Raw genomic sequence first — 144,179 nt, forward strand, 5'->3', positions numbered from 1 at the left:
GTATGTATCCCACTTGGTGTTAACAGTCATGAGGTTGACTGCAGAGGTGTTAGTGTGTTTGCTAGACCCTGCCAGGGGGTCACTGATAGGCGTTCTGTGTCCCCGTCATCTTTCTGTACCCGAAACTCCCATGGCCCCCAAGGCTTTGGGACAAAGCATTGTGCACATATGATACTAACACCAGTAAGAGCCAACATTTTTGGGGGACTGATGGGGCCCAAGTTTCCTGTATGTGTGACTTTCCTCCAGCCTTTGGCCAGCAGGGATTGCCTTCCTGGGACAGGCAGAACTGAGGCCCAGCCCCAGGTCAACCCGGATGACTAGACACCCCACCATCTGCCAAACTGCACCAGGATGTGGAATCTCACTTGGTACCAACCACAGTCTTGTGTGCTAGAAATGGGATGAACCTATATCTTTGAAATTCTGTCCACCATCTTGTTTCAAGAAATCCCGAGCCCTTTGCGGTCTCCCAGTGCAGGCCCACAAAGCCTGGGTCCCCCATACAATTCTGGGGTGTTGCATGATTTAGGAGTCTCTGATTTTGAGATGTCGGCGATGACACAGGAAGCTCGGCAGTGTCAGGCTCACCTGGTTGGCTTGATCTCATAGCACACTTCACAAGCGCCACGGGGGAAATGCAGCTGGAGGAGATGAGCCAAAAGGACACCACCAGTGCTGGTTGCTCTGCTGGGCAGCCCCCTCTGTCCCTGAGAAGCCCGTCTGTTAACTTTGGACAGGATGGAAAGATGCCTTCAGAGAGTGGCACCCAGGTCTCACTTGTTCCATGCTTAGTAGCTAATAATATTATCATTAGATTGCAAAGTCCATGTTTTCCCTGAGCAAAATTGAGGTTTTCTGGCAGCCCATGATCTGGGAGCTCTCTCTTGCTTGCCCACCCCTGCTTCTGTGCCTCAGTGACCCTCCGTGTACCCTGATTGCCTGTGAGGATGCACAGTGATCAGCCTCACAGTACAGGGCTGAGCAGCCCAGACCAGTGCCCTGGCCTGGGTTTGTCCTTGGCATTGTGGCATCCTGGCTCAGAGGCCAGGGTTTAAGTTCCAGCTCTGCTGGCGGTGAGATCTTGAGCCAGTGACGACCCTTCTCCAGCCTCAGGTCACACACCTGTATGCTGGACATAGTAACAGTGCACAGTCCCTGGGGCAGCAGGGAGGATTGCATGAGTTGAAAGGCTGGGATGAATTTGGTGCGCAAAGATGTTATGGGTAAGAGAAGCAGGAAAACTATGTTGGGGTCTTTTGTCCGCCTTTAGGCCCCACCACCGGCTGACAATGGCAGAAAAAGTGCTCAATGCCACCTTGCCGCCAGCCTGCTGTCATGTCCCTCTGGAGTCCTGGGGTCTGGTTCTTTAAGCACCTTGTTGTTGATGTAGAAGACAAGTTACACTGGAAATGGGAAGTCAGACTTGCTCTGCCCATAGTGCCATGAACGAGGCACCAGGAAGATGCCCCTCTTGCTCCCTGGAGCCTGTCGGGCAACTGGGTAGGCATCACCTGAGTGAAGGCTAAAGCCCCCCATGCCACAGGCTCCAGAACTGGAAACATTTCATTGGCCCAGCTGGCATTTCTCTCAAGTTCACAAGCCATGGCGTGGGACTCAGGAGAGATGGTGATCGCTGTGGCTGTGCCCCAGTGAGGCTGGAGCTGGGGCAGGCCGGGTGGGCTGGGATTTGGAACTCCATAGGCAGAACCTGCTACCCACAGCCCCTGGTTATTGAGTACCTGCTGGACACTGGGAACAGACCCTTAGGCGGTCTCTTTGTGGGAATTCACATTTCCTTATGCAGCCGAGGGAAGTTTAGCAGCAGACCAGGACCACCCTGTGGAGCTAGGATGGAAATCACATCTGTCTGAAGGCAGAGCCCATGCCCATTTAATTGCCCCATCACATGGTCACTCCACGTGCCATCACTCAGCAAGGTGGGGGCTACAGGGCCAGCTGGAGGCAAACAAGCAGCACTCGGAGTTTGAAATCTTTGCTCCTACCCAGGATTCAAAGACACACTTGGGCTCCAAAACTCAGTGGAAAGAAATCCCAGCTTTTATTTATTTATTTATATTTATTTATTTTTGGCTGTGTTGGGTCTTTGTTGCTGCGTGCAGGCTTTCTCTAGTTGTGGTGAGCAGGGGCTTCTCTTGTTGCAGAGCACAGGCTCTAGGTGCTTGGGCTTCAGTAGTTATGGCATGCGGGGTCCCTAGTTGTGGCACATGGACTCAATAGTTGTGGCTCACAGGCTCTAGAGCACAGGCTCAGTAGTTGTGGTGCATGGGCTTAGTTGCTCCTTGGCATGTGGGATCTTCCCAGACCAGGGATCGAACCTGTCTCCCCTGCTTTGGCAGGTGGATTCTTAACCACTGTGCCAGCAGGGAAGTCCCGAGAAATCCCAGCTTTAAGGACTTTTGCAAGCTGCGTTTTGCCTGTGAACACACATGTCCTTTAGCAAGAATCCCCTGTGGTATGCCTTCCACCCAACTGTTTTTATTGAAGACTCTTAGAGAAGTTTCCCATATTGATAGACTTTGAAATGATGTTACAGAAATATCATGTCCCAGTTACACAAGGGGTGACGTCTGCTGCTTCTCAAATGCCACATTCCCGAATGCCACATTTCTTCAAGTAAAACACAGATGACAGCCTGCAGTATATAAGGAAATCACATCCTAGTAAAGACAGAACTGAAATTCTTGGCAAAGCATGTCATCCCTTTTACTTATCTTAAAATTACTAGTACCATATAAAATGGGGGCTTTTTTCCCCTCACCGAGCCAGTTGCTCCCCTTGCTACCTTTCTGGCGTAAACTATTAACTTCCTGAGGACACCTGTCTGACGAGGCTCGTGGTAATTCGCTGTACCACTGAAGATTCCTTCCACTTCTGTTCCCCCTCACCCCAAAGTGCCCCGTTTCTGGCCATCTTTAGCTGTTCCTTCTGTGGATGGACCCGTTTGCGCCTGAGGTGTGTTTCGTGGCACACCTATGAGAGGGGCCCCAGAGGGACATCACCCACGCCTCACGCTTGTTTTCCCAGCTCCACTTGTCCCCTGGCTTTTACTGCAGAAGTCCGGAGGAGGTGGGGGTTGCCCTGGCCATCCAGCTGTGGGCTCCTCTTCGCAAGAAACACTGGATTGTCAGAGCCTGGGAGCACAGATGTGCCGTGCAGCCTCTCCCTTCACACAGCAAGCCCCCCCCGCCCCCACTGTGAGAGTCCTTGAGGCCTCATTTTTCCCTTCCCTGAGGCTCTTTGTAAAGCAGGATCTGGGGGAATAAGTAGAAATCCTCCCTAGAAGGAAGAGGAACAGGAAAAACCAGGAGGAAGGGGGTGACCAGATGTAACCTCCTCATTCCGATGCATGCAGCACAAATGGGGGGGGGGGGAAGTCATACCTCACTCGGTGCAATACTTACAAAGATCTGATTAGGCATTTGTGGTTTGTTTTGTTTTAAGCTTATGGCTTCATCTTTATGTTTTAAGTAAATCAATCACCAATGAAGTAGCATCAGCAAACTCCAGTGCTTGGGAGGCCCCTGGTGGAGGCTTTTTAGAAATTCTCCACTTCCTAGCTCTGACAGCACTAGGGATGCCAGCTCCAAGCTAAAGGTCTGTCTGCCCACCCAGAGCCAAACTCACTGAATCAGTGGATGGCAGAATGGGAACATCTGGGCTTGAAGAGAAAATGAAGGAAAAAGAGAGTAGAGGGAAGGGAAGGAAAAGGAAGGATTGTTCACAAGATGATGCCAGATGTCCAGAGACAAATGGGACTGGGACCAACCTCTTCCACGATGAGAGAATCATCTCACCTTATAAAGTCCTTGGCACAGTATGTAACTTACGGCAGGAGCTCAGCAAATGTCAAGGCTGCAGTGATGCCCCGTCCCTCTTCTGCCCCCTCATGTTCCATAAGGCTTTCCTGCAACAGAATCAGATTCTGACTGTGATGCAATTCACTTTCACTTCCCAGGAGTCCCCAGCTAGAAACCAGGCTATTGCTGCTGTATCATCAAGACTGGGCAGCCCAAGATCCTCCTTCATCCACCTGGCACTCCCCACACAGAGAACCATCCAGCACATCTTGAGACAGCACTTCCAGGAACAGGGCCCTCAGTGCCCAGCGCATGTGGTGGCAATCACAGCCCACATCAGGCTTTTTCTCAGATTCAGTTCACACACCCACAGAGACCGGGGCCCTGCCTGCCTCTTTGTGCGGGGTGGAAGCTCACTGGCAGCAGGCTGAGAACAGCCTGGGCTGCTCTGCCTTCTCATCCAAGTAATTTTTTTTTAATAATTTTTTAAAAATTTATTTCTTTTGGCTGCTCCAGATCTTAGTTGCAGCACACAAGATTTCTGTTGCAGCATGTTTAGTTGTGGCATGTTTAGTTGCGATATGTGGACTTCTTAGTTGCAGCATGTGGACTTCTTAGTTGCGGCCTACAAACTCAGTTGTGGCATGCAAACTCAGTTGCGGCATACATGTGGGATCTAATTCCCCAACCAGGGATTGAACCCGGGCCCCCTGCATTGGGAGCACAGTCTTACCCACTGGACCACCAGGGAGGTCGCTCTCATCCAAGTAATCCTGATTATGCTTCTCATTCCAATGATCCCTCGAAATCCAACAAATAGTGCCAGCCCTGTGGATACAGCAGTGAATGGAAGGGGCAGAGCCTGCCCTCGAGGAGTGCCCATCTGAGGATCCCGGATCTGGAATGACACAAACCTTGAATTCTCCCCTGAATCCTCATCCTTCTGCTGTGGCAGGGTATTGTGGAATATTGACCAATAGACCGATGTGCTCTGCCCTCACTCCCTGGAGTTAGGGTCAAAGGTGGGAGTACAATAGAAGTCCAAGGGCAAGGGGACTTGTGCTCCCTTGCTGGACAGTACCCTGAAAAGTGCCCAGTCCTAGAACTCCCCTCACACCAGCCTGGCTCAGTTGCAGAATTGCCTGGGGCAGCCCCCTGTGCTTCCTGTGGCACGAAAGTGGCATAGGAAAGCAGCTGAATTTACCTGTGCCACCAAGAAGAAATTGTGTGTGTGTGTCAAAGAGAGAGAGAAAAAGACAGAAAAAGTCACCCTCTAAAGGATTTCACAGTGGGATGTGGTATGGACTGTGCAGCTAGGAACCAGGTTAGGATGACGCTACCTCATTGGAAGCCAGCATGAAGGGGTGCTCTCTTTGAGGGCCAGATGGGATGTACATTGCAGTGGATGCTGGCATGTAAAGTTGCCAATGACAAGGGGGGGATGCTCTGTTTCTCCAGATGCCATAAAACCAAGTAAGCCTCACAGAATTTAAGTGATAGCCTGATACCAAGGAGGAGAAAATACTGAATTGCTGGGTAACAGTAATTGGTAATTAGTAAGAAAATCCTGAAGTAACTGGGAAAATGTAGAATTAAGTTTTCTGTTATCTGGTGGAATTGAGGTTCAAGACAGGGCTTATTTGTGGTATAGAATTCTTTCTATATGGCCCCCAAGTTTCCTACCCCCCATAGTGTATATGTCCTTGTATAATCCCCTCCCCTTGACCTTGTATGGGTGGAATGGACTACTTGCTTGTAAACAATAGTATGTGGCAAAGGCAAAAGGGATTTTTGCAGATGTAATTAAGGTCCCTGATCAGTTGACTTTGAGTTAAGCAAAAGGGAGATTATCCTGGGTGGTTCTGACCTCATCAGGTGAACCTTTCAAAAGAGGGCCAGGCCTTCTCTGCGGTTAGAGAGATTTCCCTGCTGGCCTTGATGAAGTAGATTACCACGTGAGAACACCTGTGAGAGGGCCATCTGGCAAGAAACTATAAGTGGTCTCTAGATGCTGAGAGTGGCCCTTGGCTGATGGCCAGCAAGAAAATGGAGACCTCAGTCCTACACCCACGAGAAACTGAATTCTGCCAACAACCTGAATACATTAGAAGAGAACCCAGAGCCTCAGAGAACACAGCCTTGGCTAGTGCATACATTGTTACTTTGTGAAACCCTGAGCAGAAGACCCAGTTAAGGTGCACCCAGACTTTTGACCCAAGGAAACTATGAGGTAATAAATGGGTGTTGTTTACAGTCACTAAGATTGCGGTTACACAGCGCTTATTGGTCCCTCTCCCTCATCCATTGATGACTTGGGCACCTGGCTCACTGGTTTCCTTGGCATCCTGAGTCCTGCCATCATCCTGGGTGAGTTCAGTGTCTACCTGGGCAGCCTGCGCTACTCACAGCACCTTGACTTTTCCTTGCCTCTGACAATCTCTCTTTCTCTCCACCTCAGCCCCCCATCTTCGAGGCAATGTCCTAGACCTTTTCATCGTCAGGGTCTTCTCCACTTCAAATATCTTAAACGTCAGGATCCCACTCTCTGACTAAAACCAGTTCTCTCACACCCTCACTCTTAACCACTGTCACCCAAACTGATCTTACTCTTGTCCTTCTGCTGCTACTGCCCAGCAAAATAACAATAATAACAAAAAACAGAATTATGCCAACTGGCACATGTAATTTTCTATCTCAGCTTACCTTCTGCACTGCCCATCAATCTCATTACCTTTTTAAATGTTTTAAAGTTGTATTTCTTTGCTAGGGTTGCTGTGACTAAGTACCACAAACTAAGTGGCTTAGAACAACAAAAATATATTCTCTTATAATTCTGGAAGCAGCAAGTCTGACATCAAGGTATTAGCAGAGCTATGCTCCCTCTGAAACCAATAAGAGAAGGATCCTTCCTTGCCTTTTCCAGCTTCTGGTGGTTTACTGGCAATTTTTGCCATTCGTTGGCTTGTAGGTGCATCACTGCAATCCTCCATCTTCACATGGGCATCTTCCTTCTGTGTGTGCCTGCCTTCTGTGTCCAAATTTCCCCCTTTTATAAGGACATCAGTCACATTGGATTAAGTCCCACCTTAATGACCTGATTTTAACTTGATTATCTCTGTAAAGACTCTATTATATTAAGGTCACATTCTGAGGTACTGGGGGTTAGGATTCCAACAAATCTTTTTGGGGGGTGGGGGGTGGGGGGTAGGTGGGCAGAAACAATTCAACCCATAACGAAAGTCAAATAGAACAAAAGGCATATAATACAAAGCAAAGGTCCTGTGTCCTGCCTCTCAGCACCCCACTCTCATTTTAAATGTTTCTAGCTTCAGTTCATCTGATAGTTTGTCTCTACCTTTGTAAACACTATGCTTATATCTATATCAACTTTATTAATGTTGTTGTCAACTTAAGACATTATCTGCTGACTTCCTGCTATGCTAGATGAGATTATAGTTGTCATCCTTTCGTCTTTTTAAGTCTATATTTTTAACTTTTGATTAATGTAATTGATCAAACATATACAAAAGTACAGAAAATAGTATAATAAAACTCACGTGCTCATCACAGAGGTTCATCAGTTATCAACTCATGACCAATTTCCTTTCATTTCTCCTTACCATTTTCCCTTTTCATCTTAATATATAAATATATCACTATTTTCAGGTCTTCTATTGGCTACTTTTATATCTGTAAGTAATATCCCTATACCTCTATTCCTCTTTCCTTCAACTAGGGACAATAGCTATTGATTTTCTACTTTGTAACCATGATATTAATGTGCCTACACTTCCCTCCACTTCTCTTCCTCCCTTCGTCTTCCCAACTTTCTGTCAATTGTTGTTGCAGGTTGGGTTCCCGCAGAATCAGACTCCACAGGTGCAGGAGTTTCTTTGGGAGCTCTGTCAGGATCGACACCAGCTGAAGGAAAGGAAGGGAAGAGAAAGCAAGGGAAAGAATCAGGATTGGGCAGATGGAGAGGGTGGGCTGTGATGCGGTCTCAAAAAAGGCGTCAGCCAACCCTACAGCAATTTCTGAAGCTGGGATGGTCTTTCAGAGATAATTTGATTTTATATTCTATTAATTATATTAATAGATATAATATCCTAATGATATATGAATGTATTATGTAAGTTATGGTGGAGATAGTGACGGCGGTGTTCTTCCATACTTCCTTTGGTTGCCGGAGTACATCCTTAAGTACCCTCCTAAGAAAGGGTCGAACAGGAAGGAATGAAGTTTTTGAATTCTTGCATGCCTGAAAAAGTCTTCATTCTATTCTCATACTTATTTGACAGTTTGGCTATGTATAAAACCTCACACTGAAATTTTGTATAATTTTTAAATCTCTGCAAGCTTTTAGAAACTTTCCCTATCCTTGGTGTTCTGAACTTTCACAAAACTATGCATAAGCTTGGGCATGTGTTCATTCATTGTGCTAGGTACTCAATAAACCTTTTCAGTATGAACTATTTTTTCTTTAGCGCTAAAGTTATTTTTCTAATATATCTTTAATTTCCTCTCCTCCATGTTTTCTTTTCCATTTCTATAACTTAGTAAGATATTGGTCTTCCTAATTGTCATATTTTGTTTCATACTTTCTAGATTTTGTTTGCTTATGTTATTGAGGCATAACTTACATACACTAAAGTGCACAAATCTGAAGCGTAGAGCTTAATTTTTTTCATATGTACTCACTCATGTAATCACTAATCAGATAAAATACTAGAACATTTCCAGAACCCCTGAAGACTTCCTCATGCCCCACTCCTATTCCATACCTTGCCCTAAAGATAACCACTATCCTAACCTTATCACCACAGATCTGTTTTGCTGTTCTAGAACTTTCTATAAATGTCATTGCACACTATTTACTCTTTGATGTCTGGCTTCTTGCAATCAACATTATGTTTTTGGAATTTAACTATGTTGTTGTTGCATGTATCAGTAGTTAGTTCTTTTTATTGCTGCATAGTATTCCATTTTGTGATTATATCACAGTTTGTTTATCCAAATTATTGGATACAATTGAAGGACCTCTGGGTTGCTCCCACTTGGGGACTATTACGAATAATACTATGAACATTTTTGTCCATGTCTTTCGGTGGCCAGAAATCTCACATCTGTTGGGCATATGCCTTGGAGTAAATTTGCCAGTTCTTGGGGTAGGCACATGTTTAACTTTAGCTTTGGCAAATTCTGCCACAGACTTTTCCAAAATGGCTGTATCAGTGAACACTCCTACAAGCAGTGTGAGAGAGTTTGAATCGCTCCACATTCTTGCCAGCCCTTGGTGGTGTCCTTTGCCACGTTTCTGTTCAACATTTTAAAAGTTTCTCCCAACTTGACTTTTCAATTCTTTTACTGAATATTGAATTTTGCAACCATAGTTTTAATTTCCAAGTGGTCTTTCATATTCTGTTGGAATTTTTCCATAGCAATCTATTCTTGTTTCATATATTCAATCACTTCTGAAATCTTTCTGATGCTATTTTTTTTAAATTTTATTTATTTATTATTTTTGGGGGGTACACCAAGTTCAATCATCTGTTTTTATACACATATCCCCGTATTCCCTCCCTCCCTTGACTCCCCCCCCACCCTCCCTCGAGTCCCCCCCACCCTCCCTGTCCCAGTCTTCTAAGGCATCTTCCATCCTCGAGTTGAACTCCCTTTGTTATACAACAACTTCCCACTGGCTATCTACTTTACAGTTGGTAGTATATATATGTCTGTGCTACTCTCTCACTTCGTCTCAGCTCTGATGCTATTAATAAAAGGTATTTTTGTTTGTCGTTTTAAAAGTATTCTTTTCTGTGCCTTAGTTGTCTCTTTCCTCTAGGGCCAGCTTCACTATTTGTTTTTCTTGATATTTCTCTGTCATCGTGTATGCCATCCTCAAGTGTTTGCTCTTTCTTTGTTGTCCTATTACACTTAAGAACGAGGCTCATTGGCAGGTCTGTGTACATTGGTAGGAGTTATTGATTTGCAGGTTTTGTTTTAAGATGAAGCGGTGGTGTGCTGATAGTTTTGTCGGGGGTCCTCCAAAATGTCATAATGTGGAGAGATTTTTTTTGTGTGGTGGTGGTTTCAGTACCCACTCCAGCTTCCCTAGACCTCCTGCAGACAATTTATTCAATTGCTTTAGAGAAGAACCCTTCTTTTTTTTTCATTCTTGGGTTAAAGACTGGCTTTGGGGCCTTCTGGGGGAAAAGGTTAACATCCATATAGTAACCTTTAATTAATATCTCTAGCTTAAGTCCCATTTCTTACCCTGCCCACTGTCATACCTGCTATCTTGGAGGTGGGAGACTGTCTAGGCTAAGTTTGTTCCTCCCTAGCTGAAGTCCCTTTGTAGGTATTCTAGACTGTGGCTTCGTCAGTCTCCACTGTGGCAGCTTCTAGAAATTTGGAACTTTTAAGCCATTGCAGGTCCCATCCCACTTTTTTTTTTACTTTTAAAAAATTGAGATAAAATTCACATAATGTAAAATTAACCATTTTAAAGTAAACAATTCAGTGGCATTTAGTGTATTTACAGTGTTGTACAACCACCAACTCTATCTAGTTCCAAGACATTTTTATCATCCACATTAAACAGTTGCTCCCCATTCCCTCTCCCCCAACCCCTGGCAACCATCAATGTGTGTTCTGTCTCTACAGATTTATCTATTGTGACTATTTTAGATAAATGGAATCATACATTATGTGACCCTTTGTGTCTGGATTCTTTCAATTAGCAGGATGCTTTCAAAAGTCATCCCTGGTGTAGCACCATCCCCGGTGTAGCATGCTTCAGTACTTCATTCCTTTTATATGGCTGCGTGATATTCCATTGTATGTATCAACCACAATTCACTTATCCATTCATCTGTTGATGGACATTTTGGCTTGTTCCACTTTTGGCTATTGTGACGTGCTGCTATGAATATGCATGTACATATATTGTTTGGGTACCAGTTTTCAAATTTCCAAATCTTCTACCTAAGAGTAGAACCACTGAGTCATATTGTCATTCTGTGTTTAATTTTTGAGGAACTGAAAACTGTTTTCCACAGTAACTGATTCATCTTACATTCCTAAGAGCAATGTATAAGCATTCCAATTTCTCCACATCCTCACCAACGCTTGTTATTTTTAGTTTTTTGGTATTGATCAGTCTGGTGGGTGTAAAGTGCTACTTCACTGTGGTTTTGATGTACACTTTCCTAATAACAAATGATTTTGAGCATCTTCTCCCATCCTATCTTGCTGTCAGCTTATATTATTTTTGTTCCTTCATGATGATTTCAAAGGGCAGAAGAGATGTGAACGCAGAGGTGTGGCACCTAAGCCCCCTCTCGGTGGAGGCCTTCTTGCCCCAGTCGCAGAGAGGGCAGCCCTTCAGGGTCATCTGCCCCTTCAGGGCTTGCCTCAGCTGCAGAGAGCCACTTTGCCCAAGATCATACCCCTGCGAGGGTAGCTTCATTCAATGACTTATCAAGGTGATGTACAATTACCTGACCATCTCGGCCTAAGTCGAGACAACTCTGAAGGCCTATTCTAGCTCTAGATTGCCCCGTGGGGTTAGCCAAGGCCTGTTGCACTGCTCCACTGCTCTTTCTGTCCACTCTTGCTCCCTTCCCACCCTTTCCACAGGTATTTCTCCTAAAGGCACTCCCTAATAAACATCCTGCACACTTAACTCTGTTTTGGAGTCAGCTTTCTGATGAACCCAATCCATAAGAGACAATAAATGCATGTGTCTGGTTAGTTAACTTGAGCTGGAAGTGGTACCAATCGTTATTTCTTTAATATTCCAGAAATGTCTCTAGGATTGGCTTGTATAAACTATTTTATGTAGAAATATTAGGATTGTGTGCTTTGGATGCCCCTATTAAATCTCATGTAGGCACTGAGCTACAAAGTGATGCCAGTCTTGAGACATCCAAGGCCTGATTTTATGATGTTTCCAGCTAAACATTTTAGTTTTTAGTGAAACTAGGTTACTCCTTTAAAAACTGCTCAATGAACTGCAGCCACTGTATGAATGCAGCTGATATTGAGGAGGGCATTCACATTCTGGTCTTTTGGAATGTTTAAGTACTTTAAAAAATCAGCTTTGAAATTTCAATCATGGGAGTCATTGAAATCTAGGGTATCTACAGCAATCAGGGCTGCTTTGTGTTCCTGAAATTGGACTATGTGACCAACAAAGTCAGTCTTCAGCGTTTGTTTTCACTTCTTCTCCACCATCATCTCCCTCTTCTTCTGCATTTCATCTGTCAAGCTTCTCCGGTTGCCCGCCAAGTTCAATCTCAGCTGTGCCTGTGGCCTCTTGGCCTTTGCTGGAACATTGAAAGCCTCCCCTCTTCCCTCAATCTTTTCTTTGATGAGAGCCATAGCTAGATTGAGGACAGAGAGGCCATCTTTTCTGTCCAGAATTGTGTAGCCTTCACACACTGTGGCAGAGCTGGTGTGTTGGTCTTAATGGGCTTGGTTTCTGTGAAACCATTCAAACCTGCTCTCATGGACTCTTAGAGCATCAATGCTTTCATAACCATAGGAAGTCTCTTTCACATCTACTTAAGTTTTGTTAGGGTCTGTCACCCTAGGAAGGGACGTGACCTTGCAGTCAAAGTTCTATTCATTTTGTGAATGAGCAGTATTGTATTCATCTTGTATTGCTGCGTAATAACTTACCACAAATTTAGTGGCTTAAAACAACACACATTTATTAGTTTACAATTTCTATGGGTCAGGAGTCCAGGTACAGCTTAGCTGGATCCTCTGCTTAGGGTCTCACAAGGCTGCATTCCCTTGTGGAGTTCAGAGTCCTCTGTCAGGCTCACGTGGTCATTAGCCAAATCCATTTCCTTGTGGTTCTAGGACTGAGTTCTCTTGGCTTCTTAATGACTGTTGGCTGGAGGCCGCCCTCAGGTCCTAAAAACCATCCGCAGTTCCCTGCCACATGGCTCTCTCTAGGGGCAGTTACAATATGGCTTTTCCAAAACCAACAGGAAATCTCTAGTATGTGCTAGGCAGATGCACTCTTATACACATCATAATGTAGTCACAGGTGTGACATCCTGTCTCATCTGCCAGATTCTATTGGCTGGGTATAGGAAACCCTCAATAACAATACTAATATTTATGCATTCCTGTATGCAAAAAAGATCTCCAATCTGCCTGGCATTGTGTTAGGTTCTTTCACTGGGAGGGGGGTGAGCCAGAGACAGAGAGAGAGGATTGTGATGTCCTTCCTAACCCTCAGCCCCAGGCAGACCGTGAATAATTCTTGCCACCAAAGAGTTGTGACCCTCACTCCTCCCATCTGCTGCCTGCTCCCCATCTCCTGTTTCCCCACCAGCCACACCAGCCTCTGTGCCATGGGCTAACACTGTCAATCATGCTCTCCACAATGGCTGCTCCCTCACCTTCTTCAAGTTTTTGTTCAATTGACACTTTACTAGTGAGGCTTTGCCTGGCCATCCTGTAGAAAATAACATGAAACTCCCCATATGCCACCGCCCCCCACTTTATTTTTCTCTAGACCACGAATGCCCACTGCCATTCAAAGTTTATTTGGTCATTTATAGTCCGCAAGTTCCACCAGGGCAGGGACTTAGAACTCCCAAGCTGCTAACAGTGCTCGGTATACACATCTGCTGTACCTAATAAGTATTTGTTGAATAAATGCATAGGAGAGGGGTCCTTTTAGATGGAGGAAGTCAGGTTCTCAAAGGGCCTCAAGGAAGGAGAATGGCATTTGATCTGGTTTGTAAGGAAAAGTATGACTTTTATAGAGAGAAGAGGGAAGGGAAGGGCTTCCAGGTGAAAGGCACAGCACGAGCAAAGACAAAGAGGTGGGAAACTGCTGGCTGAGGGCAGTGCTTGCAACGGAAATCTTTGGAGACACCCAGAAAGACTCTCTAAGCACCTGCCCTGCGCTGGAGGTGCGCCTCGGGCGGTGGGTTGGCCAGGTGGGCGGGGCCGCTGGGCGGGGCCGGCGCGGCGCTGGAGCCGTGGCTCCGCCCCACTATGGCCCGGATCTCGCGCAGGCGCGCTCGCCCTCGTGCCTGGATCCTGGCCTGCGCGGCCGAATGCGGTCGCCTCGCGCAGTGTGGTGGGGTTTAGCACGCAGGACAGGCGGCGGGGGCTGTTTGGCGGTCCTGCTGAAACCTGTCGCCGTCGCCCCGGAGTGGCCGCGCCAGGGCAAAAATGCTGCCACCCGGCCGGGGCCTGCTCTGGCTTGGCCTGGTCCTGGGCTCTGTCTGCGCCTCCCTCCGATCCGCGGAGCCTGGCAACTCGGCCACAGGTGCCTCCCGTGCACTCGCCCACATTGCGGGGCTCTCTCCTTCCTTCCCTACCTAACGTCCATCCTTAACTCCCTCGCTCCCTCCCTCCTACCATTCCTTCTTCCATTGATCCTTGCTCCCCTCCCTCCCACCCACCATCAGGTCTTCCCTCCCTCCATCCTGCCCTCCCTCCCTCTTGTTTCTGTCCCTCACTCATCCAGGCTTGAGGCTATGGCCAAAGCCTAATCCTGCCACCCAGGACTGGGATTCCCTTTGTGCACCCACTCCCACCCTCCCTGGCTTGGCTGGCTGAGCTGTCAAGGTGCCGGGACCAGCCTGGGTCTCTTGCTACCCTAGCACCTACCACGGGTGGGGGTTGGGTGTCAATGCCGGTGATCTCACTCAAGCCCCTCCCTCCTGTGCAGATGCTCTGAATGTCCTTCTAATCATCGTGGATGACCTGCGCCCTTCCCTGGGCTGTTACGGGGACAAGCTCATAAGGTCCCCAAACATCGACCAGCTGGCCTCCCACAGCCTCCTCTTCCAGAATGCCTTTGCCCAGGTATATCTGGGCACCTCTGGGTGTGGGCATGCACCTCTGGATGTGGGTGTGCGCCTCACGCACTGAGGGTTGGGGGATGGCACTCATTGCACCAAGCGTCTCTTTATTAGAGGGGAGCACAGTCTGGAAAATGGCAGCTGAGAAAACCTGGTTGTCCACTGGCAAGGCAGCTTGTGCCTTCAGGGATGCTTCTCCTTGGGTGGAGGGTATTTCCTGGCCGGTCCTGCCCACTTTTCTTCCCCAAATTGGGGATTGCCTTGTGCTGAGAAGGAAGGGGTGTGCTGTGGTGGCCCTCCTCCCTGTGCCCCTTCATGGGGCTGCCCCCAACACCCCTGCCTGCTCTGGGCACCTGTGAGATGCCATCACGCAGAAGGACACAGTCATCTGCTGGATGGAGGGGCTGAGGCCTCCCTTCCTCCCTCTCTCGGGGAAGACTTCTTTCTGGTAGCTGGGTGAGGCCCAGATCCTGCTGGTTGGCTTTGAGATCTGCATGACTCAGCCACCAAGCTATTAGCTGAGGCCCCGGGAGGTTGCCTGGTTACCTTTTAGCTCCCAGACTTTGTTTTCCTCTGAGGACGTGTCTGTCTGCTTCTGCTCCCTACCAGCAAGCTGTGTGCGCCCCAAGCCGCGTGTCCTTCCTCACCGGGAGGAGACCAGACACTACCCGCCTGTATGACTTCAACTCCTACTGGAGGGTGCACGCCGGAAACTTCTCCACCATCCCCCAGTACTTCAAGGACAATGGCTACGTGACCATGTCGGTTGGAAAAGTCTTTCACCCTGGTACTGCTCACTGCACAGAGTCTGGGTTGTCTCCTATTTCATGCCCAAGGACAGAGCCCCATCCTGGGGCTGAGGCTGTCTTTGCAGGGGCTTTTTCGGGCTCAATGGACACCTCGTTAGCCACTGCCACCTTTGTCCAAGATATTACTTCTCAGTTTGGCTCTGTTTGCTCACCAAAAGTGAAAAAGGGTAGAAGGGCTTTTTCTTCCTTTTGTAAACTAGTCATGGTGCTGTCTGGTTCCTTTAGCTGCGCGGGGTGGGGGGGTGGGAAGGGCACTGGCTGGGGGTGGGGTGGGAGAGCATTGGCTGCGAGTCCAGCTCTGTGCTTGACCCCCTGTACCCCAGGGTCCCTGGCAGTAAAGTGAGACCAGGGCAGCTCTGCTGACTTGCCCAGTGAAGAGGCTGCAATTTAGCAAGGGCTGCCTGCCCACTGCGTGTGAATTAGCTCAGAAGGAGGAGGGTAAGCTGGTACCCAGGGTCTCTAGGGTGCCAGGGGCCACCAGTCCTGACCTTCAACACTGCCTGGTATGGCTCTTTAATGCCAAAATGAGAATGCTGAAGCACAGACTTTAAAGGTTTTTTTGTAACTTAAAGTAAGGCATGATTATTTGACAGAAAGTTGGCAGAGAAAAAGGGACGTATAAACTAAAGAATATAAGTTGGGAATTCCCTGGCGGTCCAGTGGTTAGGACTCAGTGCTCTCACTGCTGAGGGCCTGAGTTCAGTCCCTGGTTGGGGGAGCTAAAATCCCACAAGCTGTGCAGCACAGCCAAAAAAAGAAAAAGAATATAGATTACTTGTACTTGCACCACTGAGGAGAGCTGTATTTTGATGTCTCCTTGTTCCAGGCATATTGTTTTTCTGATTTGAGATTTTCCTGTATATACAGTTTTGTATTGTGGAAGGCTGTCACTATACCACCACCGCTGCACAGCTATGTTGTGAGTGTTTCAAGCATAAACCTTTTCCCATACGGTGACTGTTCATGCCGTCATTTTTAACGGCAGCACAGTAGTCTAACAGAGGCATGAACTGTAGGTTAGTCCCACTTGTTTTCAGGTCTCCTCTGTGCCACTTTCCACTGGGATGAGCATCTCTGAAGGCAGAGTGAACCACTGATAGGCAGTGGCACTGGGAATGCAGGCCCCTGGGTTCCAGTCCCAGCTCTGCCACTTCTTAGTTGTGCAGTTGACCTCGGGCAAATCATTCATCCTCTTCGAGCCTCTGATTCCTCCCCAGGGAAGCTGGAGTGGCAGCTGCCTGGGTGCCCTTCCCAGGGGAGCGTCCCGGGGAAGTGTGGGAGTGCGTTGCGAGCCCAAGCTGTGTCCAGAGAAATGCTTATCATGAGGGCCTGCAAAGCTGGGCCCAGTTTTAAAGGTGAATCTGTCTGGAATCACTTTGTGTAGCGGAAGAGCCAGCAGCAGTAGAACTTTCGGCAGTCAGTGCTCACATCTTGACACCCTTGCCTGGAGGGGGAAAAGAGGAAACACAGCAGAGGGGAGATCTGGCTTCTGGAAGGGAAGCCAGACAAGGCCCGAGGGGTGGCACCTGGCCTCCTTCCTGATAATTAGATTGTGGGATTGTCTTAGCTGGAGAACAAATGCTTTGCCTGTAGCCCTCCTGGAGACGCATTTTCAGGCGGGTCTTTGTTCTCTAGGCCTGGTTCTGTAAGGGAGGGGCCCGCTTGAGGCTGACAGCAGCCAGCACTGATTGGGCGCCAGGCTCCCCTACTCCTCTCCTGGCAGCAGACAAGGTGGGTTTTTCTCATTGGCATCTTTTCCCCAGGAGGAAGCTAAGGCTCGTAGTGGCCAAGTAGCTTGCCCAAGGTTGCTGCCCCTTTTGCTCCAGTCCCACCTTGCCTGGCACTCGCCATTGGAGTCCCTGCGTGGCCCCGTGCCAGGGACACCCTTCTCCCGTGCTGCTGCCAGCACTACCCTCTTGGCTCCTCCCCGCCTAGTCCGCACAGGTGGTCCCTCCCTCCAGAGCCCTTGCTGCCAGTGCTGCCTGGACCCACGTTCCCTCTGTGCCCAGGGCTCCCCCACTTACACAGCATTTCTCCAGATGGCTGGCAGTCGTTCTTTGGTGTCACACGTTATCTTGTCTTCCCAGGTAGACCATAAACTACCAAGCTTGGGGATGGGTTTCTGCGTCAGGAATGAACACTGAACCTGGCATCCTGAGGCAGGGGTTCGAGTCCCGGCCCCCTTGTCTCATGTCTGATTGGCATTTGGCAAGGCACCCCCCTTCGTGGAGCCTCCCTTGCCCAGCCAGCCCTGGTTGTACCCACGCCTCTGCTGCCGCCTTCATTGGGCGGGGAGAGGTGCCAGCAAGGGCTCTGAAGGGCCGGTCAGGTGCCCAGTACTCAGCACAAGCCTGGACGGTCGGCTTTCATGGGGACTTCTCATTATCTGGCCTAGGCTCCTGATTTAGTAGATTTTTCTCTTGGCCTCAAAAGAGAGGGAGAGCCCTTCCCCAGTTGTGTACAAAGTGTACATTTTGGGTGGGGAGGACATTGAAGGACTCCATGCTTTATTTAACGACTTTCCTTTTTTCTCCCTCAAGGAATATCTTCCAATCATAGTGATGATTCTCCATATAGCTGGTCTATTCCACCTTATCATCCCTCCTCTGAAAAGTATGAAAACACCAAGGTAAGGCTATGAAGCAGTACTGTTCTGAAGGGGAACCTCTTCTTCCCTGTCTAGCAAATTAAGGTGAACTGTTGTGTGTACTGCATGTCCTTTCAAACTGGTTATATGGTGAGCTGTGTGGGTTTGTTTATGATCACGACATGACAGAGATGAGTGTTGGGATCTCTAGGGTTAGGTCCAATGGAGAGGTGGCTGCGTTTTAGAAGCTGGCGGGGATGCCTTGCTCTAGAAGCTTTTGCCCTAGTGTGTAAGATTCATTTCATGGCTGCTCCGTGCTCACTCTGCATGCGGCTCTGTGCAGAGGGTTATAGGAGATGCTGAGACACGGAAGGAAGAAGAGAGACCTGTGCTCTAAGCACCTCAGCCCAGATTGGAAGAAAGGCTTTCCATCTGTCTGTCTGTCTGGGGCCTAATGGATATGTTCAGGTGCTGAGATCTTTGATAGGGGCTTTAAAATTTTAGAGAATTATGAAAAAAGGGATCTATAAGGAAACTTAATATTGGTTCAGAGGAACCCCCAATGTAGAGATGGAACTAAAACTCACGTTTAAGAAATTCAGGAAAGGGACTTTCCTGCTCGCGCAGCAGTTAGGAATCTGCCTGCCAATGCAGGGGACATGGGTTCGACCCCTGGTCTGGGAAGTCCCACGTGTTGTGGAGCAACCAAGATCATATGCTACAACTACTGGGCCTGTGCTCTAGAGCCCGCGAGCCGCAACTACTGAGCATGCGTGCCACAATTACTGAAGCCCATGCTCCACAACAAGAGAAGCCACTGCAGTGAGAAACCCACGCACCACAACTAGAGAAAGCCCGCGTGCAGCACTGAGGATCCACCGTAGCCAAATAAATAAATAAAAATTAAAAAAAAAAAGAAATTCAGGAAACCAACTGGAGCACTGAGAAATGACATGTTTCTTGGAGGTTTTTAGAGCCATCGTGTGGAGAAGGGTGTGGATTTGGGAAGGTTGGTGGGGTGCAGAAGAGTGTTCTACACTGATGACAACTTTCATTTCAGAACACAGTGAAATCCGGAGGGCCCTGGCCTTTGGCTTGTGGCTTTTTAAGAGAATGAGATCAGAAGACTGCATCTCAATCCTTCTATTCCCTGAAATCATCTTGCTGCTTTTAGTGGCCTCACAAATGCCAGGTCCCTGTCCCCATCTCCCACCTTGTTCTCAAGGCGATGGGTCTGACTACAGCAAATCCCTGGGGGGCGGGGGGGTTGCAGGCTATGTGAACGTGGAGGGTGGGCGGGTCCTGGGAGGCAGGTGTCGCTGCCCTGCCCGGGGCGGCGTGGCCCAGGCAGGCCTGTGAAAGGATGCTCCTCGGTGACGTGGAGCAGCAGCCGCCACTGCGTCTGGGTCCTTGTGGGGGAGAAATCATGCTCAAAGCTGAAATTGGCCTTGTGGCCAACGTGGCCGCTTTAGGAAATGAAGGGTTAGGTTTCATCGTGTGCATGGTGTAGTTGAAGATCTGGAAATTCCATTGGACTGTCACTTTATCCAGTTAACTGCAACCCTGTCACTTATAAGCTTTAGTCTGACTTTGAAATTGAAAACAGATTTTTTTTCCCTTTCCCTTTTTAAAAAAATATTTATTTGGCTGCGTTGGGTCTTAGTTGCAGCGTGGGTGTGGAATCTAGTTCCCCGAACAGGGGTGGAACCCAGGCCCCCTGCATTGGGAGTCCAGAGTCTTAGCCACTGCACCACCAGGGAAGTCCCGAGGCACATTTTTTTTGATCATTAGTTTACTCGGGTTTCCTTTAATTAATTAAGACCTAGAGACAGAGGACGGACAACAAGAAGCTAAGTTCTGGTGGATTTCTGGCCTCTGCCTGGAAAAGAAGAAATAGTTCTCTGTTTCAGTTCTACTTCCTGTGTGGCTGTCTGGTCTGGATGACTAATATTTAATGTGCTGGAGATATAAACGTTAAATCTGTCGTGTGGAACTTTCATGACTTCTATTTCTTGCATTTAAAAAGCTGACTTTATATGTTTTGTTCTGAAAGACCTGTAGGGGACCAGACGGAGAACTCCATGCCAACTTGCTGTGCCCTGTGGATGTGGCGGATGTGCCCGAGGGCACCCTGCCTGACAAGCAGAGCACCGAGCAAGCCGTACGGTTGTTGGAGAAGATGAAAACATCAGCCAGTCCTTTCTTCCTGGCTGTGGGGTATCATAAGCCACACATCCCCTTCAGATACCCCAAGGTGAAGAGCTGGCTGAGAGCTGATCCGACACAGCGGTGACAGCTGTGTCGTAGTGAAGGTGGCCACATCCTGCCATCCCAGGTTACCAGGGATGCCTGATGGCACTCGTATACTCAGTGGTGTGAAGATGGGTTTCAGATGTCAAGGCTAAGAAGTAGACTTAGGACACCTAAGAATCTTGTTGGAAACACTTGACTTTCTCCTTCCTCTGCTGGAGGGCTTTTTCCTAGGAGTCAGTGAGTGATGGCTTGGCAGGTGAGTCATCACGGGGAAGGGGTGCAGAGCCGGCCGCCAAAGCCTGCGGTGAGCGATGGTCCTTGGGACACAACTCCAGGGGATGCAAGACCCCCTTCAGTAACTGCCTTTTCCCCGAGCCCTGAAACACAGGGCACCACGTTGCTTGTTGGAACATCAGATCCTGTGCTTGCATGTGTATCATTTAGAGCATGTAGTCGCTATCCCAGAATATTTCCCAGTTTTTCCTAGCATGTTTACCCCAGACCGGAGCAGCCCATCGTTTTGACTTTGCAAAGCATGCCCCTCACTTGCAATGGGAGGGGAGACCAGAGGCGTGCTCTTTGATGCTGTGGGTGTCTCTCTTTGATTGGCCCAGGGGATCTTGCCTTCCTAGCAGGAGCTGTCAGCCCCCTTGACGGAGTGAGACTCCCTTCTGCCTCTTGTGCAGAGGAGTTAACCTCGCAGGCCTGACTGTGATCCTTTGAAAGGCCTCCTGCTCGGGAGGTTGGCCCTTGGCCTGGCCTCGGGGAACCTGGATCTAGGGAGTGTTCCCACTGTTCCCAGAACTGCCGAGTGGCTCTCTAGGCCTCAGCTGTTCATGGAAACCCCTGCTTTCCTGCTTCAAGTCTGGGATTTTGATCTGTGCAGGGAGAGGGTGCCTGGGTGACCAGCCCCAGTAAAAACCTGGGTGCTGAGGCTTTCACCAGCCCCCGCTTCCCTGGCGCCAGCACTGCACACAGCTCATTGCTGGGGGGGGGGGGGGGGCGGGGGTTATGCACGTCCTGTGTGACTTCACCAGGGGAGGACCCTGGCAGCTTGTGCGTGGTTTCCCCCTAATGTCCCCCGTGACTGTCCCCTTTGCTGACCGTGTCTGGTATCCTTTCACTGTAATAATCGCAGCTGTGAGTATGGCCGTGTGCTGAGTCCCAGTGAGTTGCTGAATGTGGGGGTGGTTTGGGGAAACTGGCAACACTTCTTCGCACCTTTTCTAGTCGGAGGGGAGGTGAGAACAGGAATAGGAGTGCATCGGTCTCTATGAGGGAAGAGAGCTGTCGCTGCTCAGTTTGTAGGAAACCAGTCAAATGATTTCCTTACCACTGACATCTCGTGAGTGACTTTCAGGAGGGTGAGGTACCTGTGTAAATGTATCATAGGCTTAGGGGAGAGGCAGCATAAACACCAGTAGAGGCCCAGCCTTTGCCTTTGCCAGAAGAATGACAGCCTGGTGGCTTTGTGTGCTTTTCCCCCAAGGAATTTCAGAAGCTGTATCCCTTGGAGAATATCACCCTGGCTCCTGATCCCCAGGTCCCTGCCGGCCTCCCTCCTGTGGCGTACAACCCCTGGATGGACATCAGGCAGAGGGAGGATGTCCAAGCCTTAAACCTCAGCGTGCCCTACGGCTTGATTCCCGCCGACTTTCAGGTACCAAGGACAGACCTGGGGGAAGTGTTGAGCACTTACGGCATTCGTGATGGTGCTTTACTCAGTGGACACACCCTGTCTCTTGCATCTTGCTGAGGATTTTCTCTGTGCAAGGCACTGGGGTTGGAGGCGGATGTGCTGAGTGGACAGAGAGTCTCCCCTTTAGCATCTCCACTTCCAAAGAAGGGGATATCTGGAGATTTGGGGACTCACTGGCTGTGGGCCTGGCGTGGGGAGGAGGCCTGGGGGTCCCTCACTAACTGATGGGGGCTGTTGCTGAATCCAGGTGACTGTCTGTCAGGTGTAGGGTGGTTGGCGGCTCCCATGCCACCCAGAACTCTTGGTTTCCTGGTCCTGGCGGGTCCCCTCTGGGAAAGCCGACATGGGCACCCATTACTCTCAGGAGGTGGCTTGGTGAGCGAGGCCTTGGCACAGTGCCATCCAGCTGCAATGTCCGGGGTCCCTTTGCCACGATGTGGGGCTGGAGTAGCCTCGGAGTTGGAATCCTCATGCTGACTCATCAGCTCCCCTCTCCCTGGTGTGCAGAGTGCTTGCTGAGCAACACTTTTTCCAGAATATTCCACACACAGCCCTGCCTTTCTGTTACCACCTGAACACTCCAACTGCCAGTTCTATAGGGGAAGGAAGAGGACAGTGTTTTCACAGTGTGCTTCCTGGGCCCCTGCATCAGAGTCCCCACGAGGGCTTGTTAGAAGCACGGTGTCCTGGCCCCACTCAGACTCAGGGAGTTGGAAGCTGGGAGTGGGGCCCAAGGACCAGCATTTCCAGAAAAGCACACCTGGTGATTCTGATGCAGGCAGAAGTTTGAGAGCCACTGCCGTAGGGTATGGCTCACAACAAAACAAGACAAGCTGCACAGGTGTTGTGCGGTCTGGCCCCTGTGTTTAGACGGCAAGAGTTTGGGCGGGGAGGGCTGTGCATCCGTGCGTTGCGGGTGGCGGTGGTCAGAGTTGGGGAAGCAGTAGACCCGTTGGTCTGTTGTTTTCCTATTTCCTCTTTGCAGGGATTCCGAGAGCAAGGTTGCTGGGGTTTCAGCTCCAAGGCTGTGCCTGGACATCTCATTAGTGACAGTCACTTACCAGGACCCTTTAAATTTCGGACCGTGCACCAGGAAGGGTGCTCAGTGTTGCGTGTGTGCTCTTTGGTCCCCATGGGACCCTAGTGGAGTGCCTGCTCTCTGTGTCGTCCAGGTGAGGAAGCCAGAGACTTGCCCAAATCATGTGATTGGTGCAGAGGCGTGCCCCTGAGGTGTGATGCCAGAGCCCCAGGGTTACTTTTGTTGGTTCTGAGCAGTCTAGGTTTGAATTCCAGTTCTGCTTCACACCAGCTGTGTGGCCGCTGAGACGTCATCCTACGTCTCTGGGCCTTGGTGTCCTTATCTGTAAGATTCACACTAGATGGGGGAAGGTTTTCTGTGATGACACCTGCCCTGGAGATTTTCAGTGGGGACCACAGCAAACGTGTGGGGCGTCTAGGACAGTGTCAGCTGCACGGCGAGGGCTCCTTCCTGATTGTCTCAGCCCTGCCTCGCACTGTGTCCACTGGCGGTGTAGCCGTCCAGTTGGACACACAGGTTCACAGTGTGACCCGGAGGATCTCCCTGGTGGGCTCATGTGCTGATCCCCACCCCACATTCACCTTGCACTTGCCCTGCTCTCGTCTGCCTGTAGCCCTAGCCCCATCTCACTCTGCTCTTGAGCCTCCGGGTTCTATGACCCCCTCAGCCCCCAACCCTGTAACTCAGCGCCATGTGAAGCAGCCACCTCAGGGGCCACATGGGGGAGTTGATCACCACCCTGACCACAGTCTCTTCTTTTTGCAGCTCACTTCCCCCATGCCCTTGTTCCCCACACACCCTCGGGATTGCTAACGTGTGGATTCCTCCTCTCTGCGTGTGTCCAGCTCCCCTCTGGGCTTTGCTCCTTCCCTGGATAGCTGAGGCCTCGTGGCCAGTCGCATACTCTTCCTGCCAGCCCCTCAGCACACATGTCCCTTTATCCTCGTTCTGAGTGAACACCCCATTCACACAACAGTCGGGCCACCCTGTCTGCTCTCAAGCCTGCATCCTGAGGCAGGGCCGTGCTCGCGTGCCCAGGTGTTTCCTCAGCTCCCCTTCACTGTCTGCAGCTGCTCTGAGCCCTCGCTCACCACTTCCCTCCAGCCCCTCACGCCCCTCTGCCTCCACCCTGGTGGGTGCTGTGAATGATCTCCCTCACTTGGGGCCTGAATTGTGCCTGCATGCCTGGCTTCTGGCCTTCTCCCTGGTCTCGGAAGAAGAGCAGCGGGGACTTGCCCCCTCCCCACCCCGTTCCCCCTCCTCCCCTCCAGCCTCTACATCTGCTCGTATCTCTTCCTCAGAAGTACCGCCTCCCTGGTCCCTGCCTGTTTCTCCCCCTTCCCACTCCTTTGCGGGCCTCTACAGGAAAATGAGTGAGTGAGACGTGGTCTGTTGCGGCTGCATCTGTGGCCTCACTGTCCTTCATTCTTTGTCCACCTCTGTGCGGCCTTCTGCCTCCCCATCCCCCTAAGGGTTCTCCTGTGTCGATGCTGATCTTGTTGGTGAATAGAATCCATCCTCGTGGGGCCTGACCTTCCCTGAGACCTTGCCGCTCTGTCACTGTTGACCAGTACTTCCTGGACTTCCTTGCCAAGCCTCCTGGGCCCCCTCCACTCCAGTCCCCAGGGCAGCCCCTCTTTCTGTGTCTGCCACTGAGGAGGTGCTGCTCCCCAGGGTCGGCCCCAGCACTCCCCACCCCCCTGTCCTTTCTGCCCTTCGTCCCCAGCTGGCCCACCGAGCCTGCTGCAGACGAGCCCTGGGACCACCTCTCCAGCCCCGGCCTCGCTCCTGCTTGCACACGTCTGTCTGTCCACTGCTTGTGAGAGGCCCTGCGTGGCCACACCACTACTCCTGCTCTTCCTCTTCTCCTGCCTCCTCCTCCTCCTCTTGTGCCCCCACCCCCACCCCCTCTGTGCCATTGAATTGTGCTGCCAGCTGAATGAGAAACCTAGAGTCCCCCTTGGAGTCCTCAGCTCCTTTCCTCGCCTGCCGCGCTCCTACCCCTCTCCCTAAATCCCTCTCGCACCCTCACGGTGCTCTTGCTCCTTTGGCACAGCTTTGTGGGCACTGCGGTGGGTGTGGAGTTGGTTTGTCCCTTCAGTGAGTGACCGTGGAGCCCGCCCTGTGTGCCCAGCGCTGAGCTAGTGCCGGTTCCCCTCGAGCCCCTGGCATCTGCTCTGGGATTTTGCTGGGGGCCCCGACTCACCTGCAGCCCAGAGTGCATCACTCCCTCTCCTTGGGTGACCTCGGTGCCTTCCTTGGCCTCCAGCCCAAGACCTCCGCTCCTTGGATGGACCCTCCAAGTCCATGTCATCTGGCCGTGACCTGTCTTTTCAGCATCATCTCCCTCCCCGGCCCTCCCACGTGACTCTCCAGCCATGCCAGCTGGCTTGCTGGCCCAAAACGCGCCCAGCCCTGTGGTGACTCTACACTGTTCCAGGCACTGTAGCCCCTACTTAGAGCATCTGACCCCTGCTCCTCTCCTCAAATGCTAACTCCTCTGTGAAGCCTTCCCCAATTTCCCCAGGCTGACTCGAGGGCTCATTCTCTGGTGTCATCCCTGGGCCCCCCAGGAACACGCCGTTTCTTGTCTCCATGACTGTCCTCACTGGACGGGTGGCTTAGTGAGGGTGACGACCACGTCTGCTTCTTGTCCTGTCTCCAGGAGCCCACATAGGAAGGAGGGCATACCCTTGACTAGGACACGGCCATCCTGACAGGTGTCTTTAGTCCCCAGGAGGACCAAAGTTCCCCAGGTTACAGACTGGAGACTATCTACCAGAAAGTAGCAGTAGCCAGGGTTCAGCATAATCCTTCTAGAAGGTTAGATGGATATGCGTGGTCTTCACCACCTGGGGAGAGGGGGAGAGTCTCCTTACGGTTCTCGCCCTGGGTCTGGCTGAGCGCTCAGCAGCTCCCTTGCTTCTCCCCCATGGCGGGGGTAGGGGGTTTCTCTTTGGCTTTAATATTTGTGAGCAAGGCTGGGGGAGAGTCAGCCCAGCAGAGGCTGTGGCTCTTTCATGGAGCCCATCTGCTCCAGAAGCCACTGTGGGGTTGAGGGTCCGTGGAGGGTGTGCTGCCCTCCTCCCTCCGCTGCTCTTCTGCCTGCCTGCAGGCAACTTGTTGGGAAGGAGGCATGCGCCAGCCCCAGGCTATGAGGGAAGCGGCTGCGACCTCCTGCTGGGTTGCAGAGGGCTCAGGAGGAGACCACACACAGCCATTGTTAGGGCTGAATTGTGTCCCTCAGAAAGCTCCGTGGAAGTGCTGACCCCTAGGGCTTCAGAACATGGCCTTGTTTGGATATAGGGTCATTGCAGATGTGACTGGCTAAGATGAGGTCACACTGCTGTAGGGCAGGCCCTCACCCAGTATGACTGGGGTCCTTGTGGGAGGAGGAGAGAGAGACACCGGAAGCACTCCACGGGAGGATGGGGGCAGAGGCTGGAGCGCCTAGGATTTCAGCCACCACCAGAGCTAGACCGTTGCTCCCCTGGAGCCCTCAGAGAGAGCACAGCCCTGCCGACACCTTGAGTTCAGACTTCTGGCCTCCAGAACTGGGAGACAATCGGTTTCTGTTGTTTTAAGCCACCAAGTCTGTCATACTTTGTTAGAACAGCCCAGGCAATGAATACAGCTATATGGTATCTTTGCTGTGACCCTCAGCAGAGTTTGGAAGGCTGAGGGGTCAATCTCTGTGTGCACGGTCATCTCCTGGGACCCGTACGAATATGTGAAGGAGGCAGAAAGGAATAATACGTGGCACATCCATCCGCTGTGATCTGTGCCCTAAAGTGAAAACTGATTCGCTTAGAAAAGAATCTTCCTTTTGGACGTGCGCGTGTCGCTGTGGCTGTGCGGGCAGGGGGATGCAGCTGAGAAGGAAACGAGTGTTCCGCATTGGCTGAGCAGGTCATCAAGGGCACCAGAGGGCTGGGGCTCAGGAGGGGTGCCCAGGCGAGCACTGTGTCTGGGTGTGTCACGTACTTTTAAATCGCAGTCACTGTCATCATTATTATTTTTTAATTTGCAGCGGAAAATCCGCCAGAGCTACTTTGCCTGTGTTTCGTATTTGGATACACAGGTTGGCCACCTTTTGAGCGCTCTGGACGACCTTCAGCTGGCAGGCAGCACGATCGTGGCGTTCACCTCCGATCACGGTAAGCATTTTCAGATGCCCTGGTGGGTCACCCAAAGCAGCTGACCTTTTCTGTGAAAACTTTCCCAGATTGCCTGAAATAGGTGTGTATTCTCCTTTGCGAATCAAGAGTGCCCTGAGTCTGGAATCTTGGGTGCTTTTATGGCCACCTTGTTAGTCCTGGGACTTCTCTCCATGGAGGCAGGGCCTCTTTTGTGTTAAACAAGCGTCTTGGGTGCTTGGGGGTTGGAGGTGGGTGAGTGGGTGGGGTGGACCTTGCAGCAACTTTTGTCTCTTGGTGAACTCAGCAGCAGCTGTCCGTTTGTGTGGGGAGGCCTTTTAACCCATTTCTAACCTAGAGGGTTGGAGGACTTTTAGTTTGTCTTCTGAAGACCCAGAACAATCCTGGCAGAGCCCAGCAAGGCTGTCAGACCTGACCTAGCCCTTCCACCCCCAGCCCCGCTGTCCTCTCTGCCAGGAGCCTGGGCCTCACAACTCTGTGTCTCTTCTAAGGCAGTTTCTCACTTTTTCCAAAAATGGAAACATCTTTTAAAAAAAATTCTTTTTAATTTTTGCCAGGGTGTGTTTGGGGCCAGTGAGTCCTGGTCCCCAACTTCCTGCACCCCAGTTACCCTCCTCCAGCCCCAAATTGTTTTGAAGCCAATCTCAGGTGGTTCAGTTTTCTGAACAGTATCTCTAATAAATTTGGCTCTTTTGAAGTTTAACCACACTACCATCATCCTACCTAGAAACAGGAAAAGAATTCTTTAATATTGTCAGATATGAAGTGGGGCCTTCCCTGGTGGTCCAGTGGAAGACTCCGTGCTTCCAACACAAGGGGCGCGGATTGGATCCCCGGTTGGGGAACTGAGATCCCACATGCTATGGGGCGTGGCCAAAAAATAAAATTAAGAAAATATGAAGTGGGACAGTGTTAGATCATAGCATGTGCTCCCTGTAACAAGAAAGAAGCATACAGAGCACATCATGTAGGGCCAGAGCACCCTGCCCTTTAACCCACCCACTCACAGCTAACTGGTGCTGACAGGTCAGGGGTCCATCCGCCAGCCTTCAGTCATGCTTATACATGAGGTCTGTATCATGAGTGTGTATGTGTGTAATGTGTAGTCATGGAACATGGCAGGATTGGTTTTGCTTGTGTCCTATTTTGCTCCCTGGTTTGTTTTTTCTACATAATGTCATAGACAGTTCTCTGTGTCGTTTCTCACAGGCCTATCTTACGCCTTATAAAGACCTGTATTATTTTCTTAAGTTATGGAGGTATCGTAACTTTTCAACATTTCCCTAATGATTTGCCATCCCTTTCCAAACCCTCTTCTCAGCACCCAGTTTTCTCGGGCAGTGCTGCCACAGTCCGCTGCACCCCCGTGAAGGCAGGGCCTACTCGAAGCTTGCTTTGGCTGTGAGGCAGGTGCAGTTGATTACAAATGACCCTGCTCAAAGGGCCCTCCTGGGACTGTGTACATCCGAACCACAGAAGCCTTGAACCCATGCACAGCAGCCTTTTTGTAGTTTTGCTTATTTTTTAATATGAAATACTCAATATACAATCTCTTTTATATTTTTTATATCAAAAAGGACACTCAAACATGAAGTGATTGGAAATTTCCAGCTTGGGGTATACAAGCTATCTTTTGCTTTCAGTGAGGGTTAGGGGTTGTTTTTAATCAAGGTTAAGGATCTAGAATCAGAGATTGTATTTTCTTGGTCTGTGGTATGTCTTAAAAATTGAAAAAGATATTCTTTTTAAAAGTTGAGTGATTGTGCCCCAGTTCACAGCTCATGTTTTGGTGGTCCACACCCACAAATGCAAAGCTGAGCCCACCTTCGCGGGGGAGGTACGTCTGTGGGGGCGGGGACTGACCCCTCTGAGCCCAGCCTGGGTGCAGATTGCTAGTTGCTTGCTGAAAGATTTCTCAGTTTGGGAGTGTCTTATTTTTTTCCTTTTAAAGTTTTCCTCATTCAGGACAAAAGGACAAATGTCTAACTTCAAATGAAGCAATATTCAAGAGAAATCTCCTTTCTTGTGGTAATTCTAGTGGTATTTTTTTTAATTTTTATTGAAGTATAGTTGCTTTACACTGCTGTGTCAGTTTCTACTGTACGGCAAAGTGCATCAGCTATACGTGTATATATATATCCCCTCCTTTTTTTTTAAAGTGTACAGCATGATTTTTTTCTTGTTAGTAATGTATATATGGCAATCCCAGTCTCCCAATTCATCACACCCCAACACCACCCACCACCCCCCTGCTTTCCCCACTTGGTGTCCATATGCTTGTTCTCTACATCTGTGTCTCTGTTTCTCCCTTGCAAACCAGTTGATCTGTACCATTGTTCTAGATTCCGCATATATGCGTTAATATACAGTATTTGTTTGTCTTTCTGACTTACTTCACTCTGTATGACAGTTTCTAGGTCCCTCCATCTCACCACAAATAACTCAATTTTGTTCCTTTTTATGGCTGAGTAGTATTCCTTTGTATATATGTGCCACGTCTTCTTTACCCATTCATCTGCTGATGGACATTTAGGTTGCTTCCATGTCCTGGCTGTTGTAAATAGTGCTGCAGTGAACATTGTGCTGCATGTGTCTTTTTGGATTATGGTTTTCTCCGGCTATAGGCCCAGGAGTGGGATTACTGGGTCATATGGTAGTTCTATTGTTAGTTTTTTAAGGAACCTCCGTACTGTTCTCCATAGTGGCTGTATCAATTTACATTCCCACCAGCAGTGCAAGAGAGTTCCCTTTTCTCCACACCCTCTCCAGGATTTGTTATTGTGGACTTTTGGATGATGGCCATTCATTTCTTTCTTGTAGATGATGAGTTTCTGCTTCCTCTGGTTTTAACAACAGGGAATGAAATGGTGTCTAACTGAAATGAGCAAGCCGCGAGGTGATTATTCTTATTCTGTCATTCTGTGCTTTTTATGAACCAGGCTGGGCTCTAGGTGAACATGGAGAATGGGCCAAATACAGCAATTTTGACGTCACTACTCGTGTGCCCCTGATGTTCTATGTTCCGGGAAGGACGGCTCCGCTTCCGGCAGCAGGCGAGAAGCTCTTCCCTTACCTCGACCCTTTTGATTCCGTCTCAGAATCGATGGAGCCAGGTATGAAAATGCAGAAGTGATGCTCCTTGACAGCAGGGGCGCCTTTAGTTGATACTTAAACCACTTTGCTGCCCAGCGCTGGCCTTCCCGCATGCGGAAGGGGAGCACAGGGCCAGAGCCAACGAGTATGGCCCGTGTCCACAGGGGCTTGGAGAGGGAGAGGGACAAAGGAGCAGGTGGCAGCCCCAGGACGGGGACGGCTGTCAGAGAGGTGACAGCAGTGTGCTCTGAGCTCAGAGGAGGGGGCAGTGGGCTCCGCCAGGGCAGAGGCTGCCCCCTTACAGGTGAGCAGAACTCTGTTACCTGCACACTTCTGGCTGGGACTCGGTCCTCTGTGGCGGAGACATTTGCCACCTCCGCGGCTCCTCTGACTGGCGAAGCACCGGCTCTGTCACATCTTCCCGGCGCTTCTGCTTATGCCTTCCCCAGCAGTGATGGGCAAGTTTACTTTGACCTCTACGTACTGGTCCTCCCAAGCTGTTCCTCTCCAAGTAGTGTCAGGCCCCTGGTTATCCTAGTCTTTGCTTTCCAAAAAGCTCCAGTTTGAGAAAGCACTTCCCGAAATATCGCTTGGACAACATAGCACTCCCTGGCGCAGCGGGCAGCCTGTGTGGGTTCTCTGAGTTGTCTCCTGACTCGATCTGCTCAGTGCAGAGATGAGTCATGCACTTCACATGACATTTGAGTGCTTTTTCCATGAACTCTGCTAAACCAGGCGGCCCCCTTTCAGGACTTTTGCGTTTAATCCATCTTTAACATCTAAATCCTGCACTTTCTATTGATTCTTGTTTAAATTTTCCTTGGTTCTGGCGCATCATTGTTGTGGCCTTTCTGGATCTTTCTGAGTTTGTTTTCTGCACATTTGATTTCTGTGTGCTGCACGCACTTTCTTTCATGTCATTGATAAAAACATTAAACAGTTTCAGGGCATGATCATAGCCCTTTATTTGCTGGGAGAAATCTTCTGACAGGTTGAGAATCTCTTTTGAAACTGTAGTTGGGAGGTGTTCAGCAGCTTATAAATCGATGTAACTGCACTATCATCCTGTTTATTTCCCAATTTTATCTCTAGCCTGTATGTCTTCCCTGATCTTTGGACTTGGATTTCCAACAGCCTTTCCCACTTGGCCAGTCTGACATGCCCAAAGCTGAACATTTGACCTTTGACTTTAAGCGTTTCCTTTGACACTCTTCCCCTTCTCATGAAATGGCAGTAGTCGCCCAGGCCAAAAGCTGTGGTGTCATCGGCCCCTGTGTTTCTCTCATCGTCTCTATGCGCTGTGCAGTCTGTCCACCGCCGTGGACCACACCCACCCTCTCTTGCTACAGTCTGCTTGCTCGTGCCCTTGCTCCCTGGAATGTTTCCTCAGTGATCCTGATTTTAACAGCTGCAGTGAGCCTGTTAAAACAGAAGTCAGGTGGTGTCACAGCCCTGCTGTGGGGCCTCCTACACTCCTGTCTCAACTCTGAGTAAAAAGTCCTTACAACGGCCGACAAGGCCTGCCGTCGTCTGGGCCCCTATATCTCCCTGAGCTCAGCTTTTTCAAGCATCCAGGGCAGCTGTCTTGCACAACGACCCACAGTCTGGATTTTGTCTGATTGCTTCCTTGGGACTAGATTCGAGGTAAACACTTTGGACACGTGCACCTGTGCGAGGTTATGGCTCCATCTGTATCCCACTGGGGGCACTTGGTGGCAGCCTGTGCCGTCATTGGTGATGCCAAGCTTGACTGCCTGGTTAAGGTAGTGGTGTCAGCCAAATCTTGCCATTGTAAGGTATCTTTTTAAAATAAAACTTTACCTTTTTTCTTCTTATTTTACTTACAAACCAAATGTGTTGGAAATAAAATTGAGCAGGATAAAGCAAGCTCTTAAAGATCCAGAAAGGCTAGAATGATGGCCCAAAGCCACGATACATTTTAACAGGAGTTAACATGAAGTGCAGGATTTAGACTTTAAAGATAAATCAACCACAGTGAGATATTTCACACTCATTAGAACAGCTGTTATCAAAACAAACAGAAAACAGCAGCACTGCCAAGGGTGTGGAGAAATAGGAGCCCTCAGACATTGCCGGTGGGAATGTAAAGTGGTACAGTCGCTGTGGAAAACAGTTCAAGGCTTCCTCTCAAAGTTAAACAGAGGATGATCGTGTGACTCAGCAGTTCCCCTCCTAGGTATATATCCCCCAGAATTGAAAACCGGCATTCAAAGAAAAACGTGTAGAAGCATGTTCATGGCATTGTTAATAGCCAGCAGGTGGGAGCAGCCCATGTGGCCATTGGTGGATGAATGGACAAGCAAAACGTGGCACAGCCACGCAGTGGGCTATCATTCAGCCTTAAAGGGACGGAAATTCGGACACCCGCTCCAATATGGGTGGGCTCTGAAGACGTTGTCCTAAGTGAAAGAAGCTGGGAACAAAGGGACAAACACTGGGTGATTCCACTTCTGTGAGGTGCCTAGAGTAGTAAACACATAGAGACAGAAACTACTTTCTGTGGGGCCAGGAGCTGGAGAGGGGGGATGGGGAGTTGTTGTTTAAGGGGACAGTTTCAGCTGTGCAAGGCAAAGAGCTTTCTGTGATGGATGGTGGGGACGGTTGCGTGACACTGGGGGTGGACTTAATGCCACTGAACTGGACAACTGTATGTTGTTTGTATTTTACAGCGGTAAGAGGGAGGTGGATCAAATGCACACTTCCAGCAGGGGGGGTCCTCGGGGTGGTGCCCTTGGCCTGGGCCTCCACTCATGACCCTTGCATGAATCACTTACACACTGGTGGCTCCTAAATTCAAATTGTTTTTAAAAGTGCCAACAGGCTGCAGGCACCTTCCTTCTGCCCCGCTATTGGGTGAGGCGGCTTTGTTCCTAAAAGTCTTGGGCTAAAAGTAAATGCTGTAAGAGAACAGAAGTCAGCGTGTTAAGCCTGGCTGTGCGTTCTGCCCGTGTGCCTGGCTGCAGCAGGCTTCTGCTGTAACCCTCTCTGCTGGGCTGCTTCCTCCTGCAGGCCGGCAAGCTGGGGACATCGTGGAACTGCTCTCCCTCTCCCCCACGCTCGCTGGACTTGCGGGGCTGCCCGTCCCTCCTCGCTGCCCCATCCCCTCGTTTCACGTGGAGCTGTGCCGAGAAGGCCGGAACCTTCTGAAGCATTTTCAGGTCCATGACTCGGAAGAGGATCCATCCGTCCGTAGTAATCCCCGAGAGTTGGTGGCCTATAGCCAGTACCCCCGGCCTGCAGACTCTCCTCAGTGGAATTCTGACAAGCCGAGTTTAAAAGATATAAAGGTCATGGGCTACTCCATACGCACAATAGACTATAGGTATACTGTGTGGGTCGGCTTCAGTCCCCGGGAGTTTGTGGCTAACTTCTCAGATGTGCACGCAGGGGAGCTGTATTTTGTAGCTTCTGACCCTTTGCAGGATCACAATATGTATAATGACTCCCACGGTGGCGCCCTTCCCCTATCATTGATGCCTTGAGTTTTGCCAACAACAGAGGGCATATATAACGCATTGCCTTCCAGCTGGTGAGAGAGGGAATTAGAGCTGGTTATTTCATGATTACCCATAATATTGAAAGCAACCCCAGGGGTAGGCAGTCAAAACATGCATCGACAATTTGGCCTAAGAATACGTTAACAGCCGAAATTTTCCATTTTGTCTTTATAATTGGTAATTGGTCTGGGGCTGGGCTGAACCTTTTCTTTCTTTCTTTTTTTTTTTTTTTTTTTTTTGGAACAGTCATAGCTTATTCATTGAATGAATAAGTACAGAGTGAGCAAATTAAAACTGTCATAGCTTTAGAGCTCAAGGCCATAGTAACTGAACATAACACTGTATTAAAGAAATACTTTTAATTATTTGTGAAATTTAATGTATTTCAAAAAGTAACCACATGTCAAATTAGGTTTGACACTAAGTTCCTGGTTCTTTTGTTTATAACTTAATAATATATCTTATCTAGCCGAATATATTCAAAATATTGTATCAACATGTACTCTAGGATTCTTTTTAAATGTAAAGTTAAATAATAATGCTAGATGCCAATGCCTTAAAGTCTAGCTTCAATTTTTCTAAGATTGCAAATATTCAAATCCAAGAATAAAATATGCATGAAGTGATTAATGTGGAATTTCTACATCAGATAATAAATAATGCTCAGTAAACTAGACGCATGGGATGTATGAGAAATTCAGTTAAAATTTTTCAGAGACTCTCTGGCCCAAACAATAATTTGTTAGCCAGTAATATGACCCTTGAACCCAAAGGCCATCTATTAAAAGACATCTTTATTCACAGTGGCAAATAGTGAAAGGCATCACTGTATCCATGAATTGAGTCATTCAGAACCATTAGTGTTCTCTTCTCTAGAGGTGGTTGGTTGCAGACATCTATTTATCCAGGAGGCAGGAAATTGTCAACTTTTTAATTGCTGATTAAAGATAACATTAATTTTATTAACGTCTAAATTATTTTGAGAACTGTGAAAACTTTTCATTAATGTAATATTAGGTGATTTATAATCCCCCAGAATGTGGTTCTGTATTCCCTAAATATGAATATAACCAGAAAGGCAGGTGGTAGTAATAAGCTTAGCCTTACATCATCTTGAAAAGAATGGAATATTCACAGGTCATATTCACAACATGTTGAAGTTGATCAATTATGAAGAGTCTTCAGAAGAGTCAAGCATTCTCTTAATAAACATCTAATGTAGTCCTATATCAAAGTAACTTCTAGTAATTCTTTCTTTACAAATGCTGCTTCGGTGTTTAAAGGTAAATGTTTGTGAAACGAAATACAGCAAATTAAGTTACTTCCCTGTGTTAAATTGCAACCAAAAAGGCAAGATATTATAAGATTATTTCGAATCAGTAAAATTTCAAATACAGATTTTGTTTTCATTACTAATTAGCCTACAATGGAGGCGTATATGGTAACACAACAATTTCTACTTGAGGAGTGGAAGGGCCCTATTCCTCTCTCCTGATCCTGAAGCTTGTCTCTCTTCTAGAAGCCTCAGCGTTTGAGGATGGTTTCCCTCAGCCTTTTCTTTCTCCTTCTTCATCCTCTTTATTGCTCACATCACTTCCACTAAGAATTTTACAGTCCAGTCAAATTCCTCATGACGTATTTTCAGTGTGTTTAGCTTCATCTTGTGCTACACGGTTACAACGCGAAGTTTTCACTCAGGCTTTTATTTTGCATTCCTGGTTGGCTGTCATATGTACAGTTCATCATTTTTTCTCTCTTTATTTCTTGAAGCACAGTTTTAGTATCAAAAATCTTCAATTTCTTCTCTTGCTGAAGTCGTAAGCTGAACTGTGCCAAAGTGAGCAAAGTGACATGCATTCTGGCCACCACTCACCCATGTGGCCGAAGCCACAGCCGGGGCTGAGTCTGCTTTGGGGCGTTTTGCATGTAGCTGTGGCTCTGCTGGAAGTGCTTATGTGTCCTCTTTTCTCCGCAAGGGCGTAGCCTCAGAATGCTTCCACTCTCCTTAGGTTTTAGCATTTCTTGGCCTTGCTTTACAAATCTCTCCTTTTAGAAGCGTGGCTGCATTTTACGTTCAGGGATGTGCTCTTCTAAATCATCTGACAGATGATGGTTGTTTTTTGTGGTTTTGACACTGAACCCAGCTTAGAGCCACTTTGGCGCGTCTCCAGCGTGCATCGGGATGAGCGGCTGCTCTCCGGTTTTCACACATCAAAGCCGACCACGTTCCTTATCTTGACTCAAGTTAGAGAAACCACATCTTCGTTGCATCACATAACCTTTCTCTGATCCCGCTGAGCCAGACACAGTTTGTTAATGGTTCTCTAGTCACTCTTTGTAGAAATCCCTATTTCACTTGAGCCATGGGTTCTTTTATGCAGTTTAGTTGAGACCTGGACTAGTGATCTCAGAAATTTTGAGTGGCCCTAATTCAGTGGCTTAGAAACACGAGGGTGCAGCAGAAGCATCCTAAGGGCTGGTGCTGGGTTCTGCCTACAGAGCTTCTGCTTCAGAGTGTCTGGGCTGGGGCCCGGAAGTCGGCACTTCTGACAAATCACCCTGCTCCTCCAAAGAGCGCACTTGAGAACCACTGCCCCAGGTGTGTGCTGACCAGTAGCCACTAGGCACATGTGACTATTTAAATTTCAATTAATTAAAATGAAATAAACATGTCAAAAGCAGAATCTCTGTTGCACATGCCATATTTCAAGTGCTCAAGAGCCATTGTGGGTCGTGGCTACTGTATCAGACAGCACCGATCTACAGTCTTTCCGTTGTGGCAGAAAGTGGACTGAGCGGAGCTGCCCTAGATTAACTCAATTTGAGCTCATCCACCTGGCTGTTGGTATGTTCAACCTGTGGGCTGATTGTCTACTCTGCGTTTGCCCACAAAGACTTGTCCAGCGCTGAGCCATGTCTGTTTGGTTTAAGCCTAGCATAGGCAGTTCTCTCTGGCGGTCAGCCTCTTCCTCTCCACTCTCACCGCCATCAACCCAGCCCTTCGCACCTCCTTCCCAAGTAGTTTACCTCCCTCCCTCTTTCCTCCCCTGCTCCCAAAGAATCCACGTGTCTTCCTGAAATCCCTCTTTGATCATGCCCTTTGAGAACACCGTTAGTGCCTCCTACTGGGTCTACACAGACCTCCGCTGAGCAGTCAGAGTCTTCCCTGACTCCACAAAACCCCTTTCCTCTGCTGACCAGTTTGAGCACTGGCACCTGACTCTCCCTTGCCGATCCCTGCCTCCCTGCCCACCCCTAGATTGTCCCCTCCTCCCTTCACCATCCATCCATTCGTGACCACTCTCCACAGCCCGCTCCAAGACCCCCACTTTCAAGAGGCTGAGGGGTTTGAACTCTCTAGACTGCATCATGGGATGAAATGAGTGTCGCTGAAGAGTCTTTTGGGCATCTTATTTTTAAAAGATTTTTTTTTTCTGATTCTAAAATTACTGTGTTAATTTTAGAAAAATTGGAAAACAGAAATGTAGTGAGAGGTAAGAAAACGCATCAGTATTTTACACCAAGATAGTCACTTAATATCTTGTCTTTTCTGGGGTGTAAATTTTTTACATTGTTATGATCATACAATGTGCTTTATTATGCAATTTTATATTCCTGTTTTTTCACTAAATATTATATGTGGTTATTACAGGTTTTTGCAAAGATACTTTATACTGGTGGTAGTATATTTTTTTGTGTAGTTTTATCATAATTTCCTTACCCTTCTTTCAATTATTGGAAATTTCATCAATTTCCAAATTTTCGGTATTGTAAATAATGTGGTGGTGAGCAACTTCGTGAATAAACTGTTTCTGTGTATTTCACATTGCTCCCTTAGGACAGGCGCTTGGTGCCAATTTGCCAAAAGCATCTCCATTTCAGTCCTCGCCCTACCCTCCTGCTCCCTTAGGGAAGTAAAACGGAAAATAAAGCAGACAAGCCTACAGATTATACAAATCATAAAAACAAAATAATAGGTGTAAGTGGCATCCTGTATGAGCTTAGAACCCTTTGCTTACTAATGACCTTGATCATTGTTTTCACTGTACAGTGGTTGGGCATTTATATTTCTAGTTATGTGAATTTGCCTTTAAATTTTAGGTTTCGCTTTTTTAAGTAATCAAATTGCTCTCTTCCTACGTGATATTTTTTCCCCGTCTTTTCCTATTAAATGTGGAGACCTTTCCCAATCTGGAGATTTAATAAATATTCACATTCCTTAGCTTTTCTCGTGGTTGGTTTTTATACTTAACTTACCCTGTCTCTCCACCTCATTATCAGAGTAGTATATGTGCTCATCTTGTAAAATTTGGAAGATGCAGGAAATGGTGAGGATGGACAGAAGCCCGCTTCCAGAACGTGGCCGCTGCTGCCGTGGGGACATCACTTTCTGCTCTTTCTTCTGCCCACATCGTCGTGCATGGATACAGACACGTTCACCTTGACATAGCTCACATCTACCACGTAGACTCCCGTGTCTAGCTGTTTTGGTCTCAAGTAATGTCCGCCTGCTTTGTCGTGTTGTTGTGTTGTTGACAGTTCTTGGTTCGCAGTTGTCAGGACTGCATCTCCGTTCCTACACTGATCTTTTTTTTTTGACTGAAATTGTTAAATTTTTGTATGCATAAAAAAAATGGCGGTAAAACACACAACATCAAGTTTACCATCTCACACATTATTAAGCCTGCAGTTCTGTGGCATTAAGTACAGTCACAGTGTTATGCCACCGTCTCCAGCAGAACTCTTCCTCTCAGAAGACTGAAACTCAGTACCCATCCAACAGTCACTCCCCAATTTCCCCCTCCCCCAGCCCCTGGTAGCCACCTTTCTACTTCCATCTCTCTGAATCTGACCACTTTACAAACCTCATATAAGTGAAATCACGCACTTATTTGCATTTTGAGTCTGGCTTCTTTCACTAGAATAATATCCACAAGGTTCACGCATGTTGCAGCAGGTGTCTGGCTGTCCTTCCTTTTTAAGGCTGAATAATGTTCTGTGGTGTGGATAGCCTGCATTCTGTTTATGTGTTCATCCCTGATGGGCACTTGGGATGTTTCTACATTTAGGCTATTGCAAATAATGCTGCTGTGAACATGGGTGTACAAACATGTGTTCGAATGTCTGCTTTTAATTCTTCTGGGCAGATACCCAGCACATGCTCATCTCTAATCCCTTAAAAACGGTGGGGTGTGTGCTGAGAGCAAGGTGACTCACCCTGGCTGCAGAGGGCAGGGTTTCTCTGAGTGCTGGCAAGGGGCTGGCCCTTCCCCCTCAGGCCAACCTCAGTGATGCCTGCCAGGCACCCCAGCTGTCATACCTCACTGTGTGAGAATTTGGGGGTACACATTCCCAAATGAGGCTCAGCCCCTTTTCTTTGCCCAAGTCCAACCTGCAGGTTATAGCTCCTCTGAGGAGTCTCTCAAATTCTGGCCTAGGCTTGGGTGTTGAATTAGAACCCAGCTGCCCACTTCGGCCTCCGCCCATTGTCTCTTTGGGCCTTAGGTACGTTTGTGGTTGAACCTGCTCTCAGCCTCGCCCCCTCCCACCCTCCTGGTACACTCAGTGTCCCCTTGGCTGTCCCGGGCAGTCTCTCTTTTGTGAATGAGACCTTGAGCTGAGAGGGCAGTCACTAATCGGGGCCCTTGGGTCAGCCATAGTGTTGCCACGATGCTCAGAGACCTCTCCGCTGTCGGGACTTGCCCTGCACGTGCTGCTGAAGCTCCTCCTGGTGTCCCTTCCATTTACCCACCTGCTGGGGCCGAGGCTGCCTTCCTGTTGAGTGTCTGATGTGGGGAGCCCACCTTCAAGGGCTTTTCTTTGGAACAGAGTTTCCAGCCCAAGATCGCTGGCAGCCAATGGAGCTGGTCACTGGAGGATGTCCTTGTTTGGCTCTGGATTCCGGATGATGGTTCTAGGCCTCTGGTGGGGACGAGTCCAGGCCGGAGAAAACAAACATGGCTTGGGGTGTCTCTGAGTGAGGCGTCTGGGAGACCACCTTCGGGTGTCCATGCAGAATCACATGGCACAGCCAGGCAGGAGGAGCAGAGCCCCGCTGCCTGGGCGGGAGGAAGGGAACAAAGACACTAGGCCTAGTGTACTTGGCACCTGCCAGGAAGCAAGAGTTAGGATGCGGACAAAGAGGGGCAAAGGCCAAGGGTTAATAACCGCTTTTGCTTTTTCCTGCCTGTGACAGTCAGGGACTGTGATTTATGCGGGTAAGACAGTTTGCAGCGGGACCGAGGCTGACGTTTTACAAAACCCTTGTCCTAATTTATCGTCGTTTCGAGTGTGTTTTGGAAAGAACCTTTTGTAGGTGATTTATATTCAAAACTCATTATTTACTTAACAGGTTTTTTCAATTAATCTCTTCCACACTATTGAAAAGGTGGCCTTGTATGTGTGTCAAGTGCAGCATGAGTTATTGTATGAATAAATCATATACATTTGCCATTATCAGTGTGTGCAATTCTTGCTGCTGCTTCAGGACTGCTCGCTGCTGCCTTAAAATAAATGGAGGCCTTTAGCAGATCTCAGTGTCGCTGTCCAGGTGCGCAGCCAGGTGAGGGCAGCACAGGTGCGCCGTGGAATGCATGCAGGAGCTGAGTTCGTGGTGGAAGGGGTGAGTTGCACGGGAGTGTAAAAGTGCCTTTCTGGGTGGTGATACTTCTCCTGGCTTGCCCTGCAGTTAGAGGCTCCCCGGAAAGGAGGAGGAAGCGGGGTGGCCAGTCAGGTGGGCCTCTGTTTAGGGAAACCAGATTTGCAGTAGCAACCAATTAGAGGAGGGCTGACCTGTCTTCTTAAAGGAAATGGGTCAGTTCCTGGGGTCCCAGCTGGAAAAGTCACCACTGAGTACCTTGACTTAAAAGTGCCTTGGTGAGCCTTGCCTTGTCTTTTTCCACCTTGCCTCGCGGATGGCTTTGCGTGGAGATTTGGAAGGTCTTTGGGGATGAAAGTGAGGATATTGGAAGACACATCACCCATTTCCAAATGGGTCAGGACAGGCTGGATGGGTTGGGTGACCCTAAGCAGGTGAAGTATGTCCCATGTATTTATTTGCTGGCTGGTTTACAGTGACCAGGGAATACCTGCGTGCGGTACAAAGTTTAAAATGCAGAGGTGTGTGTGCAATGAAGAGTCATTTCCTCTTCAATCTCATCCCCCAGCCACCCCGCTGTCCCCTGAGACAAGCACGGTGACAGATTTCTTGTGAAATGGTGAAATTTGAGAAGGATAAATATAGTCCTGACCGGGGGAAGGAGGGGGCAGATTCAACATGCTGGGGGGAGGTGACCCAAGAGAGCAGTCACACAGGCAGACCCTCAGCGTTTTAGCCAGCAGCTCGGTATGGGGACCTGGTGTGACATAGCTGCCGGCTATATCAGTGGGTCTCCGGGAAGAGGGAGGTGGTCACCCCACGACCAGCCAGCACCTGGAGAATGGTGTTTAGTCGAGGACCCAGAGTGGTCGTGGAAATGTGGACCGACAGAAGACCCAATGCGTCCTGTGAGGGACAGCTGAGGGAGGAATGTTCAACTTAGGAGAGAAAAGACTTGGGAGCAGGTGGAGGGGGGATGATGGGGAGCAGAGCAGGGCGCTGTGTTAAAATCTCTGCAGAAGCATCATAGGAAAGCAAGATTGGACATGCTCGCTAATGGCCCCAAGGGAAGAAGCAGCACCAGCGCTGGAGGGAGACAGATGGCCGCTCAGTGGAAGCGCTAAACTCTCCAACAGCGACTTCAGGTTGGAAGAGCTTGCTCCTCGGTGTGGCGAGCTCTCTGTCACCTGAGGTATGTAAGTACCACCTAGGCTGGTGGTTCTCAACAGGGGTGATTCTGCCCTCGAGGACATTTGGCAAGGTCTAGAGTCACCTTTGGTTGCCACACCTGGGAATGGGGTGCTGGTATTGAGTGGGGAGAGGCCAGGAGGGATGGGAAAACATGCACAGGACAAAACCCAGCTGGCCCCGCATGGCAGGAGTGCCAAGGGCTGGAGACCCTGGCAGGCATTCATTTGCAGGAGTGGGACTAACTCTGAAAACCGCTTCTGTCTCTGAGACTTTTATGATTCGGGGAATACACACTCATTATTAAAATAACGTGCTGACTATATAAGGGGTGTGGCCCTTTGCATAGAGCCTTGAAAAAAATCTTTCAGGAGGGCAAGGAACTTTCAAATACAGATAAAGATTTTCAAACAAAAAAACTTTCTCTAAGTAGTAATTGGTTGAATTTCTTTCTTCCTGTCCAGAGAGATTTTCCCATCTGAGCTTTTTCTCTGATAGCAGACGAGTTATATATACTAGGTCATTTCTTTTAAAAAATAAGATTGGATTCCTCCATTGTTGCGAAAGTATTCACATATTCATCACAGAAAAATTAGAAAAATGTGCGAAGCAAAGACAATCTAACTCCCCCGTTAACTCGGCATAGCCCTGCCCGTGCATGGTATATGCCACGACTGGCCCCTGTTCTGCATCCTGTTTCCCTCCATCCTGATTTAGAACCTGCTTTTCACGCTGCATGTTTTCTAAGGTCTTCCCCAACCCCAGCTTTCTATGACACAATGTGAGCACGTGATGCTCTTTCCTGGAGAACAAAGCCGAAATCCTCGGTGTGTCCTTCCTCCTCCATGGCACCTAATCCATGTGAATATTTCTACAAAGGTTAACATCAAGACTGCTGCTCTTCCCAGCCTTGACCTTCATACCTTCCATGCCACCGTCTCCAATCACTCGGACACGCAGCCACTTCCTAAGGGATCTCCCACTCATCTGCACTGCAATCCAGTTCACACAGTTCTGATCTTTGCAAAATGCAAATTTGATCATGTCACCGTTTGCAGCTCCCTCACCTCCAAATAGTTCAATGGCTTCCCGGTGAAACGAGGACAAGCAGGAAATGCTTCAACCTGGCCTTTGGTAGACCCTTCGTAGTTTGGCCCTTACAGACCTGCCACACCTCCTGGTCCCGACTCCTCCTCTGTCCTCAAGGCCAGCTGGACCCTCCCATCCCAAGAGCCTCCTTCCCTGCTGCCTTTGACTGGGTCAAGTTGCCTTATACCCACCCCACTCCTTTGTGGCCCTCAGCTCATTTGTCCTTTCATACTCATTTCGGGAATGATTTCATTTGTACCTGTTTTCCTGGGAAGTTCCAGGGGGGCAAAGAGTGTCTGTTTTCGTGCCCTTATCTCCCAGTGTCTAGCACGTGGTAATACATACAACAAATGTTCATGGGATGAGTACCCATGTGAGTATTAATGTAACGCTAAGGGAATAAATCGTAGAAATGGGATTTCCAGGTCAAAGGCATGTGTGGAGGACATTTGTCGTGATTTTGACCACCAGTATCATATACGTCTTCCTTTGCTGGGGCAATTCCCCACGTTCTTATTTTGGGTGGGAAGCAGAGCCCACTTGCCATTGGAGAGCCACAGAACATCAGGTGCCCACTTTCCCTGTGGCTCCCTTGTGGCTAGAGAGCGGGAATGTGAAGTCTACCCAGCTTGGCAGACACCCTTCTCCCCAGTTTTCTGTAGGAGACAATGGTGGCATGGCAGACAAGAGGCAGCCACCAGTGTCCTGCGGGGGCAATGGCAGTGTCATTGCCAGAATGTTTTGTGGTGTGATTTTGGCTGTGGTCGTGGCAGCTGCCTGGGCACCTATCTTCCTAACTGAGCCTGAGACTGCGGCCTTCCCTGGGACTTGGTGCGTTACTCCATAGCCTGAAAAAAGGAAAAAAAGCCCCAATCTTTTCTGCTGAAGTTAACCAGAGCCAGTCAAACAACGCGGGCTCCTGACTCATGCAGCCCGTGCATGTGACAACCTGGAAGCCAGGGCCAATTTGGCCTCCAAAGAGGTGGCCCAAATTTACACTCCCAGCAGTAGGGCAGGGCACCCAGGTTGACACCTCTCCTCTGGTACACCCTCTGTCTCTTTATGATGACCTTGTTGTCAGGAAAGGGGCATTCTCTGTTCATTTCTCTATGCTAAGCCTCTAACCCAGTGCCTGGCACATTTTAGGTACAGACGTGTTTATGAAATGAATGAACAAAAGGATTTTTTTTTAAATCTGTGAATTGTTCTTAAAGCATTTCTTTTTTTAATATATTTATTTTGGCTAATGCTGGGTCTCAGTTGCAGCATGCAGGATCCTTTGTTGTGGCATGTGGGATCTTTAGTTGCAACATGCATGTGAGATCTAATTCCCCGCCTAGGGATCGAACCTGGGCCCCCTGCATTGGGAGCATGGAGTCTTACCCACTGGACCACCAAGGAAGTCGCAGGAATTTTTAAAAAAGAATTTGAGGAAGACTAAAGGCGTCTTGAGCTCAGAGAGAGACTCTGAGTTGGGAGGATGCCCAGACAGCACCTTATTCCACGAGGGGGCGCTGAAGCGCAGAACCGGAAGCCGCTGGGCCGAGGACTCGCAGGTACCCAAGGGGGCAGGCCTCAGACCGAGGTCCACACGTGCGTCCTCCCGCAACCTCTGACCCGGTTCTCCGTGGCCCCGCTGCATGGACATCGTACCTCTCCTTGGGTCTCCCCACCCAGGCGGTACATTTCAGCTGAAATGATGTGCAAAGGCGCCAACTCAAAGCTGTGGAGCTGCAGAAAATCAACTTGTGAAAGGGGAAAGGCTGGCGACCACCCATTCGGAAAATTGCCTTTGTACGTACCTGGAAGGCGCGCACGTGTGTGTGTGTGTGTGTGTGTGTGTGTGTGTGTGTGTGTGTGTGTGTGTGTGTGTGGATCAAGTGCCGGCCCCTCTATGGCCATATTTTTCATTTCCCTTTATTCTTTGTACTGCTTTCAAATCAAAGGGAAGCTGTGGCAGAGAACCTTTTGCCCCGAGCTACATATATGAAAACGAACAAGGTTCTGGGAGTCGTGTGTTTTCAATAATGGATCAGCGGTGCCGCCCTTGCTCGGAAATGAAGCGAGACTGTTGCTAGGTTGGAGGTAAGAGGCAAGGGACGGGTGTGGGAGTCCTCATGCCAGTGGTTTTACCTTCCCCACATCCCCCAACTATCCATTTAAGCATCACCAACTGGTAGAATAAGAATCAATTCCAAGCCCAACCTTCTATTTAAAGGAGTTTTGGACGTTTCCATCATCACGGCTTAATAAAGAAAAACATTCCCAAAGCCAAGGCCGTTTTGAAGAGAACGTCTGTAAAATTGGGCCAGCAGACACGTTACATGTTGGCACGTAAGATGAAATGTAACCCTGGTTTGGTCGGAGCTTCACAGCCACAGGGAAGAGCTTTGTTTCCACGTGGCGCACTTGGATTTGTGCCTTTCGGCGGCGATCCTCCCACCCGGCCCAGAGGCGGCCGGCATCGCGCCTCCCGTAGTCGCCTGGGCCGGGCGCGGGCGCGGGCTCGGGCGGGAGGCGGAGACAGCGTGCAGTTCCTCGGGCGACCACTGGAGGCCGCTGTGGCACCAAGAACACGCGGAGCGCGCCAAGCTGGCGGAGCGGGCGTCTCCTAGGAGTAATGATTGTCACACACACACACCGACTGTTCTCGAATTTAGTCCAGGATTTAAAAGACACTGTTATGAATTAACGAGAAGAAAAGACCCGGCAGATGAAGCGCGGGTCTCGGATTCCCTGGGGTTGTTTCCCAGCTACTTTCTAACTCATTTTCCCCCTGTTGGACTGGGTCTCATTTGCATCCCATGAGATGCAGGCTTTATATATGGTGAAAACGTCCTCCAAAAATGACACAAGAGGAAGAAAAGCCACGGCTGCAGCCTGTAGTATTTATCCCCCAATACAGGATATTTTACTGTTTTTGCCATCAACCAGTTTTGGCGGCAGGTGCCAGCCACCAAGAGGGCTGCAGGAATACCAGGACTCCCGGCTAGATATAAATTTCGGATGAACAATGAATACATTGCTTATTATCAGTATGTTCCAAAATATCACATGGGTCATATGTAACTAAACAACGATTTGTTGTTTATTGGAAATTCCTATTTAACTGAGCATCCAGGATTATGATTTGCCAATTCTGGCCACCCTCCATGGGCAGGGTGACTCGGGTGGGGTGGCAGAGAGCTGTCCTGAGGGGACTCAGAGCTTGGGAGTGGTTAGGGCTGAAGCCAGTGCAGCAAGAGTTCTAGTCCAGTGTGGGTGGTGGTAAGTGCCACGTGTTCAGACAGAGAACAAATAGGTCCTTAGACCCACCTAGCAGTTAGGAGTCTCAGTTAGAAGCAGCAGCTGGAGGTAATGTTCTGCTTTTCTCTTTTTGTTTACTGCCCTCGCTCTAACAGCTGCACGGGCACACCAGTTTCAGGGGACTTTATTCCGAGCTCTACTGAGTTCAACCATTGGTCACGGGTTTTGGCTCTGGGGAGGCCCTGTGCACACAGGATGCACTGATACAGGCCCTGCCCCTCGCGTGGGCACCCAGACCCCACAGTGGACACACCAGCAGTGATTTAACTCTGGGCAGCCGGAGGAGGAGGTGAAGCTCCCCCCAAGGGCATTTGCCTGGTATTATAGGTGACAACATCAGGCATTTTGAACGTGGGGCTCCTGAAATCACTAAGGTCCCAACACGTTCGTGTTCACATCTGAAGACTCTTCACAAGGCTCTCCCATCTGGTTGGAGGGCTCCACGACTCTGTGGACACTCAGCCATGGAATTTCTAGCTTCTGGTTTTGGCAAGTAAACCGGATTTCCCAAGGAGCACTCCCGCCTCCACCGCCCCATGTCTGGTCCCCTTTTTCAGGTCAGCTTGGACCTTCAGGTGGCCAAGGAGAAATCCGGGAGGGTCCGGAAGAGCCCACACAGATCCGGGTTGATCCCATTCTGCCACCTGAGGGCTGGATGACCTTGTGCAAGCCACGCCCCCTCTCGGGCCTGAGAACGTGTCACGCCCGGGCAGCGCCTGGCATCTGCTCCAGAAGTGTGTCTCCTCTTTTTCCAAGCTCCATGAGATCAGGGACCCTCCGAAGAATCTGCACAGTCCTAGCTGCCAGTGCTGGAGTAGAAACATTAAGAGGGAAGGGGGTTTCTGGTCAGGGGATACTTCTGCTAAAAAGAAGCTACCTAATAGAATAATTACTTTGTAAGGATTAAGGTCAATGACAGTTAATTGGAACATTTCTTCATTGTTTGCCTGGAGGTAAGGGACTATTTTCCCATCTCTGCCCTCCCAGTCCTGAGACTGAAGCCTGGACCCTGAGCCTGCCCATGACCCATGGGGTGACGTGGGACAGATCTCCTTCCTGGGCCTGGGTCTCCCATCTGGGACTGGTCCGTCCCAGCTGTCACACTCAGGAGTCCTGCAAAAAGCCAGCTCTTCTCCGCGTGGGAGCTGTGTTCACTATGAGTGGCAACATAATCTCCTGGGTTGATTTTCCTTCTTTCTTTATAAACTAGACTTGGATGAGTTTAATCTCAAACCAAACACACACACACACACACACACACACACACACACACACACACACAATTTCCTGACTTCCTGGGGCCAGCAGGGTCTTGGACTGCATGACACCAGGCCAGCCTGCAGCTTGAGGGCCACTTCCAGGAAAGGTGCCCAGGCCTGGGGGAGGCTTTCTGGCAGAAGAGGCAGGGACATGGGGTTACCCTGAGGGTCATGACCTCTAGAGGCCGGACCCTGATCCAGACAGCCTCATTGCCCACTTTCCCTGCCCACCCAGTCTTTAGACCTGCTGCTATAGATCTCTCTCGTATTACTTGGCTTCACTGTTTTCTGATCTGAACTTGAGTTCTGTTCTCGTGAGTGGATCATTGTACATTTCCCCCACTAGATTATCAGATCCAGAGAACAGGGACCTTGTGGTATCTTCTTAACCACTGCCTTCTCACACTCAGCACTCAGATCAGGGCCTCACGAGTGCTTGCAAAGTATTTGTTGCATCACTTTTTGATCACTGTCTGAGAGCTTGTAAGAGAAACCATGGCAGCTGAGAATGGGCCCTGATTTGGGAGTGTGAATTCTGACTCCACCCCTGGCTAGCTGTGTGGCCTTAGGTAAGTGCATTAACCTCTCTGAATCTTAGTCACCTCGTGTAAAATAGGATGATACATCTGCCTATCTCACTGGGTTGTTTTCAGGATTTGCTCAGACCAGTGAACTGTCCAAACCCAAAGCCTCAGAGTGGTTATCCTACCGTAATATCCCCCTGCATGTGGACGGCCCTTGCCCTTGGGTGTGTCACCTTGGGGGTCAGTGGTCATGCTGACACTTGGACCCTGGTCTCCTAATCTCTGATCCAGTGTTCATTGTTTGTGGTCTCATCAATGTGACCTTGACAAAATGGGTACCAACGTAGGAGAAAAAGTAGGCTGTTTTCCCACTAGGAATTGGGAGCCTTGGCTTTGCTAGTTCCCAGCATGCTCGCTTCGGCAGCTGGCTCGTGCTGATCGAAGCAGGTCAAAGGTGGGGGTGAGGGCTCAGAGGCCGGGCCTTGTTTGCTAAAGCATTTCCTCTCGTGGAAGTTTCCTGCTGTCTTCTTCATCGTGTCTACTCAACCTGCAGCTTAGAGCCCTTTCATTTTCTTCCTTTTCTCTTGATGTTCTGCAGCTGTGTGTGCTGCAGACCCACAGCCTGGATGGGGGAGGGCCGGCTGTTTCCACGCCTCCATCTTCCAGGAGCTGCCCAGACCAACGTGGGCAGCTTTGTCTCCGAGGACAAAGACGATCGGAAGATTCCCAGCTGGGCCAGGGGTCCCTGCACCAGCCCCCTTTGCTGCTCTTAACCCACTAGGGTTTGCCATCTCTGCTGCGCTTCTCTCACGAATCCACTTTCCCAAATCCATGGCCTTATATTCCATAACAAGAGAAGTTGCAGCATCTGCAAGCACTTTGGCAAATATGTGAATGAGCTCTAGGCTCATGTGTGGAGACTTGAGAAGAACAGGATCAGCTCTGACATTTTTTTTTGTTCTTTTCTAAGCTAGCTCGCCTAAAGGCCACTGGAAGGAGAGACTTTGAAATAACTCCCTGTGTCTAGAGGGATTCATTCCCTCCTGAGTTGATTTTCTCAGCCCATCAGCACAGAGTGCCACCTCCTCCTGGCCAGGCCCATGCTAGACTCAGCTTTGGATGGGCCATCAGATCTGGGCTGTGGGAGTGACACAATTCCCAGCTCAGTGCCCTAGGCATGGCTATTCAGGGGGAGGGGTGCTGTCAGGAAATGGAACAGGCTTGAATGGGCACATAAGTGTGTGGTGGGGGGGGCGGGGGGTGCTGAAAGGCATGATCCACTCCAGCTTCAAGTTGCTGGTAAAGCATCAGAGGTGGGGAGAAGTAGTTGGATCCTGCCAGCTGCTACCAAAGTCAGAAAGCATGGCGATGCGTTTCAGAGAGGTTCTGAATGCGATCCAGAACAGGGATGGAGAACAGGTCTCTTCTTGTACACCAGGCCCTATGGACTGCAAAAGGCTGCCCAGAGTAAGGCTTGAGAAAGTTTCTGAGGATGCAACCTGGCCCAGAGGAAAAGATCAACTCGCCATGTCTGCATGGACAAGGAAGAGGAGGGCTAAGCAAGTGTTTGCCAATTGAGGAGATGGGGCTTCTCGTCTGAGCTCTATGTTGAAGACGTTTTGTGACTTCAGTAAGTCACCTAGCTCTATCTATCTATCCAAATATATACATCCAAATATATACACACACACACCTGTACATACAAGACATATGTATATATTTGTGTGTGTGTGCTTGTATATGCATTTCTATATGTATATTTGCATGTATAGATTTGCATAGATATAGCTATAGATTTGTGATGTATTTTAAGGATTTGGGGGCTGGCAAGCCTGAAATCTGCAGGGCAGGCCAGCAAGCTGGAGATGCAGGGAAGAATTGATGTTGCAGCTCAAGTCTGAAGGGCATCTGGAGCACAATTCCTTCCTCTTTGGGGGGACCTCAGTCTTTTTCTCTGAATACCTTAAACTGATTGGACGAGGCCCACCCACATAGGGACGACCATCTGCTTTACTCAGAGTCTATTGCTTTAAGTGTTAATCATATCTAAACAATACCTTCATTGAAAATGTAGAGAGGCATTTGACCAAACAACTGAGCACCAAGTTGACATATAAAATTAACCATTAGAGAAGTGATCTCAGGAAACACCTACAGAGGAATACAGAAATGCTACAGGGAAGGAAAGCAGCCACCAACGGGTGTGTTATGAAGTCAGTTACCACTGTGGACAATGGGAGCTTAATCCTTCTGGAGCTCTCTGGGTACCAAAGTATTGATAGAATACCTGCCTCCAAGTTGTCCTGCCCAAGGGGTGAAGGCCTAGATCATTCATATACTGACTCCCACCAGTCATTGGTTCAGAGCTTCTTCCAGCATAGGGATAATTCCTCATCCTTCAGACCTGCCACGTGGGCAGGTGGAGCAGACACTAGTGGTCAGAGACAGTGTGCTGGCAAAGAGACGCAGATACTGGCAAGCAGGGCCAGGGTGCATGGAAATGCTAAGTAAGGGCTGAGGGTGCATGGATGGGACACAGAAAATGTCTACAAAACCAGAGAGAATGGTACAGTCTCAGTCTCTGTCATTGAGGTCTTGTAACAGTAAAATGAGAAAACAGAAATGAAAGGACTGGAATTTTATTCTCTATAAAAGAGGTATAATTAATTTTTAATTAAAAAGCTATAACTTTCAATGAGCATAAATACCCTATTTCTTGAATATTCCATTTAACCAAGATCTTACTGACATGTCAGCCTAATTCCTGTTCATCTTTCTGGTCTCAGACAGAATGTCATATTTTCTCTGTCCCCTCTGGCTAGGTCAGGTCTATGTTATACGCTCTCAAAGCAGCCTGTTCTTTTCCTGCAGCACACTTCCCAGCCCCCTGAAGGAAGGAACCACATCTTTCTTTTTGCTGTTGCTACCCCATCACTTAGCAGAGTACCTGAAACATAGTAAGTGCTCAATAAATATTTGACCCAAAAATTAACAGGATATAGCAGAAAACCTTTCTTGGAATCCATCACAAACTGGCAAAATGCTGTGAAATAAGTTCGTACAATGACTCAAACCACGATCAGAAGGTATCTTCGAGAACCTGCTTTAATGAAGAGACCATAATGACTTCTTATCAACATGGCAGTTGTTGATTCGTAAGGGGGTGCTCTTAAAGAAGTACTTGAGTGAAGTCCAAAGCTTAGAATTCTTAACTCCAAAGAAATTAAAGCCCCAAATGTCTTGTCTCTAATTTCTTAGTGCTCTCAGTCTCAGCCACAGGTGTCCTCCATGTCTGGGTAGAGGGGGCTTTCTCCAGCAGCTGCTGCCTGGGCAGCCTTCCCCTGGAATGGATATTGTTCCTCGGAAGTTGAATTAGCCTCTCGTGTGCTCTGCTTTTACGAGTCCCACGACTGCGGCCATGCTGGTCTTTTCAGCACACGGTTAACGGGCCACACCATGGTAAGGAGTTAGTCTTTATCCCAAGTGCAATGGATCCACTGAAATGTTTTGAGAAGGAGGCAGTCCCGATGATGGGATATGAATTTTAAATAGATCCTTTTGAGTGAGGAGTGGAGTGGACTTGGAAGGGGAGTTGAGATAGGTGGAAGGAAGAGCAGTCATGAGACTTGAAGAGGCCAGCCTAGAGTGGATGACAAGATGGTGGAGGAATGGCTTTAAAGATGTTGGGAAGTAAAATCAGTATCGATTTGATATGGAGGATGAGAGAAAGTTCTTTTTTTTCATGCAGTGACTCTGTAGTGCTTTTTCTTTTTCCTTCTTTTTCCTTCCCTGCCTCCCTCCTTCCCTTCCTTCCTTCCTTCCTTCCTTCCCTCCTTTCTTCCATTCAGTCATTGAAAAACATTTACTGAATGCTGCCTACGTTGACTGTATCTTTCAGGAACTGTGCTCTGTACAGCAGGGGATAACAAGAGGTATCTGCTCTCAGGGAACTCAGTCCACTTGGAGAAGTTGGGAACAGTTTCAAACGTAACAACTTCTACCATGTGCTGACTCCTCTATACTATGCCAGGCACTTGACATGTTCAGTAGTCCTTTGATCTTTGGGTGTGTATTTATTTTACGTGGTTTCAGTGATTGTTACAGAATGTGTACCCATTTGTAACTCTGCTGGAGGCATGGGGAGGCTGGTACATGGGAAGGAGTCTAGCCCAGCCTCTAGCATCTGCAGGTTCACATGGTTTTGCCCTTTTCTACCCATCCCTGCCAACAGAAAGGCTCCAATTAAGGATTCAAAAGTGCCCATGGGGACTTCCTAGGTGGCGCAGTGGTTAAGAATCCGCCTGCCAATGCAGGGGACATGGATTCAAGCCCTGCCCCAGGAAGATACCACATGCTGTGGAGCAACTAAGCCTGTGTGCCACAACTATTGAGCCTGTGCTCTAGAGCCTGTGAGCCACAACTATTGAGCCCGTGTGCCACAACTACTGAAGCCCACTCACCTAGAGCCCATGCTCCACAAGAGAAGCTACGGCAATGAGGAGCCCACGTACCACAATGAAGAGTAGCCCCGCTCGCAGCAACTAAAGAAAGCCATGTGCAGCAACAAAGACCCAACACAGCCAATAAAAAAATAAATCCAATAAATAAATAAATAAATTTATTTTTTAAAAGTTGACATAGAAAAGAAACTGAGTGAAAAAAATAAAAAATTAAAAAAAAATTGCCCATGAAATTTCCCAGTGACGCATCTTTTTTGAGGGGGCTGTATGTGTTGCAGTCCTCTTCGAACCCGAATTCCATGATGGCACGTATTCTGGGAGTCATAGGTGTCCATCATCACCTCCGGCTTTCCACTCGTCCTAAGTAGGAGACTAGGATCCTGGAAAAAGCTCCTCAGTGGGGTGTGACTGTGATTCCCTGAGCAGGAGGAGAGGACCTGCTCCCCTTCTTTATCCCAAGAACATCCTGTACATATTTCACCACTGGAGAAAAAGAATCAGGAGGGTTCATTCCCGCAAGCTCCTTGTGGACTTGAGACCATTGTTCTCTTCCCTCCAGCAATGATGCACTCCTTCTTTGGGGTCTGGACCTCAATTGGCCCAGCTGCTGAGAGTTCCGGTCCTAGCATCCTTCCCCCAGCCTCCTCTCAGTCCCCCTTTCTCCCCTCATGTCTCAATGCCCTGAAACCTTGATATTTAGAAATTAAGTCTGAGTAATGACGTTTGGTAACAACCAGCCTTGGGTGGAATCAACCCAGTGACCTCAAGTGGAAAGTTTTTTTCTAAGTGACATTTTCCTTTTGGGTTTTCAAAGCAACAGGCACTGGACTTTTCATTTCACACGTCACAAATTTTACATCTTCAAAAGCTGGGAAATGTCAACACCTTGAGAAAATAGAGTGGAAAATCTGTGGGCATCTGCTCACGTGGAGCAGCAATGATCACAGAATTGTAATCCCCTGCACCAGGCCATCGCTAGGCTTTAGGGCCCGCGACCCAACTTAGGGCCACCTTCAACTTTCTTAGCTTTGCACAACACACGAGGCCAGGCAGCACGTTCCCTGAATCGGGCTGCTAGTAAAACCAGAACCTTGTTTCCACAGAAAGTCAACAATGAAGCCGTTGTGTTTCACTGGAGCGAGACAGGCTCGGAGGAGCTCGGCTTCCCATGGTGGGGTAACACCTTCGCTGGGGCCTTCGTCTCCAGGCCAGGCCGGCGGAGATGGGAGTCAGCGTTCCTCAGGTATTTCCTGAGGGCCTCTCTCGCTGTTCCCTCTCAACGTGTGCATTGATGGCCAGCTCATTTATCCTGCCTGCCACCTTGGGCTGATGAAAATGTTACTTTGACTTATGGCTTGAGCACTTCCTCAGAAAGTTGGGGACCCCAAATGAGTTCCACTCCTAACTTTCCTCATGGAAAGGTTTTCATTGTTTATAGTCTGTGAATTTTGGCTGGCAGCCAATGCCGGAGCTAAGAGGAAGGCTTCTTCTGTGGGATTTTGCCTGCGTCCACCACCATGATAAATATGTGATGTTATTATCAGTATATTTGACTTTCTATAAATGCTTTCTTTGTCTGAGGGGACATCTGTGAGGTTTGCAAGCTCCATACATTGTCCTAGGCTCTTCACTGGCAACCGTGGATTCACTTAATTATTAGGAGATTAAGGCAACCTTTTTTTGAGCCCTAATACATCACGTGGTAAAGAAAACAGACATTTTTGGATTAAGAAAAACTACTCTTCCAGCAGACCTCTCTTATAATTTCTGGAAGGTGAGTCAGTTATGCTAAGACTTAGAAGTACAGAAAAGACAAACTTTCTGTGGTGTGAGGCTTGGTAGCAAATAATAAAAATATTCTTTTACTTTCAGGACAGTTGTCTTTCTGGATAACTGAGAGAAGTGGTAAAATCTTTTCTGACAGCCTTTAGGAATAACAGAAATGGTCATGCCTGGTATGGTTTCGTCATTGCATTGTTGCAATTTAGGGGGTGGCGATGATGCTGTCTAGATACCTGGGTGCCATTGAGGGGTGATGGTTAGTGGTGGACAGCGTTTCTCAAGAGCAGCTTCTCGGTTGGGTCACCACATTCTAGAGAAGTAGTTAAACGAAGAGACTTGCTATTACTGGTTTATTATAAAGGAGCAGCCAAATGAAAGAGATGCATAGGGCAAGGTATTGTGGGTGGGTGGGGGTGTCACGGAGCTTCTTTGATCTCTCTGGGCATGCCACCCTCCCAGCACCTACGTGTGTTCACCAACCAGGAAGCAAGAGAAGTGGTTTGTTGTTTGTTTGTTTGTTTGTTTTATTTTATTTTTTGGCTGCATTGGGTCTTCGTTGCTGTGTGCTTGCTGTCTCTAGTTGCGGCAAGCGGGGGCTATTCTTTGTTGTGGTGCGTGGGCTTCTCATTGCGGTGGCTTCTCTTGTTGTGGAGCATGGGCTCTAGGCACCCGGGCTTCAGTAGTTGCAACACACGGGCTCAGTAGTTGTGTCTCGAGGGCTCTAGAGGGCAGGCTCAGTAGTTGTGGGGCAAGGGCTTAGTTGCTCCGCGGCATGCGGGATCTTCCTGGACCAGGGATCGAACCCGTGTCCCCTGCATTGGCAGGCAGATTCTTAACCACTGCGTCACCAGGGAAGTCCCCAGAGAAGTGGTTTTTAACTTGTTTTTGAGTCATGGGCCACTTTAGGAATCTGAATTTTTTTCTTTTTCACTTCATATCCCCACACGCTCGTACATACCTGTGTGCACATTTATACGTTTAAGTTCGTGGAATTCCTTGAACTCCTAAAGACCTATCGTAAAAGGACATGAACCCCAGGTGAAGAACTTCAGTTCTGCAGGCTGGTTCTCAGTCTTAAGCTGTGTCGTGTCAGGTGCCAGAAGTGAGGACAGACTCATGCCAATGGAGCTACTAGACAGTGACATAGAAAGCAAGAAGTCAGAGAGTCTGTAACAGTACAGATTTCCCTCTTTCCTGTAGCCAGAATGTTTTTGTGTCTCCTTCTTGGTATCCAGAGACCCGGGGAGCAGAATCATTAAGCCAAATATTGCTTGGAGAGGTGGGTGGCCTGGGGGTGGACTTTTTCACTCCAGCACTGAGGGAGCTCGGTGCTCTGTGCCTGTCCTGAGCAAGGATCATCTCCTTAGTGACCCCAGATCCAGGATTTCTCTCCTTAACATGGGGCTGGAGATACATGGCAACTTGCACTTCTTTGAACTTGGTTTTCCAGGCTGCTCAGCCCCTTTGATGGACTCATTCTTTCTTTAGACATCACCTGTTCCCTGGAACCCTGGAGCCATGTCTGTCTTCTGCAATGAAAGGGTGCTCACAGTCTTAGCTTAAAGCTCACAGGTATGGAGGGTTCATGAGGGCAGGGGATGGGTCCAATCCCTGGTGTTCACTGCCTCTAGCTATCCTAGGAGCTTCCAAGAAAACTGGAAGGAACTCCTGACAATTTGATGTGGTTTGTGGCCTTCATGTCACCTTTGTGTCTACCCCAGCCGTGCAATAGACTTGAAGTTGAGACAGGAGAGGACAGCAGCCTTGTGCAGTCAGGGAGGCTGTGATCCACCATTTCCCTCCAATGACTGATTCAGAGCATGTGTGCGTATCCTAATGTGCTGTGTTTGTACTGCGGACCATAGGTCCAGCCACTTGGCCAAAAACCCATCTGTACAGTGTGTCCCGTCAGCTTCCAGAGTTCAAGATCCAAGGTGGCCTGCAGAATGAAATAGTTGACTGCCAACCTTGGGGTTTCCATGGCCTCTTGAAACATTGATATTTGGGCATTCTCTGATATCCAAAAACATCTTCATTGACTAATGTAACCTAAGATGGTATAAGAATAACTTCCTAAGCCAACATGAAGACTCCGTTGGCCTTTTCTGAACCCTAATGGAGCAAGCTTATTTTGGCACGCAAGACACCTGGGAGAATTGGTATAGTAGCGATGCCTGAGAAGGGAACCCCCAGCCCAGGCTTTCATTCAACCAGTAGGTGAGCTGGACATCTGGAAAGATGAGTATTGCGGAACAGTTATTACCTCCCTGTCAGAAGTTTGGCAGTTGAGCTGAGGCCTAACATTTCTAACAACAAGAGCAAAATGTCGCAAACTATTGACTGACTGGTCCTGGAGAAAAAGGAGCGTCCGTGGCACAGAGCGCTGGTCCCTGGGGCACTGCCTTGTGTTTTCATTCTTTAGACTCGCCTTACACCTCATAAATCTGTCAGTCATTTCAAATAAAAGTTCTGTTTGTGTTGGGCAAACCATTTCCAGCATTTTATCAGAACGATCTGGCAAACTGGTGAGGCAACGAAGACTGTATTCCACATTGAAATAAGGAGAGAAAATGAGTTTTTATCTTAACTGATCATTTCTTTGCTACCTCTAATGCTGCACACCTATTAAAAAGCTAGTGTCACATTCCCTTCAGTTTGGAGAATTTAAGTTGAATCTTCTCATTTGGGTTGCCATCTGGTGTGCTACTAACAGTCTCAGAGAGTAAGAGGCCATCTGTTAATACTTTTTCCAGGAAGCTTTTTATAGAGCAGTGAAGTGGCAACTCTCAAAAACACATTGTAATGACTTACAAGATCGTGGGTATCTGTACAAGTTGAGGCTGATATTTTATTTCTACCAACAGTATTTTCTTCTATGGAGGAGAGACAGAGGAATCAGTAAATATGGCGTATTTGCATGCAAAAAAAATGCTTATCCCTAATATGTGGAGAGCCACAAGGCTACCAAGTTATTGGTCTTATGGTATTTCAAAAGGAGGATTGTAAATACATACTGAGAAGTAATAATGATGGTGTTGGTAGCCGTTGACCGAACACTCACCGTCTTCTGCCCACTGTGCCGAGTGCTTTATATTCCTTGTCTAATTTCCTCCTTACAATAACCCTGAGAAATAGTTGCTGTTACTATGCAATTTACAGATGAAAAAGAATTGGTGCTCAGAGATGTTAATGACTGCCCCATGGCATAGAAGAACTAGTCGTAGCCAGGACTTGAATACGGTTTTCTTATTTTTTCAGACTCCAAAGCCTGTGCTATTAATTATGAGCTACTCTTTCTCACTGTCCTATGAAAGTTAGAACGTCATTTTTGTAACCAACTGCATACCAGCAACTAAAGTTTCTATTACTAGAAATAAAGGTTTAGATAAATTTGATCCAAGACATCTAATGGTTTGGATTAATAACAGTATGGGTCAGCATGGGTTAGTTTTTTTTTTTTAATTGCTTTATTTATTTATCTTCAGGCTGTGTTGGGTCTTTGTTGCTGCGCACGGGCTTTCTCTAGTTGTGGTGAGCTGGGACTACTCTTCGTTGTGGTGCGCGGGCTTCTCAGTGTGGCGGCTTCTCTTGTTGTGGAGCACAGGCTCTAGGGTGCAAGGGCTTCAGTAGTTCTGGTACACAGGCTTAGTTGCTCAGCATCATGTGGGATCTTCTCGGACCAGGGATTGAACCCGTGTCCCCTGCATTGGCAGGCAGATTCTTAACCACTGCACCACCAGGGAAGTCCCAGCATGGGTTAGGTTTTGATGTAGTTAAAAATAACTCCCCAAACCTCAACGGCTAAGCAGAAAAACATATTTGTTGCCCATGGTCCTTTCCTGACAGCTCACAGGAACTCTGCTCCATCCCTGTACAGGCTTCTATGATCACAGTGGCACTGGTACTTTCTTACTTCCTTGCACATTTCATTGGCTAAAGCAAGGACTTTGTCAACCCCAGTGGGAAGATACAACTTAAATTCTCCAAAGGTGTTGAGGAATTTCGGTTCTACTACTTGTGTGTCCAGAAGGAGGATTTCTGGTCTTTTGTTCACTGAGCATTTCTCAATTTGAGATTCCAGTAAATGGTCCTAAAGGATAACTTTGCATTGGCCAGACTACGGTATATTTCCATTTTTTTCCCCTAATGTCATTAATTATTCTTTAGGGATCACACCTTGTCTGAACCAGCCTCTTTTCTCTTTTGAATCTACATCCTATAAATGTCAGAGGATATCTAGATACACAAATCATCCCAGTATCTTTTTCATCCAACTTCAAAGATGGTTTCAAATCATATGATTTAATATTTTTTGTTAATATCACAGTATTTCAATGTCAACTATGTTTAAAGTTTTTTGCTTTTAGAAGATCCCCAGTGTATTCAAAATAGACTTTCTTTTTGCATTTGAGGTAAACCAATGGTGGAGGTATCAACCTCATGACACAGTTTAAAAGACGACTTGAAGAGCAGTTGGGACAAGGCTCAGGTGTCCCTTTGTGTTCATCGTGCCACAGTGGGGAGATGTACACAGGGTCGCTTTTTAGGCAGGTCAGCTTGTCCTTGTTAGACAGTATGATTTTTGGAGGATTGGCTAAAGTAAGCAGTAATATTTAAAATATCTGTTCTATTTTATTTCTGTTATGTTTTGTTTTATATTTACTGTTTATGTCTTTTAAAAAAAACACTTCATTGGGGTCTGATTGGCATACAAAAAGGTGTAGATATTTAATATAAACAGCTTGATGAGTTTGGAGACAAGTATAGACCCATGAAACCATCACCACAATCTATGTCATAAACATATCCATTACCTCCAGAAATTTTCTACCACCATCTTTCTTTACTATTTTTTTATGATGAGAACATTTAACAAAAGATCTATCTTCTTAGCAGATTTTTAAGTGTACAATACAGTACCGTTAGCCTGTGGAACTAGGGAAATAAATGTTTGTTGTTTAAGCCATCCAGTTTATGGTAGTTTGTCATAGCATCTCGAACTATGACAACCACCTTTTCTTTATCCATTCATCGGATAGTGGAGATTTAGGTTGCTTCCATGTCCTGGCTATTGTAAATAGTGCTGCAATGAACATGGGAGTACAGATAACTCTTTGAGATCTTGATTTCAATTCCTTTGGATATATACCTAGCAGTACAACAGCTGCATCATATGGTAGCTCTATTTAATTTATTGAGGAACCTTCAAACTGTTTTCTATAGTGGCTACACCAAATTACATTCCCTCCAACAGTATGCAAGGGTTCTCTTTTCTCCATATCCTTGAAAACACTTGCTATTTTTTGTTAATAGTAACCATCCTGACAGGTGTGAGGTGATATATCGTTATGGTTTTCATTTACTTTTCCCTGATGATTAGTAATGTTGAGCGCCTTTTCATGTCCCTGCTGACCATTTGTATGTCTTCTTTGGAGAAATGTCTTATTTAAGTTCTTTGCCCAGTTTTTAATGGAGTTATTTGTGGGTTTTTTTGCTATTGGATTTTAAGAGGTCCTTATATATCTTGCATATTAACTCTTTATGAGATACATGGTTTGCAAATATTTTCTCCCATTCTGTAGCCTTTTTCGTTTTATTGATTGTTTCCTTTGCTGTGCAAAGGCTTTTTAGTTTGATGTAATCCTCCTTGTTTATTTTTGCTTCTGTTGCATGTGCTTTTGATGTCACATCCAAGAAATCATTGCCAAGAGAGAAGCTCTTTCTCTATGTTTTCTTTTAGGAGTTTTACAGTTTCAGGTCTTACATTTAAGTCTTTAATCCATTTTGACTTTACTTCTGTATATGGTGCAAGATAAGGGTCTCATTTCATTCTTTTGCATGCAGACATCCAGTTTCCCTAACATTATTTATTAAAGACACTATCCATTCCCCATTGTGTATTTTTGGCTCCCTGTGGAAGATCGGTTGACTATACATGTGTGGGTTTATTTCTGGGCTCTTTATTCTGTTCTATTGGTTTATATATTTGTTTTTATGCCAGTATCATACTGTTTTGATTACTGTAGCTTGTAATATATTATGAAATCAGGAAGCGTGATGCCTCCAGCTTTGATTTTCTTGCTCAAAATCGTTTTGGCTATGTGGAGTGTTTTGTGGCTCCATATGAATTTTAGGATTGTTTTTTCTAGCTCTGTCAAAAATACCATTGGGATTTTGATAGGGATCGCATTGAATCTGTATATTGCTTTGGGTACTATGGATATTTTAACAATATTGATTCTCCTAACCCATGAACACAAGATATCTGGCCATTTGTGTCTGCTTTAATTTCTGTCATCAGTATTTTGTAGTTTTCTGTGAACAGGCCTTTCACCCCCTTGGTTAAGTGTACTCCGATGTATTTTATTCTCTTTTGATTATAAAAGTAATATAGGTTCATTGCTGAAATTTAGGAAAATATAGCAAAAGTTGTAAAAAGGAAAAATCACTAATGATTACTAGTGATCCTATTAAAATAATCATCACTTTAACTTTTGGAAAACAACTTTTAGTTCTTTTTATATGCTGTTCACACCACACTCACTCTCCTAACAAATCAGTCCCCCTTTATGTGCTATAGTAGTAACCTGTAATATTTCTTCAAGAAACTGAACTGAAATCCGTAGTTAAATATTTATTTGTGTATTTGTATGTTGAACACATCTGCTGCACCAGAGTGTAAATGCCACGGGTCAAGTTTGTGTTCTTTTTTTTTCAATATTTAATTTATTTATTTATTATTTTTTTGGCTGCGTCGGGTCTTAGTTGTGCACGCAGGATCTTCGTTGAGGCATGCGGGATCTTTCCTTGCACTGCGCAGGCTTCTCTCTAGTTGTGGGGTGTGGGCTTAGTTGCTCCGCGGCATGTGGGAATCTGAGTTCCCAGCTAGGGATGGAACCGGCATCCCCTGCACTGCAAGATGGATTCTTAACCCCTGGACCACCAGGGAAGTCCCAAGTTTGTGTTCTTGTTCATGATTGTATCCCTAGAACCTACTAGAGTGCTTACTACATAATCAGTGCCTAACAAATATTTACTGAATAAGTGAATTTTTATATATATATGTGATTTAAATCATATAATAAAATTTTGTTTTATTAAAATATCACAATATTTCAACTTAAATTGTGTATTAAAATTTTTTACCCTTAGTGGCTTCCCAATACATTCAAAACACACTTTCTTGTTATATTTGAAGTAAGCCAAATGGTGGAGGTACTTATATATTTAAAATATATAATATAAATATATATTTAAATTGAGATTGTGCTTTAATACTATTTTATAGCACATTTTTATTACTTTAGGCTGTTTTGTATTTTATTTGACAATATATTGTATTTTGTAAGTATTTTTCTTATAATTCTGAGGGTTTTGTCAGATAATTGTTGATGTGTGGTATTTTGTCTTATAAATGAATTGTCTCAAATAACCAGGATTTATTTAAGCATTTCCTTGGTGTTGCCTATGTATACTGTTTTTAATATTTTGGTCTTGTAAGTACTGTTGTATCTTTTTTTCACTTTTTAAAAACTGAAATATAGTTGATTTACAGTATTATGTTAGTTTCAGGTGTACAGCGTAGTGATTCAGTATTTTTGCGTATTATATTCCGTTATAGGTTATTACATGATAATGGATATAATTTCCTGTGCTATACAGTACATCCTTGTTGCTCACCTGTTTTATCCACAGTAGTTTGTATCTGTTAGTCCCATACCCGTAGTTTGTCCTTCCCCTTTTCCCTCTCCCATTTGGTAACAACAAGTTTTTTTTCTATGTCTGTGAGTCTGTTTCTGTTTTGTATATATATTTGCTTGTTTTATTGTTTAGATTCCAAATATATCTGATATCATATAGTATTTGTCTTTCTCTGACTTACTTCATTTAGTAGGATAATCTCTAGGTCCATCCATGTTGCTGAAAATGGCATCATTTCATTCTTATTTATGGCTGAATAGTATTCCATTGTATATGTATACCACATCTTCTTTATCCATTTATCTGTCAGTGGACATTTAGGTTGCTTCCATGTCTTGGCTACTGTGAATAGTGCTGCTATGAACATTACAGTGCATGTATCCTTTCAAAGTAGGGTTTTTGTCTTTTCCAGATATATGCCCAGGAGTGGGTTTGCTGGATCATATGGCAGCTCTATTTTTAGTTTTTTAAGGAACCTCCATACTGTTCTCCATAGTGGCTGCACCAATTTACATTCCTACCATCAGAGTAAGAGGTTCCATTTTCTCCACACCCTCTCCAGCATATAGTGTTTGTAGATTTTCTGATGATGCCCATTCTGACTGGTGTGAAGTGATACCTCATTGTCGTTTTGATTTGCATTTCTCTACTAATTAGTGATGTTGAGCAGCTTTTCATGTGCTTTTTGGCCATCTGTATGTCTTCTTTGGAGAAATGTCTGTTTAGGTCTTCTGCCCATTTTTGATTGGGTTGTTTGTTTTTAAGCTATATAAGCTGTTTGTGTATTTTGGAAATTAATCCCTTGTTGGTTGCATCATTTGCAAATATTTTCTCCCATTCCTTAGGTTGTCTTTTCATTTTGTTTATGGTTTTCTTTGCTGTGCAAAAGCTTCTAAGTTTAATTGGGTCCTGTTTGTTTATTTTTGCTTTTGTTTCCATCACTGTAGGAGAAGGATCCAAAAAGATAGTGCTGTGATTTATGTCAAAGAATGTTCTGCCAATGTGTTCCTCTAGGAGTTTTATTGTGTCTGGCCTTGCATTTAGGTCTTTAACCCATTTTGAATTTATTTTTGTGTATGGTGTTAGGGAGTGTCCTAATTTCATTCTTTTACATGTAGCTGTCCAGTTTTCTCAGCACCACTTATTGAAGAGGCTGTCTTTTTCTCCATTGTATATTCTTGCCTCGTTTGTCACAGGTTAATTGACCGTAGATGTGTGGGTTTATTTCTGGGCTCTCTATTGTGTTCCATTGATCTATGTGTCTGTTTTTGTGTCAATACCATGCTGTTTTGATTACTTAGCTTTGTAGTATAATCTGAAGTCTGGGCAGGTTAAACTTCCAACTTTGTTCTTTTTTCTCAGGATTGCTTTGGCAATTTGGGGTCTTTTGTGGGTCCATATAAATTTTAGGATATTTGTTCTAGTCCTGTGAAGAATGTCATGGGTATTTTATAGAGATTGCATCAAATCTGTGGATTTCTTTGAGTAGTATGGCCATTTTACAATTTGAATGGAAATGCAAAAGACCCCAAATAGCCAAAGCAATCTTGAGAAGGAAAGACAGAGTTGGTGGAATCAGGCTTCCTGACTTCAGGGTATACTACAAGGCTACAGTGATCAAGACAGTATGGTACTGGCACAAAAACAGAAATATAGATCAATGGAACAGGATAGAAAGCCCAGAGATAAACTACGGTCAACTAATCTATGACAAAGGAGCCAAGGATATACAATGGAGAAAAGGCAACCTCTTCAATAAGTGGTGCTGGGAAAACTGGACAGCTACATGGAAAAGAATGAAATTAGAACACTCCTTCACACCATACACAAAAATAAACTCCAAATGGATTAAAGACCTACATGTAAGGCCAGACACTATAAAACTCCTAGAGGAAAACCTAGGAAGAGCACTCTTCAACATAAATCACAGCAAGATCTTTTTTGATCCACCCCCAGAGTAATGGAAATAAAAACAAAAATAAATCAGTGGGACCTAATGAAACTTCAAAGCTTCTGCACAGCAAAGGAAACCATAAGCAAGACGAAAAGACAACCCTCAGAATGGGAGAAAATATTTGCAAATGAATCAACAGACAAAGGATTAATCTCCAAAATATATAAACAGTTCATCCAGCTCAATATCCGAAAAACAAACAACCCAATCCAAAAATGGGCAGAAGACCTAAATAGGCATTTCTCCAAAGACATGCAGATGGCCAAGAGACACATTGAAAGCTGCTCAACATCACTAATTAGTAGAGAAATGCCAATCAAAATGACAATGAGGTATCACCTCACACCAGTCAGAATGGGCATCATCAGAAATTCTACAAACACTAAATGCTGGAGAGGGTGAGGAGAAAAGGGAACCCTCTTGCACTGTTGGTGGGAATGTAAATTGGTGCGGCCACTATGGAGAACAGTATGGAGGTTCCTTGCAAAACTACAAACAGAACTACCATATGACCCAGCAATCCCACTGCTAGGCATATACCCAGAGAACACCATAATTCAAAAAGACACATGCACTCCAATGTTTATTGCAGCACTATTTACAACAGCCAGGACATGGAAGCAACCTAAATGCTCATCAACAGATGAATGGATAAAGTAGATGTGGTACATATATACAATGGAATATTACTCAGCTGTAAAAAGCAATGAAACTGGGACATTTGTAGAGACACGGATGGACCTAGAGACTGTCATACAGAGTGAAGTGAGTCAGAAAGAGAAAAACAAATATTGTATATTAACACATATATGCAGACTATAGGAAAATGGTGCAAATCAACCTGTTTGCAAGGCAGAAATAGAGACACAGATGTAGAGAACAAACATATGGACACCAAGTGGGGAAAGTGGGGAGGGTTGGGGGGGAATGAAATAGGAGATTGGGATACCAAATTGTACACTCTAAATATATGCAGTTTATTGTCTGTTAACTGTATCTCAATAAAAGTTCTTAAAAAAAAAAGAATATTGATTCCTCTAATCCAAAAGCATGGGTTATCTTTCCATTTCTTGGAATCATCTTCAATTCCTTCATCAGTGTTTTATAGTTTTCAGTGTATAATTCTTTTGCCTCATTGATTAAGTTTATTACTAGGTATTTTACTTTACTTTTTGATGTGATTTTAAATGGGATTTTTTTTACTTTCTCTTTCTGATAATTTCATTATAAATGTATAAAAAATGCAACAGATTTCTGTATATTACTCATATCATGCAGTCTTTGCTGAATTTATTTATTAGTTCTAATAGTTTTGGGGTGGAGACTTTAGGATTCTCTCTTTTTTTTTCTGTTCGAGTCTTTTTCCATGCTTGTTTTAATCAATCTTTACATATTGAGGTTATTGACCCTTGTCTGTCACACATATTACAATTTTTTTCCAAATTTGTTATTTCTCATTCTTATCTATGGTCTTGTTGAAGCAAATAAATTTAAAGCTGTTATGTAGTCAAAACTAGCAGTCTTTTCCTTTATAGCTTCTACCTACTTATGCTTAAAGAATTATTCCTTCTCCTGGGATTAAATATTCACCTCAATGATGTCTAGCTTATTTTCCCCGAATGATTAAACATTTCACATGTAACAATTTATTTCATAGGGTATTTATAATGGTGTAGAGAAGGAAAAATAATTTTCCCTCTACCCTTTTAGATTCTTGGATGAGACCCTCCTGTGATAAAAAACAGATTAAAAGGAGAAAAACGATTTTAATTATATATGCACATATGTATGTACAGGAGCCCCACAAAGATATGAGTCTCAAAAAGGCAGCCAGGCAATTCAAGCTTATGTGCCATCCTGGGCTAAGGGAAGGACAGGGCTCTGGGGCTTCAAAGGGGAAGGAGGCCACTCACAGAAAGGTGAGAAGAGGAAATATATGGTAAATAGAATTTTCCCTGCCATGTAGGTCAGTGTCTCAAGTGAAAAAAGTGATCTCTAATAATAGAGATCCTACAGACCCCTTTCTAATGTAAATGTCTCTTACAAGAGGGTAGCTTCTACTCTGTTTTCAGAGCTTCTCCTGTGTCTGCAGTTTCTCAAAATGATCAGCTCAAAATAATCCTTAACAAAGAGTCATATTTGGGGGTGCTGTATTCTGCTACTCTTCAATGGCATATAGTGCAAGATACTGATTCACTTTATTTTTCCCCATATTTAACCAATTCTACCAGCTCCATCCAAACTCCTTACTAGCTTAGATTTAAAATCCCTCTTGCTAAAATCTTAGTTTATTCCTAATATTCTAAAGGTTTTGTTTGTGAATGGGATTTTCTTGTAAAATTGTGTTTTCCGACATTGCTGGCATACAGAATACTCTAAATCCTGCGCATTTATTTTGTAACCACCTAATTGAGTTCTCTTAAGAGTTCTTATAGTTGATTCTCTTGCATTTCTAAGTAGAAGTAGAGTGTGATAACATCTGCAAATATGATCATTTTATCTTCTACTTCCCAGTATTACCTTCATTTTTCTTGCTTTGTTATGTGTATATCTGTGAATAATTATACAAAATTGGGATCATATAGGACATAAAATTTACATACACAGTATATCTTCATTTAATATAGTGTGAACATTTCCTCATTGGTACCTTATTACTTTAAGAAAACCCTAAGTTTAATATTTGCATAAAATTCCATTGTATGATTTACACTATAATTTTTAAACATTGAGAGGGGCTTCTTTAAATTTAATTTTTGCTTTTGAAATAATTTCAGATTTACAAAAATGTGCAAAATAGTACAAAGGATTCTCTACAATCTGGGGTGGTCCTTTAGTCTTTATTTTTACCAATTCTGAAATTTTGAAGACAACTGGCTACTTATTTTGTAGAATGTCATTCAATTTGGGTTTGTCTGAGGTTTCCTTGATTGAATTCGTATTTTGCATTTTAGGCAAGAATACCTCAGAAATGGTTCTGTGCCCTTCATAGCAGGAGGTGCGTGATGGGGATATGTCCCATGCTGATCATGTTAACTTTGATTATTGTTTGCCAGCTTTCTTCACTGTGAAGTTACTATGCTTCCCTTAGTAATTATAAACATTTTGTTGTAAAATATTTTGAGACTGTGTAAATATCCTGTTGCTCATCATACTTTCATGCACTAATTTTAGCATCCACTATTGATTCTTCTTGAAAACTGTGGTGTTTGCCAGATGGTGATTTTCTATGTCCATTATTCTGCCTATATTTATGAATTGAAAGAGTTTTTCCTTCTCCCTCATTTATTTATTCAATCAAGCATTTATATGTCAGTATGAACTCATGTATATTTACTTTATACTTTGGGTTATACTCCAATACTACTTTTCTTTGTTGCTCGGATTGTTCCAACTTTAACCATTGACTGCTCTTTCAGGTTGGCTCCTAAATTCCTTTGGCATGTCCTCATCCTTTTATTCTTCGATCATTTCCTACTTTCTGGTGTATGAGATACTTCAGGCGCATCTTGTACATTTACTGCCCCAGTCCATTTCTCCAATGAGAATGGTATTCAGAAATCAAGATCTGAGCACTAGGTATGGTCATTGCCACTGGGGTCATTGCTTCTAGGTCCTCTCAGTAGATAGAGCGAGGAAGAACATGTGTGCATACACAGACACACATATATACACATTCAGATGCATATTGTATGTCCTGGTAAGGAAATTTCTTTATGATTACATGTTATTAAGAATGATTATTAGGAACTCATGTGGATTTTAACAAGTGCCCTCTTAACACCTATTAAGATGGTCATATGGTTTTGATTCTGATGTGATGAATACTAATTATAGATTTTTCTAATAAACATCTAAAATAAAACCTGCCTGGTCCTAGTAAACGAGTCTTAAAAATTCATTATTTCGGACTTCCCTGGTGGTGCAGTGGTTAAGAATCCGTCTGCCAATGCAGGGGACACAGGTTTGAGCCCTGGTCCGGGAAGATTCCAAGTGCCACGGAGCAATTAAGCTCGTGTGCCACAACTACGGAGCCCAAGTGCCACAACTACTAAAGCCCACATGCCTAGAGCCTATGATCCACAGCAAGAGAAACTGCCACAATGAGAACCCCACACACCACAACGAAGAGTAGCCCCTGCTTGCTGCAACTAGAGAAAGCCCGCGTACAGCAATGAAGACCCAACACAGCCAATAAATAAATTAATCAATTGATTAATTTAAAAAATTCATTACTTTTCAGGAATTGCTTTGCCGATACTTTATTTAGAATTTATGTTTCTATATTCACAGATTAGATAGCTTTTTCGTTCTCATTTTTGGTGTTTTGTCAGTTTGGGATATAAAAGTTAAGATGGTTGTATTTGTTTCCGATGGCTGCTGTAACAAGTTATCCCAAACTGGGTGGCTTAAAACAACAGAAATTTGTTGTTTCACGGTTCAGAATGCCAGGAGTCTGAAATAAAGGGGTAGAGATGGTTGATTCCTCCTGGAGGCTCTGAGGGGTAATCAGTTGCACGCTTCTTTCTCCTAGCTTCTGGTGGTTGTCGGCAATCCTTGCCATTTCTTGACTTGTAGATGCATCATCGCTCTAATCTCTGCCTTCGTCTTCGTGTGGCTTTTATCTGTTTGTCTCTCTGTATCCTCTTGTCTTCTCATAAGGACACCAGCCATTGGATTTAGGACTCACCCTAAATCCAGAATGATTTCATCTTGAGATCCTTAACCAATTATAACTGCAAAAACTATTTCCAAAGAACATCACAGTCTGAGGTTCCAGGTGGACATGAATTGGGGGGTGAGGGGTGACAGTATTCAACCCACTACAGTGGCTCAGTAAAATTAAGTGGATAAAAACTTTTATTTTATTTTTTTTGCAATTTGGAACCAGTAGCCAAAAAGCTAAGTGTGAGGTCTTTATACACAACATTTCTCACTTTAAATCACTGATGCTTGAATGTACCATAGTCTAATCTTTGGCATTCTTTTGTTGTTTAGGCTATTTAGTGCCTCAACCATCTTTAAAGTTTTTCCCTTGGTTAATTGTTTCTCACATATAAATCTATAAATCACATGTAATCATGTAATTCAAAAGTGTTTATATGTTAATCAATGCAGCAGGGTATGTGTATGATATAGATAGATAAGGTTATAAATATCGGTGTCTGGCAATAAGCTGACATCTGGTGTGTAGTACCACCAGATACTTTTTATTAATTGATTTATGTTCATAATTGGTTTATGCATACTACATGAATATCGCTCTTATTTTTATTAAAAAATTAACCATACATTTGTGATGGCTTTAATAGGGATTAAACTCCTCTAATCAGCTCATATCATATTAAAGAGCTGCCGTTCTCACCATATGCCATAGAAAGGCGGCCTCAACTGTCAGTCCTGATAGTGTCCACAGAGGGGCCACGCAAACTCGTAAGATGAGTCGAATTTCCATGGGCATATAAGTCTTCTGCCAGACCTAGGGAATAACCTGAAGATGCCAAGAAGATCAAAGAGTAGGGGTGTGGCAAGGTCTGCAAGGAGCATGTGTGACAGACTGGGATGTGGGAGGGAGAGTCAGTGGACCGAAGCCAACTTGGGGGGAGGCCATGCCGTGCAGGAGGGAGTGCAAGCCCCTGCCTCCTCTTGCAGATGCCACTTGAACAGCCCAAATCTTTTCTGCCTTCGGTTTGGTTTCGAGCCAGCCTTGTCAACAATGCCAGTGATGCTTCCTCCACAACCCCACCCCCCACCAGAGGATCAAGTCCCAGTTTGTAGCCTTGAGCTCTGAACTGGGAAATATAGGAGAGAAACCTATGACACTTGGAGGCTCATCTGGCCAGGGGGAGTGTTTAATCTAACCTCATCCAAACCCTTCCAGGTAGAAGAGGAACCAGTCAAGACTGAGAAACTGAGTTGTGTACTTTCTTTGAACATTCCCCCTCTACTTTTAAAATAAATACACAGTAGGTGCTCAGTCCATGTTTAGTAAATAAATGCTTCTTGACTTCCTCTATAGTACCTGGCACAAAGCTGAGCACACAGTGATAATTGGTCACCATTTCCTTGAGCACCTTACTACCTACCGGTTGCCGACCTGAGTTATCTCACTTAATCCTCAAAATAAAAGCAGATGATACCAACCTCAGAAGCTACTGTGAGCATTAAGGGATAAAATCCATGCAAACTACTTACCATAGTCAGTAGCTATTATGAGACAGATTTTATGGATGAGGGAATGGAGGACCAGAAAGGTTAACAACTTGCCCAAAGTCACACAGGAAATAATAGACATGGGATTACAGCCTGACTTTATCAAGCTCAAAGCCCATGTCCCCACTGTTTTATGCTAGAGAGAAATGGGTTAGCTGCTATGGAATGAAGAGCCTCTTTAAAGGCTGTCTACCCCAGGAGCACATTAAGTTGGTTATCTGGCTGTACTATTTTGCTGATTAATTTAGTAATTGCTTAAAACCCATAAAAATGAGTATGGTAAAATTTTAAAGTTCCCAGAGAAAGGAGTTTAATTTTGGCACAGTGGAACGAGTAGGGGAGAGGCAAAGGGATGGAGAAGAAGGGAAGCAGAAGCTTTCACTGGCTTGCCATGTTCCTGTTTTTCAAATTAGAGTTCCAAAGTCTCCCATCAGGGTGGTTTGGTGTGTCTATCTAGGCAGTTTTCCACTGCTTGGAAGAGACACAAAAGCTTTTGTTCATCATGAAAGAAGTTTCTCCTTCCCACATACAGTAATTGCCAAGAGTGAGCTCTGTTACAGTCATTGAAAAGAAGAATGATGGCCTTTCTTCACCCAGTGCCACGTCTTAGAATTCACAACCAACTTGAGACACTGCAAAGGCAGCAACCTCCTGTGTGGGTCAGCGGTGCTGTGATTTGAGTTGCCTTTTAGATCATTTCTCTCCAGGGAAGGTCTAGGATGCTTCATCCACTATAAAGAATTGTGTGCTTTTGAAAAGGGCCATACACCTCCCTTGTTCTTCAGATGCAAAATCTGAAACCCAGAGAGAAGGAGGGATTTGGTCCCTGTCACTCAGCAAGAGTGGCAGAACTGGGACTTGAACCCGGATCTTCTCACTTCTGTGGGGAAACTGAACTTAATCCGGCCTCAGTGAGGGATGTCGAAGGGTGCAACTAACCATATGTGCTGGATAAACTGTCAGGGGAAACCGGTAAAGAACTGTGAAGAACAAACGTCAAAGTCAGCCTGATAATTATGAAAAACTACATCAGAGTAACTACTGCCAAGGTAACTACTGATGTAAATTGAGTATGTGCTGCTCCCTAAAAGTAGGGTGATGGATAGCAACTATAGCTTTAATTCCACGTAAACACATCTGAACAGCCACTGTAGCTTTGGAGCTGCTTGCTAGCTCCCTGCGTGCATTCAAGGTATTCGCTCTGCTCAAGGGCTAAGGTTACAATCAGCTCATTGTATACCGAGCAACCGGTATGCTCCTTTGGGTCACAAACTTTTCTTTTCTTTTCCTCCAATACTTCCAGGCCAGCAAACTGCACTGCAGATGGCCTTTTCACTTCTTGCCCGATTGCTATTAAGGACCCAAGAGATTTTTTTCAGGTAATGAGGGAGGAGTAGTCCTGTTGGCAGAAACAAAACCAAACATATCTTCCCTTGCTTCCCCAAGCTCCTCCATCCCCTCAGTCCAGTCGTCTGTTTTATTTAGGTGCCTGCCATCTCCTGCTCGATACTGGACAGCCTTCCTCCACACAAGGATTTTTGGATGTTGCAACAATGACACATGGGCACCAATGCATGTGTCGTAGGCTGAAAAATGTGTCCTTGAGACATCAGGCCCTAATCCCTGGGCCCTGGAAATGTTACCTTATTTGAAGAAAGGGTCTTTGCAGATGTGATGAAGTTAAGGATCTTGAGATGAGGACATTATCCTAGATTATCTGGGTGGGCTCTATATGCAGTCACGTGTATCCTTATCAGAGGGAAGCATAGGTGACACACACATACAGAGGAGAAGGCAGTATGGAGATGGGACAGAGAGGATTTGAAGATTCTAGTTTTGAGGATGCATCCACCAGAGGCTGAAAGAGGCTGAGAACAGATTCTGCCCTGGAGCCTCTGGAGGAAGGTAGTCCTGCTAACACCATAATTTCAAGCAAGGGAAACTGACTTCAGACTCCAGAACTGTAAGAAAATAAATTTCTGCTGTTTACACCACCAAGTTTGTGGTAGTTTGTTATAGCAGCCACAGGAAACTATTACAGTTGATTATTCATGTAGGGAACAGCACAAAGATACCCCAAGGTGAAGGGCTTAGGTCCAGTTTAGAGCAAAATGGCAGTGAGGTGGTGGTGGATGGCTTCAGGTTTTTATTGTGGTGAGGGGGTGGAGCTGGGGTGGGAGTTTGTGTGTGGGGACTGGGCCTTTCATGGCTTGAAATTCCCACTGGTGCCCAGGACAGAACTCTGAACTTGCTCAGGTGTAATGCCAAAGGGAAAGGAGGCGGAATGGGGCTTGAAAGCTCTCAGCAGTCAAAGACCATGGGACTTCCCTGGTGGTCCAGCAGTTAAGACTTGGCTCTTCCTATGCAGGGGGCATGAGTTTGATCCCTGGTCATGGAACTAAGATCCTGCATGCCGCACAGGGTGACCAGAAAAAAAAAAAAAGTAGTCAGAAACCAAAATGCAGTTAGACGTTTATTACAATACCTAACTCACAGAGTTGCTGTGAGGATTAAGTGAGTTAAAACAAGTAAAGCCTTCAGAACAGGGTTGGAGGACAAGGCTTGGCACAAATTCATTTCTAGTAAAGATTAGCTGTTATTATTTTTACCATTTTTAAAGCCACTTCTTTTTTTCAGTTTCCTAAGCCAGTATTAGAGTACTCAAGAGGCTGGTTCTGAGCTCTCTTTTCTCAGTCTATACTTCCTCCCCAGGGCGATTTTATTGATTCCTATACCTTTCAATGATACACAGATTTACCTCTGCCAAGGACCTCTCCCCAAGCCCCAGATTACAGTATCCAATTCCCTACCCACCATCTCTACCTGGACCCCTCATAGGCGTCTCAAGCTCCATAAGTCTTCTCCTGACCTGAACCCCTGGTCTTCCCTTCAAATACTGGTCTTCTAGCCAGTCTTTCCTACTCTATTGATTCATACTACCATCCTTTCTGTTGTTCAAACCACGAACCTGGAAGTTACCTTTGACTCCCCACAACCACTCCGGTCGTCACCAAGCTCAGCTAACTCTGCCTTTTCTCTGTCCCCACCAGCTACTTCATTTCAGGCCCTTAAAGTGCGTCAGTCCTGGAAACTCCATCTCAAGTCCCCAAGGAGACCTGCACACCAACTCTGAATCTCTCTAGATCAGTGGTCCTCCATCTAGGCTGTATTTTAGAATCACTTGTTTTTTTTTTAAATTACCAGGCCATACCCTGGATAAAGTAGGTCAGAATCTCTAGGGTGGGGCTCGGAGATCAGAAATTTAAAAATCCCCTCAGGTGATTCCAAACTATAACCACGATAGAAGACCACTGTGTTGGACTTTAAGTGAGAAGCTGCCCACTGAGGCCAGAGCAGATAGACAGAAGAGGCTTCAGTGCTGGCTGTGTTAGCACCACGTGGCTTCCCAGCTGCCAGCTCTCTGACTCTTGTGGCCAAACAGCAAATACTCCTTTTCTTTTCTTTTCTTTTGAAAGTGTTTTATTTTTATTTTTTAAAATTGTGGTTTAAAAACATATAAAATTGACCATCTTAACCATTTAAAACTGTGTAGTTCAGTAGTGTTAACAAAATCATATTGTTGTGCAACAGATTTCTAGAATTTTTTCATCTTGCAAAATTGAAACTGTACCCATTGAACAGCAACTCCCCATTTCTCCCTCCCCCATCCCCTGGCAACCTGTTTTCTGTCTCTATGAATTTGACTGCTCTTGGGACTTCATATAAGTAGAATCATGTAGTATTTGTCTTTTTATGACTGGCTTATTTCACTTAGCATAATGTCCTCAAGGTTCACCCGTGTTGTAGCAGGCATCAGAGTTTCCTTCCTTTATACGGCTGAATAATAGTCCATTGTAGTTATACTGATTGCCAGTCAGTTGTCCAAAGTAGTTGTAATACTTTACACTCCCTGCAGTGGTAATGAGCATTATTGCCACAGTGGATATATTCTCAAGGGGGTTAGGGTCAGTGAGTTCTTGACAGTAAGTATAAAAAGTTCTGTATAGATTTTGGTGAGTAAGTGTATCCTGGATGATCTCGGGGATGACACAGAAGTGAACAGTGATGCATGGCTTTCATGCCTGCTTTAGCACTGGTATTGGTGATTGTGAGAAATGGAAATGGCAGTGTTTCTCAAACTTGAGACCATGGAACATAGTCTCAGGAGTCTTCGTATATTCAGGTTTGAAAATCACCTTGTATTTAATTTAATCCTTACAATCACCTTATAAGGTAGGTACTATTATTAACCCCATTTTACAGATGAGGAAACCGAGAGTCAGAAAGAGAAAATGATTCACCCAGAGTCACACAGCTTGTGAGCGGTAGAGTCAAGACTCCAGCACAGGTCTTATTGCCAAACATTTTATGATTATAAAACACTAGCTAGTAAACTGCCTTCAAGAAGACAGTTCTTGTTCATCTGTTTTTTTAAACAGCTTTATTGAGATATCAGTCACATGCCATACAATTCACCCATCTATAGTATGCAATTCAATGGCTTGATGTATTCACAGAATTCTTCAGCCTTCACCTTAATCAATTTTAGAATATTTTCATGACTCCAAAAAGAAACCCTACACACCACAGTCATCACCTCCCAATCTCGCTATCCCTGCCCAGCCTTAAGCCACCACTAATATCTTTTCTGTGTTTATAGGTTCGCATATTTTGAATATTTCATATAAATGGAATCACATAATACATAGTCCTTTGTGAGTGGCTTCTTTCACTTGGCGTAATGTTTTCAAGGTTCATGCATTGTCGTAGCACTCCATTTATTTTATGGCCAAATTACATTCCACTGTATGGATGTACCACATATTATTTATTCTTTCATCAGTTGATGAACATTTACGTTTTTTCTCTCTTTTGACTATTATGACTAATGCTGCTATGAACATTCATGTACAGGTTTTTGTGTGCACATAGTTTTCACTTTTCATGGGTATATATCTAGGAGTGGAATTCCAGGATCATATGGTAACTGTGTTTAGCTTTTTGGGGAACTGCCAAACTATTTTTCAAACTGCTGCATGATTTTACATTCCCACACGCAGGGTGTGAAAGTTCCAATTTTTTCACAACCTCGCCAATACATGTTATTATCTGACCTTTTAGTTATTGCTATCCTAATTGGTGTGAAATGGTATCTCAATTTGGTTTTGATTTGCATTTCCCGGATGGCTAATGATGTTGAATATCTTTTTATGTGCTATTGACCGTTTGTACATCTGCTCAATGAACTCCTAGTATAATAATCTCAAAGATATTTACATCTAGACACAACATAGTAAAATTATGTCCAAAGACAAAGAGAGAATCTTGAAAGAAGCAGGAGAGAAGTGACTCTTCACTCACAAGTGATCCTCAATAAGATAAGCTGATTTCTCATCAGAAGTCATGGAGATCAGAGAGCAGTGAGATGACATTTTCAAAGTACTCAAAGGAAAAAGCAAAACGAAGGAAACTATTATCAACCAAGAATTATGTATACAGGAAAAATATATCATTGAAAAACGACGGAGAAATTAAGACATCCCCAGATAAACAAAAACTGAGGGACTTCATCACAAGCAAACCTTCCCAACAGGAAATAATAAAGAAAGTCCTTCAGGCTGAAATGAAAAAAACTGGATTGTGACTCAGATCCACATGAAGAAATAAAGGATGCTAGTAAAGGTATCTACAAAGGTAAATATAAAAGACAGTATAAATGTATTTTTGTTTGTAACTCCTTTTATATTCTATATGACTTAATGAGCAACTGCATAATGTGATAATTATAAATTCATGTTGAAGGGCACAAAATGTATGAAGAGGCAATTTTTGATGGTGATAGTATGTGAGGAAAAGAGCCATAAAGAAGCAAAATCTTTGTACGCTACTGAAATTAAGTTTGCATTAATCTGAGCTAGACATTTATAGATTAAGAAGTTAATAGGATTCCCCAGGGCGACCACTAAGAAAATAATTTAAAAATATAGAATAAAATAAATAACAATGAAAAAATTGTACACTCAAATATATATTTAACTCAAAACAAGGCAGTAATGGAGGAATTGAGAAAAAAATACATAAGAAATATAGAAAACAAATAAAAAAATGGCAGGCATAACTCCTACCTTATCAGTAATTATATTAAATGTAAGTGATTAACACAATTAAAAGGCAGAAATTAGTATAATTGATTTAAAAACCACATTATCCAACTATAAGCTGTCTACAAGAGACACACTGTAGTTTGAAAGACATTAATTAGTTGAAAGTAAAAGGATGGAAGAAAAAGATATGTCCAGAAATGGATAAGTAGATCCTGAAATTCACATGGAAATGCAAGGGATCAAGAATAATAAAAACAATTTTGAAAGAAAAGAACAAAGTTAGAGGACACACGCTCCCTGGTTTTCAGATAACACTGCAGTAATCAAGACAGCGTGGTGCTGTCATAAAGATAGATACATAAATCAATGCAACAGAATTGAGAGGTCAAAAATAAACCCATACATCTATGGTCAATAGATTCATTTTTTCAGTTAATGGTGCTGGGACAACTGAATAGCCATGTGAAAAGAAGGAATTTGACCCCTCCCCCACACTATATATTATGCAAAAACCAACTCAAGATAGATCAAAGATCTAAATGTAAGAGCTAAAACTATGTAATTCCTAGAAGAAAATGTAGTTATAAATCTTCATGACCTTAGAGTAAGCAATAGTTTCTTTTATGTGGCACCAAAAGCAGAAGCAACCAGAGAGAAAATAGATAAATTATATTTCAACATGATTAACCTTTGGTGCATCATAATTAAATTCTTTGGAAAAAATTTACAAGTCATATATCTGCTAAGGATCTAGTATCCAGAATATGTTTAAAAACAAACAAACAAAAACTCAATAAGAAAAAGCAAATGAAAAAAAAGTGGGCAAAAGATTTGAATTGACATTTCTCCAGAAAGTTATAGAAAGGACAGTGAACTCATGAACAGATGCTGAATATCATTAGGCATCATGGAAATGCAGATCAAAACCACGATTAGGTACCACTTCTAGACACAATCTGACACACACCAGGATGGCTTTAATTTTTTTTAAATAGAAAACAACAAGTGTTGGTGAGATTATAAAGAAACTGGAAGCCTCGTGCATTGCTCTTTAGAATGTATATTAGTGCAGCTACTGTGAAAACCAGTTTAGCAGCTCCTCAAAATGAATGGCTATATGACCCTGCAAATCGAGTCCTAGGTATCTACCCAAGAGAATGGAAAGCATATGGCCACAAGACTTGTACACAAGTGTTCATTAGTAGTAGTAGAAAAAAATAGCCAAAAAGTGGAAACAACCCAAATGTCCCTCAATTGAAGAACAGATAAACACAATGTGGTATATACGTACAATGGAATATTATACAGCCATTAAAAGCAATGATGTATTCATCCATGTTACAACCTGGATGAATGACCCTTGAAAACATTTTGCTAAGTGAAAAAAGCCAGGCATAAAAGATCACATGTTATATGATCACATTCATATTAAATGTCCAGAAAAGAGGAAGACTGCAGAGGCAGAAAGTAGATTAGGGTGTGCTTAGAACTGGAGTGGGGGAGGGACAGAAGAGGGTAGAGGGGTGATAGCTAAAAGGTCCAGGATTTCTTTCTGAGGTGATGAAATTGTTACAGAATCAACCAGGATGATGGTTGCCCAGATCTGAATATTCTAAAAATCATTGAATTTTCCACTTTAAGTGGGTAAATTGTATGGTCTGTGAATTGTGCCTCAGTAAAGCTGTTATAAGATCAACAGGAAGACTCTCCAGTGAGAGTACACCCTATTGATTTTGCTTGGGTCTTGCTTCAAGTGTCTGGGGCACCTAGACTGACAGTTCCACTGAACTGTTTCCAATGGGGAAAGAAGACATTTCCAGTAAGGAGATTGGGGCGCCATTACCGAAAGATGGAGGGATGGATGCTTAAACTCCTGTGAATTATAATTTTACTTGCAATAAAATCTTAACATATTTCATATGGACTAACAGGCCCTAGATGACTGTTTCCACCTGCTTCTCTAGTGCCATCTCCTACCCCTCTTCCTTCCCTCATTCTCCTCCTCCTTTTTGCAGCTCCTTAGACAACTTAAGCTTGTTTCTGACATTTTTATCAGCTGTTCCGTCTGCATGAAATACTTCCCCCACCCCCAGGTTTTGCATGGCTTCCTCCTTCTCTTCATTCAATTCTCAGCTCAAAGGTTATCTCTTGAGAGATGCCTTCTCTGACCACCTTCACTCTGGTGCTCACCATTGTGCTATTTTGTCTTTATAGTCACTTTGCTACTCTGTCTTCAAAGTCATTTTCATTATTTGATGATATTTCTATTATGCTTATGTGTTTACTTCTATGTATCCTTCTTCCTTGATAGAATGTAAATCCTTCCAGATCAGGGACCATGTTTGCCCCATTCATCATGATGTCCCAACATCCAACATAGGGCTTAGCACATAGTAGAACCTCAAGAAGTGTTTGTTGAATGAATAAGTAATTGAAAAACCCCAAATTTACTGAGATGAACTTTCTACATAATATGCTATCGCATTTTTGGACACAGAGCAATGGAAAGGAAGATGGGTGGTGAACATAACCCTGAAGAGAGAAAATATTAGGAAGTTGGGAGCTTGATTATAATCGTTCTATGGAGTAATAGTGCTAGAACTTCCAGGAATCCTTAAAGAATAGAAATCAGTGCTGTGAACGGGACCTAGGGAGTCATTCTCGGGCATGCTGTGGTCCAACACGTTCTGTCCCTCATCATTTCACACACCAGGTTCAGTCCTCTCTCTCCGTCTCTGCCTCTGTCATATCGATGCATCTAATACGGAGCTAACCGAGGCCCTGGCAGCTATATATTTCTTTGTTCCTGAAAGCATCTGTCTGTATTACTGTGCATGGGGACTGTTCCAATTCCTCCGCCTCTTCAAAATCTTTCTAGTTTGTGCCAGTCTATGCTGTGCTACCAGGTGTCAGCATGCCCAAAAATCTTGGTTGCCATCCCTCTCTGTCTTCTGGAAGCTTCTACCACAACAGAGTTCTGGTGTCTATGGCAATCTTTGAAATGGTTACCTGGGCATGGCTCACAGCCTCCAGCCAAGCTGACAAAGGCAACCTAAGAAAGTATGTGACAGATGACAGTTTGCTGCTGCTGAGTTGGTGCTGAGTTCTGGGCCAGCCCTTGGTTCTGAGTGAATGAATATCAGATGTCCCACCTGTGCCAAAGGAATTGCAACACGTGCAAACACTCAGCCCTGCCGTCCAGAGCTGAACGCCCCCCTGCATTGCGCTTCCTCCCTATCAGCCGCTTGCTCAAGCATGAATAAACCGAGCCGCTGGCTCTACTCAAACCAGGCAGCTCACTGCGAAGGTGGGAATGTGCTGGGCTCTCTATTCTGGAAGGGGCTTCAAGCCATCCGCACACCCGCAGAACAGCTACTACACAGGGTCTTGGTGTTCACCATCCTTTTAAAGGGGCATTTTTTTTTCATTCAGTGTTTTATTACAGTCACAACTTTTATTCACGCACTGTTTTATTACTCACTGTGGCCTTGTTATGAGTATATTTTTATTCTGCTTTTTTATGTGTTACATAAGTGTTTTTTATTACACATAATTTGTAAACCTGTCATTGTCAAGGCTGTATAATATTCTATCTAGTCTAGGGGTTTCAACCAGGGACAATACTGTTCCCCAGGGGATGTCTGGCAATGTCTGGACACATTTTTTAAATCAAGGTATAATTGACATACGTTATATTAGTTTCAGGTGTACAATATAATAATTCAATATTTGTATACATTGCAAAATGATCACCACAGTAAGTATAGCTACCAGCCGTCACCACACATAGTTATGACGTTTATTTTCTTTTCCTTTATTTTTTCCTTGTGAGCAGAACTTTTAAGATTTAATCTCTTAGCAACTTTCAAATATGCAAAACTATTATTACCTATAGTCACAATGCTGTACATAATATCCCCATGACTTATCTATTTTATAACTGGAAATTTATACCTTTTGAAATGGGCAAAGGGGGTCAAAAGGTACAAATTTCCAGTTATAAAATAAAAGGGCATTGCCTTTGGATACAATCAGTAGTGAGAACCTGGGGCCAGGAAATCCTCACTCTAGAAGGGATTTCCCACTGTCCTAGCAAGAAGATCTTGGAGCCCCACAGACAGCCCTGTTAAACCATAGGCCTGTGGATGAGATTGTTGGAATGCAGGTTGAAATCTGATTGGGGAAGAGAAGACAGGAAAGTGGAGGTATATTGTAGCCCAGCTTCGCTAGGCCCAAGACTGAATCATCCTCTCTGAGGTCGCTTCCCCCCTTTACCTTGATGGAAACGAATTGATTTGGTCATCCTGTTGTCATAAGCTGCCCATTTCTGTCTTCAGGGTTGGATAGGAGCCCATGAAGGAGCAAGACCTCCGTGGCAACTCTGTGGCATCACTGACCATCAGTTTCCTCCCATCTTTCTCCCCCTGAGGATTTGGCAGGCTTAGTACTACACTTGCACCAACACAAAAAGAGCCCCACTCTGGTCCCTGTGCTTTAGATGGCCTCACTTTGAGGAGGAGACAGTGGCATCAAGGAGACGTGGCCACACAGAGCAGAGTAGCTGGTGCCCTTCTAGACCACACAGTGGATACCTGGGAAGCTGGAATTCCTTGCCTAAATGGCTGCAAGCCCATTTCCAGAGCTTTCACAAGCTCCTTCCCTGTGTCTGTCTCCCCAGGGACACACATGCAGTTGGTGTGGGCACCTCTATGCCCAAGGGGTGGCCAGGAGGCAGCTGTTTGCTATTTGGGGAAACTGGGGATGGAATTTAGAAAAATCAGCTAGTAAGTGCTCATAAGCATGTGTGCAGCCCCTTATACTGAGGGCTGAGCCCAGAGTGAGAAAGGAAGCGGGGTAGGTGGTGGGTCAGTTGCTGGGGGCTGATATTCTGCATTGTGGTGTAGAACTTTGAGTCCAAGAATTTTACATTTGAACCTGGCCTTCCAGGTTGTCATGAGGGTATATTTGTTGAGGTAGAAGGATAGGACATTTCATTAGCTGTAAAGCTTTTAGAGGAAAACATAGGAGAAAATCTTCCTGACTTTGAACTATGCAAAGATTGTTTAGATATGACTTTGAAAAAGCAAGCACAGTCAATAAAAGACAAAAATTACAAATTGGACTTTATCAAAACTAAAAACTTATGCTCTTCAAAAACATTATTAAGAAAGGGAAAAGATAACAGAGAATGAGACATTATTTGCAAATATTATATCTGATAAGGAACGTGTACCCAAAATATGAATAGAACTTTTACAATTCAGTAATAAGACAAGCCAATTGATTCAATTAAAAAACTCAACATAGTACATTTATGAATGAATGGTGAGCACATGAGAATATATTCAACATCATTAGTCATTAGGGAAATGTAAAGCACAACATCATGATATATATTTCACACACTAGGATGGCTATATTTATGTATATATATATATATATATTTTTTAAAACGGGAAATAACATGTTGGTGAGGATGTGGAGAAATTGGAACCTTCATACACCACTGGTGGGAATGTAAAATGGTGCAGCCACATTGGAAAACAGTCTGGCAGTTCCTCAAAAAGTTAAACATAGAGCTACCATATGACCCAGCAATTCCACTCCTAGGTATATACCCAAAAGAATTGAAAATATTTGCCCAAACAAAAACTTGTACACAAACATTCACAGTAGCATTATTCATAATAGATAAAAAGTGAAAACAACCTAAATATCCTTCAACTGATGATGGATAAACAAAGTGTTGTATAGCCACACAATTGGATATTATTCCTCCGTAAAAAAGAATGAAGTACCAATACATGCTCTGGCATGCATGAACCTTGAAAATATTATGCTAGGGACTTCCCTGGCTGTCCAGTGGTTAAGACTCCATGCTCCCAATGCAGGAGCCATGGGTTGGATCCTGGTTGGGGAACTAAGATCCTGCCTGCCATGGCCAAAAACAAAAAACAAAAAACCCACAAAGCAGCAACAACCAAAAAGCAATAACAAAGAAACAGAAAACATTATGCTAAGTGAAAGAAGCCAGTCACAAAATACTACAGATTGCGTGATTCCATTTATATGAAATATCCATAACAGACAAATCCATAGAGACAGAAAGGAGATTAGTGGTTGCTTAAGTCTGGGGAAAGGGTGGGGATAATAAGTAGTGACTGACCCCACAGGCAGGAGAGATCTCTTTGCAGTAGAAGAAATGTTCGAAAACTGGAGAGTGGTGATGGTTTCAAAAATATAAATTTACTAAAAGTCATTGAATCATGCATTAAAAATGGATGATTTTATAGTATTTAAACTACATCTCAATGAAGCTGTTAAAAAAACAAACCCTGAAACCATAAGGCCTGCCTAGGATGTAGCAAAATTGAGGAACTGCTGTCAAGCAGTTCACAATCTAGAATTTCTAATTCTAATGCTAATTTCAGTTTCTGTCCTTTGCTAATTGCTCATGATAATCTAGACTTCTTCCTGATCTATGTGAAATAAGCTTGCAACAGCCTCTGACAGTGGAAGCTGTTACTTTAAAAAAACCCATCCTCTTTGCATCATTAAAAACCACACAAACCCTACACCAATTACCAACAGACAGCTGAACTTCCGCCTGTAATGTGTAAGTGACAAGGTGTGCAGGCCCCAGCAAGGCAACAGTATTTCTAAAATCTTGCCTTCGTGTTTTTTTTTTTTTTTTTTTTTTTTTTTTTGCTTTCAGTATTCAGGATGCAGAACTGGCAATCTGGGGAGCTGTAGGTGATAAAGCTCAAGCTATACTGCCCCTGCGGAATGTTTATTTCTTCCCATCACCCAGACAGCTTAAGCAATCTATAGTATAATTGTATTCTGCCACGGAGCTATCAGCAATACAATAATGCAGGCCTTCCAAATGCTTAATGTAGTCATTAGCTGTGCAGTATAGTAGAAATTCGTGGATATGGTAGAGGGTTGGGGAGAAGCTCCTTTTTTAAACGGAGACAAATAACAGAACATCTGCATTCCTCTGCCAGAAGACCCTATTTTCCTTTCTTCTCTAGGAGTTTGGAATTGACTCCAGAGAGAGCAGTTGAAAAATTAGAGTTGGACTGAACCAAAATATTCCAGGAAGGGGTGTCAGGGCTGGGAGGAAATGCCCTCCTCCAAGGGCAGGATGGCTGCTTCCTGCAGCCAACAGAGGACCCAGCAGGTGCAGGAGGCCCAGGAAGGATGCCAAGCCCTTTGTTGCTAAGGTGGGGGAGTGCCGCAGTGCTTGTCCTGCTGTTTTATTATTGTTGTTGTTGTTGTTTGTTTGTTTGTTTTTTAATTAGTTTATTTATTTATTTATTGGCTGCGTTGGGTCTTCGTTGCTGCATTCGGGCTTTTCTCTAGCTGCAGAGAGCTGGGCTACCCGTTGTTGCAGTGGTCGGGCTTGTCATTGCTGTGGCTTCTCTTGTTGTGGAGCACGGGCTCTAGGCGCGCGGGCTTCAGTAGTTGTGGTGCATGGGCTTAGTTGCTCCACGGCATGTGGGATCTTCCCAGACCAGAGATGGAACCCATGTCCCCTGCATTGGCTGGCAGATTCTTAACCACTGCGCCACCAGGCGAGTCCCTGTCCTGCTGTTTTAAAGTAAAACTGCCTTCTAGCAAATAGAAGACTCCAACCTGTAGGAAGAAAAAATTTGGAGAGAGAAAAAATTCGTCCAAATCCAAAAAAGAACATTAAGAAGTCTTTTCTTAGGGACTTGATTGTGTTTTTATAGAGCAGTGCTCTCCAGTAGTCACTAGTCACATGTGGTTATTTAAGTTTGAATTAATTAAATGAAATGAAATTAAAATTTCACTTCTTCAGTCTTGCTGCATTTCAAGTCCTCAATGGCCACATGGCAGCTAGTAGCTGCCATATTTGACAGTGTAGATATAGAACATTTTCATCATTACAGAAAGCTCTTTGGAACAGTGCTGTTTAATCTAGGATAATAAGAAAAGATATTTTGTCTGGTCCCACCTGTTTATCCTATAAACAGGGCAACAGTCTCTGTTGAGGAAATATGATTTTATGAGGTTAAATTTGGGCCAATAGGCATTGTGGATATGTGTATAGCTCCTGGCCCTTGCCCAGATCAGGTCCGCACTCTCAGGCTCTCATCCTAGAGTTCTCAAACCTGGCTGTACCTTAGAATCACCTGGAGAGATTTTAAAACTCCCAAATCCTCAGGCCCCAAAGCTGACCAATTAAATCAGAATTTCTGAGTGATTGGATCAGGCATCAGGGTTTTTTTTTTTTTTAAAGAAACAAAGTTTACTTTAGAATAATTTTAGTTTTACAGAAAAATTGCAAAGATAATACAGAGTTCTCATACACCCCACATCCAGACTCCCATATTGTTAACATCTTACATTTAGTGTGTGGTACATCTGCCACAGTTAAGAAGCCAATACCAATATATTATTATTACTAAGGTCCAGACCTCATTTAGATTTCCTTAGTTTTTACCTAATGTCCCTTTTCTGTTCCAGGAGTCCATCCAGGATAGATATTACATTACATTTAGTTGTCATGTCTCCTGAGGCTCCCTGGGGTATGACAGTTTCTCAGGCTTTCTTTGTTCTTGATGACCTTGATAGTTTTGAAGAGTACTGGTCAGGTATTTTGCAGAATGACTCTCAGTTGTGATTAGTCTGATGGATTTCTCATGGTTAGACTGAGGTTATGGGTTTTGGGAAGATCACAGAGATAAAGTGCCATTTTCATCACAATATATCAAAAGTAGTTCCATACTATCAACATGACTCATCACTATTGAACTAGTTGTGATAGTGTTTGTTAGGTTTGCTTACTGTAAAGTTAGTCTATTTCCTCCCGTCCCAGCTGTACCATTTTGGAAGGAAGTCAGCATTCTCGGCCCACATTTAAGTAGTGGGGGCAATACACTTTACTTTCTTGAGGGGAGAGTGACTACATACATTATTTGGAATTCTTCTACATGGGAGATTTGTTTATTCTCTTCCATTAATTTATTCGATCATCTGATTGTATAATATGGAATCATGTACATTTACTCGATTGTTCAATTCCGGTATACATGTATAGTGGTATCGGAATTGCTAACCCACACCCCTCTGGGAAACAAATGTATCAACTAGAGCAACAGTGCTTATGTACAGTTCCCACTGTCTTTGGTCTTTACAGACTCCATTTATTTCCAGAGTTCCTTAGGTCAGCATTTTTCCCCCAGCCCCTTTCAATAAGGTTGTTTCATAAGTTTGTAATACAGTTAGATTCTTTTTTCACATTATGCATTTCACCTTGAGATCCCTTGACATCATAAATGCTTTTTAAAATTTGCGTAATTAAGGTACACTTTTTGTACTGTGAAGTTTTATGGGTTTTGAAAATGAATAGCATCATGTATCCACCATTATAGTATCATTCAGAAGAGTTTCACTGACTTGTCTTCAACTCCTCTCACCTCACTCTAAACCCCTGGCAACCATGCTTTGTTTGCCATCTCTATAGTTTTGCTTTTTCCGGAATGTCGTATAAATAGAGTCATACAGTATGTAGCCTTTTCAGACTGGCTTCTTTCACTTAGGTATTTTTGTGTATGACTTTGCATGGTTTGACAGTTCTTTGATTTTTATTCCTGAATACTATTCCGTGGTGTGGATATACCACAGTATATTTATCTAGTTACCTATTGAAGGACATCTTGGTTGTTACCAGTTTTTGGCAATTATGATTAAAACTGCTATAAACATTCACATGCAGATTTTTGTGAGGACATAAATTTTCAAATCAGTTGGGTAAATACCTAGAAGCACAGTTAGTGGATTGTATGGTAAGGCTATGTTGACCTTCCTAAGAAACTGCTAAATTGTCTTCCAAAGTGGTTGTATCATTTTGCATTCCTTCCAGCAATGAATGAGAACTCTTGTTATGCAACATCTTTGCCAGTAATTTGGTATTGTCAGTTTTTGGATTTTGGCCATTCATACGATTTTTTTTTAAGTTATCCAGATATATAGTTTACATACATTTTATTTATTTATTTATTTTGTTTTGTTTTGTTTTTATTTTTTAATTTAATTTATTTATTATTTTTTGGGGGTACACCAAGTTCAATCATCTGTTTTTGCACACATATCCCCGTATTCCCTCCCTCCCTTGACTCCCCCCCCCACCCTCCCTCGAGTCCCCCCCACCCTCCCCATCCCAGTCCTCTAAGGCATCTTCCATCCTCTAGTTGAACTCCCTTTGTTATACAACAGCTTCCCACTGGCTATCTATTTTACAGTTGGTAGTATATATATGTCTGTGCTACTCTCTCGCTATTTATTTTTTTAAAGCTTTTTATTTTTTAAAAATTTATTTATGTATTTATTTATGTAGTGGCTGCATTGGGTCTTCGTTGCTGCACACAGGCTTTCTCTAGTTGTGGTGAGCAGGGGCTATTCTTCATTGTGGTGCACGGGCTCCTCATTGTGGTGGCTTCTCTTGTTGTGGAGCATGGGCTCTAGGAGCGAGGGCTTCAGTAGTTGCGGCACACAGGCTCAATAGCTGTGGTGCATGGGCTTAGTTGCTCTGCGATATGTGGTATCTTCCTGGGGCAGGGATCGAACCCGTGTCCCCTGCATTGGCAGGCAGACTCTTAACCATTGTGCCACCAGGGAAGTCCAGTTTACATACTTTTAAGTGGGTACATTTTACTTTATAGTTGGATGCTATACACCTGTGTAACCACAACCACAGTCCAGATATAGACTATTTCCATTACCCTAAAAGATTTTGTGCCTCTTTCCAGTCCATCCCCACACCCTACTCCCACTGATCTGCCTTCCATCACTATAGATTAGATGTGTTTTTCCTAGAGTTTCATAAAAATGGAAACACAGTACATGTACTCTTTTTTTGTGTGTTTGGCTTCTTTTGCTAACACTAATATTTTGGAGATTCATTAATGTTGTGTGGATCAGTAGTCCTTTCTTTTTTATTGTGTAATAGTATTCTATTGCACAAATATACCACAATTATTTACCCATTCATATCTTTTGGAATATTTGAGTTTTCAACTTTTAAGTATTGTGAATAAATACTCTGTCAACATTTTATATTTAATTCACTTGGGTAAATACTTAGCAGTGGGATTGCTAGGTCATAAGTTAGGTGTTTGCTTAACATTTTAAGAAACTGTCAGTTTTCCAAATTGGTTGTACCATCTTACATTCTCATCAGCAGTTCATGGGAGTTGTAGTCACTTTACGTCCTTAACAACACTTAGTATTAAAAATCTTTTTAGTATTAGTTATTAGAGATGATTTGCTGGTTTTAAATTGCATTTTTCTGATGATTTGTGGTGTGGAATATCTATTCATATGCTTGTTGACTATTTGTATATCATCAATGATTAGTCTGTCCAAATCTTTTGCCAATTTTCTAACTGGGCTGCTTGTTTTCTTATTATTGTGTTGTAAGATTTGTTTGCACATTCTGTCTACAATTCTTTTGTCAGATATATGTATTATAAATATTTTCTCCTTTCCCTTGACTTGATTTTTCATTTTGCTCATGTTTTCTTTTGAGGACCAGATATTTTTAAATTTGTGAAGTCCAATTTATCAATTTTTCTTTTACACATTATGCTATTTACATCCAATTTAACAAATTTTTGCCTACCCCAAAACCACAACTGTTTTCTCCCATGATGCCTTGTCAAAGTTTTGTATTTTTAGCATTTATTCTATAATGCTTTCATGAATTAATTTTTGCCTGTGGTGTGAGGTAAGTGTCAAGGTTTGCTTTTTTTCCATATGAATACCCAGTTATTCCAGCATTATTTGTTGAAAGATTTATTTTTCCTATTAAATTACCTTGGCACCTGTTGAAAATCAGTTGGTCGTATATACATGGCTCTATTTCTGGACTCACTATTTGTTTCCATTGATCTATGCATGTATCCTTATGCCAATTCCACATTGCCTTGCTTACCGTAGCATTGCAATTAAGTAGTGTAAGTCCTCTAAACTTTTTATTTTTAAATATTCCTTTGGATATTCTAGGTCCTTTCATTTCTATATAACTTTTAGAGTCAGTGTGCCAATTATTATTAAAAAATTCTGTTAGGGTTTGATAGTGATTAAGTTGAATCTAATGATCAGTTTGGGGAGAACTAACATCTTTTTTTTTTTTAATTAATTAATTTATTTATTTTATTGGCTGTGTTGGGTCTTCGTTGCTGCACACAGGCTTTCTCTAGTTGCGGTGAGTGGGGGCTACTCTTCCTTATGGTGTGCGGGCTTCTCATTGTGGTGGCCTCTCTTTGTTGCAGAGCATGGGCTCTAGGCACGTGGGCTTCAGTAGTTGCAGCACATGGGCTCAGTAGTTGTGGCTCACGGGCTCTAGAGCACAGGCTCAACAGTTGTGGCACACGGGCTTAGTTGCTCCATGGCATGTGGGATCTTCCTGGGGCAGGGATCGAACCCGTGTCCCCTGCATTGGCAGGCAGATTCTTACTCACTGTGCACCTAGGAAGTCTGAGAACTAACATCTTAATATCGAGCCTTTATCCCATGAACTTGACATATCTTTGTTTACTTGTGCCTTTCATTTTTCTTAAAAATGTTTTCAGGTTTTCATTATATTTATTTGATCAAGTCTATCCCTCATATTTTCTGTTTTTTTTTTAAATACTGTGGTTAATTGCATTGTTTTTTAAATTTCAACTTCTAATTGTTTTCTACTAGTATTTAGAATTATAATTGATTATTATATATTAACCTTGTATCCTTTGACCTTGCTAAAATCACTTACTAATTCTAGTAGGTATCTTGTAGGTTTCTTAGGATATTCTGTGTACATGATCGTGTTGTTTGGGGGGGAAGGGAATACATATATATATTTGTATATTTATTTATTTATATTCCCATATATTTTACTGCCTTGTTGCAATAGCTAGGAGCTCCAATACAGTGCTGAATAGAAGTGGTCGGAGTAGACACCCTTGCTTTTTCCTGCTTTTAAGGGGAAAGCAGTCAGTCTTTCACCATTAAGTATGATGTTAATTTTAGTGTGGTTTTTTTTTAACATGTTTTTTAGATTGAGGAAGTTCCCTTCCATTCCTAGTTTGTTGACAGGTTCAATTATGAATGGATGTTGAATTTTTTTAAGGGTTTTTTCTCCTTCTGTTGAGATGGTTGCATGGTTTTCCTTCTTTAGTCTGTTAAAATGGTAGATTACATTACCTAATTGTTGAATGTTAAATATACTTTGCATTCCTGGGATAAACTCCATTTGGTCATGATGTACTACATTTTTTTCATGCTGTTGGATTTGATTTGATAACGGTTTCTTAGAAATTTATATCTATGTTCAGGAAGGATATCTACCTGTAGTTTTCTTTTCATTTAATGTCTTTACCTGGTTTGGGTTTATCAGTAATACTGGCTTCGTAGAATTAGTTGGGAATAGATCTCCTATTCAATTTTCTGGAAGTGTCTGAATATAAATTTTTAAAACATATTTGCTAAAGTTTACCTCTGAAGATATCTGGGCCTGGGGTTTACTTTGTGGGAAGTTTTAAACAACTATTCAATTTCTTTAATATGTTCAGCACTTTTTAGTTTACATGTTCCTTCTTTAATGAGCCTTGGTAATCTGTGTCTTTCAAGAAATTTGTCCACTTCATCCAAGTTGACATACTTATTGGCATAAAGTTATTCATATATTTTTCATTTTTAAATTGAAGTAAAATATACATAACATACAATTTATCATTTTAACCATTTAAAATTATCCAGTTCAGTGGCATTAAGTACATTCACATTATTGTACAACTATCACCACCATCCATCTCCAGAATTCTTTTCATCTTGTACAACTAAAACTCTGTCCCTGCTGAGTTAGTTTCCTTCTATTCCTGGCTTATTGAGTGTATTTTTTTTTTATCATTAAAGGGCATTGAATTTTCTCAGATGTTTTCTGTATTAATTGAGATGATCATGTGTTTTTTTCCTTCATGTTGTTAATGTGATGTGTTACATTGATTTTCACATGTTGAAACATAATATCCTCTTGTTGGTCTTTTAATAGCTGTAGAACCTTTAGTGATGTTACCTCTCTCATTTGTGATATTGATAATTTATGTCTTTTCACTTTTTTCCCTGATCATCATGGCTAGGTGTTTATCAATTTTGTAGATTGACTCAGTGAACCAGGTTTCTATTTTGTTGATTTTCTCTATCGTTTTTGTTTTCTGTTTCAATGATTCTGCTCTTATCTTTATTATTTCCATTCTTATGCTTAGTTTGGGTATCATTTGCTCTTTTTTTTCTAGTTCCTTAACGTGCAAGCTGAGGTCAGTGATCTGAGACCTTTCTTCTTTTCTAACAGAGGTGTATAACACTATACGTTTTCTTCTAAGTACTGCTTTAGCTGTATTCCGTACATTTGGATATGTGGTGTTTTCATTTTCAATTAGTTTAACACATTTTAAACTTTCCATTTTGATTTCGTCTTTGTCTCATAAGTTATTTATATGTATTTTATGTAGAGTACAAATATTTGGGGATTTTTCGGTTAATTTTCTCTTATTGATTTCTACTTTAATTCTATAGTGGTCAGAGAACATTATATAACTTGAATCTTTTAATATTTAATTTGACTTGTGTTAAGGCCCACAATGTGGCTTTTCTTGGTAAATGTTCCATGTGCATTTGAAAAAAAAAAGTGTGTGTTCTGCTATATATGTCAATTAGGTCCAATGGACTGATTTTCTTGTTCAGGTCTTCTATAGCATTACTGATTTTTATGTCCATATACTTTCAGTTATTGAGAGAGGAGTATTGTAATCACCAATTATAATGGCGGATTTTTCTAGTTAATTTTCAAGTTCTTTTAGTTTTTATTTATGTATTTAGGAGGTCAGCTCTTAGGTTCAGAAGTGTTTAAATTGTTATGCTCTACTGATACATTGACACCTTTAACAGTATAAAATGATCTTTGTTATCTCTAATAATTTTTTTCCTCTGAAATCTACTTTGTCTGATATTAATATAGCAATTCCAGCTTTCTTTGGATTAGTGTCAGAATGAAAATTTAGCCTATTTTTCCTTTGTATTTAGAGTGGCCTTCTTATGGGCAGTATATAGTTAGGTTTTGCTTTTTTATCCAATCTGATTATATCTGCCTTTTGTGTGTGTGGTGTTTAGACTGTTTATTGTAATCTGATTATCAATACTGTTGGGTTTAAATCTATCATTTTCTATTTGTCCCATCTGTTCTTTGTTTCTCTTTTTCTGCCATCTTTTGAATGAACTGTTTTTATGTTTCCTTTTTATCTCCTATGTTGTCTTATTAGCTGTAACTCAGTTTTTTAATTCAGTGTTTCTTTTAAAGTTTATTATATACATTTAGTACTTATCACAATCTGTCTTCAAGTGACATTATACTGTTTCAAATAAAGTATGAGAATCATATAGAAGTATACTTCAATTTCTCCCCTCCTGACATTTGTGCTATAATTTTCATCCATTATATTTCTACATATATTATAAATCCCCCAGTACAATGTTGTTGTTTTTCTCTTTAAAACAGCCCATTATCTTTTTAAACATCTTCATTGAGATTTATTCATATACCATATAACTCACCCATTTAAAGTATACAATTCAGTGGTTTTTAGTATGCTCAGAGATCTGTTCAACCATCACCATAGTCAAGTTTAGATTATTTTTATCACCTGAAGAAAAAACCCTGTATCTTTTAGCTGTTACTCCCTACACTCTGTCCTCACTTTCCCCACAGCATTAAGTAACCACTGATGTACTCTCTCTCTCTATGGATCTCTGTTCTGGACTTTCATGTGAATGGAATCATATAGTATGATTTCCAGTGAGAAATCTTCTGTTATCTTCATCTTCGTTCCTCTATATATAGCATTTTCCCCCTCTCTGGCCACTTTTAAGATTTTCTTTTTATTACTGATTTCAAGCAATTTGATTATGATATGTCAGTGTAGCTTTCTTCTATTTCTTATCCTTGGGTTTGCTGAGCTTCACGAATCTGCTGATTTATAGTTGTCATTAACTTTTGAAAGATTTTGGCCATTATTTCTTTAAACATTTTTTGAATAGCCTCTCTCTCCTCTATCTTTTGGGGACTTCAGTTATGTATATATTTGGTTGCTTGAAGTTGTGCTACATTTCACTGATTCTCTATTTATTTATGCTTTTAGTTTGTTTTCACTCTGTGTTTCATTTTAGATGGTATGTGTTGTTATGTCTTCATAATCTTCTCATCTGCAATATGTATCTGTCATTAAACCTATCGAATATATTTTTCATATTAGCTATTTTAGTTTTCATGTCTAGAAGTTAGTTTGGATCATTTCACACTTTCCATTTCTCTACTTAACATGTCCAATCTTTCCTATAGCTTCTTGAACATAAGGAATAAAGTTATAATAATTATTTTAATGTCTTTTTCTATTAATTTCACCGTCTATTATTTCTCTGTCAAATTCAATAGATTTTTCTCCTCATTATGGGTTGTTTTTCTTCTTTGCCTGTCTGATAATTTTTTATTAGATGTTGGGCATTGTCAGTTTTACTTTATAGGATATTGAATAAGTATTCTTGAGCTTTGTTGTGGGATGCAATTATGTGGAAATAGTTTGATCCTTTTAGGTCTTGCATGAGCTAAATTTTGTTAGTTGGGGCAGGAATATGGTTTAGTCTACGGTTTATTTTTCATCACTACTGAGGCAACTTTCTTTTTATTACTTTAGCCTAGGATTTCTCAACCTCAGTTCTAATGATATTTGGGGACAGAAAATTCCTTGTGGTGGGGGACTGTCCTGTTCATTGTAGGATGTTTAACAGTATCCCTGGCCCTTACAAACCATATGCCAGTAGCATGTCCCCAGTTGTGACAACCAAAAATGTCTCCAGATATTGCCAAATGTCATCTTACGGACAAAAGTGCCTTCAATTTGCAAACCACAGCTCTAACTGATGCTCACTTAGTTATGAGATTTACCACACTGACTGTAGACAACAGGTGCTATTCCTGACTGTGTGTGATCTCTGGGCACTGTTCCCTGTAATCTTTTTTGGTGGTTATTTCCCTGGTCTTGGGTAGTTTTCTCACTTGCATGCACTAATCAGTACTTTTTTGAATATTTGAGGAAGACCTCTGAAAATCTGTGGACTTCTCTTTATTTGCAGCTCTCACCTTTCTGGTACCCTATCATATGAACTCTAGTCACCCTCTTTTCCTCAGACCCCCATCTCTGTGTACCCAATTCAGGGAGCCTGCCTAGGTTTCCCCACCTTTGCTGTACCCTGGAAACTTTCTCCAGCTGGTAATGTGAAGAATTATTAGGACTTACCTCATTTGTTTTTTATATTTCAGAGATAATTGTTTTTCACTGCCTGATGTCCAGTGTCTTGAGTGACATGGTTTACATATTTTGTCTAGTTTGTTTTCAGTTGTTTCAAGTAGGAGGGTAAATCCCTTCCATACTTTGTCTTGACTGCAAGTAAAAGTAACATTTAGTAGCTTTTTTTAACTTCCAAATATTTGGGACTTTTTTCCAGATATTTTTGTTATTTATTTCTAATTTAATTCCACTGTGACTGTAGAAATGTCTCTGTATAACTTCAATTATTTTAAATATATTGAGACATTTTTTGGCCCAGCATATGGTATATCTTGGTGAAATGTTCAATGTGAACTTGAAAAGAATGTGCTTTTGCTGTTAGTGGATGGAATGTCTTATAAATGTCATTTAGGTAAAATTGGTTAACAGTGTTACTCTGTTCTTCTATACCCTTACTGATTTTGGGGTTATACTTGTATCAATTACTGAAGGCAGAATATTGAAGTCTCCCAATGTAGTTGTGGATTTGCTCATTTTTCATTTTGTTTCTGTCAGTTGTTGTTTCATGTATTTTTGAAACTCTATTATTGATTTCATGCATATTTAGAATTATTATGTCTTTTTGATGAATTGATGCCTTACAATTATAAAACATAAACGTCCCTCACTAGCCTAGGTAACATTCCTTGTTCTGAAGTGTACTTTGTTGTTAATATAGCTAATCCAGCTTTATTATGGTTAGTGTTTGCATGGTATATATTTTCCCATCCATTTACTTTTTTTTTTTAAAGCTCTTTATTGGAATATAATTGCTTTACATTGTTGTGCCAGTTTTTGCTGTACAACAAAGTAAATCATTTGTATTTATACATATATCCCCATATCCCCTCCCTCCCGCGACTCCCTCCGACTCTTCCTAACCCATCCCCCTAAGTCATTTCCCATCATCAAATTGATCTCCCTGTTTTATGCAGCAGTTTCTTACTAGCTATTTGTTTTACATTTGGTAGTGTATATATGTCAATACTATTATCTCACTTCATCCTAGCTTCCCCTTCGCCCCCCACCCTGTGTCCTCAAGTCTGTTCTCTACAACTGCATCTTTATTCTTGCCCTGTCACTGGGTTCATCAGTACCATTTTTTTTTAGATTCCATATATATGAGTTAGCATACATTATTTGTTTTTCTCTTTCTGGCTTACTTCGCTCTGAATGACAGACTCTAGGTCCATCCACCTCACTACAAATAACTCAATTTCATTCCTTTTTATGGCTGAGTAATATTCCATTGTATATATGTGCCACATCTTCATTAACCATTCATCTGTTGATGGGCATTTAGGTTGCTTCCATGTCCTGGCTATTGTAAATAGTGCTGCAATGAACATTGTGCTACATGTTTCTTTTTGGAATATGATTTTCTCTGGGTATATGCCCAATAGAGGGATTGTTGGGTCATATGGTAGTTCTGTTGTTAGTTTTTTAAGGAACCTCCACACTGTTTTCCATAGTGGCTGTACCAACTTGCATTCCCACCAACAGTACAGGAGGGTTCTGTTTTATCCACACCATCTCTATTGTTTCTAGATTTTTTGATGATGGCCATTCTGACTGGTGTGAGGTGATACCTCATTGTGGTTTTGATTTGCATTTCTCTAATGATTAGTGATGTTGAGCATCTTCTCATGTGTCTGTTGGCCATCTGTATGTCTTCCTTAGAGAAATGCCTATTTAGGTCTTCTGCCCATTTTTGGATTGGGTTGTTTGTTTTTTTGATATTGAGCTGCTTATGAATTTTGGAGATTAATCCTTTGTCAGTTGCTTCATTTACAAATATTTTCTCCCAATCTGAGGGTTGTCTTTTTGTCGTGTTTATGGTTTCCTTCGCTGTACAAAAGCTTTTAAGTTTTATTAGGTCCCATTTGATTATTTTTCTTTTTATTTCCATTATTCTGGGAGGTGGGTCAAAAAGGATCTTGCTTTGATGTATGTCATAGTGTTATGCCTATGTTTTCCTCTAAGAGTTTTATAGTGTCTGGTCTTACATTTACGTCTTTAATCCATTTGAGTTTATTTTTGTGTATGGTGTTAGGGAGTGTTCTAGTTTCATTCTTTTACACGTAGCTGTCCAGTTTTCCCAGCACCACTTATTGAGGAGGCTGTCTCTTCTCCATTGTATGTTCTTGCCTCCTTTGTCATAAAATAGGTGACCATATGTGTGTGGGTTTATCTCTGGGCTTTCTATCCCGTACCATTGATCTATATTTCTGTTTTTGTGCCAGTACCATACTTTCTTGATCACTGTAGCTTTGTAGTATAGTCTGAAATCAGGGAGCCTGATTCCTCTGGCTCCACTTTTCTTTCTCAAGATTGCTTTGGCTATTTGGGGTCTTTTGCATTTCCATACAAATAGTAAAATTTCTTGTTCGAGTTCTGTGAAAAATGCCATTGGTAATTTGATAGGGATTGCATTCAATATGTAAATTGCTTTAGGTAGTATAGCCATTTTCACAATGTTGATTTTTCCAATCCAAGAACATCATATGGCCCTCTGTCTGTTTGTGTCATCTTTGATTTCTTTCATCAGTGTTTCATAGTTTTCTGCATACAGGTCTTTTGCCTCCTTATTTAGGTTTATTCCTAGGTATTTTATTCTTTTTGTTGCAATGGTAAGTGGGAGTGTTTCCTTAATTTCTCTTTCTGATCTTTCATTGTTAGCATATAGAAATGCTAGAGATTTCTGAGCATTAATTTTGTATCCTGCTACTTTACTAAATTCATCAATTAGTGCTAGCAGTTTTCTGGTAGCTTCTTTTGAGTTTTCTATATATAATATGTCATCTGCAAAGAGTGATAATTTTACTACTTCTTTTCCAATTTGGATTCCTTTTATTTGTTTTTCTTCTCTGATTGCTGTGGCTAACACTTCTAAAACTATGTTGAATAATAATGGTGAGAGTGGGCACCCTTGTCTTCTTCCTGTCCTTAGAGGGAATGCTTTCAGTTTTTCACCATTTAGAACGATGTTGGCTGTTGGTTTGTCATATATGGCTTTTATTATGCTGAGGTAACTTCCTTCTATGCCCACTTTCTGGAGAGTTTTTATCATAAATGGATGTTGAATTTTGTCAAAAGCTTTTTCTGCATCTATTGAGATGATCATATGGTTTTTATCCTTCAATTTGTTAATATGAGGTATCACATTGATTGATTTGCATTTATTGAAGAATCCCTGTATTCCAGGGATAAAACCCCACTTGATCATGGTGTATGATCTTTTTAATGTGCTGTTGGATTCTTTTAGCTAGTATTTTGTTGAGGATTTTTGCATCTATATTCATCAGTGGTATTGGCCTGTAATTTTCTTTTTTTGTGACATATTTATCTGGTTTTGGTATCATGGTGATGGTGGCCTCATAGAATGAGTTTGGGAGTGTTCCACCTTCTGCTATATTTTGGAAGAGTTTGAGAAGGATAGGTGTTAGCTCTCCTCTAAATGTTTGATAGAATTCGCCAATGAATCCATCTGGCCTTGGGCTTTTGTTTGTTGGGAGATTTTTAATCACAGTCTCAATTTCAGCACTTGTGATGAGTCTGTTCATATTTTCTATTTCTTCCTGGTTCAGTCTTGGAAGATTGTACTTTTCTAAGAATGTATCCATTTCTTCCAGGTTATCCAATTTATTGGCATATCGTTGCTTGTAGTAGTCTCTCATGATCTTTTGTATTTCTGCAGTGTCAGTTGTCATTTCTTTTTCATTTCTAATTCTGTTGATTTGCGTCTTCTCCCTTTTTTTCCTGGTGAGTCTGGCTAATGGTTTATCAATTTCATTTATCTTCTCAAAGAACCAGCTTTTATTTTTATTGCTGTTTGCTATTGTTTCCTTCATTTCTTTTTCATTTATTTCTGAACTGATCTTTATGATTTCTTTCCTGCTGCTCACTTTGGGGTTTTTTTGTTCTTCTTTCTCTAATTGTTTTAGGTGTAAGGGTAGGTTGTTTATTCAAACTTTTTCTTGTTTCTTGAAGTAGGATTGTATTGCTCTAAACTTCCCTCTTAGAACTGCTTTTGCTGCATCCCATAGGTTTTGAGTCATCGTGTTTTCATTGTCATTTGTTTCTAGGTATTTTTTGATTCTCTCTTTGATTTCTGCAGTGGCTTCTTGGTTGTTTAATAGCATATTGTTCGGCCTCCATGTGTTTGCATTTTTTGCAGTCTTTTTCCTGTAATTAATTTCTAGTCTCATGGCGTTGTGGTCAGAGAAGATGCTTGATATGATTTCAATTCTCTTGAATTTACTGAGACTTGATTTATGCCCCAAGATGGGATCTGTCCTGGAGAATGTTCTGTGTGCACTTGAGAAGAAAGTGTATTCCGTAGTTTTTGGATGGAATGTCCTATAAATATTGATTAAGTTGAGATGGTCTAATGTGTCATTTAGAGCTTGTGTTTCCTTATTTATTTTCTGTTTGGATGATCTGTCCATCAATGTACATGGGGTGTTAAAGTCTCCTACTATTACTGTGTTACTGTTGATTTCCCCTTTTATGGCTGTTAGCATTTGCCTTATGTATTGAGGTGCTCCTATGTTGGGTGCATAGATAGTTACAATTGTTATTATCTTCTTCTTGGATTGAGCCCTTGATCATTACGTAGTGTCCTTCCTTGTCTTTTGTAATAGTCTTTACTTTAAGGTCTAATTTGTCTGATATGAGTATTGCTACTCCAGCTTTCTTTTGACTTCCATTTGCATGGAATATCTTTTTGCATCCCCTTACTTTCAGTCTGTATGTGTCCCAAGGTCTGAAGTGGGTTTCTTGTAGACAGCATATAGAAGGGTCTTGTTTTTGTATCCATTCAGCCAGTCTGTGCCTTTTGCTTGGAGCATTTAATCCATTTATATTTAAGGTAATTATTGACATGTATGTTCCTGTTACTGTTTTCTTACTTGTTTTGGCTGTGTATTTGTAGATCTTTTCCTTGTCTTGTGTTACTGCCTAGAGGAGTTCCTTTAGCAGTGGTTGTAAGGCTGGTTTGGTGGTGCTGAATTCTCTTAACATTTGCCTGTCTGTAAAGCTTTTGATTTCTCCATCAAATCTGAAAGAGATTCTTGCTAGGTAGAGTATTCTTGGCTGTAGGTTTTTCTCTTTCAAGACTTTAATTATCTCCTGCCACTCCCTTCTGGCCTGCATAGTTTCTGCAGAGAGATCAGCTGTTATCCCTATGGTTTTTCCCTTATATGTTATTTGTTGCTTTTCTCTAGCTGCTTTTAATATTTTTTCTTTGTGTTTAATTTTTGTTAGTTTGATTAACATGTGCCTCAGTGTTTTTCTCCTTGGGTTTATTCTAAATGGGATTCTCTTCACTACTTGGACTTGGTTTACTATTTCCTTTCCCATGTGGGGGAAGTTTTCCACCATAATCTCCTCAAATATTTTCTCAGGCCCTTTCTTTTTTTCTTCTTCTGGGACTCCTATGATTCGAATGTTGGTACACTTAATGTTATCCCTGAGGTCTCTGAGACTGTCTTCCATTCTTTTTATTCTTTTTTCTTTTTCCTGCTCTGTGGCAGTTATTTCTCCTATTCTATCTTCCAACTCACTTACTTGTTCTTCTGTCTCAGTTATTCTGCTGTTTATACCATCTAGAGTATTTTTAATTTCAGTTATTGTGTTGTTCATTAATGTTTGTTTGCTCTTTAGTTCTTCTAGGTCCTTATTAAATGTTTCTTGTTTTTGCTCTATTTTGTTTTTGAGATTTTGGATCATCTTTACTATCATTACTCTGAATTCTTTCTCAGGCAATTTGCCAATTTCTTCTTCATTTATTTGGTCTTGTGAGTTTTTATCTTGCTCCTTTGCCTGCAAAATATTTCTTTGTTTTCCCATTTTGTCTGATTTATAGGATTTGCTGTCTCCTTTCCCTGTGCTGCCTAGTAGAATTCCTCTTGTCTCTGTTCTGTTTGGCTTGAGGCATCCAGCACTGGAACTTGCTGGCCTTTGGTTGGATTTAGAGCTTGGTGTTGAGAATGAGAACTCTGGGGGAGCAGTTGCTGATTAATACTCCATGGGGTCAGGAGTTCTCTGGTGGTCCAAAGTCCTGGACTCTGCTGTCTCAGAGGTCCAGGTTTGACCCCCGGCCGGGGTACCAAGACCCTGGACGCTGCACAGCAAGGAGAAAAAGGAGGTAGAAGGAGAGCAAAGAAAAAAAAGGAAGAAAAAAGGGAAGAAGGGGAAAGGACAGACAGATCCCCAAGACTGGTGGTGAAAGCAACTCTAATCAGTCAAAATCACCCAAGGAGATGTGCACACTTACACTTGCAAAAAGAGAAGAGGAAAAGAAACCAAAGAGAAGAGAAAAAGAGAGAGCAAAGAAAAGAAAGGAGTACTCATGCCAATTACAAGCAAATCCACATACAAATATATATACAGTAAAGATTAAACTAACAAATACCTAAGACCAGAAACAAGACAAACATACCAAGAAGTCCTCCAATACTTCTAGGTAGGGCCCTGCACCTGCTGGTTAGAGGACTGTGAAGAGCTCAGACTGTGATCTGGTGTTAGTCCTGTGTGTATTTGTCCCCACAGTCCCCAGTTGCCCCCTATGTCTACAGTCTGTATTGTAGAAACACTCTATTCAGGTGATCCACAGATGCAGGTCTATCAAACCTATTGTGGGCATTAAATCTGCTCCTTCTGTTGCTGTTTCCCTTTCTCTTTTTTGGTCCTGCAGTCCTCAGTGATCAGTTTTGGTTTTGGTCCCTTCTTTGTGTGTGGATTGCTCTCAGGAGTCAGTTCTCACCAAGGCAAGAGGGGGTGAAAGAGGGTGATTGGAGCTCACTTGCAATTTCAGGTCAGGGGGAGGGAGGGATATGGCAGTCTAATTGAAATCTGCGGGAGTGCTTGTAGCAGCAGAGGTCAACGTGAGCCTGAGGTGTGCCATGCGTTCTCCTAGGGAAGTTGGTTCTGAACACAGGACCCTTGGTCTTGGTGGGCTTCACCTGCTGCTGGGAGGATGTGGCCAATGACTTGCCTTACACACAGGACCCTTGGTGGCAGCAGGTGTGTGGGTGGTGGGGCCTGACTGGGTGCAGTGGGGTGGGGCAGCGGGGCAGCGGACAGGCAGGCAGGTGGTCAACGGGGCCTGGCAGTGCATGGGGCGGACAGTAGACCGGACCCGGTGGCATACAGCAGGGTAGGGGCATGGGGTGGTGGGCAGGCTTTGTGTGTGTGTGTGTGTGTGTGTGTGTGTGTGTGTTTCTGAATGCTTTATTTTTTATTTTTATTTTTTAAGCTCTTTATTGGAGTATAATTGCTTTATACTCGTACCAGTTTTTGAGGTACACCAAAGTGAATCAGCTGTATTTATACATATATCCCCATATCCCCTCCCTCCCATGACTCCCTCCCACCCTCCCTGTCCTGGCCCTCTAAAGCATCACCCATCGAGTTGATCTCCCTTTGTTATACAGCAACTTCCCACTGGCTATCTATTTTACATTTGGTGGCGTATCTATGTGTACTCTACTCTCTCACTTTGGGGCAGGCTTTTTGATCCAGCAGCCGCAGGTCACGCCGCTTTGCAGCCTGAGTTCATGGAAAGGGAAGTTCCTCCCAAGCACTCTGAAACAAAGGTCACCTGCCTCTCCATCTGGCCCAGGATTTTCCCCAAACTCCCTCTTAGCTTGCTGGCACACCTTCCCCCCAGGCTGTTCTCATGCAGCCAGACCCAGCTCTCTCCCTGGTGTCTGTTCTCTGAAGCCCAAGCCTCTGTGCCCATCCCCCACCGCTGCCACTGGTGAGCAGATTAGCTTCTCTGGCTGGGGAGTGCTGCCTGAATCATCCGGGCAGGGATCTCTCTGCCCTCAGCATACCTGCTGTTGCTCTCTCTCCTGGGGGCTCCGAGGCTCCCCCATCCTTACCCGCCAGTGAGGGGGCTCCCAGTGTGCGGGAGCCTTCCCCCCTCACAGCTCCCTTCCAGAGGGGGCAGTCTCCTCAGGATTCCTTTGTCTCTTTTTTTCCCCTTCTTTCCTTTGTGGTATCCAATTATGTGGAAATTCTCCTGCCTTTTTCCATGTCTGAGGTCTCCTGCCAGCATTCAGAAGGTGTTCAGCAGGAGCCACTCCACAAGTAGATGTATTTTTGATGTATTTGTGGGGAGGTAGGTGATCTCCACATCCTACTCCTCCGCCATCTTTTTCCCCATCTACTTTTAACTTAATTGTGTCTTCATATTTAAAGTGATATTTTGTATACAGCATTTAATTATTCTTGCAGTGGAATATCACCTGAAAATAATTGAAATATGTACACCATTTACATTTAATGTAATTATCAATTTGTTTGGAATTAAATCTAACATTGCTTTCTGTTTTCTGTTTTCTCTCCCTATACATTCTTTGTTCATTTTTTTTCTTTCTTTCCTGAACTTGTTAGTATTATTTGAATATTTTTGTTAGTATTCTCTGTAGTCTCTTGTCGGCTTATTAGCTCTACCTCTTTTATCTTTTTAGTAGTTGCCCTAGTATTTGCAGTATGCATATTTATCTTATCATAGTCTGGCTTTAAGTGATATTTTACCTCTTAGTAAACTGTGAGAACCTTACAACAATAGTCTTCCATTTTCCTCTCCTATCCTTCATGGTATCATTTTCATAGATTTTCGTTCTGCACTTGTTATTAACACCAAAATGCATAATTTTTGTTGCTTTAAACAGTCACTTAGCTTTTGAAGGCATTAAAAATAATGTGAAGAAATTGTTTAAATATTTACTTACGTGTTTAACCTTTCCAATTCTCTTTATTTCTGTGTATATATCCATGTTTTCATCTGGTATCATTTCCCTCCTGTTTGATTCCTTTAACATTTCTTGTAGTGCAGGTCTGATGGCAATGAATCATGTCAGATTTTGTTTGTCTGGAAAAGTCTTTATTTTGCTTTTGTTTCTGAAAGATATTTTCCCTGGGTATAAAATTCTAAGTAGACAGTTTGTTTCTTCAGCACTTTAAAGTTGTTCCATTGTCTTCTGGCTTGCATAGTTTCTGGTGAGAAGTTTATTGTGTTCTTATGTTTGTTCTTCTGTATGTAATATGTCTGTTTTCTCTGACTGAAGTTATGATTTTTTTTCTTTATCATTATTTTTAGGAATTTGATTAAGATACATATTAGCATGGCTTTTTTTTTAAAAGATTATTTTTATGTGGACCATTTTTAAAGTCTTTATTGAATTTGTTACAGTACCGCTTCTGTTTTTTGTTTTTTGGTTTTTTGGCCATGAGGCATGTGGGATCTTAGCTCCCCAACCAGGGATCAAACTCACACCCCTGCGTTGGAAGGCAAGGTCTTAACCACTGGACTAGTGTGGCTTTTTAAAATGTTTATTCTGTTTGGAATATTGTCTCTCTCCCTCTACTGGAATGAAAGACCCATGAGAATGGGGATGTTGTCTGTTTTGTTTACTGGTATAGCTCTAGCATGTAGAACTGTGTCTGGTAAGTGGTAGGTACTTGTAAATATGTATTGCATGAGTGAATGAATTCCAGTGGTGGTATATGCTTGGGTGAAGCTGCTGAGTGGTCCCAGACCCTCTGGAGCTCCTTGGTTCCTGGTTGTTTCGAGCCTGGTTCTTTAATTTTCCTATGATCTTACGAGCTTCCCTATAGTCTTCCAATACATTTTCATTTTTGCTCAAGTTATATAGAATTTTTTTTGTTGTTGCTTACAATAAAAGATCTCCAGCTGGAAACCTACCTATAAGAATGCCTCTCTCAGGAATTTCCTGGCAGTCTAGTGGTTAGGGCTCCACACTTCCACTGCAGGGGGCGGGGAACTATGATTCCACAAGCTGCGCGGTGTGGCCAAAAAAATAAAAAAAGAATGCCTCTCTCAAATTTGGAGCATTTGGAGTTGTTAATATCAATGGAAGACAAAGGACATGATCTGAGATGTGAATCCCTGTGAGTTGTTGAAGTTGGAATTTCTATGATTACTGACTCAATTTTGTCACTATTTGTTGAAGTATTGGCATTTCTAGGACACTCAAGGGATTTATGGGGATAATATCCAGTTGGGTATTTAATGTCAAGACAGCCCTGGAAAAGGGGAGCCAGAGGCTTGCTTTATTTGCATTACTCATTTGGAGAAGACTCACAGTGTCCTGACATACTTTCCCATGTACCTGGCTGCTGTCTGTTTCTAGGGTGATTGCACATTTAATAACAGTAGTTGTTATCTTGTCTTGAAAGCAGAGATCCATGACTTGAATTTTGGATGTGTAGTAGACCACAAAATTTAACATCAGAAGACCTCAGTGTGAATCTATTCCTCTAGCTTATTGGCTGAAGCTTTGTCAAGTGCATCCTCCAAGTAGCTTTTGTGATATAGCACCAATGATATGAAGGATCGATATTAGTTTAATAATCACCACCCATTTATTTTCTGTGATTTCTTAAATAGCTCTAAGGGGCCAAGTATAGGAGACCTTATTTTATTGAGCTTTGCTTTATTGAGCATCACAGATATTGTGTTTTTTTATGAATTGAAGATTTGTGGCAACCCTGCATCGAGCAAGTCTATCAGCACTATTTTTCCAACTACATTTGCTCACTTCATGTCTCTGGGTCACACTCTGATAATTCTAGCAATGTTTCAAACCCTCCAGCAGCAAAAATATTACTACATGCTGAAAGCTCAGATGATAGTTAGCATTTTTTTTTTCAGCAATGAAGTATTTTTAAGTAAGGTATATACATTGTTTTTTTAGACATAATGCTATTGTACACTTAATAGGCTACAGTATAGTGTAAACATAACTTTTATATGCACTGAGAAACCAGAAAATTTGTGTGACTCATTTTATTGTGATATTTGCTTTATTGTGGTGGTTGGAACTGAACACACAATATCTCTGAGGTCTGCCTGTACAGACTCTAAGATAATTTGTAAGTATGTGAGCAGGAAGCTTTATCAAAGGCTCCTTAGTGAGAAAGTAGTTGCTAAAAATCTACAAAAAAGTGAATTCTTTCTTTCCATCTGGGAAAGAAGTACCTGTACCCCAGCAGGTCTGTAAATTCCTCTTCATTATTGTTATTATTCAGCTTAATCTGAAGCCATTTACTAGCTCTCCTTCCTTCAGATTATTGCCATCTGGGCTGTTAGCATTTCCTCCAAAAGATTAGTAATCAATTTGTGTGCAGAAAGAACTTATAAATTTGTAAGAACTGTGTTTCCCTGGGTTAAATGGGTGACGTTATGTTCCTGTACCTCATCCTCTAGTGCTTCCAGAAGCATCATAATTTCCTGAAATAAAGCAAGAAAGTGCAAACTCAATGAGCAAATAAAATCTTTCTTTGGTGGTTTTCTAGGACTGGTGTAGGAGGAAAAGCCAGATTTCCTGGTAGATGAGTTTGTGAGAGATGCTTTTGTAATGCCTTGAATAGAAGGCTTGAGGCCAAGTATGTAATCGAGCAAAGCTCACTCCAACACTACTGTATTGGTAAGAGCACATAATCCCTTCTGAATGAGTTTACACCGGCAAGGCTATTAGGTGGCCACGGTTCCTCTAAGTATTAATTGTAATAGAACATGCCGGCCCACATCGTAGCCACACTGGGGACAGTTATGGCAGGAACATTGCTCTCTACTCAACATCACATCGACTGTCTTCCTGGACAATGCTGCTCATGTTAGCAAACTGCCGGCTTCAAAGCTATTCTTGTGTGACTTGTTAGATGCTGGTTTTTCAGCCAAATTGCTTTGTCATGTGTGCACAGAGCACTTTAAAAGGGGAAGAGCCCAAGGCACTTGAGGGATTCAACTTGATTATCTTGCTATCAGTCACTACAAACCCAAACATTGGTTTTTGCCATCTGCAGCTTGAGGTGGCTTAGATTCTCTTTGGCAGAACACGGAGGATGTTCCATTTCACACGTTCAATGGGTAGCCTTGACATTATGCAGGGCCTGGGAGCAGGGTAAATTCAGACTGTGTCACAGACCCACAATTTTCCCAAGTACTTCTTTTCTACCCAGGAACCCCAATTCTACCAAGCTTGCCATGTGGAGTGGAGATCTTTGGAAGAAGCAAGGTGATGGGTCCTGTGCAGTCTCATCTGAGCTTCTTGGGATGGAGGAATCACTGGAGGATCCCAGAAAAGACTTGGGCTGATGCTCCGCAAAGTGGTAAGCAGAAGACTTGGTCTCTAGCATTGTCACACTTTCTCTCCTCTCCACCCCTCCTACTGTCCAGATACCTGGTCTGCTGTCTCATTCAGTGAGGAAAGCCTCCAAGCTTGCTCTAAATCAGCAATGTGAAGGGAGAGAAGACACCTGCCCTGTGAAGGTCTCAGGAAATTTGGAGTCAAGTTTCTTTTTGTTATAAATGACAGAAACCTTCTTTCTTAGTTGAAACAGACAAGATAATTTATTGGAAGGGTACTGAGGCAGCACCCAGAATCAGTGGAAGAACTGAAGGAACTAGAGCAGCTCAGGAAACTTCAAGGATTGAAGCTGGGTACTTGATAGCACCAGTGAATGTGTGCTTACGTGCCAGTGTGGGCTCTCTCTGTCTTTCTGTCTCTCTGTCTCTCTGTCTCTCTGTCTCTCTCTCTCTCTCACACACACACACACACACACACACACACACACACACACACACACACACACACACACACTCTTATCCCTGCTCATGTCTTCCTGGCTCCAAACTCTCCTGTTGCAGATGAGCTTTCTTTATCTGATGGAGAACATGGCTTCTGGCATCCCTGGATTTACAAAATCCCAGGTTGGAGACCCCAGAGGAAAGAGAAAGCATCTTTGTTCTCTTATCAATATTTGAACATCCGTAAGGAAGGATTCTGAATTTGAACATAATCCTAGGGTTTTAGTTGGCCAGAACTTGGCAAAATGTGACATGTGGCTGATGAAAATGTGACCATGATCAGAGCTGCATTGATACCAGCAGACTGTCTAAATCAAAAGATGTGATAGATTCAAAGTCTTCTCTATTTTTCTCTTTAAGAGAGTAGTGGTTGAGTTTATAAGCCCTCTGAAGGTCTGGAAACCATGAATTATGAGGTAATTTTGAAGAAGCTGGGGATGATTCATGCAGAGGAGAGAAGGCTCGGGTAGGGTTAAGGTGGTGTGGGACAGAAAAACCGTCTGTATGATGGAGAGGGACGAGATTTCCTGGCTGCTATGGAAGGTGGAAGTAACAGCAGTGCAGGGGCAGGGAGTAGAGAGTATCACGAGTGGAACGTTTGTTGGTCTTAGAATCAGGAGACCTAGACTTTAGTCTTGGTTTTGCCTCTGTCTGAATCTCCTCCTTGTTAGGGGTGGTTTGGCCATGGTGTGGATTGGCTGGGCCACGACTCGCATGAGATTGCTGGGATTGGGGATTAGAGGCAGTGAAGCTAAAGGTGCAGGCCAGGGTGGGCAGCAAGTCTAAGTTCCTTACAGAGAGCTGGAGACAAAATCTGAGCCCCAATGTGAGGTCCAGAGGCAAAAATCACAGGGATATGAGAGCCGGAGCAGGTCATGAATAAGTGGGGACAGGTGGGTGTTGAGGAATAAGTAGGTGCTTGCTGATTGCCTCTAGCTGTTTTGGGAGCCTGGTGGGGTGCATCAGTTTACAGGGCGAGGGCAAGTCAATATCTAGCCATGTGACCTTAGCTGACTCTCCTCTCGGTCTCTGGCACTTTAGCTGAGAACTAAGAGGTTGAAGTAGTGACCCCTAGGGTCCTTTTTAGCTCTGGTTTTATAAATTACAGGAATGAAATCTTGAGTATTTTATTAGAACAGAGTGTTCTACCAATTAGAGCAGTCCACTCATGGAGCTGGTAACCTTGGCCAGTAGAGAAGGTTCCAGATCTATTGGCAGGATTAAGAGGCCTACATTCTGTATTTTAACTTCTTGTAAGTAATATCCCTTCTTGTAAGAGTTAGAGTGTGCCTCGCAGGTAGAATCTTCCAGTGACATCAGCCCCTTCGCGCTTGGCTGGTTTCTTCCAGTCAAGGGAGCCATTGCAGTAATCGGATGTTCTCTATTTTGCCACAGTAAGAAGTAATATAAACACTCTTCAGATTTTTCACTGGTGAGAGTATTTTTGTTGTTGTTGTTTTTGTCTTCTCTTTGGAAAATCTCCACGGCTGCACCATTTGGCTATTTGAAGCTTTTGCATGCATCACAAACACCATCTGTTATAACCAGAGACACACACACTGCATGGAATTAGGAATAGAAGCCAGTGTTGCAGCTGGACGTGGCAGAGGAAATTGACAGAATCACCACTTCCTCTGTAGGACTGACATGGTGAATGGGGCATCTGTGGTTTGTCTGAGTTTTTGTATTCATCAATTAAAGAATTCTTTTGGCTACTGTGGAGATACTGCCTATTTGATTACAAAACTTGCCTTGAAGAAAACAAGCAGCTGCTTCTTAGTGCAGGAGGAAGTCCAACCTAGGGGCTCTTTCAAGAGGCCTGAGGATAATTCCTTGGCCAAGAAGTCTAGGTCTAGGTGCAGGAGGTGTGGCTCTCTCTGTCTCCACCATACACATTCTCCAGAGGGACCCCATGGGGCCACCGAGCTGCCAGACTCTTTATCTCCCCAGCTGGTTGTAATAAGCTCTTGGCCCCTCTATTGCAATCTCACCTTTCATGCACATGACCATTGCAGCGTCCCAAGAAACAGGGAATACTCTACTGTCCCCTGCTATTCAGGAGAAAACTGAAGGCTCAGGGATGAGGTGATCCACCCTCTATCATAAGGGGCACCACAGGGACTGGAGCCCAGATTTTAGGCTCTTTCATGCTGTCCTGCACATCTTTCCTTTTTTCTTGCTCTACTGCACCAGCCCTTTCAGTTTTCGGCTTATGGGAAGCATCCTGAGGAGTATGTTTTTGAGGGCTTTGTAAAGAAGATGAGGTCCACACAGGTGCTGTTACAGAGTCCAAGCTCCTCCTACTCGCCGCATGACAGGCCAGTAAATCAAGAGACAAGTTGTTGGGGCAAGGAATAGCGACTTTATTTGGAAAGCCAGCCGACTGAAAAGATGATGGACACGTGTCCCAAAGAACCATCTTGCCAGAGTTAGAATTCAGGCTTCTTTTATACTAAAAGGGGAGGGAGTAAAGCCAAGCATTTCCTGATTCTGGTCAGCCTCTAGAGGGGATGTGTTAATTTCTTCCTTCCTGCAGTCATTCACGGGTGGGCCTGGTCAGGATGTTTCCTGTGAGCTAAACAAAGGTATTTTAGCTTAATACTCATTACATGGGAAGCAGGTTTTCCAAAGATGGGCCATTATGTATAATTTAAGCTTATAGGCACCATCCCTTTTTTTAAAATTAATTAATTAATTTCATTGGCTGTGTTGGGTCTTTTTTGCTGTGAGCGGGCTTTCTTTAGTTGTGGTGAGTGGGGGCTACTCTTCGTTGTGGTTCGCAGGCTTGTCATTGCCGTGGCTTCTCTTGTTGCGGAGCACGGGCTCTAGATGTGTGGGCTTCAGTAGTTGCAGCACATGGGCTCAATAGTTGTGGCTCACAGGCTCTAAAGCGCAGGCTCACTAGTTGTGGCACACAGGCTTAGTTGCTCCGCGGCATGTGGGATCTTCCTGGAGCAGGGATCGAACCCATGTCCCCTGCTTTGGCAGGCGGATTCTTTTTTTTTTTTTTTTTTATTTTATTTTATTTTATTTTATTTTTTTTACACTTACAATACTGTACTTTCTTTATTGATATCGTAACTTTACATGGTCTATTCAGATGAATCGGCAGGCGGATTCTTAACCACTGAGCCACCTAGGAAGCCCACACCATCCCTTTGATGATGAACTTGTAGTAGAATACAAAGCTTCTTCCCTAGTACAGTGCCAAGCATGTGTGAGTGTTGGGGGTGGTAGAATAAACCTTCCTGTTGATGGATGGCCACTGGTGACCTCTGACTTCTGGCTGCCTCCCCAGTGTTATAGGCTGCTGCTCCTGTCTGAGGGCTTCCTGGTTCTTGCTGAGATGGCTGTACAGAGAGACAGCCGTGGGAACTCCTTAAAGCAGGGATTGTGTGCTCCTTTGTTTCTGCACCCCAGGGTCCAGCTGCCAGTGTGGCCAAGAGGGCCCTGAACATCAAACAGGCAATGAGGGCCAGGAGTGCCTCCTTTCTGCCAGGCCCTTTGCTAGCTGGGGACTCAAGGATATGACTAAGCAAGACCGAGACACATACCCACCCCTCTTGGAGTGGCCTGTCTAGCTGGGAGATGCACTATAAATAAGTGAGCAAACCAAGATGTAATCACAAGCTGCAGTGAGTTCTTGGATTAAAATTAATTTGCATGACTGTAGAGAATTATGACTGGGGTAGCTACACAAAATGGGTTGCTCTCCTCTGTCAGAAGAGATGGCATAGAAGCTGAGATGTAAAGGTTACGAAAGGGATAGTCATTCAAAACGCTGGGGAAAAGCACTTCAGACAAGGGAACAGCATGGGCGGGATCCCACTGCCATGCCCAGAAATCTTCCTGCTAGAGAGAGATGTACCGAGGGGCTGTGAAGATATGCCCTTGACTTTCAGGGAGTGGCTAAAGCCCAAGGTGCAGGAGTCCATGTCCATGTCCAGTAGCCTGTGGGCAGGAATGATGTGAGCTTTCAGCCATGCCTTGCTCTGTGTTGCTGCACAGGCATATTAATAAGGAAAAGAATTCAAACAATGTGCACATTGCAGGGTGGTCCAAATGGGAAATTTGGAAGGTATCCAATAGCTAACAAAAAATATTGGATACATTAAAAATGGCAGTAATAATAATATTGATACCGACCAGGGTTCTTGGCCTTTCCCAACCAATAGGAATTGATAAGAGGCCAGACAGGAAATTCAGGCAAGTCTTCTTGGGGCCCCTGCTGCAGCAGGGGGCGCAGAAACAAGTAACAGGTGCCCTTGCTTGCTCCCTGAGGGGGGATGAGCTGGTTCCTTGTATGGAGTGAGGGTGGGGGTGTATCCAGGGGTCAGGCCGGAGGGGTGGCTTTTGTGGTTTTGAGTGCAGGGGGCATGCACAGTACCCTGCTTTTGCTCCTGACACACTGTTTTTGCTCCTGGCTCTTCAGAAGTGGCAGTTGGGGTTTTTTTTTGTCTTCTTGCATCTTTTTGTCCATAATTTGCCCCAATTGCCCATGCACGCAGTTATCTCAGTCTCTTATAGTTTCTTTGTATTTTGTTGCTCCAGGAGATGTTTGTCCAGGTGCAAGCACTGCAGCAAAGGGTCCCAGGTCCCAGGTCCCAGGTCCCAGCCTGTCTCAATATCAGCTAACATGTACTATGGAGTCACTGCCAGCAAAGTCCTCAGTGTTTTATGGTATTACCTTGTTAGGCCTCAAAACAACCATGGTGATGGGTACTATGCTATTGTCATCCCTAGTTTATAGAGGAGGAAACTGAAGTTCAGAGTGAATCATTTGTGCAAGACCACAGACCAGTAAGTAGTAGAGGTGCAATCTGATCCCAGCTCCATCTGACCCCAAAGTCGGTGCTCTTAACTACATGTGCACTTTTTGTCTTGATCACATCCACTTCATGGACTATTATGTGGTTCTCAAAATGATGGTTGTAACATGTAGAGATGCTTATGATTGTATGTGAAGAAAGCGAAATATAAAATTGTAGATATGACCGATTATAACCACGTAAAACAAGCACCACTTATTTATAACCAAAAAGGCAGAAGGAAACATACCATTGTTAACACTGGTCATTGGGGGATGGAAACACTGGTTTTCCTTTTACGCTTCTCTGTATTTTCCACATTTTCTGTAATGAGCATTTACGATTTATAATATAAATGAACGTGTCTGCTATTGAACTTGTCACTGAATAGGGGAACAGCAAAGGAAACCCCCTTCATCGTATTCCACCAAAGTGGCCTCCATTCCATTCGGCTTTGGCCCACAGGCTGTAAATAAACCTTGTTTATTTATCGTAAGCAAGGACAAGGAAGAGAAGTGAAGGAAGCGCTTCAAATGTTTGCCTTCAAGTCCTTGTAGGAGAAAGTGATCACTTTTTCATGCAGGAGGCTTGGAAGAAGAGAGTTTAGTGACAAAAGAATACTATGGTTTTGCATAGTCAGATGGGGAAAGTAATGTTGCCTTTGCTTTGCCTCCACCTCTTTTCTCCAATTAGCATCTGAAGAGTTGAGAGCTTAGATTAAGATGTACCATCATGAAATCACATGACTCTAGACTTCATTCGAAAAGAAAGTTTCCTTTGATTAGAGGCAGAAAACCCTCAGTCCTTCATCTGTACAGCGATTTACGGAATGAAAATGAAAGTCAGGTGGGCAGTTTTTTTGGTTCTTTTGATGGTTCTTGTTTAAACACCTAATACCCATTTCAGAGCTTTTAACAGTCAGTTTGTAGGTCAAAATGGTCTCTCACCTGCTGTGAATCCTAAATTAGCAGGCTTGTGGCTGACCAGGATTTGAGCGACTACGTTTACTTTGAGTAAATATTCGCCTTTCATGTTTGATTTCTTCTTAAATGGTGTTTCAGAAACTCTACTATACAATATCCCTATTTATAAGTGTTGTAGTTTATTTTTAAAAATTTCAGTGTCGGAATGTGTGTGTGTGTGTGTGTAGTAAGAGGAATCTTTATCTCTAGGAAGTAACACATTTCTGCTGTCTCAGCTAAGAATTTTTTCCCCTTGCCAAATGTTATTTTCAGACAGATTGACAAGAGTTGCTTTAAAGGTACGAATGGTCGTGGTCCTGGAAAAAGCAGGGAAATTTCTTGTCTAGAGCAAAAGGAAGGCAAGTTTAAGGCTATTGAGTCATCTAAGACCAGGCTGTCAAGACATGACTGGCTGCAGTGCCTGGATTTGGGTATTTGAAACCTTCTTGTTTGAAATGCCAACTCACCATGCAGAAACTGTCTCTGTGAAATGGATCTTCCGGATGACGGCAGAAACAGCTTTTTCCTAATTATGAGATGCTGCCAGGCTGTCTGAGGGATGACAGGTTGGGCCTGCATCAGCCTGGACATTAGTGTCAGGGGAGACAAGGGGGTGTCTTTGGGTCACTTGGATAGCGAGCACTTTGCTCTGGGCTAATGGCACATCTCTAAGGCCAGTGCTGGAGTTAGATGCTTCTGGTCAGGCCCGCTGCCATTTGCAGGGCAGCTGTGTTGCATCCTCGCTGGGCCCTCTGCTTGGAGCACGCACTCTCAGTTTCACCTGGCTCAGGCAAGGGGGGGAATTTTCTTGTGTTTCCACAGCTCTGAGCTTGCTTTAGTCATGTCATGACCAGTCTGAAAGATGCCTGTGAGACCACCTGCTGGCCCTCAGTGGAGACACGGAAGACAGAAACGGTCTGGATTTGCCCAAGAAGAAACACACCGGGCCCACTGGCAGAGTGGAGGCTGAGCCTCCCAGGCTCATATCCGCTCTGGATGGCTGTGCTACGCCTAATCTGAGGAATGTATAAGTGTGCATTTCGGGGCTGGGCAAGCAGCTCCTGGGGCCTTGACTGTGCCAATGCTGGTGGTCAGTGTCGGATTTCCTTCCGGGGGTTCTTCCCACATTCTGACCAGTGAGGAGGGTGAGTGGATGGGCTTCAAGGGCACGCTCCTTTCTCTCTCAGCCTTTTGTCCCAGCAGGGGCGCTTTGGAGGCCTTGTGAAATGCAAAGAACTTTCTCAGCTCCTGCCTCCCCCCGCCCATCCCCACAGCTGCCAGTGTCCTAACGGGCCTCCTGCTGCCCGGGTCCTGTGTCACTCAGCATCCTCAAGAATTTCCCGGCCACTCCCAGCAGGATGAGGTGAGGGGTCCCATGCAAGTGCTGTCTTTCTCTCTTGCTACTTGGTGCCAACCTCCATTTATATTTTTGAGGACAGAGGTGGAAGGGACCTCAAGAATTGCTCAATCTCATGAAAACTGCCCCCCACCCAGGGTCCTCCTCCCTCAGCAGCAAATTTTACCTTAGTTCTTCTTTGTACATTTTTACTATTTGTTTTTTGGCTATACTTTCCAATAAATCCAGAATTCTCTGATAACAGGTAAAGGTAATTACAGTAATCACACATTTAATCTGTGATTTAAATGTCTTCTTTCAGCATCTGCCTTTCTTCTCTGTGAGGTTTTTTGTTTTTTGGTTGGGTTTTTTTGGTTCATTCAAGGCTGATCTTCTTAGAATTGATTTTTGTCAGTCGACATTTTGGATATGAAGGATTTCAAGTGGTTGTTTGGTTGAGAAGTGAACATGCAAAGCAATCAGTGATGCTGCCTGAGTCATGATTGACAGACTTTCCCCTCTCCTAATTTTAAACCCGCATTTTTAGATTGACAGTGTTAATACTCTTCTGTCTGCTGCCTTCTTTCCATGTATGAATTGGCTGTGAGGCTGTGTGATGTGGTGTCTGGGCTGGGGATTAGGGGACCCAGGTTTTCATCTGTAATGCTTTCCTTATGTTTACAGACCGCAACAGTTTCTGTGTACAGTGGCACGTACGCTGGGGCAGGGAGAGTGACGGGCGGGAGCGTCTGTCTCCGGGGTGACTTGGAGGAAGCAGCTGTGAGCTGCAGAACGATTTGAAAAGTAAAGGAGAAACTCAGATGGTTGTCACCTGAGTTTTAAAAACTCTTCCATTCAAGTGAAGTTTCTGTCATTAGATGGCCTGGCTGTGAAGGCAGATGCACAGTTCCAAGGGGAATGATTCCACAGAGTTCTGGAATGCTAGTGATGGAAGGAGCCATAGCAGATCATTCAGGCAGCAAACATTTCAAGGCATCTTGTACACGGCCAACTACAGTTCTGGGGGCTGGGGATGCGGTGAGGGAGAACCATCCTCCAGTCCAATCCCCTCTCTCAGCAGATAAGCCCCTCAGTTCCCCAAAGAGAGGAGGGGACTTGCTTGAGGTCACATGGCAGGCCTGGGCTGAAACGCAGGGCCCCGGCACCCTTGACTCTGCCGCTACTCCTGATTGTGCTACGGCCGTGGTTAGATTCCCCCGGGTGACTTGAGTAGATGGCCCCATCTCCCTCCTCCTCCCATCCTAAAAATTCCAGCTTCCATGCCACACAGATACATGGCTCTGGGTACCAGTCACCTGGAGGGACTGCCATAGGTCTGCCCATCTGTGTGTATCTAAGTCCATAGATCTTCAAAAGAGGCTGGTAATGTCTTCAAAGGAGAGAACAGGTAAGGACCCTGCCGGGACTAGCTCAGGGACAGTCAGCAAGACTCTTTTCCTGTGCTCCCACTGGCCACAGACCAGCTTAGTGGTCACACCCCTTTGAGGCACCTGGTCCATTAATCTCCAGAGTCCCCAGGGCCTTATGCATGGAAAACACTTTGGGCAGAACTGAGCTGATGGGTGAGAGGAGCAGTTCAGAGGAAAACGGTGCAATCATTGAATGAAAGGGGTTGATTACTGAGCTTCTGGACCACGAGCTTCTGCCCGTGCGCAGGTGGCTCCTGTAACCTGGTTCCAGAAAGCTGTCGCTCCCCACCCTGCCTTTGCTGAGTTGTCCCCAGCAGGGCTGTGCCCTGTCACATCAGACACTGAGCTGCAAGCTGTGGGGATTAGGAAGCTGCCACGTTAGCACATCTTTCTCTTTTCAGAGCTGAGGGTGCCAGTCACTGTGATGGGCAGCAAGACAGTGTTCATTGTTAATTAATTATTAGTTGTCAACTCCCAGACTTTGTGGAACTAAGAAGATGCAGGCAGGTTGTAGAATTCCTCCTTGAAAGATACCACAACGACATTGTTTAGAGCAAATGAAACACGCTTAATTATCAAAGTCTGCCGAGAGCCTTTCATGCTTTGCCTCTGCTGAGAATTCACATTGTCACGTCCTTACCTTAGGGTTTGCTCCTTGCATAAGGCGAGCGGCGAAATGGGACATCTTCATTGTCCATATGTCTCCGAAACATATGAAAGGTTATTGTGTTTTCAAAAGAAAAAAGACCCACAAAGGGATGACATGGGCCTGTTGTCAACTTCTAGTTTGGAAGGGTGACCTTAAGAAGTTCAGGATGAGCTTTTTCAAGAAGGGTTTAGTTCTCGCCCATACACACATTGGCTAAGTGAACTTTGAAGATTACGGTGAACTGTCTTGTGAAACTCAAGGCTCACCTGAACTTCTGTTGCCACCAAAGTACCTATTTTATTGATTTGACTTTGCCTATGTCCCCTGTTTAAGGAAGGCACATTTATAGCAAGGGAAGTGACTTTGACGCTCGTATAAACGGGCTTTGTTGACAAGAGGTGTAGTGTCTCAGTGGAATTGAGTGTTGGGCAAAGGTCTTTACGATACAGAGCCCCAAAATGCCTCTGCTCTGTTGTCTGGGGCCATGTTAACAGCTTGTGAGTGTAATCAGTAGGCTATCCAGATGTTTGCTTTGTGGTTCAAAGGGGGGATTACTTGGGACTTAAACTCTTAGGCGTGGTTTGACATAGAACAAAGTAAGAGATTTACTAGAGGGAGATGGGAGGAAACATTGAACGGCCATGGGCATGGGGATTCAGAGGTGATCCCTTTCCTGTTGGCTTTTTCCTCTGTTATTTCCTGGGAAGGTTGGGGAATCATGCCCATTTCTTGGTCATCGTGGCTTTTGATGAATGATAGCCCTGGCTGGTGGACCAGAGGTCTACATGCTAGAAGTTTTCATGCTTCCAAGGTTGAAAACCATAATTGTAGGTTCTTTCCTCGGTGAAAGAGAAAATTCTTGAGCCTTGCCACTCAAATGTGGTCTGGGGATCATGGAATCAGCATCCCTTGGGAGCTTGTCAGAAATGCAGAATCTCAGGCCCCATCCCAGATGGGGCTGAGTCAGAATCTGCTTTTGAACAAGATACTGTAGACTAGTCCTATTCTTGAGAAGCTTTGGGTTAGTGATTCCGTGTATGGGGCTTTGGCCTTGGACAAGCTTGGGTTCAAATTCTGGATCTGCTACTTATTTAATAATGTAACCTTGAGTATATTAATTATCTGCTATGCACCTCACCTGTGAAATTGAAACAGCGGTAATAATAATACCTGCCCTGTGGTGCTTAGGTGATGCTTGCATGATTAATTACATGTAAAGCACTGAGCATGGGGCCTGGTACAGTGTAAGCCCCCAAACAGTTCTGGAGTGACATGACCAGAATTGTGGTTGAAGAAGAGTGGACTGGGGCAAGGCAGGAGATTGGTCCTTTCTCAAAGGATGTTTGACTTCTAGGAATGCACTCTGCCCTAAGGAGCCTGTGGTCTTTCCAGTTCAGGAGGAGGTAGTGGAACTTCTTTTTCAGCCAAGGGCAGAGGAAGGATGTTCCAAGGCACAGCAGTGAAGGAAAACACCTCTTGACTCCTCCACTGATTAGGCATGGGCAAGGGAGAGAGAGAAATAGCAGTAAACCACAGGCTGCAGCAGGAGGGAATTGAGCCTTTGCCTCAGCGCTAGGGGAAGGGAAGTTCTGCAAAGAGTAAATTACCACCTGGATTGTTTCTCTAGGGCTGGACCCAGTGAGACCCTGAGCTTCCAGTCAAGCTAGAAGATGGAGCCCTGGCTTCAGATGTGGTCCATTGGAGATCATTCCTGATCTTGGAGGAACAAGATACAGCCTTGATTGGCCATGATCCTTTTAAGTCCTGGGGGTATTGCCCTGGGGGATGCAACCAGCCCATAGATTTGGGCTGCAGAGAGAGAAAGGCCCTGTCCCACCAGGTCCTCTGTGGTAAGTGGTGATGCCGGCTCACAGAGCACTTCCCAGGCCTGCTGTTGTCTATGCCAAGCAGAGCTTACTGCCTTGACTGTGCCACCTTCCATGTCTTTCCCTGTCTCTTGCTTTACACCTGCTTGACCTCATTCTCCTCATTCATCCCTTGGACCAGCCAGCAGCCCTACTTGGAGGCATGGCAGCCGTAATATGGGTCCACGTGCTCCCCCAGAAGCAGCCTTCCTTCCTCTCCCTGCTCTTCTTCTCTCCATTTTATGTCAAATATTTGCTTGGTTTACAGCTCATCAGATGTCATCTCATTTAATCATGTTTTCATTTAAGTAAGAGGGCTGTCAGGCTGAAGTGATTTTATTGTGTTAGGAGTCAGGAAAATACAAAGAGAAATCCCTTTTGAGAATGGAATCACACAGCACATTTTAGTTCAGTCTTCTTGATTTTTCTTTTCATGGAATCTCCTAAATTCTAAATGCTGGCAAGTAATTCAGATTTTTTAAAATACCACATGCCACACAAGGAAGGTCTGCAGACCAGAGTCAGCTAGTGGACCACTGGTTTGCTATCTCTGATAATAAGGGAAGCAATAGAAAATTCTAAGAAACTGAGATGAGATGGCAGTGAGAATTAAGTTGATTTTTGATCTTCATTGCAAGTAAGACAAACATGGACACCAATTCTGTTGCTAGTGACAAGAAGAGAAGTGGAAGCCATACGCAGTGGGCCGTATATAGTCTCTGTGGATATGGACAAATGGACTGAAATTAAATAAAACAGCTGAAGAGTAAGACTCATGCTGCCTTTTCATGGCAAGCTCTTCTTGTAAGAGTGTTTCCTAATGACCCTTGGGTTGGTTGGAACAGGATTATCAGTTGTAACCAGAAGATTCCTGAGCAATGTAGGTGGCCAAGGATCTATTCTATGGCTTCTGGAAAATACCAAAGGAATGAGGCATGTAACTGAGTAGCTGAAACTCCAAGGATACCTACCAAGAATAGTCACTGCATTAGAGTACAGGGGACCCAGGCAAGCATCTTCTTGATCATTAAGTGAAGGTGTTAGATAAATAGGCAGTTCTGTGCCAATGGGACTCAGACTCCAGGAAACCCTAGGTGTCCTGCAAATCAAAAAGATAAGCTGTATTTCCTATAGTCTCCTCAGAAAGAGCAGAGGTGTCATGATGTTTGAACCCCGCTTTGCCACTTCCTGGTCACATGGCCCTGGGTAAGCCACTTCCTCTCTGAACCTTGGTTTCCTCATCTGTCGAGTGAATGGTGGTAAAACTTCTTTCACAGGAGCTTTCTGCAGCTTAAAGGAGGCAGCACACAGGAAAGCGTCTAGCATTGTGCCCTCAGCTCTGTAGAAACTCAATGAATATTGATTTTCTTCCATCATTTCCCTGATTGAATGCCATCAAGGAGCCTGTCCTGCCTCTTCTTAAAGAGTGCCTGACGGGGCTATTTATCTACAGAGGCTAACTTCCAAATGTAGTCGACGAGCAGCCATCTTCTTTCAGCTGTCCTGTTTGTAATCATTTCCTCCTTTCCTGGTATTTTCCCTGCCCTTCATCACGGAGAAGAATTTCTGATCATGTGTGGATTCCTTTTACACTTGAAAAAAAACCTGACATGGGAGCTATTTTTTATGTTGCAGGCTTGCCTCTCCTGGCCAGAGGGATCTTAGAAAGACGACCTTCGTGGTGAAGACGTGTGGATTAAAATCATCTGCTCTCAAGGCAGGGCTCTCTCGTTCAAGTGTCTGCACGGTGTTTCTCCTTCCCAGAGATGAAGGAGAAAAGAAGAATAAAATCATCAGGCATTTTTGTTTAACTATGTCATTGTAGTTTTATAGTAGTTTTATTATCTGAATGTATTTAGATATGAGGATTCTGAGAAGGCTGTGAAATATATTCTAAAGCTTTGGGGGCAGGCGCGGGCTCTGAGCTGGTTACTTGGTGTGTGTCTCAGGAGAATTATCTGCCAGGCTGCAGATTCTGACAGAAGGCACTCTGCCTTTTATAGTCCTGCTCTCCGAAGGGGGAGGAGGAGGAAGAGAAGATTCTGGAAAGTGTCTCGCAGAGGCCTGACAGAGCTCTGTATTGCTTTCAAAAGGTGTTTCCAACTCCTTTTCTTGCTATTAAAACTACCTGTAAGCCAAACAGGCTGCATAAAATGAGGGAAAAGGAAATGAAGTCCGTTAATCTCCCAAGACAGACATTTATTATCTGAAAGCCAAGTGACACCTTCCAATTGTGGCTTCACATTCTGCAGAGGAAAAACCTTGTACCTGGGGAGCTTCTCTTTGATGGGGGGCTGCACCTGCCTCCTGAAAGAGGACTGGCCTCAGCCAAGTGTCATCTCTGTGAACACTGGTCTAAAGTTCCAGTTGCTGAAGTCACTATTGATTAAAGAACCATGATAAACGACACGACTGCTACTAAGATCAGTGCCCTGGCCCTCAGAAGCCAGTCTCGTGTGAGACGCCACAGGAGTGCAGTACTAATCTCTGGTCTGAGCAAGGCCTTGAGGATATTCAGATTCTTCCAGGTTTAACTTTCTAGAGAGGATCTGCAGTGAGCACACAGGGTATGTGGGAGGCAGTGCCAAGCAGGGGAAGGAGCACTGGAGGTGGAGTCCACGGCTATTAGTAATCTGTAAATCACAGAGAGTGCAAACAACCTCTGTTCCTCAGCATAGCATCGTGGATTCTGGACCTAGATGAGCTGAGTTCAAATCCCAGCTCCACCACTCACCAACTGTGTGACCTTGGGCAATTTATTTAACCTCTCTGTGCTTTAGTTTCCTCTTCTGTAACAAAGGAATAACAATAGTATCTACCTCAAAGGATTGTAATGCAGAGTCAATGAGTTCATACCTGTAAAGGGTTTGGGACAGTGTCTGGCACATTGTGAGCACCTAATTCATTGTCTGTCAATTAAATTCCTTCCTCGTTCTGTTGCTTTTTTCATACCAAGTCTGTCCTCAGCGCATTGCAGATAGAGACACTGAGGTTCAGAGTGGTGAAAGGATTGCTGCAAGGTCATCCATCTCATCAAGGCCAGCCTGAGCTCTGAAATGCAGGCCTCTGGCTCTCTGTGCTGTGCCCTCCCAGCTCCAGGCTGCTACCCTGCAGTCCTCTGTTAGCGCAAGGTTGGGATGGGTGAGCCTGCGGGAAAGGGTCTTATAACCAAAGTCACTGTGTACATCGTAGAGGTCTCTTAGAACTCTGTACTTATCACTTGTGGCTGTTTGAAGAGGTGTGGGCCATTGGATAACAAGAATATTCAGGTAGGAACATCTTGTAACATGTTCCATTTTCTTGAAAGCATCAACAGAGTCTAAGGCAGTTCTAAAAGTGACTTGAGCACTTACGGCTGTTTGTATGTTGGCGTTACTACACAGAGGATGGGGAGGCCTAGAAGGAAGAGCTGGGGACAGAAAGCAGAGACTGTTGAGTGGAGCGTGGTTGCAAAGCCTTGGCTGCCAAATGGCGGTGGCTGTATCAGTGGGAAGCTCCGAGTTTAGAAGAGAAAGGGCTCTCTTGGGATGTGGTGTGCAAACCTGAGAAGGACTTATGGTTAGTCTTTGCATTTGAAGGGCGGAATGGGACATCCAAGACTACCTGGTTCCATTTCCCCACATCTCCAGGGAGGCATCCAGCCCCTGAGAGATGGAGCACAGACCAAGGACCCACAGCTGTGCCTCCAGGTTCCTCAAGCGACTTTCTCATGGTGAGTTGGCTTCCTGGGGACCCATGGATGAGAGGGTCTAGGCTCCTTGGCAGTTTTAGTTCTTATTGTCATCCAGTCAAGAGTCTTTTAATTTCCTTCCATAGGACCTCGATAGCTTTGGGAGTGTAGGCGAGCACCCCCACATCCAATCAACCCTGAGATCAGGATGATATCAACTTAGAAGCTTAGGGATATGGACCAGGCCCTGTATATTCACCCAAGTGAGTGCCAGCTTGTTTGGTCTTTGTGCTGTCAGTTGGCAGGCTGATCCCAGTGATACTCTCTACATTCCCTTGAGCCACACCTTTCGTTTTCTCAAAACATCACCATGCTGCCTTTCATATTCTGTCTGAGGACAGGTAATAACCCTAAGAGTGGTGAATACGAACAATGGTTCTGCATGTTTTTGGAAAGTTCTCTCTCCTCCCTCATCTGGGCAAAGGCCGACTAGAAGGAGCTGTAGTCTCAGAGCGCAGGTGGCTGGCTGATGACTAGGGAAGGCAGCCTGGAAGTTGCTAGAAGGCAGCCTGTGGTTGAGGTTGGGCCTCCATCCCTCTGGTCTGCTGTGTGGTGCCAATGCTTCCCAGGACGTGGGACTGGGCTTGCAAACAGCCAGCAATAGGGCAAAAAGGAGATCTCGGGAAGGCTGAAATATTGCATCCCAAGGGCTGCCTCTGCCTCCTCATTCACTCGTCCCTAGAACCTGGCTCACCCCTTCTCCACAGGAACTCAAGGATGTTCTTGGAAGACAAAGCTTAATAAATGGGCTTGAACCGATCCTATCTTAAAGCTAGAAGGGCCCACAGAGGCCAGCTTGCTCCAACTGGGTGGCAGAACTGGGGCTGCCCGTTTCAGTTTTCAAGGTGATCCTCCTTATCCAAAAGGTAGCCTCCCTTTGGAAATCAGAGGGTTACACGCTTTTTAACTTGGCCTCCTGGCCACCCATCCCCCATCCCCAGGATGTGCGCCTTCTCTCAGATGGGGTCTCCCACGTGAGAGACGGGAACAAAATCTGGTTCACTCAGGCTTGAGAAGGTGTGCTTAGCACTCTTGTGTCTGTTTCATTTGTGTGGAGAAGAAGCAAGTTTTTCCAAAGAATAAGGTCCAGGGATGTGGAGAGAGTTGGGATCTCCTTTTAGGTCACTCTTCCAAGAGTCAGTTCTCTTTGGCCAAACCCTGGTCCTGCGGGCGTCTGAGCACAAGGGCCTGGAAGTAAAACTGTGTATCTCAGGTTGGGACTTGAACCCATGGTCTTTTAATTGAAATCACACACCTGTTCTCAGAACTTAATGAAGCTCAGGTTCTTGATGTCTCATCGCAGAAAGAATTCAGTGAGAGACAAAGTGATAGGTAAGAAGTGGATTTATTTAGAGAGAAACACACTCCATGGACAGAGTGTCGGCCATCTCAGAAGGTGAGAAGCACCAAAATATGGGATGGTTAGTTTTTATAGGCTGGGTAACTTCATAGGCTAATGAGTGGAAGGATTATTCCAATTATTTTGGGGGAGGGACAGGGATTTCCAGGAATTGGGCTACCGCCTACTTTTTGACCTTTTATGGTTGCCCTCAGAACTGTCATGGTGCTGGTGGGCATGTCAGTTAGCATATGCTAGTGTATTACAATGAGCATATAATGAGGCTCAAGGTCTACTGGAAGTCAGATCTTCCGCCATCTTGGACCTAGTTAGTTCTAACCAGTTTTTGTCATGTCCTCAGGCTATGTCATTCTTTTAAAGGTTGTGCCCTGCTCCCTTCCCTCCTGTTTCAGAAGGAGCTTTGCTGAGGGGCGGTCTGGGGGAGGGGCAGGACAGGGCAGGGCAGCAGTTCAGTGAGGGGCCACTGGGATGAGCAGAAGACCAGCAGCATCTCTGGGTTTGGTGATCAGCACATTCAGAAGAACCAGCACATGGAGGGGTCATGCTCCTCAGACAAAAGTGAGCTGCTCAGATGGCAACAAGGATAGAGAGTGTTCAGGAGGGAAATGCTGTGCTCTTTCTTGACTGGTCAGAGGACTTTTGGGGGATTGAGTCCAAATCTGGGTTCTGTACTCAGAGGCCCAAATAACAGTATTTATTCTATAGGTTTACATCCTCCATCTGCTACTTACTGTGTGATCTTGGAGAAATTACTTAACCTCTCTGTGCCTCCATTGCTTCCTCTGTAGAATGGGGTCATTGTGAGGACTAAGTGAAGTCTTAATCCATGGACCACCCCTAGCACACACTGGGTGCAGAATCAGTGTTCAATAAATCCTAGCTGCTGCTCCTGTCGTCACTCACACTATGCTTCTGTCACTAGCATCCACATCTCTGTGTTCAGCAGTTACTCCCATGGCCCCTCTGAGCCTTCTCCTCTCGGTTCTGCAGCCTTGTTTCCTTCGTTCTTCATCTGACATGATTTCCCGTCCCTTCCTCATCCAAATTATGCTCTCCTGCCTCCGTTCTTTTCTTCTCCAGTGCCTACCCTGAGAGTAGGTGCTAGGCCTAGAGTAGGTGAGCCTGGTAAACCTGACCACTGGTGGTGAGGTAACAGGGTGGGGCTCTAGGAATCTTGTGCTCAGCCTGAAGTTACCATCCTCCACCTGGGTGGGGGGCCTTAGTTCCCACAGAAGAACTCAAAGGTCTTGTTACGTATGTCCCTTGAGCAGGAACCAGGGCCCTGCTTTAACCGCTGCCCTATTGTGTCTTGATCACTCCCCCTTTGTTTCTGCACCCCCTCCCTTCCCTGATGAGCAACTGTTCCAATCTACTCTTTGGAACTCAGAGAAGGTCTAGGAGGCTGAAGCCTTTTTCCTACAAGCCAGAAACGGGGGACACAGAAAGGCTTTTGTACCCAGGAGGGCCCCACAGGGTCCTGCTGGGTTTCAGAATCTCCAAATCACCAAAGGATCCTCTAAGAGAGAGGTAAGATTTCTTTGTCATTCAAAAAAGCAGGGAAGATCTAGAGGACAAGGGGAGGACCAGTTGTAACCCGAAAGAGCTAAATTGAACTCCGTGTTGGATCTGTTTCTTTGACTTTAACCTTTGCTTTTCTGTTGCTTTAATCATGCACGATGGCTTGCCTCAGGGAACCCTACCCACCTGTGAAATTAACACATCCCTCCACCGAGGCTAGTCATTCTAGGAGATGTTTTGCAAGACTGAGAACCCTTTTTACTTTACTTCCCCTCCTCTGTCTCTGATTCTATAAAAGAAACTGGCATCCAGACCCCATAAGATGGTTTTTTTGGAGACACTAGTCTGCCATCTTCTCCGTCTGCTGGCTTTCTGAATAAAGTCATATTCCTTGCCTCAACACCTTGTCTCCAATTCATTGGCCTGTCATATGATGAGCAGAGTGAGCTTGGACTCAATAACACAGTGAATGAAAGCAATGAATAACTTAGGGGTCCAAAGAGCCAATAGGCTGCCTTAGGGAGAAGTGAGTTTCCTGACACTGGAGGAATCCAAGCAGGGCTTGGACTAGCCCTTGACAATGATGTTGCAGAAGGAATTCAAACATCAGAGGGCACCGCACTGCCTGATCTGAAAAGCCCACCTGCCCCACCATTTTCTCCGGGCTTCTATCTTGTTGCTGATTGGATGCTAGTGTTCTTGGGAGTGCAAATGATGTGTGAAGTAACTTCTGATCTTTTCTGGCACAGTGCAAAGTCGTGCAAGGCTTAAGGAAATACTTAGCTCCACCAAGCAAGCCTTTCCCTAGTCGGTATTGGGGAAAAAAATAACTCCATTAGAAGTGCTAAATGAGGATCATAATGAGATATCCAAAGTCTTGCCAAGTGAATTTAATCGCTTTCTGATCCCAACAGCCACACAATTCAACTCTTTCTTAGCATAATTAAGCAAGTGACAATGAGGATACTATTCTAAGACATGGTAATGAGATGCTGAGGGGCCTGAATTCAGCTGGAGGGGAATTCCTATTAAATATTTATTAGATATGCAAGTTCTTTAATAGCTAGAAAAAATAGAAAAGGAAATTTAGTTAAGTGAGGTCCATTTCCTTTGAAATTAAACTGTTAAAAACAGAAGCTGCCAGGTCACTACTTGCAGGCATCTTCATCTTTCTGGCCTGAGGGCTTGGCTGTAGTCTGGCCATAAGACTCCTGAGGTGAGTGGGAGCCACAGAAAAGGAGACTAAATTAGGGGATGATGGAGATTGTTGGCTGGGTAGTAAAGAAGAAAGAAGTAATAAGAGGTAGTGGAGTGGGGTAGGAGTGTGGAGTCCAGACTTGTGTTTTCATTTGAGCCTGAAAACCAGTAGGGGTGTGTGTGTGTGTGTGTGTGTGTGTGTGTGTGTGTGTGTGTGTGTGTGTGTGTGTGTGTGTGTGTGTGTGTGTGTGTGTGTGTGTGTGTGTGTGTGTGTGTGTGTGTGTGTGTGTGTGTGTGTGTGTGTGTGTGTGTGTGTAAGAGGGGGAGGGGGTGAGGGAGAGGCAGTTCAGATGAAGCCCTTTATGTTTCTAAGCCCGGTCTCCCACTCTGTAAAATGGGTTTATTCATACCCACCTCACAGGGTTATTCAGAGGACTAAGTGTGATAATAGTTGTGAAAGTGCCTTAGAATCTGGAAAGCACTGGAAAGCACTTGGGTCATTGACTCTGAATCTCTGCAAGAGAATTTCCTGTGGTGCTAGCAAGCTCCTAGCAGAGTTCAAGCCCCTTCTCTGGTTGTAGCTCCAGGGAGAAAGCAGATTGAATTGGCTGGAAGATTGAAATTCGGCTGCACGTTGAAATTTTTTCTACCTAGCAAGGGATACCCTGACACACCCACAAGGATCAAAATCCCATATTTCTCCAACTGATATGAATCAGTATGCAAATAAGGTGCAGGCTCCAGGCCCCGGCAGCAATGGGAGCTCGACCTCAGCTGGGTCTCCTGTGGGGATGTTTTCAGCGATTAGGTGCCTCACCTGTGCGAGAGGCAGACTGGGGCGGGGCTTTGCTCAGGCCTCCAGCCGGCCCTTGGGAGGCCTGTGTGAGCATGCGTGGATGTGTGTGCCGGTGTGTTGGGAGGGGGAAGACTCCCAGCAATCCTGCTTCAGTCCTTCAGAGACATATTGCCTCCCTTTCTAGACTTTTCCTTGACTGACTTTACCACGATGCGGAGTGATAGCAATAATTATTTTTGCCTTTTGAGTGCCTACTTGTTCTGGGCGCCCTTTGACCCTGGCAGCAACCAGTTGGGTAAGTATTACTACCATTTTATTGCCATTTTACAGAGAGAGATACTTGAGCCCACAGGTGGGAAATGACTTGCCCAGGGTCTCTCTTACTCCCAGGTCCCTGTGGGTTTCCCTCTTTCGTCGCTGCCTTTCCCAGACACGTCCAAACCGAATGGTCTGGGAGGAACCAGTCCTTTTGCCTGGGGGCCCCAAGGCCAGCTCAGGGGCCTTGTCCTCTTAGGCACTGCAGGGTGGGAGTTGTGTTGGTTACTCATGTGCCTGTTGCTAAGGACACATGGGGAGTGGGCGAAAGTATGCTTTCTGGGAAGCCCATTTTGGTCTGGCATCTAGAACTGGTGGCCTCCAGCCAGGGGTGGATTGTATCTTATCTTCGGGAATGGAAGCCCCAGGGTGTCCTGTGCGTGCACCACCCCCCCCCCATCCCCCCCAAACACACACACTGGGATCTTTACCTTTTGGTTTTCAAAGGGCTTGGATAATCTGCAGGGTGGGGGGCTGAAGTGGCCAGACCACAGGCACAATGCTTGCAGGAGAGTGGTGTCTGGTGAGCTCCTCTTCCTTTCTCTTTGTGCCACCCCTACTGCCACCAGAGCCACTGGATCATTTGGCCCTCAACCAAGTGAGAAAATGGCTCAGACTGTAAGTCTGTTATTTGTGCCTTCTTGGTGTGAAGGGCTTAGCTGATCTGGGTCATGGGTGTCAGCACCTTGCTTGGAACCTTGGAGATGGAGCCCTGCTCAGTGGAAAACATCCTGGATTCTTTCTTATTCCTCTTAGCCCACTCCGCCCTGCTGATTCTTCCTGAAAATTCACTCCCATTGAATCCCTTCCCATGCGTCTTACAGCACAAGCAGATAATTAGTTGCAGTCAGGCTCCTTATCCCCATGTTACAAATGAGGAAAGAGGCTCATATTGGTTAAGCTGCTTGCCCAAGCTCACCAGCCAGTAAGTCACAAAGTTGAAACGCAGGACTTTAAACTCAGGGCTTCTGAAATCTAGTTCAGGGTTTTTTACGCAAAACTATCTCTGCTGTCATCTCTCAGTGTGAGCTATAACAAATGAGCATGTTTGGGACGTTCTCTGCAAACTATTAAAATGCTAAAGAAATATGTCTGCAAGAACATCTGATTTTTAGAAGTGGGCTTTGTGCCTAAGGACTCGAGGCAGAAGCATAATAAAACCATTCATTACAATATTTAGATCAACTGACAGCCACAACAATTAAAAACTCCCAGCACCACTAAGCTGTGTTTTAGATTAGTCTTCTGAGGGGAGAGGCTCTTTTAGAAAAGTTTATCTTCCTTGCTTTACGAATAAGGGCTTCTGCTGAGAAGCTTTAGATCACTGGAGATGGCAGTCAGAGTGGCGGAAGGGCATTGAAGGTCTTAGCCAGGCAGGGGTCACGTGCCCCTGAGCGCCAAAGAGCAGGTCCCAGATTTTTCTAGTGATGGCAACTCCCTTGCTTACAGGAGGATTCAGTCCTGAGAGGACCCTCACCTGCCTTCTTCTCTCTACCGCTAAACTTCCGACAGATTGATCTTGATCTGAAAAATATGGAAAATTAAAAATATACAGAGTAGAGAGAATAGTTTGATAAACCACCATATACCCATTCCCCAACTTCAATAATTATCAACTCAGGGCTAGTTTTGTTGCATCTCTGGCCCCATCTACTTCCCCTCTCCACTATTATTTTAGAGCAAATCCCAGACTTCATAAATCAGGCAAGCCATAAATATTTCAGTATGTATCTCTAAAAGACATGACATATTTTTATAACACAACCAAAAGGCCATTATCAAATGTAAATGGTGTAGTAGTCAGCGTTCAGATTTCCAATTATACACACGTGTGCGCACACACACACACACACACACACACACACACACACTGCAGTTTGAATCAAGATCCAAATAAAGTCCATATATTACAATTGGTTAAGGTTAATATGTCTTTCAGAACTTTTTAAAATTGTAGGAACCCTCTCCATCCTTTTTTCCCCCTCCTAATTTATTTGCTGAAGAAACCAAGATGTTTTCCTGTAGAGAGTCTCACAGCCTGGATTTGGCTGATTGAATCTCCAGGGTTTACATTAAGATGTTCCTCTGTCCTTAGTGTTTCTTATGAATTGGTTGTTGTATCTCGAGGCTTGATCTGATGCAAATTTAATTTGGGGGCAGCAAGAATGATATGTCATATGTCATAGATGACATTGGTCACCCTACATCCTGTCTAGTTGCCTCCTTTTATTGGTGCTGCTAGCAATCGTTGTTCAATGCCTAGATCCATTACTTCCTTACCGATTGTGTATTGGTGAGATTCTAACTCTAATTACTTCTTCATTTATTAGCTACAATACTTTTTAAAAAAATTTTATTGGAGTATAGTTGATTTACAATGTTGTGTTAGTTTCAGGTGTACAGCAAAATGATTCAATTATACATATACATATATTCATTCTTTTTTAGTTTCTTTCCTCATATAGGTTATCACAGAATATTGAGTAGAGTTCCCTGTGCTATACAGTAGGTCCTTGTTGGTTGTCTATCTTCTATATAGCTACAATACTTCTATAAAGAGAAATTTCCCTCATCTTCTATTTGGTTGCCCAGTGGTATAGAGAAATGCAGGATTAATACCCGATTCTTTCCCTTTAATTATCAATTTCCAAAAGAATAAGTTGGCTCTCTTTCGTTGCACTAAAGTGACTAAGTAGATTTTTTATAATGAAATCATGGGTTTAAATATATTGGATGTGTTCAATCCATGGCAGTCATTATTTTTCTTTACTTTTTATTTTATATTGGAATGTAGTTGATTTACAGTGTTGTGTTAGTTTCAGGTGTACAGCGAAGTGATTCAGTTGTACATATACATATATCCACTCTTTTTCAGGTTCTTTTCCTATATAGATTATTACAGAATATTGAAAGAGTTCCCTGTGCTATACAAGGACCTACAGTAGATCCTTGTTGGTTATCTATTTTATATATAGTAGTGTGCATCTTTTAATCCCAAACTCCTAATTTATCCCTCCCCCCACCCACCTTTCCCCTTTGGTAATCATAAATTTGCCAATCCATGCCGGTCATTATTTTTTTGATATTCAAATTGTCCCATCTTTGGCCAGTGGAAGCCTCTTCAGGTTGGCTTCCTGAATCCTTTTGCCCTGACCCCTGTGGCCTTTGATTTGATCGTTTCCTTGTTCTCCAGTAGGACAGTGTGCTCCAGGCTCATCTTGTACATTTCCTGCCCCCAACCTAGAATCAGCCATTTTTCCAAGAAGCCCTTGTTTCTTGTAGTGATAAATGATATTTCAAGACTACAGTCTGTATGTTAAGGGTGCTCATTGCTACTGGGTTGGTCATTGTTTCTAGAGCTTTTCAGCAGAAGAGCTCAGAAGTGTATTATTTAAAGTAAAATATATCATGAATTCATACTGATACTTCCAATTGAAATTCAGGACTACATGGCGTTTGTGTAACATCTTCTATCTTACATTCATATCTCTGTTCCTACAGTAAGAATCCCAGTTTTCAAGGCCACTGGGGATAATAGAATTAAAATATCACATAATTACTTATTCAATTTATCTCATCATACAAGCAAAACTGTCTCAGAATAACAATACTAATGCTACCACCACAATATGATTAGTATAAATAATTTACACATTTTTTTTGGTAGTTGTACTTAAAGCAAATCTCACTAGGGATATACCATCAAATGACTGTGTTTAAAAGTCATTGGGAATAGTTTCTCTCTACCACCAACTCCACACACAATTAGATTCATCTATTTCATTTTGCTTTCAGTTGGGAATTTCCATTTTATAGTGTTATTAATGTTCTTTTATGATTATGTAATATGGTTACATGATTCGAAAGTCAAATCTGTAAGCCAAGATATATGCAAATAAATCTAGGTTCTATTCTTGCTCCTTTCATCCTGTTTCCTCCTCACCTTAGAGACAACCATTACAAAAATTCTTAGGGCTCATCCATCCATTATTTAATGTTTTATCCTGAGAATATTCATATACATATATCTTTTTTTTTTTTTTTTTGGCCTCACTGGGCAGCTTGTGGGATCTTAGTTCCCCGACCAGGAATGGAACCCAGGCCCTCGGCAGTGAAAGTGCCGAGTCCTAACCACTTGACTGCCAAGGAATTCCCCATATCCATTTATCTTTGCATCCCTCCTTTCTTGGAAAAAAGATAGCATGATGTGCACATTTTTCTACACCTTGCTTTTTTTCCCCCACTTAAAAATAGATCCTGGAAATCACTTTATAGTATCTTCTCATTTGTTTACCAGCTGCGTGACTCTGTTCTGTGGATGCACCATTGTGCATTGTGTCACCCAATCCCCTATTGATAAATATTTGGGCTGTTGCCACTCTTTGCTTTTACAGGTTGTTCTGCATCAGACAGCTTTGTGTATATGCATGTTAATATTTATGCCTGTGTATCTATGGGATAGATTCCTAGGATTGGTATTGTCAGGTCAAAAGGTAAACACATACATATTTTTGCTAAATATTGCCACATTTCTCTCCATAGATGGGGTACCATTTTACATGCCTGCCAGCAAGGTCGATAGCATTTACATTCTGTTTAGTGGCTATAATTTAGCTTTCCATGCTTTTTCTGTTATTGAAAAAAACCAGTCGAAAGTACTGATAGTGAGAGGCAGGAGAGAGAGTGATTTGGCATACAGACTCTGGGGTTGAACTGCCTGCATCCCAAACCCTGGCTCTGCTATTTAGTAGCTGTGTGTTCTTGAGCAAATTACTCAACCTCTCTGTGTCCGAGTTTTCTTATCTGTTGTGAGAGATAACAGATGTCTGGTGATTCATTTCCAAGGAATGTAGTCAAAGTTTGTGGACATGACCAAAGGCTTGTACCAGAAAGTAAGGGGCAACGGTTCCTGCCAAAGGTAGCAGAACAAAGGGAGGCGTGGTAGCTGTCACGACCTCATAGAGGAGGCCTAAGCCCTCCAATCAAATAGTAGGGTATACATTGTAACCTCATTGGTAGGCGACATTTGGGAAAGCGTGTGAACCCCGTCGTACTCAGCCAGTGAGGAACCAGGGGAGGGATTTACAGACTAGGGATAAAAAGAATTTCCATGATCATCACGCGTGTGCCTGTCCCCGCAGACACCCACTCTTGCAAGACTGATATTAAAGTCTCGCCTTACTGTGCTCTGGGCTTCCATGTCCTTTGTTTGGTAATCGCACAAGTGAACTTTGTTTCTCACATCTGTAAAATGGGAAAAGGAGGAAAACTTCCTAAGAGGGTTGTTCTGGTTGATTAAATGCCATAAGCAAACAAGTGAAACCCTTTGTGCTATGGCCTAGCATGTAGTATCCAGTGAGTGAATGTCAGTTATAGCTAGTACTAGTTAAAAAAACTCCTGAGGTGGAGATCATCAGCCCCTGTGTAGAGATGAGAAAACGCAGGCACAGAGAGATGAAATCATCTGTCCTGGGTCACACAGCTTGAGGGGTGAGGCTGAGGCTCAGGCCTGTCTGCCTCCAAAGCCTGTGCTGTCTGGAGGATGCTGCGCTGCAGGCTTCTCGCAAAGGGCCAGTCTGGGATGAGCCAGGACACAGATAGCCAGGGTATTCCAGGCTCCAGCCCCCTTCCAGCAACTGTCTTGGGTACCACACCACTCTCCCAGGCCTGCCAAGCTCCCTGCCCCTCACTCTGAGGCTCAGTTGGCCACATTTCCACAATCCCTACAGACCCAATGGGCTGTTATGAGCGGGGCCTGGTAAAGAGTGAAGACTGAACTTGGTTTTCCTGGGCCCACTTCCCTCTGTCTCTTGGCCGGAAGCCTTAACCCTTGCTGAGGGGAAAGCCTCCTCCCCTTAGGCCCTTGCCCACCCGATTTTCCAAAATTTAGCAGAGCTCTCCCGATTTCACTTCCTCTCTTATATTCCTACCACGCAGCTATGCTGTCTCTCCTGGGCCTTCTGGCCTGGCTTCATTCCACCGTGCCCTTGAGTCTTGCACGCTCGATAAATATTTTTGCTTTGAATCCATATGCAAGAGAAAGTGGGGGTGGTGGTGAAATTCTTTCTGTGTGTAATTGAAAAACAATGCTCTGAGTGATGGGCCATTTGTTGCTCCTCAGGGAGATGTTGGTTTCCTCCTTGCTGCAGGGTCTTCAGGCAGAGGTCCTGTGCGGCCCAGCTCTGCTTGGTTGGCTCATGGAGCAAGCCTTTCCCCAGGTGTGGGTAACTGAGACAAGACAGGAATTTAGCATATAACTCATTTTTTTATTATTAAAAATGTTTTGTAGACTACCTATGTTACCAAGTCCAAGCTTGCTCTGTTCACTGCCCGACAAGCCAGTGAATCAGAGACGAGGTGTTGAGGCAAGGAATACGACTTTATTTGGAAAGCCTGCAGACCAAGAAGATGGCAGACTAGTGTCTTCAGTAAACCATCTTATTGGGGTCTGGATGCCAGTTTATTTTATAGAATCAGAGAAGGAGAGGCTGTGAGGAAGTACAGTAAAAGGGCAGAATAGAGAGAGGCAGTGAGGAAGTAAAGTTAAAGAGCCATCAGTCTTACAAAAGATCTCCAGGAATAACCAGCTTTGGTGAGGGGATATGTTAATTTCAGCCATTCACACAGATGGGCAGGACAGAGTGTCTGCCTGTGAGCTGAACAGAGGCACTTTAACATTCAGGCAGAGAGGTAGTGTTCCCTGAGGCAGGCCATCACGTATGATTATACTAACAAAAGCAGCAAAAAGCAAATGTTAAAGTCAAAGAAACAGATTTAACATGGAGTCCTATTTAGCTCCACCTGATAACACCTACACAAATCATGAAAACATCTATAAAGCTCTACGAACTTGCATCTCCTACCAGAAGCAGGTCCAGATTGGGGGGCCTGAAGCTTACCAAATTTGTGTGATTCTCTTTAAGAAAAAGCAGCCCCAATCACAAATTCAAAATTAGGCACAAAAGTCAATATTTATTTAGAAAGGGAAAATAAATCACAGAAATCACAAATTTGGAAGGCTGACAAATACCACAAACATCATAAAATCCTGAAAAATAGCACAATATTTTCATTAAGCAACTGCCTGACATATTCTTTAATCACTTCTGCATGTGACAATTTGATACTATTTTCTGTGGAGAGAGTTGGAAGATCATTTTTCTTTCCTCTTTCACTGTTGGTCGAAATTTATATTGTTGATGGTTTAGAAAACTTTTTTTCTCCCAGCTTCACAACTTTTTGTTGGTAACATCTAATTACCAGTTGTTTCTATTGTTGTCAAATTAGGGAAACCTCTCTCTCTCTCTCACTCACTCACTCTCTTTTTAAATCTAAGATTTAAAAGACTTTTCCAAAGACTAAGCTTCTGACTTGCTACACTCAAGCCCTGTTTGTCTTCCACTATCGGCCCACTTTTGGTACCAGCTGCTATAGGACCAGCTTCTGGACCTTTATGTCATGACCCCAGGTGAGTCAGCCCTAGTGGATGGTAAAGAAGTCCTGGAAGTCATTCCTACAGTAAGATGCGTAGGAATAATTTAACTAATCATGGAAGTAACTGCAAACCCCATAAATATATCCTACTAAACTCAAAATTGATCTATCCCAAGTCAGCTTCCCCTAGCCCACACCCCAAAAGGCTTGAGGCCATCCCAGTGTCACCGAACACAAGGGAAAATGGGGTTAAGGGGCAAGTCAGAGTGGAAAGGAGCAGTAGGCTTAACCAACTGTGATGAAAACATCCTACTTTTGCAGATTTAACAAGACATGTGGCCCTGTGAACACATCGTTAATCACCCTGTGCACGCCCACCCCCTCCCCATCCTGTCAATCTCTGGGTCCCTAGAACCTCATACAGGGCCTGTTGAATTGCTTTGTTTGTTTGTTTGTTTAAAAAATTTTTGGCCATGCCACACAGCATGTGGGATCTCGTGGGATCTTAGTTCACCGACCAGGGATCAAATCTGCGTCTGCTGGAGTGCAAATATGCAGTCTTTTTGTTTTTGGTTTTTCATTTTTTTGTTTTATAAGAACTTTCATTGGGATACAGTTAACATACAATAAACTGCATATATTTAGAGTGTACTATTTGGTATCCCAATCTCCCAATTCATTCCCCCCCAACCCTCCTCACTTTTCCCACTTGGTGTCCATATGTTTGTTCTCTACATCTGGGTCTCTATTTCTGCCTTGCAAACCGGTTGATTTGTACCATTTTTCTATAGTCTGCATATATGTGTTAATATATGATATTTGTTTTTCTCTTTCTGACTCACTTCACTCTGTATGACAGTCTCTAGGTCCATCCATGTCTCTATAGATGTCCCAGTTTCATTGCTTTTTACAGCTGAGTAATATTCCATTGTATGTACATACCACATCTTTTTTATCCATTCATCTGTTGATGGACGTTTAGGTTGCTTCTGTGTTCTGGCTATTGTAAATAGTGCTGCAATGAACATTGGAGTGCATGTGTCTTTTTGAATGATGGTATTCTCTGGGTATATGCCCAGCAGTGGGATTGCTGGGTCATATGGTAGTTCTGTTTGTAGTTTTGCAAGGAAGCTCCATTACTGTTCTCCGTAGTGGCTGTATCAATTTACATTCCCACCGAAAGTGCAAGAGTGTTCCCTTTTCTCCACACCCTCTCCAGCATTTACTGTTTGTGGATTTTCTGATGATGCCCATTCTGACTGGTGTGAGGTGATACCTCATTGTACTTTTGATTTGCATTTCTCTACTAATTAGTGATGTTGAGCAGCTTTCAATGTGCCTTTTGGCCATCTGCATGTCTTCTTTGGAGAAATGCCTATTTAGGTCTTCTGCCCATTTTTGGATTGGGTTGTTTTTTTGATATTGAGCTGGATGAACTGTTTATGTATTTTGGAGATTAATCCTTTGTGTGTTGATCCGTTTGCAAATATTTTCTCCCATTCTGAGCGTTGTCTTTGCATCTTGTTTATAGTTTCCTCTGCTGTGCAGAAGCTTTGAAGTTTCATTAGGTCCCACTTATTAATTTTGTTTTTATTTCCATTACTCTAGGGAGTGGGTCAAAAAAGATCTTGCTGTGATTTATGTTGAAGAGTGTTCTTCCTGTGTTTTCCTCTAGGAGTTTTATAGTGTCTGGCCTTACATTTAGGTCTTTAATCCATTTGGAGTTTATTTTTGTGTATGGTGTGAAGGAGTGTTCTAATCTCATTCTTTTCCATGTAGCTGTCCAATTTTCCCAGCACCACTTCTTGAAGAGGCTGCCTTTTCTCCAGTGTATATCCTTGGCTCCCTTGTCATAGATTAGTTGACCATAGTTTATCTCTGGGCTTTCTATCCTGTTCCATTGATCTATATTTCTGTTTTTGTGCCAGTACCATGCTGTCTTGATCACTGTGGCCTTGTAGTATAGTTTGAAGTCAGGAAGCCTGATTCCACCAACTCCGTCTTTCCTTCTCAAGATTGCTTTGGCTATTCGGGGTCTTTTGCGTTTCCATACAAATCGTAAAATTTGTTGTTCTAGTTCTGTGAAAAATGCCATTGGTAATTTGATCGGGATTGCATTGAATCTGTAAATTGCTTTGGGTAGTATAGTCATTTTCACAATGTTGATTCTTCCAATCCAAGAACATGGTATGTCCCTCCATCTGTTTGTGTCATCTTTGATTTCTTTCATTAGTATCTTATAGTTTTCTGAATACAAGTCTTTTACCTCCTTAGGTAGGTTTATTCCTAGGTATTTTATTCTTTTTGTTGCAATGGTGAATGGGAGAGTTTCCTTAATTTCTCTTTCTGATCTGTCATTGTTGGTATATAGAAATGCAAGAGATTTCCGTGTGTTGATTTTGTATCCTGCAACTTTACCAAATTCATTAATTAGCTCAAGTAGTTTTCTGGTGGCATCTTTAGGATTTTCTATGTATAGTATCATGTTATCTGCAAACAGTGACCGTTTTACTTCTTCTTTTCCAAATTTGATTCCTTTTATTTCTTTTTCTTCTCTGATTTCTGTGGCAAGGACTTCCAAAACTATGTTGAATAGTAGTGGTGAGAGTGGACATCCTTGTCTTGTTCCTGATCTTAGAGGGAATGCTTTCAGTTTTTCACCATTGAGAAAGATGTTTGCTGTGGGTTTGTCATATATGGCCTTTATTATGTTGAGATAACTTCCTTCTATGCCCACATTGTGGAGATTTTTTGTCATAAATGGGTGTTGAATATTGTCAAAAGCTTTTTCTGCATCTATTGAGATGATCATGTGGTTTTTGTGCTTCAATTTGTTAATGTGGTGTATCACATTGATTGATTTGTGTATATTGAAGAATCCTTGCCTTCCAGGGATAAACCCCACTTGATCATGGTGTATGATCCTTTTAATGTGTTGTTGAATTCTGTTGCTAGTATTTTGTTGAGGATTTTTGTATCTAAATTCATCAGTGATATTGGTCTGTAGTTTTCTTTTTTTGTAATATCTTTGTCTGGTTTTGGTATCAGGGTGATGGTGGCCTCATGGAATGAGTTTGGGAGTGTTCCTTCCTCTGCATTGTTTTGGAAGAGCTTGAGAAGGATGGGTGTTAGCTCTTCTCTAAACGTTTGATAAAATTCGCCTGTGAAGCCATCTGGTCCTGGACTTTTGTTTGTTGGGAGATTTTTAATCACAGTTTCAATTTCATTCCCTGTGATTGGTCTGTTCATATTTTCTATGTCTTCCTGATTCAGTCTTGGAAGGTTATACCTTTCTAAGAATCTGTCCATTTCATCCAGGTTGTCCATTTTATTGGCATATAGTTGCTTGTAGTAGTCTCTTATGGTGCTTTTTATTTCTGCAGTGTCCATTGTAACTTCTCCTGTTTCCTTTCTAATTTTATGGAATTGAGTCCTCTCCCTCTTTTTCTTGATGAGTCTTGCTAGAGGTTTATCAATTTTATTTATCTTCTCAAAGAACTAGCTTTTAGTTTTATTGATTTTTGCTATTGTTTTCTTTCTTTCTATTTCATTTATTTCTGCTCTGATCTTTATGATTTCTCTCCATCTACTCACTTTGGGTTTTGTTTGCTCTTCTTTCTCTGGTTTCTTTAGGTGTAATGTTACATTGTTTATTTGGGATGTTTCTTGTTTCTTGAGGCAGGATTGTATTGCTATAAACTTCCCTCTTAGAACTGCTTTTGCTGCATCGCATAGGTTTTAGATCACTGTGTTTTCATTGTCATTTGTCTCTAGATATTTTTTGATTTCCTCTTTGATTTCCTCAGTGTTCTCTTGGTTATTTAGTAGCATATTGTTTAGCCTCCATGTGTTTGTGTTTTTTAGTTTTTTTTTCCCTGTAATTGATTTCAAATCTCATAATACTGTGGTCAGAAAAGATGCTTGATACGATTTCAATTTTCTTAAATTTAGCGAGGCTTGATTTGTGACCTGAAATGTGATCTATCCTGGAGAATGTTCCACGTGCACTTGAGAAGAACATGTAATTTGCTGTTTTGGGATGTAACGTCCTATAGATATCTGTTAAATCCAGCTGCTTTATTGTGTCATTTAAAGCTTGTGTTTCTTTATTAATTTTCTGTGTGGATGATCTGCCCATTGGTGTAACTGGGGTGTTAAAGTCCCCCACTATGATTGTGTTAGTGTCGATTTCCTCTTTCATAGTTGTTAGCATTTGCCTTATGTATTGAGGGGCTCCTATATTGGGTGCATATATATTTATAATTGTTATCTCTTCTTCTTGGATGGATCCCTTGATTTTTATGTAGTGTCCTTTCTTGTCTCTTGTAACTTTTTTTTATTTTAAAGTCTATTTTATCTGATATGAGTATCGCTACTCCAGCTTTCTTTTGATTTCCATTTGCATGGGATATCTTTTTCCATCCCCTCACTTTCAGTCTGTATGTGTCCCTAGGTCTGAAGTGGGTCTCTTGTAGACAGCATATATATGGGTCTTGTTTTTGTATCCATTCAGCCAGTCTGTGTCTTTTGGTTGGTGCATTTAGTCCATTTACATTCAAGGTAATTATCGATATGTATGTTCCTATTACCATTTTCTTAATTGTTTTGCTTTGTTTTTGTAGGTCCTTTTCTTCTCTTATGTTTCCCGCTTAGAGAAGTTCCTTTAGCATTTGTTGTAGGGCTGGTTTGGTGGTGCTGAATTCTCTTAGCTGTTGCTTGTCTGTAAAGCTTTTGATTTCTCCATCGAATCTGAATGAGATCCTTGCTGGGTAGAATATTCTTGGTTGTAGGTTCTTCCCTTTCATCACTTTAAATATATCATGCCATTCCCTTCTGGCTTGCAGAGTTTCTGCTGAGAAATCAGCTGTTAACCTGATGGGAGTTCCCTTGTATGTTATTTGTCATTTTTCCCTTGTTGCTTTTAATAACTTTTCTCTGTCTTTCATTTTTGTCAATTTGACTACTATGTGTCTTGGCATGTTTCTCTTTGAGTTTATCCTGCCTGGGACTGTCTGCACTTCCTGGACTTGGGTGGCTATTTCCTTTCCCATGGTAGGGAAGTTTTCAACTATAATCTCTTCCAATATTTTCCCAGGATCTTTCTCTCTCTCTTCTCCTTCTGGGACCCCTATAATGCAAATGTTGGTGCATTTAATGTTGTCCCAGAGGTCTCTTAGGCTGTCTTCAGTTATTTTCATTCTTTTTTCTTTATTCTTTTCTGCATCAGTGATTATCACCATTCTGTCTTCCAGGTCACTTATTCACCCTTCTGCCTCAGTTAATCTGCTCTTGGTTCCTTCTAGTGTATTTTTCATTTCAGTTATTGTGGTGCGTATCTCTGTTTGTTCTTTAATTCTTCTAGGTCTTTATTAAACTTTTCTTGAAACTTTTCGATCTTTGCATCCAGTCTTTTTTCAAAGTCCTGGATCATTTTCGTCATCATTATTCTGAATTCTTTTTCTGGAAGGGTGCCTTTCTCCTCTTCATTTAGTTGTTTTTCTGGTGTTTTATCTTGTCCCTTCATCAAGTCCTCTGCCTTTTCATTTTCTCTTTCTGTGGCTGTGGTTTTCATTTCCACAGAACGAAATACTGCTGATACTTCTTGATACTGCTGTCTGCCCTCTTGTGGAGGAAGCTATCTAGGAGGCTCATGGATGCTTCCTGATGGGAGGGACTGATGGTGGGTTGGGCTGGGTGGGTGGAGCTCAGTAAAACTTTATTCTGCTTGTCTGCCAATGAGTGGGGTTGTGTTCCCACCTTGTTGGTTGTTTGGCCTCAGGCTACCCAGTACTGGAGCTTACAGGCTCTTTGGTGGGGCTAATGACAGACTCTGGGAGGGGTCACGCCAATGTGCACTTCCCAGAACCCCTGTCACCAGTGTCCCTGTCCCCTCAGTGAGCCACAGCTGCCCCCCACCTCTGCAGGCAACCCTCCAGCACCAGCAGGTTGGTCTGGTTCAGTCTCCTATGGAATCAGTGCTCCTTCCCCCTGGGTCCTGGTGAGCACAGCACATTATTTTTTATGTGCCCTCCACGAGTGGAGTCTGTTTCCCCCAGTCCTGTGGAGGTCCTGCAATCAAATCCCGCTGGCTTTCAAAGTCTGAATCTCTGGGGATTCCTCCTCTCATTGCTGGACCCCCAGGTTGGGAAGCCTGATGTGGGGCTCAGAACCCTCACTTTAGTGGGTGGACTTCTATGGTATATCTGTTCTCCAGTTTGTGAGTCACCCACCCAGCATTTATGGGATTTGATTTTAACGTGATTGCCCCCCTCCTACCGCCTCATTGCAGCTTCACCTTTGTCTCTGGATGTAGGATGTCTTTTTTCATGAGTTCCAGTGTCTTTCTGTCAATGATTGTTCAGCAGTTAGTTGTAATTCTGGCACTCTTGCAAGAGGGAGTGAGCACACATCCTCCTACTCCGCCATCTTGATCCTTTCAGTTGAAATGTGTGGTCTTAACCAGAGAAATCTCAAGGACCTGTCGAATTGTTGAATGAATGCTTTTGAAGCCTGACCTAACATGTCTAATGGACCAAGATTTAAAGAAAATAAAAACTCTCTTCTATTGATTCTTTTTCTACCTTGAAGTCCTTGGACTTTCTCATTAGGGATAAATGTTAGTCTCACACTTCAGGGTGGGGACTAGAGTGCACTAAACAAGGACCCAGGGCGTACAGTTCAGGGAGGCACTAGATGCCTCACTGACCTCTCCCGTAATCCCAGTCTGGTCCCAGGCTTTGTCTCTTCTAGAAGGCTCCTGTTGCATGTGAAAAAAAAAAGTTAATATTGAAAATAGGGTGTGAGTCCTTACCAGGTAGCTGAATGACAACCTTTCTTGCTGAGAGAATCTATAGGAACGTAGAGTTCTTTTTACTCTAAGGCACAGCATTCAAGATACAGGTACTGCGAATGTACAGCACACAGAGCTAACACCATTAACAGCTATGATCCCAGACCTGGGCACCAGCCCAACAGCAGAGCAAAGGGCAAATTTAATCATGTCACCCCAAAAGCAAGAATGAGCTTCTCAGCCTCTGAGTTCAGAGTTCTACTAGATAGATGGGGAAAGGGCTGCAGCCAACCCTCCAATATGGTGGAAAGGGCGTGAGCATGCAGAAGGGAAGAGAAGCTGGGAAGAAGGGAAGAAGATTGTTGTACAACAATCCAGTATTGAGATGGCCCTTGCATTTTGCCTTCCTGGCTGCAAAGAAGTTGTGATCACCAAGGAGTCAATACCAAGCTTCCCTCTATAATCTCTGATGATCATGTCACTAGAAAGAGGGAAACTTTATCTAACGGATTCTCACTTTTTCTGGGTTCCTGGAATTTCTCTTAAAATTTCAAATATCCTAGAACCAACCCAATTAATGTATGTTAATTGTTTTTTTCTTGTTGAAAAAACAATACAGGGAATTCCCTGGTGGTCCAGTGATTAGGACTCAGCACTTTCACTGTTGTGGCCCCAGGTTCAACTCCTGGTTTGGGAACTATGATCCCACAAGCCTCGCAGTGCAGCAAAATAAATAAATTAAAAAAAATTAAAAAGTAACAAAACAATACGTGCTCATTGTATAAAATGTGTTAAAGTATGAAGAAGGAAGAAAAACTGTTCATGATCTCATCACTCAGAGATAACCATAGTTAGTATTATGGTGCATTTTTTTTCCAGAATATTTTGGACACATAGACATGTGCACACACATGGGATCCGACTGATTTGTGTACCACTTCTTTGACTGACTATATTTTGAGCATCTCCACGTATCATGAGACACTCTTTGAAGATGTGATTTTTAACAGCAACATAGTGTTCTTATGTATGGAGGTACCATAATCTAAACTTCTGTTGTTAAGGGTATAGGCTTTTTTCACATTTTAATTTGTTTATCTGATAAGTTTCTTAGACTAGATTCCTAGAAGTGACATTATTAGATCAAAGGGCAATGAGCATTTTTCGGGCTCATAAAGAGGTAGGTACTCTTTTTTTTTTTTTTTTTTAATAGATTTATTTATTTATTATTGGCTGCGTTTGGTTGGGTCTTCATTGCAGTGCGCGGGCTTCTCATTGTGTGGCTTCTTCTGCTGCAGAGCACGGGCTCCAGGCACATGGGATTCAGCAGTTGCAGCACTTGGGCTCAGTAGTTGTGGCCACAGGCTTAGTTGCTCTGCGGCATGTGGGATCTTCCCGGACCAGGGCTTGAACCCGTGTCCCTTGCATTGGCAGGTGGATTCTTAACCAGTGCGACACCAGGGAAGTCCAAGAGGTAGGTACTCTTATCATCCCCATTATACAGATGAGGAAAATAGGAACAGAGACGTTTAATAACTTGCTACAGGTCACATAGTTAGTAAAAAGGCAGAGCCAGGATTCAAATTGAAGTAGTCTGACACCAAAGCAGCCACTGCACTGTGGAAAGGTATTAGCCCTGTGTCATAGTGGCTACGGATATTTTCCCACTCTGTCATTTGTGTCTTAAATTTTGTTTCTGATATTTTTATGTAGAGATTTTAAATACATATCTGTAGTCAAATTTATCAGTGTTTTTGTTTTATGCTTAATTTTTTTTCTCATGTGTATAAAATCTCTCCCCATCCCATGAGCTTATAAATCTTTACCGATGTTTTGATGGGCTGTTTGATAGCTTTCTTTTAAAACTTAATTCTTTGATTGATTGGAATATATTTGGATGGGGGAGGTGAAATGAAAAAGTTTTCATTTATTAAATAGTTATCTGACATTCTGCCCCTGTTATCAAATCCTGAGTGTAGAATGGAGATGACAATGATCTCTACCCCACAGGGTCACTGTTAAGATAAAGTGAAATAAAAAATTTAAACACACAAACACACACAAAGTCAAAAATTAAACATCCAACAGGAATTAATTCTTTCTCCAAATCAATCTGCCCCACTCTGGAAAGGTTTCTATGGCAATCGTATATTTACATAATTCTCTTCTGTACTTGCTTCCTGGTCTAGAGAAAAGAAGTGTCCTTATCTAGTTTTTCAGTCCTTAGAATTTTATGATTTCTCCTGGAAACATTTTGTGAACAGTTTGCAACAATTTGAATAAAGTTGACTTCTCTGAAAGAGTTATGTGCTTCATAAATGAGCAGGTACTTCTGCTATTTTGTCTGTGGAATGATATTTAAAACATTGATTTATTCATGATGATGGACTCACCTATTGAATTAAGGAGATCAGTGTGTTCCAATTGGTTACTCTAATTTTTTTGATGGAAGAAAGATTGAGTTTGTTATTTACCTGTTTCTTCCCTTTCATGAGTATTATACTGTGGAGTGACCACAATTACAGTGGGCATGTCACTTGAATAATCACAAACGTGAGGGCCTGAATAATGGTGGCATCCTCAACACTTCCCTTTCTGTCTCCTCACATTCAATTCATCACTAAGTTCTCTTGGCTCTGCCTCCATGATATAGCCTGTATCCATCTATTTCTCTCCCATCTCATTGTTCCTGCCCTGATCAAGGCGCTATCATCTCTCTTGGGCCACAGCCCCTGCTGGCCCCCCATTTCCATCCCTGCCCCTAATCAATTTACTCTCCATGCAGCAGCCCAGGGTGATCCTCTTAAAATGCAAGCCATATCTTGCCATTCCTCTATTGAAAACCTCAGTGTTTAATCTTAAAAGTATGGTTCTTGGACTACCTGCATAAGAAACACTTGAGACATTTTTTAAAAATATGAATGCCTGGGTTCTGCCCAAGACCTACTAACTGAATCTCTGTGGGTGGAGCCTGGGAAATCATATTTTAAACAAGCCTCCCGAGTCAATCAGTTCCCTTTGGGATCCAAATTCTTGCTGAGAACCCCTAGAAGCCAGTGACCTTGACTTTCTCCTGTCTCCTTCCTGCTGGGTCTAAGACAGGGAATGGCACAGAAGAGGTGCTTAGGCTCTCTGGGTTGAACAGACAGGGTGGAGGGTACAAATGTGTGCGTATTTGAACTAAAGCTTGAAAGCAGGGATCAAGACAGGGAGGGCTTGGGATTGCAGACTGAACTGTTCGATTTGCTTTGATGTTTGGGATCTTTTCAGCTGTGCCTTTCCTTCTACGTACCATTACTTCTCCTACCTGTTCCTCCCTCCCATGCAGCCCAAGGTCCACCTGGCCTGACCGATTCTGGAATCCTTGTTTCCCATAAGCCTGTGTATGAGTGTTCTGTTAATGCATAATAAATGACCACAAACTGAACAGCTTAAACCGACACACATTTACTATCCCCCAGCTTCTGTGCATCAGGAGTCTGGGCATGGCTTAGTTGGAGCCTCTGATCAGGGTCTCGCAAGGCTGGAATTAAGGTCAAGGCTGAGAGTTCTTCTGGTGGCTTGACTGGGGAAGAGTCTGCTTCCAAGCATCAGGATGTGGGCAGAATTCACTTCCTCATGGCTGTATGACTGAGAACCTGAGCTTTTTGCTGGCTGTAGGCCAGAGGCACCCAAAGTTCCTTGCCATGTGGCTTCTTCAATGTGGCTGCTTCCTTTATCAAGGAGAATCCTCCTTCCAGTCTGGTAAGGTGGAGTCTTACATAACAAGGTAATTGTGGGAATGACATACAATCACTTTTGCCATATGCTGTAGGTCAGAAGCAAGTCATACATACTACCCACACTCACAGCCAGCAGAGCAGGCAGAGACATGAATGCAGGAGTTGGAATCATTGCGGGTTACCTTAGACTTTGTGTGCCACACCCTGTTGTAGCATTGCCATTGGCCCAGGGGCTCCTTTAGAGAAGGCTCTCTCTGCTGGTCCCA

At 43.9% G+C, this 144,179-nt stretch overlaps 1 protein-coding gene across 4 annotated transcripts; it reads left to right on the forward strand.

The window, feature by feature from the left end:
- The first annotated feature begins 13,878 nt into the window (after positions 1-13,878).
- Positions 13,879-116,917, forward strand: IDS (iduronate 2-sulfatase). 4 transcript variants are annotated; one of them, XM_057718559.1, is made up of 10 exons: positions 13,879-14,118; positions 14,524-14,660; positions 15,266-15,443; positions 18,006-18,094; positions 20,106-20,306; positions 21,795-21,965; positions 27,074-27,200; positions 30,140-30,313; positions 105,374-105,523; positions 116,814-116,917. In XM_057718559.1, exons 1-10 carry the CDS (start codon positions 14,022-14,024, stop codon positions 116,834-116,836), a joined length of 1,347 nt encoding a protein of 448 aa, XP_057574542.1. In that variant the 5' UTR covers positions 13,879-14,021; the 3' UTR covers positions 116,837-116,917. The 4 variants fall into 4 exon arrangements, with proteins under 4 accessions (XP_057574542.1, XP_057574543.1, XP_057574540.1 ...); XM_057718560.1 differs by lacking the exons at positions 105,374-105,523; positions 116,814-116,917 and adding an exon at positions 38,098-40,221; XM_057718557.1 differs by lacking the exons at positions 105,374-105,523; positions 116,814-116,917 and adding an exon at positions 33,324-38,075.
- Positions 116,918-144,179: the final 27,262 nt, after the last annotated feature.

Source organism: Hippopotamus amphibius, chromosome X, assembly GCF_030028045.1.
Source record: "Hippopotamus amphibius kiboko isolate mHipAmp2 chromosome X, mHipAmp2.hap2, whole genome shotgun sequence".
Taxonomy (NCBI): Eukaryota; Metazoa; Chordata; class Mammalia; order Artiodactyla; family Hippopotamidae; genus Hippopotamus; species Hippopotamus amphibius.

Excerpts from the sequence above, each read along its gene's own strand:
- IDS (XM_057718557.1), top strand. The coding sequence starts at position 14,022 with ATGCTGCCACCCGGCCGGGGCCTGCTCTGGCTTGGCCTGGTCCTGGGC. Across the intron at positions 14,119-14,523 it reads GCCTGGCAACTCGGCCACAG|ATGCTCTGAATGTCCTTCTA; the intron begins GTGCCTCCCGTG and ends CCTCCTGTGCAG. Across the intron at positions 15,444-18,005 it reads TGGAAAAGTCTTTCACCCTG|GAATATCTTCCAATCATAGT; the intron begins GTACTGCTCACT and ends TTCTCCCTCAAG.